The sequence below is a fragment of the Aplidium turbinatum genome, chromosome 10 (genome assembly GCF_918807975.1).
Source record: "Aplidium turbinatum chromosome 10, kaAplTurb1.1, whole genome shotgun sequence".
Classification (NCBI taxonomy): Eukaryota; Metazoa; Chordata; class Ascidiacea; order Aplousobranchia; family Polyclinidae; genus Aplidium; species Aplidium turbinatum.
In genome coordinates, this window is record NC_137481.1 from 2,941,058 (window position 1) to 3,062,953 (window position 121,896).

At 37.4% G+C, this 121,896-nt stretch overlaps 7 protein-coding genes and 1 non-coding gene across 8 annotated transcripts; 5 read left to right on the plus strand and 3 right to left on the minus strand.

Annotated features, from left to right (window-relative positions):
• The first annotated feature begins 6,927 nt into the window (after positions 1-6,927).
• On the plus strand, positions 6,928-17,609 carry LOC145779113 (uncharacterized). Its single transcript, XM_082590685.1, has 8 exons — positions 6,928-7,040; positions 8,230-8,256; positions 8,565-9,100; positions 12,963-13,161; positions 14,586-14,744; positions 15,225-15,383; positions 16,028-16,181; positions 17,333-17,609. The coding sequence occupies exons 2-8, from the start codon at positions 8,247-8,249 to the stop codon at positions 17,493-17,495; spliced, it is 1,380 nt and encodes a 459-aa protein (XP_082446811.1). The 5' UTR covers positions 6,928-7,040; positions 8,230-8,246; the 3' UTR covers positions 17,496-17,609.
• A 736-nt stretch (positions 17,610-18,345) lies between these two features.
• Positions 18,346-28,751, minus strand: LOC145778017 (aldo-keto reductase family 1 member B1-like). Its single transcript, XM_082589403.1, has 8 exons — positions 28,643-28,751; positions 27,933-28,100; positions 26,872-26,994; positions 22,274-22,351; positions 21,209-21,432; positions 20,578-20,743; positions 20,011-20,087; positions 18,346-18,932 (listed from the first exon to the last, which is right to left on the minus strand). The coding sequence occupies exons 1-8, from the start codon at positions 28,709-28,711 to the stop codon at positions 18,881-18,883; spliced, it is 957 nt and encodes a 318-aa protein (XP_082445529.1). The 5' UTR covers positions 28,712-28,751; the 3' UTR covers positions 18,346-18,880.
• A 10,847-nt stretch (positions 28,752-39,598) lies between these two features.
• LOC145777883 (uncharacterized) lies at positions 39,599-45,790 on the plus strand. Its single transcript, XM_082589239.1, has 7 exons — positions 39,599-39,655; positions 39,919-40,439; positions 41,590-41,791; positions 42,660-42,815; positions 43,952-44,131; positions 44,593-44,740; positions 45,470-45,790. Exons 1-7 carry the CDS (start codon positions 39,628-39,630, stop codon positions 45,609-45,611), a joined length of 1,377 nt encoding a protein of 458 aa, XP_082445365.1. The 5' UTR covers positions 39,599-39,627; the 3' UTR covers positions 45,612-45,790.
• A 3,628-nt stretch (positions 45,791-49,418) lies between these two features.
• Positions 49,419-58,025, minus strand: LOC145779116 (uncharacterized). Its single transcript, XM_082590688.1, has 7 exons — positions 57,884-58,025; positions 57,242-57,801; positions 56,606-56,816; positions 54,562-54,714; positions 52,953-53,129; positions 51,929-52,085; positions 49,419-49,592 (listed from the first exon to the last, which is right to left on the minus strand). The coding sequence occupies exons 1-7, from the start codon at positions 57,909-57,911 to the stop codon at positions 49,454-49,456; spliced, it is 1,425 nt and encodes a 474-aa protein (XP_082446814.1). The 5' UTR covers positions 57,912-58,025; the 3' UTR covers positions 49,419-49,453.
• Positions 58,026-68,650: 10,625 nt separating this feature from the next.
• Positions 68,651-77,168, plus strand: LOC145778371 (uncharacterized). The gene is made up of 6 exons (XM_082589846.1): positions 68,651-69,241; positions 69,774-69,984; positions 71,068-71,247; positions 73,407-73,580; positions 76,071-76,233; positions 77,018-77,168. The coding sequence occupies exons 1-6, from the start codon at positions 68,651-68,653 to the stop codon at positions 77,166-77,168; spliced, it is 1,470 nt and encodes a 489-aa protein (XP_082445972.1).
• A 6,153-nt stretch (positions 77,169-83,321) lies between these two features.
• LOC145778372 (uncharacterized) lies at positions 83,322-96,095 on the plus strand. The gene is made up of 7 exons (XM_082589847.1): positions 83,322-83,358; positions 83,798-84,483; positions 85,934-86,147; positions 91,516-91,689; positions 92,400-92,576; positions 93,246-93,402; positions 95,935-96,095. Exons 1-7 carry the CDS (start codon positions 83,322-83,324, stop codon positions 96,071-96,073), a joined length of 1,584 nt encoding a protein of 527 aa, XP_082445973.1. The 3' UTR covers positions 96,074-96,095.
• A 2,061-nt stretch (positions 96,096-98,156) lies between these two features.
• On the minus strand, positions 98,157-98,261 carry LOC145779188 (U6 spliceosomal RNA). Its single transcript, XR_014290536.1, has one exon. It is a non-coding gene; the product is annotated as a U6 spliceosomal RNA (small nuclear RNA).
• Positions 98,262-105,284: 7,023 nt separating this feature from the next.
• Positions 105,285-116,411, plus strand: LOC145778373 (uncharacterized). The gene is made up of 6 exons (XM_082589848.1): positions 105,285-105,443; positions 106,154-106,367; positions 112,100-112,273; positions 113,879-114,055; positions 115,360-115,516; positions 116,210-116,411. The coding sequence occupies exons 1-6, from the start codon at positions 105,285-105,287 to the stop codon at positions 116,346-116,348; spliced, it is 1,020 nt and encodes a 339-aa protein (XP_082445974.1). The 3' UTR covers positions 116,349-116,411.
• Positions 116,412-121,896: the final 5,485 nt, after the last annotated feature.

A 121,896-nucleotide genomic window follows, 5' to 3' on the forward strand; every position in this document is an offset into this window, starting at 1 on the left:
CAAGACCCCCAAAGTGACCCCCCAGGGCCAGGCCATCAGAGTTTGTTTTTCCCCATAGGGTACCTGTACCAATATTAGTCAAAACGAAGTCCTACATTGCCCACAGTTGCCATATGGCATAGTGAGATTTTGATTTTCTGCTGCCCTAACTTGTTGAGGTAAGTTTTTTCAAAGCGATTAAATTGGGACAGGTACAGCAGCATCAGATCATACCGAAAAGTTTCTTCTTACGGTGGTTGAGATTAGACAAGAAAAAAGGCAAAAGTTCATTAATGAGTGTGTTAATGATCCAAGCCGGTTTGAAAAGAGAATACAGCGTCAAAATCTGCAAACATGTGCATCAGAAGCTAGTAAACGTAAAGTTTATAGAGCAGACGGTAAAGTTGTAGCAGCCTGTATGGTTCGAGATCTATTCGGAAGTATCCTGTACCATTCACTTCAACAAAAAATAGATATGGCAGAAGTACTGAAATACCCACTGACGCCTATTCCATTGTCTCTCAGCCATGTGGACGGAACAATGCAACAGACTCCTAAAGCTGCAATGATGAATTATTTATAGTCACTAGTTTCAACAACCCCTCCTGAAACAATAAATGCAACCATTATTGATGCTTTCTTTTTTCTGCATTTGCAGATGAACACTGCTCTTCCAGCTTCCTTTGGCGTAATAGCTCGCTTTCTTCTACAGAGGGTTCTACTATCCGATGGCTATACTATTCATTTTGTCGCCGACAAATGGCTATCTCCCTCGATTAAAGATTGCAAAAGAGATTCAAGAGCTTCATTATCGGCAGCATATCATATCACTGGGCCAGCTCAGAAACGTCCAAGTAACTGGATTCAAGCTCTCAAAAACAACAGTTTTAAGAGTCTTTAATTAAATTTCTTGTTAGCAGCTGAGAAGATGGCAACTTTGCTCATTTGTTGCAACACAAAACGCTCTTTGCTAATGCTGGTGATACGTGCTACTGTTATAAAGTAATAGATGGTAAAGTTGTAAAAAATATAGAAGCTACACTGTGTAATGACCATGAAGAAGCGGACAGTAGGATGTTTTACCACTTAGTAAATGTACCAGCCCCAAGCAATGTGGTTATCCGCACGTCTGACACCGACTGTCTTGTAATTGGCCTAGGTTGCTATGAAACTTTTGATCCTTCATTAAAGATATGAATAGAAGCTGGGTTGCAAAGCAATAACACGTAACGCTACATCAGCATCAACCAGCTGCATACCGCACTTGGAGCGACGATTTGCAAGTGTTTACCTGCATATCATGCCTTTACAAGTTCTGATTACACCTCGTCATTCGGCAGGAAAGGGAAAGTGCGGCCGCTGAAATTACTCCAAGGAAACCACAAAGCGCAGGCAGCTTTTAGCCAACTCGGACAAGACAAAGAAATTAGTGAAGACACTATCATCGCAATAGAGAACTTTGTGTGTAACATGTACAAAAACAAGAAAATTAATTATGTCAACGAAGTCCGTTTACGAATGTTTTTAGACAGCTACAAATCCAAAAAAGAAAATAAAAGGATATCATGCATACACAGAAGCTAGATAGTAGTAGTCTACCACCTTGTTCACGAGTACTTCTCCAGAAGATAAGGCGCACTCATCTCATCGCAAGACGGTGGTTATCTTCAACTAGAAGTGAACAAGCAGCAACATCGCCACTAGAGTATATGACTGGAAAGAAGAAGGAGGTTGTTATAAAGTGGTGTGGTTTGAAGGTGAAGCTTCATCTACATCTTTAGATGTCTGCGTGGAATCTGATCCCATCCAGGAATGTCAAGAAGAAGGTAAACAGCATTAGATATCGCTTGGGTTACCCTTTATAAATATAAAACTTTCTCCTGGTCTATCCGTCATTTACTTTCTGGACTGTAAACATTAGCCAATAACTGGCTGTAAAGTTTCGTTTTAGGAGCCTGTAACCAATAGTTTCTGCAATTTTGAGAGAAATGCCTGGGTGCACTGAATCATTAATAAATGTTGAAAAAATAACACTTTTTCCAGTTAATAGTAAGTTGCAATGTTGCATTATTCGAAGAAAAATAGACGTCTGTAAAAGACAATAAAATTACTATTGTATGTTACGCAAATCTGTAGTGCATAATAGCAAATGTTTCGTACAGTCTTTATTTCTTTTCTCTGTATATAATAGGGGAATTGTATGAATCTGAAGAAGAAGACGAAGAAAGTGAAAGCGACAGCAGTGACAATGAAGAATAAAGAAACGACCGTTTACATTTACACAAACAATCTCTGTTTATGAATGAACAGTTACAATAACTGATTAGAGACAAGAAGCAAATGGCATTAAAGACAGAAATTTACTGCATTGGGTTTATTGGGTTATTTATTGTAGCAGCTGGAAAATGTTCATTACTGCCTGAATTAACGTTCCGAAATGATTCATTTCGAAACATTTTGATTTGGATAGTTAGTTGTACGATTAAGTCAACAGTTAGTGGTTGTATCAAGATCTTGGATCAATTTTCTGGCTATATGCTTCTTATGTACTTTCTGTTTTTGGTGTTACGAAGCCATGTATTGTCATGTCCTGTTGCCTTTTTTCGATTGACTGAATATGATTTGTACAAAAACTAGTTCCATTCCATGCATCATGGAACAGCTTGTGAATGTATTTCACCAAAACCTATATAAAACTATTGTTAAATTTAATCCATTCGTACTGTCCTGGCATAGCACTTCCGTTACACCAAGATTGGTTTCAGTAAGGGAGGAATTAAATTAAACCAGGAGGAGATTCACTTTTGGGTAGGTCTTTTATCACCTTCCCAACTGAAAGTATTGTTAGATTTGATATTTTGTGGGGTCCTATAAGACTTCGTTTTGACCACGTTTGGTCCATGTACTCTATGGGGTGAAATTAACCCTCTAGAGGGTCACTATGATGACATCTTACATCACCTTTCCACCCGAAAATATTGTTAGATTTGATATATTTGTGATGTCCTGACATAAGACTTCGTTTTGACCAAGTTTGGTCCATGTACTTTATGGGGTGAAATAAACCTTCCGAGGGGGTCACATTAAGGAGGGTCACTTTGAAGGCATCTTACATCACTTTTCCACCAGAAAATATTGTTAGATTTGATATTTTTGTGATGTTCTGACATAAGACTTCGTTTTGACCAACTTTGGTCTTTGTACCTTATGGGGTGAAATTAACCCTCTGGGGGGTCACTTTTGGGGGGCCTTTCATCACCTTTCCACCCGAAAATATCGTTAGATTTGATATTTTTGTGATGTCCTGACATAGAACTTCGTTTTGACCAAGTTTGGTCCATGTACCTTATGGGGTGAAATAACCCCCCTTTTCGGGCTTTTTAGGGGGCTCTAGGGTCCAGACCCACCCGGTGGGGTCAATCTTCCATACTTTTTGTGAGTGACATGGTTGACCCCAGTAACTTCAAAGGGTCAAACCTTTTGTACCTTATGGGGTGAAATCTTCTGTCGTAGGCTCCCAGACTATTACCAAGGAAAATTATTAGTTACTACAATGTATTTGCTTTATCTCTATCGTTAGAATTTGTAAAAAATGGCTTGGCAAGAAAAAAAGAGTTAAAACAATGCATCAAATGAAACAATCATACGTAATTATGCTAGTTTTGTCTCGGTGGCTTAGTGGTTAGAATGTCAGCCTCTGGATCGGTTGACATGGGTTCGAAACTCTGTCCAGTCAAATCAAAGACTTTTCCTCGGCTGCATAGCCGAGTGGTGAGAAGCTTGAAACGGCAATCGAAAGGGCGCCGGTTCGACACCGCTCAAAAGCATGCGGCTGTGTCTGTGGCAAGACACTTAAAGGCATGCCTAAAGGTGGACACGAAGATTGGCTTCCTTGTCTTTCCGTCCACTTAATTTAAATTTTCAACCACCGGGTGTAAGCCTGGATACGGCAAAAAAAAAGACGTTTCTAAACTGCTAAATCTCTAAAAAAAATTGTTGCTGCAATCTTGCATTGCAATCTACACAAACATTGAGTTGGAGTTGAAGAAACTTCTGGGTTAGAAAGATATTTACTTCACACGCTGCAGGCTAATGTCAGGTGGGCTGATGTTTACTACACACGCTGCAGGCTACTGTCAGGTGGGCTGATGTATAGGTCACATACTGCAGGCTACGGTCAGGTGGGCTGATGTATAGGTCACATACTGCAGGCTAATGTTAGGTGGGCTGATGTATAGGTCACATACTGCAGGCTACTGTCAAGTGGGCTGATGTTTAGGTCACACGTTGCAGGCTACTGTCATGTGGGCTGATATATAGGTCAGATATACTGCAGGCTACTGTCAGGTAGGCTGATGTTTATGTCACACGTTGCAGGCTACTGTCAGGCAGCTGATGTTTAGGTCACACGTTGCAGGCTACTGTCAGGCGGGCTGATGTTTAGGTCACACATTGCAGGCTACTGTCAGGTGGGTTGATGTTTAGATCACACGTTGCAGGTTGCTGTCAGGTGGGCTGATGTATAGGTCACATACTGCAGGCTACTGTTAGGTGGGCTGATGTATAGGTCACATACTGCAGGCTACTGTCAGGTGGGCTGATGTTTAGGTCACACGTTGCAGGCTACTGTCAGGTGGGCTGATGCTTAGGTCACACGTTGCAGGTTTCTGTCAGGTGGGCTGATGTTTAGGTTACACGTTGCAGGTTGCTGTCAGGTGGTCTGATGTTGATGTCACACGTTGCAGGCTACTGTCTGGTGGGCTGATGTTTAGGTCACACGTTGCAGGCTAATGTCAGGTGGGCTGATGTTGATGTCACACGTTGCAGGCTACTGTTAGATGGGCTGATGTTTAGGTCACATACTGCAGGCTACTGTCAGGTGGGCTGATGTTTACGTCACACGTTGCAGGCTACTGTCAGGCGGGCTGATGTTTAGGTCACATACTGCAGGCTACTGTTAGGTGGGCTGATGGAGAATCAAACTATGCCAGAAACTCGAATGCTTTTTTTACGTCATAAACGTCAAATTGCATGGCAGAAAATTTTCACTAAGGATGAAAGGAAAAGTATATCGGAGCTGTGTGCGGCCTGCAATGCTATATGGTAGCGAGACATGGGTATTGAGAGAGAGTGAACTGGCAATCCTGAGAAGAACGGAAAGGTCAATGGTGAGAGCAATGTGTGGGGTGAAAACGAGAAGGGAAAAAAGGATTGAAGAATTGTTGGATATGCTAGAGATGAGAGAGACCATAGACCAACTGGCAAGGGCAAATGGAGTAAGATGGTATGGACATGTGATAAGGAGGGAGGAAGGAAGTTTTCTTAGAAAGGCACTAGATCTAAAGGTGGATGGGAAGAGAAAACGCGGTCATCCAAGAAGAACGTGGAAACAACAAGTGAAAGATGAATTTAAAAAAGTCGGACTGAAGGAGGAAGATGCATGGGACAGGGTGAAATGGAGAAAAGGGATTAAAACAATTGCTGCGCGGAAACAATCGGCCACCCCCACTAGTGGGGAACAAACCGACGATGGATTATGATGATGATGATGATAAAGTGACGTCACTAGCATAACCAAACCACATAAATTGTACATCGGTTGGGTCAGCATTTCACTTGCTGTTTCTAAACAACACTATAAAAGAGTTACTGACTTTTGGACAAAAACTCTTGTTTGCCAGTATTTATCAAATTTTTTTGAAACTTTACAAAACTTGAACAACTGGAGAAAATCTTACAAGGGTAACCCAATGTAGAATCGAACCCAGACCTACCGGCATTAGAGCCACAGGCACTGACCTAGTAAAGTCTGAAGAGGCAATTGGAGAATTTGCTGAAGCATTGATTGCAAAAGTATAATTTTTTAATTCATTTTAGGCCTACGTCTAATTATGTAGCATCAAGTTGCATTTTAACAATGTAAGGGAAAATCATTTTGGAAACCATTTGACCTTCGGCTTTGATTTGCATTGTGCTTCTATTTTTTTCGAGTATTTTCTTGCATGAAAACAGATTTTTCTTACGTCGTTGCAACGCTTTTCAACGTTGATATAACAATTGCTAACACTCAACTTCAAACTAAACTACAAAAACTGTCCCACAAAGCCAAATTGCACAGAACAAACTGAAGGGATGCTGCAGGAACATTGGTTGTTGGCTTGCAATTAACAAATTTTGAGAACAGTGATTGTACTGAACAAGTTTTGTTGACTTGCAACAGTTAGAAGGTTGGCTTGAACAGAATGAATAATTTTAATGTTTTTATGTAATTCAAGAAGTTTGAAAATTTTTTTTAGTAATACTTAGTCTAAAAACATGATTAGCAATAAATGTTAGTTGCTTACGACGGTAACTTGTAATATTGTAACAAATAGATCTAAAAATAGCGTTTTGTTCATGTTAGGAAGACTGCTGCTTAATTTGTGATGAATTTCAAAGCATGTCAAACTGGGCTAGCATGATCACTGTAGTGGTTTGATTTTTTGTGTGTTTAGATTCATTATTGCTAAACTTTTCCTTAAATCCAATAAATTCTTACTCATTTGTTTGATTCAAGTCAGTTTAAAATTGCCATTCTTAAAATCAAACAAGCCATGTTGATCCGCAGTCCTCTGTAAGCAAGATGGCGACTGGGGATGATGATGTTTACTCGTTTATTTATGTTAAAGAAAGCAGTTAAAATTAATCTTACTAAAATTCCAATGACTTTCGACGACTTCATAGTTTGATTTAAAGTTTTCAAGTAACATTCCAGACAGCAAAAGGTTCATTGCTACTTCTATATATGGTGCTTGTGAGAACAAAATGAACAAGAAAATTTATAAGTTCAGTCGCTGTGGTTGAGCTTTACTTTATATTTTAGAAGCATCATCTTAAACAATTGGTTTGTCTTAATGAATATCCTCAATTTATATTATTAGCTTCTGTGGCTTTGGTCCGCTTTATGTTGCTTAAGTTTAGTTTTAAACTGCTTGAAATTTAGTTTTCGTTGACTATACTAAATTGGACATTTGTTTCTATTAAAGAAACGCTTCTCTCAAACCAAGTCAACATTTGATCAGGTGCGTGGTTCAATGGGCAAGCGTTGTATTGGTCTCCAGTATGTGCTACTTACTCAAGTACGATAACCAGTTGAACAACTAGTGCAAATCTTTTTTATGTATATCCACTATCCAGTCTGTATCAACACTTCATTACCAGCATGGAGAGCTGCAATGTTAGCTAACCTGTTGAAAGAACAAATATTATAACATTTCACGACAGAGCAGCGTAATTTAAGTTTATATGATTTTAGAGATGGTCATGTTGTGATCATGATTAGTTCATTATGGGATGCAAAACTTTGTGTTTCCAGACACACTAAAACGGTCAACCTCAATTGCACAATGTTTTATGTCTTGTCGTTTATTTGAAAATTTGCACCATGCAAATGCAAATTCTTTAGGAAATGCATTGTAGCAAAATAGATTCTTTACTACAGCAGCCTAAATGATAGATTAGCTTGTGTAGATGCCAGCATTTGATGAATGCAAATTAGCAGTGTTATCGTGACAATTTCCTGTTAGGAACCCATCATAACAATTATTGTCGTTCTAGTCAGTCGCTCACTGCGCAACACGATAATAATGGTTTCGCTACAGCAGCCTTCCATGGCGCATTCGCTTTCGCTTTGTGCTCTTCGGGTTTGTCTGGACGTCGCTACGAAGACACCAAGGAACATTGTTCATAATGACAATTGCATTTTGACAGGAACAGTGCAGTGATAATGCGATAACATCAGAAAACAATAGTGCAACACGGACTTCTCCGCAATTGTCAAAAAGACAAAATAAAGCAAAAAATGCAAAATAAAAGCTCATTGGGCTGAGGGTTGGTGACTCCCTAACACTCGACAAAATAATAATGCGACGCAAAATACTGGGAGTCGCCAAAGTATGTACATTAACGCGAGTTCCGAAATATTAATTACGCACTGAATGGGTTATCAAGTGTATTCATCAGTAAAGTAACTTCATTACTCTTGTATTGCTCGATAGCTCAATTAAGTTTATTTTGTAAAACACAGAAAGTGATCTTTCTAGACTCGCGGATAAGCCAAAAACAAATGCAGTTTCGTATCCCTTAATCTCAAATTTTATGTTCATTGGTTGATCTCCATAACTAAAAACAATATTTAATGCAAACAGTATTCATTATTTGATGGTGAGTTTGCGTGTTTTGATGTTGTTTCAACTGTTTTTATTATTTTAGGTGAATTGGAAACAAACATGCCAAGAGGTAAGTCTTTGAAAAAAAATGTTATTTTGAACCAGTGATATGAGGAAGTATTAAACTGCATTAAATATAACCATGCTAACAGGTTACATTGCATCAATATCTTTTTGCAAACTTTTGTTGGTTGAAATGTGTGCTATCTTTACCACAGGGTTCACATTACAAAGATATTTTTCTAAATGAATTTTACCTTTTAACTCCAAAAACTGGATTCTTATCAGCATGCACATACTTGTCATCATTTTTTTTGTTCCGTCAGTTTAAACTGACGCAAGAAGATATGGGTTAAGATACAAAATATGGTTATTTAGAAATCAAAGTCAAGAAAACGACTGTCTTTGCATTGGCTTCCTACAATAAGGACAGAATGGTTTGTTCGCAACATGACATCTTCAATGAGATTAAGAGAGACAGTATTGTGCGACATTTGAGGAGACGAGCCAGTGCATCATTCCTTGGGACACTCAAAAGAAATCCGTGCTTGTCGGCGGATGATTCAGGTGATGACGCAACTGATGACGCAGAACAGCCAGGTCCCAGTAAGCAGCCGAGTAATACAGAGGACGATCAAGAAAGTGCTTTTGTCGATGAAGAAGATGTAAGAATTAAATGCTCAGAGCTGGAGAATTACCAGTGGGTTCCAAGAGTCGGAATGAAAATTTATGGAGAACATATTTATAATCACAACAACATTCGGGTTGAAGGATTCAATGACTCTAACTATCTGAATCTGGCCTGGGTAAATCATTTAGAGAGACAAGAACAAATCCAAGAGGCAAGGAGCCATTTATTACAACCTTTTGGCCTCCTACCAAAGCCACTGACAACTACGCCATTAGAATATGAGGTAATAACTATGATTTGTGTGCGTTAAAGAATATCTTGCTAATATTTCGTATTGATGCATTATGGGAATCTCGTGTGTGTTCAATCACTGATCAATGTAAGCGTTGTTTCTAAATTATCTAACATACCACCCACAGTCCAACCGGTTGCTAGAGACGTTGGATATCACACAAAAAGCATTACATAATAGAAAAAATGTGCAGAAGTTTTTAATTTTTTCTGGCGTTTTTTAACGCAAGTTTTTATCTGCCCAACCTGGAATTTTTTAAGTATCGCGTGTATCCGATAAAAAAAAGAAATGGGGCGTAGCGCGATCATCCTAAGTGTTTTCTTTTTCAGAAAACATTAAGCATATAGTCTACTTGTAGCATGTGGTCCACCATGGAGAGTTGGCTGATATAGCTGAGTGGTGAGAACCCTGGTTCGACACTGCTCTTTGTTTTTGGCAAGACACTTAAAGGCATGCCGTCGATTGCCGAGTGGAGCCTCTTTGATTATAGCCTTGATTTCGTTCATGTATGAACAGTACGCTGCTCTAAATAGAAATACTTTCCGTGCTTAGGACTATGACCCGCTGAACTGAATTCCGTGTTTTTAAAATACAAAGAAACGAAAAAACGGTGAAGTTGATTCGGTTGAACTCCATTTAAAGCTTTTTTAGAAATGGATTGAAGTTTTCTAAAAATAAGTGAACATCCTAAAAACTGATCACGCTACGGCACTAAGTGGTATGCAAAAGTGGCATTGGTCTCTTGAGGTTGAGATTTGTTATTTATCTGGTGTAACGCGCGCAAGCATCAAAATTGCCGTTGTCATTATGCCATAAAACTGGCGTTTTTTGTGTTTGTGTTTTTACATCAGATCACTTTGTTTTTATTTTGGACCATCACAATGAAAAGCAATATGTCAAACATAGCAGAGGTCTGGAAAATGTACGTTAAACGAGCAAAGACACTTCAGCGGCTTAAAAAGAACGTATCATAACATGACGACTAAAAAAAAAGTAAAACGAAGCATGGCCTACTAGAAAACGCGGCCCGATATTGCACCGCAAAGAGAAAAAATTAAAGAGATAACTTTTCTGCACAAAGTCTCATAGTAACGGCTTTACAATGGTTAGCAGACAAAATATTTTGCATCACTGAACAATTTGTGGACATAATGATGTGTTAAAAAACATTCAACATAAAATTGTAATTATACGCTGATACGCTTGGTTCAATTGCCAATTTGGTCAGCCAAAAACTTGAAAATTCGATATGGTGAAGTATCACAGCTACCCGGTCCCGGCCGTGAATTTTTTTTCCCACGAGATTTCTGTCTCATTTACATATTTTGGTAAAAGTTTGTATTAAAACCGTGTGAATGCAACATTTTCTCGTTGGAACGGTTGGTTTAGTGGTTTCATCTTCTGCCTAGTGATCGTGAGAACGAGGGTTCTACGCCCGCCGAAGTCAAACATTTTTTCTTTAAATTATTTTTTGCGGTGCACAAGAGCTTTTCAAAAAAAGTAGGGTTAGGGAAAGCTTATATTTTATTATCATTGCAGAATTTCATTGGCAAATAGTTATTTCGCAATCTGAATCAACCAATCTTTCTAAACACTTTCGGAAAATCTTACTTTTAGAGTGACTAGAATCAATGATACAGAAATCTCGTGGGAAAAAAATTTCGTGTCCCGGCCTTTGGATAATATTGGAGAAAGACTATAAGTTCGTATGCTGTGCTGTTGTTAAAGGAAGACTCCTCTATGTTAAAATGGCTGGTAGGTGGTAAGGAGCCTGGCAATCTACCTGTCATCGTAACCCAGTCTGACGAGAGACTGGAAACATAATTTCGTGTTCATACACGCGGGTTTAGAATAACGGTAAAAAGGTAAGACATAAAACAATAAAATATCCTTACAACAAAAAAATCTATATCAATTTTCTGCACACAATAATGAAAAGCAAAAATGTTTTATCGTAGGCCATGAACGAAGTCATACCGCCGAGTCTGATAACACTTCCATCTTGCTTGATTTCATTTATAGCATCCACAAGAAGAAGAGAGGAAGTGCCTTAAGCAACAATTGTCTGAATTAACCAACAAAGACATCGAAATAACAAAGGACATGATACAATCAAATCCACGGTGGACAAAAGAAGAACTCAATACTTTTGAATGTCGCCAAGCATACCATCATTCAAAAGAAGATTTCTCCAGATATCGGCAACACATACATATGGAGCACAAAAAGGTCCACTGTCCAAGCCCTGTGGGTGATCATGACGAAAACAAAAGACATAACACGAAAACACAAGATTCCTTTGTCATCTGACATTTACATTCCTTCTATATCTTTTCCTACGGTCAGAAGAAAGAAGGACCAGTCGAGACTCTCTTCAACCACTCCTCTCAGCCGTCCTTGACGGTAGAGACGACTGATTGCAGCGGTGGGTCTCACTAGCTCAGTACGGTCGTAGAACATCTTTGAAAAAACTTAGACAGCCAAAGGTGTAAAAACCCATCTTTAACCCTTTCCTCTCACTCATCTGAAACGGCCCGATGCCGGAAGAGTGATTGCAGCGGGATATCTTTAACAGTCCCTCTCCGTCGCCCCACTTGTCTGAGATGACAGGATTGCAGCGGTTCATCCAAAAAGACTCTGGGCTCAGCGAAAGCTACCCTTCCTCTGCCCGCACCTCTCTGGCTTCTCCGCCAAGTGAGATGTCAGACTGCAGTGGTCCTTTGTCACACAGCGGTGCCCTTCTTCAAGCGGGCATCAAGGCAAGCACACACACAAATTCAAATTAAATTAACATCAATTCTTACTAAAACGCACTAGTTCTCAAGCTTGACCCGTCATCTCTTAGTCTGCTCCAACATCAGCAAGAGGAAACTTGAGATAAGCTTAAGGCAGCCAATAATCGTCATTTTATATACCCACAGATTACCGTACCGTGGTGGTCCCTTCGGTCAAAGTAAGTCTTTCGCCTCCAGGTAGGTATTTTCCATGTAAGTATGGCGTGCCTGCTGAGTGTTTGGGTGTGTGGTGGACGGCTTCCGGAGCAAAGACATTAATGATAAATCAGGTAACAATTCCATTTTATATGGAAAATTTTAAATCTGCAAGGGTTATTGCTATCCATCTTGAACTCTGAGCGTTGCGCAAAAAGAAAAAAAGCAAGGAAAGCCACAAATTTAAAATAACGCCAAAGTTAATGACTGATTTTAAGTTAAAATAAGCGGACAGGTAGCCCCCGCTTAAGCCCACCTCGGAACCGCATGAGTTTGGGCTTATTAAGCGGTAGACGAGTCTCTGCCATTCCACTCATACATTCAGTAATTCCGCACCGACCAAATTGGGATGAACAAACCGGTATCTTAGCAGCAAAACAATCAATCAATCATTCAATCATTTTATTTTTCGTCATTAACGCGTCCGGGACGAGAAAGCCATTTAAGCCATTTAAAGCGATATGCAAGCTGACAACAAGTGCATTCGGTTCTCTGCATCAAAATCATCTATCAATAAATAAAGTGACCTGCGTTCTTTTGGTGACTATAGGCTACTAGGTTACCTCCTGATGCTAAGGATGATACTTAGCTTTTATTACCGACGTTTCATCAGTCAGCACGTCTGACTATATCAAGGGAGCTGAAACAAGTAAACACAACCTTTTCAGCAACAAATGACACAACGCAAATACTTACTGACGAAATCAATAAAGTAGCAAGAATCAGAGTTAAGAAAATGCAAAAAGCTTACTGCTCAGTTTAATTGATAACGCAGTGGTACCTAAACACAGTAGGCTACTATCCGGCAGCGTAAATTTATTTATCTTGCAATATACGTACATCTGCAATACTTTGTGTTACAGAAATCTTGTCGAGATAGGATGAGTGTTGTGTACTTTGAAAACTATTTGTACGTGATTGGGATTGTCGTGCATGGTGTAGGAACAACAGCTTGCAGGAAGATCAAAGTTTCTCGCCAAGACGACTTGGAGCCTTACGAATGGCAGGAAACTGAACCTCTCCCAAGCAGGCGACCGTACCATGCTGCTGCAACCACGGACAGTACGTCATATTTAGATGCTTGTCCCATATTGTTTTGTAACACAATTGCCTATAATCGTCATAACTGCACAGCAATTATCTACAGATGCAGAAGTTATCTTTGCTCTAATGTGTTCATCGCAGGAATTCCTTGAATTCGAGCAGTTCAATTGCATTAACTTCCATTTTTTGCTAAATAGTAAGAATGGTACGTGAATTTTAAATCTGTTCAAAGATTTCATACAAGCGTCATGTTAATTTACGTACAGCAGAATCAAGACATTTCTGAAGCAGCTTGCAAAAGTTTTCTTTTTTACACTTAAAAAGACGTAGAAACGATGTTATGCAATTTGTAACAAAAAGTTTTTTTGAGAAATGGAGGAGAAATCGTGCTCAAGGACAAAACCTTTAACCAGTAGCGTTAACAAGCGGGCCCAGGGGGTACTATCGAACCCAGGATCATTTCATATGCCCGAAAATTTTTATTGGGCTAAAAGGACACTGTCACGCTGCGTGGTTACAGATTGTATTCGAAAAACTAGAGCTTTAAGCGAACAAAGTAATTGTTTTTTTTTCTTTGGCATATGAGCCTCTTGTTCCGAGGGTCTACTCTTTTACCACCACAAATTTGCAATATTCCTGGACTACACTAGAAATGAGTTAGAGAGAAGCCAGTCTTTGGTTTCATCATCCAAGATACACAAACCTGATATTTAATCTGCACGTCCCATGTAATCTTGAACTTGCTTGCGGCAGACGAAAACTTTATTTTAAAACGCTGAAATTTTCAAAGCTTAATAGTCAAGCCACGCTACAACTTTTAATCGCTATTACAGAACAAAAATCAAAATTTTCTTTTTTCACTCCACCCTAGATTATCCGGGGGCAGTTGTCTGGGGGAAATTGTCCTTCGGGGGCATTTGTCCGAGAGGCAATTGTCCTCCGGGTGCAGTTGTCCGGATACCCAATCGTTGATGCGTTCTGTGGTCTGTTCCTCTGCACCACATTCACAAAAAGAAGAGGCTATTCTCTATTGATACATGGTTGAGTGGAAAACCCGGACGCTCGTACCAAGACGGTTAGGGTACATCTATTCCGGTCTCTTTGGCGTCAGACCGACGGCACGAGTATTGGCGTCGAGGATAAACGAATGGAGTCTCGTGGTACTTGACTTCCATTCAGATTTTCATTTATGGTTCGCCAAATTAGCTTTTTTTAAATACACGTATAGGTTTTTGAGAGATCATGGTAATTTCTACACTCTGACTGGAGAAACCTCATTGAGAGCTTAATCCTTGCAGTTTCGCATACTTATGCAAGCTTTGACCCTCCTTTTTCTGAAGCTGTTGGTACTTTATTCCATGCACTTGAGCCGTCTGGGTGCTGCAATGGAAGGCTGTCTGTTTGTACTTCAATGGCATACTGAATCTTTATTAATGTCGCAGATTACATCGTATTGTCCGGCGGACGAGATTGCATCAATCTAATGATATGTTTTACAACAAAAGATTGTCTGAATAGGTATCCGCATCGTTGGTATAGATTTACTGACTACGGAGAAATGCAACAATTTAGAATGAAGCATTGTTTGATTCTTACTTCAGGTGACAAATAATTACATTGATTCAACGTCTGGATATATACTCGTTGTGATTATGGCAAAGTAGTCATTGATTTCCGATAGTCTATTCAAATCTTGTGAAAATAGCGTCTTGCCGACAATGTAATTGATTCTGAACTACTGTTAATTTGCAACAATTGCCCAGGGCTGTAAAGTCCATGGATTTTGGCGTCTCCAGAGTCGAAATCGTTAAAAAAATGGCGACTCCGGCTTGTTACAAACAATGAACAATAATTTTTTGCTTGCATTCTTTTTTTAAATATCATTGTTCTCTACATTACGCTCTACACTTTCACCAGAAAATAGAAGGTGTTAGTTGTGAAAATCGCCGTTTTAATTTCGATCACAACTCAAGTGAAACTACATTTTTAATTAAATCTGATTAAATAATAAAAATTGATAAATCCATCGGTTGAAACATATCACGTTGTCCATGTAACCTTTCAATCTGTTTTATTTTCAGACACTTGTTATTTGCTTGGTGGAACAGATGGTAACGTACGGTTGAAATCCTTTGAAATGAGTGTTGATCGCATAACAGGGTTTAAAACCAAAGCGTCAATGAATCATGCAAGATCGTCATTTATAGCTCTTCATCACAAGAATTACATCTATGCAATAGGTAACATAATTTTGTCAATTTTAAGAAGAAATAGCTCAATTCCTTTTTGGGTATTTGGGTAGTGCCATTTTTTGAAACTGAAAATACTGCGTCAAGGTGAAGCCTTGTGTTGAATGCAGTGGGAGCTGCAAATCACCTTCTCGGCTGCTCTAACAATGCAATGTATTTACTTACTCATTCCTGTTTGCATTCTTAGTGCCTGCAACATACGTTAGTAGTTGCTGTCTGAGCAAATGATTAAGTTAATGGTTTATGGCTACCAAGGTGGGCAAGTATTAGCGTTAACTTGGGAGCCCAAGGGATATTTTTGAATCAGAACCCAGGATGCTTTTAAGGGACCGAAGCATTTCCAAAAGGCCGGAAACTTGCAAATCTACGTTGTATTCTTTGGACATAATGTGTTTTTCTTCAGTATCTTGATTTGGGTCCCAAGGATCTCATTGGCACCGGGCCCAAAATATCCTCTCAAATGGCCCCGTTGGAAGCATAGTTTTCAACTGAATATTCTACATTGACAAAGTAAAAATGAACCCAGCTATAAACCTGTCATGCAACTGCGTAGAATTTTTTTGTCTTCTATACCTGAAGTCTGCACAACTTTTCACTCCTAGTTTTACAAAGTGTGTTCATTCTTACATTTGAAGGAGGAACAAAAAATGAAGAACACAGTAACATTGTTTCGGCTGAGAGATACAATTTCTTTTGTGATCAGTGGGAAACTCTAACTAGTTTTACTCATTCTAAAACTCACTACTTTCTTGGGTTTGTGTATGGAAACAAGATTTGCCTTCTTGGAGGGTAAGTACTAAATATTCCAGCCAATGATGTAGCATCGTAATATCTTGTACGTATTGTGAAAAATTGGAATCAACATCCTGTACATTGGAATATCTTGTTATGATTTCCTGTTTCATAGCCAAGCATTACACCAACACAACACATCTCCGGATCACGTCACGTGATGACACCAAGAAACTTTGTTCTTTGTTTTGAAATTTAGCAAGCTGAGAGCTCACTGGCTAATATAAAGTGTATTAATTATTGTAATATATAGTGTTTGTATGTATAGTGCAGCGCCTGATGATTGCTCTAGGCGACCTAGCAAAAAAAAGTTAGGCAACATATGACTTAACGAGTTTAGTTTTTTGTAATTACATTATTATAATATTACATATAATTGAAATTGGCAAGATAATGACAAAGTTCGGGCAATTTTAAACTTGGCAAAAGCTTACTTCGGTTAAAGTTCAAAGTCATTTGTCAACGAAGTTAATAGTAATTTCCACAGTCGTTTTAAAAATTTAACAATGAAGAATATTTCTATAATAGCATCATACACCCTCCTTCCACGTTCTCCTGTGTAACTTATGTATGTCTACCACGGTATTGTAGCCTATGCTTCCTTTGTTTCGGTAGCCTATTTATCAGGATGTGGGTCGGAGTCGTGAAGTCGGAAGGATTCTGATATGTCCGGAATCGGAGTCGGCCAGTTATAAACCGAGTAGTTGGAGTTGTATAGTTTTCTGTTTCAGTTTGTTTTTGTTTCTGACCATCACAACAACAATAAAAAATATATGCCAAAAGTGGAAAAGGTCTAGAAAATGGTAAAAGCGACAAAAACGCTGACGTTATGGTCTGCACGATGCCAAAGCAGGACAATCAGTTTAAAATACGGCTCGATCGCAACCCTTCGCTCGACTTCAGAGCCCTACTATTTATAACCGTGGTGAGAACTTTGGAATAACGCTTTAAATGGAGTCAGTGTGACATTAGAATTATCCAAAAGAACCCAACTGTGTCTTTGGGCAAGACACTTAATGCCATGCACCCACTACCAACCCACGCATCCACAGGACTGATTAGCTGTCTTGCTTTCCATTTTATCCAACTCTTCAACCACCTGGCGTAACTTGATTATGACAATAGTATATTTGTACATTTCGTTTCAGAAACCCAGTAACCTTCGATTTGACACCAGACCCAACAAGAAAGCACAAGCTTCCTAACGAATTAGTTACCTGGAGCACCTCACCTGAGCTGAAGTTGCCACACATACGTCTGGATAATACAATCTTCACGGTGGCACATTGGAAGTATAAATCTACCGAATAAACTCCCGTTTTGCTTCCCATTCATATATTTCTATCCATTGCTTCCCACAAGACATCCCATCTAGATCAAAGGCAGCTCATATTGTTTTTCACATTTTGTTTACAATACACGTTCCCTGTGTGCAATGGCGAGTCGGTTCTGTGGTTATTCAGATGAGAAATTAATGAGTAAGGAGCAGCCTACTTTGCCGAAGCCTCAACCACTTAAGGGTTAATAGAAACCGACATCTATCTTGTCGCGTGGGTTATTAACATGACAATGATTTAACATTAAAATCACCACACGAGTCAGTTGACATATTTCAATGATGCCACTGCAACTGCATGACTTAACCGGGCGTGCTCCAAATGTGCGGCGAAGTGTAGGATTGCTAAAACTCAGAACGTCAGTTTACTGCGTGCTGGTGAATTTCCTGCGTAAGCGGAAGAATCCCAAGAATAATCGAGACGAGAGTAAGGACCTGCAGCATGCTTTTCCAAAGCCTTAACCACTTATTGCTTGAGTGCAACCGCTAAGACAATCAATGCGCAATGCGAATGTAGTCTTTTAAGGGTTATGTTAGATTTCCCGTGACAGCACCGAGTATTGAACACGGGCCGGTTGAGTGAAGCACCACTCCACTAACCACTAAGCCAATTAATGAGCAATGCAAATAAGAGTTATGTTAGACTTCCCGTGGCAGCACCGAGTATTGAACACGAACCAGTTGAGTGAGGCACTACTCCACTAACCGCTAAGCCAATCAATGCGCAATGCAAATGTAGCCTTTTAAAAGGCTAACTTTTGAATTTGCAAAACTTGGTATGAGAAACTCTGCTTTCCAGACGAGATAGCAGCAAAACCGTTGTTGGAATAATATTTATTGAGAGTTAACTGGTATGGATTATAAACGGCTATGTAGTAAGATTGAATGGCTAAATTTGACAACACAATAAAAAATATTTTTGCTATAAAATAGGTTTAAACGAAGCAAGCTCGAAGAAAACTTCATTAAATTTTCAAAATTTATTTGTGCAAACAGTGTGATAGTAAATTCTGCTAAATAATCCACATCGAAGAAGTCTCAGATAAATTCAACAATATCTAAAGTCAGGTCATGTTAGCCAGCTTATTGTAAAATGTGTGGATCTACATATTGTGACAGTCTTCTTCATCCATAAGTATATTATACTTTATAAAAATGAGCCTTGTAATTAATGAGAAATAATTAAAAATTAGGATCAAAGTAATATGTAATTAATGCAAGATACAAAAAACACATTTCAGCTTTATCATGTGAACTAATCAGTCATTCTTTTAGAATCGTCAGTCAACCCAGGATTTTTCCTTCGGTCCTTTGCATGAGTATATGGGTAGTCTGTTCCAATTCCTCTTTTAGAAGTTCTTTATTCTGAGTAGTTCTTATTGAAAGGGAAATACTTGTGCTTCATGTTAAACCTTAAAATAAATAAAATGTTAAAAACAAATAGGTTGGTTTTGAATCTTTATCCTCGGAAGCCTTGATAGGTTATTCCTGGTAGTTTCGCATACTTGTAGAGACTTTTGACGCAAGGCCGGTTACCGAGATTGACAGAGTAAAGTTTTCGATTGTTGAAGTGTTGTTGCCTTGGAATTATTCTGTTCACTAGGTGCCGCTGAATGGAGGGCAGTCCAGAAATGCGTTGCTCAAGCGCACACCCCGAGAGTCGAACCAGCGCCGCGTGATCGGCAAACATTTCGCTCAACGTTTGGCTTGGCTCACAATTTAAGAGAATTCAAATTTTATTTTGAGTCTACCACTTGATACTGAACTAGCCTAAACCTTCATTGACCATTAGTGACGTCACACAGGTAACATAAGTTTTAGAATTTCGGTTTAAATTATTTTATCAGTTGTTTGAGACAAAGATTCATTTCTTTTTCACAAGCCAGTAATAATAACAACAGCGTTTATATAGTGCCACATCCCAGTGATGTAGCTACAAATCTTTTGGGGGTGATAAAAGCAACTGTTGTGGGGCAAACGTTAATTAACATGAATTATAGTGGTATCAAAACGTTGCAATAGTATTACTGTAAAACGTTTTTTGAGAGAGGCAAGATAAAATATTAAACGATGTAGCGTTTGCCCCACCCTGCTACGTCCCTGCTACACCCACGGTGCAAAACTATGCTCCTGGCTCTGTACATGACGATAGTAAGTTATATTAGGAAGTTGGTTAGACGATTTTTGAGGATATTTACTTTTAATACATTGTCAGTTATAAAAATTCAGTTCAGTTGTTTTTATTTCTGACCATCACAGCAACAACAATGCACGTCAACATAGCAAAGGTGGAAGAAAAGATAGAAGCGACAAAACGTGAACTTTGTAACGTGCTTATGACCGAAATAAGTTATTAAGTTGAAAAAAATTTGGGTTCAGGAACAATTGTTGCAAGATTAGCTTCCTAAAACGAAAAATTAAAATATAGTTGATGTAGGCTATATCGCTGGGTTGCAGGTGGATGATAACAAATAAACAATCTCTGCTTACCAATGGCAAGTTCTGAAATCTCTGTTCAATCCGGTTATGGTAGCCATGTCTTCTTTTGACAATTCAAAGTCAAAAAGCTGAAACAACGTATGAAGAATTACACTGTCATATAAACCTACTTCAAAGTTGCCAGACTAATCGCCTTCCCAGTAAAGCGAAAATAAAGTTTTGTAGGCTACACAATAAAAGAATGTATGTGTAAGAGAAGAGAGAACAAAGGCGAGATACTTTCCAGTGGTCGCTCAATTAGTCTGCAAATCATCACAAACATGCAGTGGCTATAACTGCACTATACTTATAATTGGCAACGCTGGAACTTTAAAAAGTACGAAATTATGTTATGTTATGTTGTCTGTAAAATGAGGAATAATCACTAACAGCAACTTTATTGGGAAATTTGTGCTTGATAGGAGTCAGATCAACGCTTTCAGCTACTATTTCTAGGACTTTTGTACCACTTTATAGAAATGTTCTACAGAATCTTATTGCTTTAAATGGCTTCATTTAGTGCTACTACCGGACAGATTCTTTATGAAAGTAATTCCAAATATGATTTAATTATTGTACCTCAGAATTTTCTTTTATCCGACTTGGGGTGACGCTTTTGGGGATGATCGTCACGCCTCGTTGAATCTGAAATCTCATGACAACTTGAGCGACACTCTTATTCAGCCTTGAGGCAATTTCAACAAGTTTTGGGTCCTCCAACAAAACTGGCTCATCCTTTGATTTCCTGATAACAAAACATATAAAACACATAAAAACAATGAAAACTATTAATACTACAAAAAAGTGCTCAATGCTAAGCAAAAAGACAAAGCAGAGCGAATTAAATCAATTATTACTATATCAGAAATATCAGAAAAAGTGTTTTTTTGCTTAACACTAAAGATTTGTATAATAAACTATCAAACAACTTAAACATTACTGTCACATATCATTGACTGCATTCGCTTATTATGAAAACGTTAAGATAAATGCAACAATTTTGTTGAAATTTATTAACCTAACTTTGAATTTTTTGAGCTGCAACTGCGTATTTATTGAAATCATGTTACACAGAGTAGCTTAATCTTAAAAGTGCAGTCCTCCAAATAACCTTACCGTTCTTATTTTGATGTGTGTTTTTAGCTATACTTATAAAGCCAAGAAACTAAAAAGTTAAAAATATCTAAGTTGCTCAACTACTTTTCCTCACCATGCTCTGTCACCACTTCCCAGTGGACTAAAAGCTGTCACCACAATTCCAAGCTTCTGGCAGTGGTTCACTAAATCCGCTTGAACCAAGTATGGATGGAGCTCTATTTGATTGACAGCTGGTGCAACGGTACCTTCTTTCATAATCCTATCTACTTGGAAAATGTTGAAGTTTGAAATTCCAATACTTCGTACTAGTCCTTCCTTTAGCAGTGCTTCCATCGCCTAATTTTAAGTACAAAAAAGCAAATGCAGATTGTACAAGATACGTTGCGTTTAAAATTAGGCCTAGTGAAAGTATATGTGCTGGAGACATTTTTTTGAGCAAACGCGTTACATCTACATCTGCTGCAAATATTGGTTTCAATGGACATGTACCCAACAAAAAAATCATTTTTTTTCTTTACCCCTCAACCTCAAATATAACTTTCAACCCAGTCATCGCTATGCACTATCATTTTTGTGCATTTCAGAGGGAGATACAAGGCTGATAGAGGTCTGGCCTTGAAGAATATAAAGCAAGGAGATTATTACATCACAATTGTATATCAAATAAAATAATTTACATAAAATATAAATTCTATTTGAACAAGAACCTTTTGATGATCCCAATCAGAGCGAAGCAACCTGCTAAGATTTTTAGTGAATTGTATTCTAACTCTATTTGATCTAAAATACGAGTCTCTTACAAGTCAGCAATTGTGAACTGAGCAAGCGACAACTGAGCTAGCAACATTTCAGCAAGTGGCTGAAATTGCCAAGCGATGAAGCAGAACAAATAACAACTGAGCAATCCGAAACTTAGCATGTCACAAGTCAGCAAATTCAGTTTAACAAGCGACGACCAAGCAAGTCCGAACTGAGAAAAAAATCTCATTTGCTGACTTGGTAGTAGCTGAAATGTACTTGCTGAGTTGTCGCATGCCGAGTGGTCTGACGCCCGTAAAATGCTCTATATTCAGAAAATCAACAAAAACCAGCTTCTAAAGTAAACTAACTTCACTCCAACAAAGTTATAGCTACTTATTTTGTCACAAATATTCAGCATCATGTCTAACAACTATACCTTCCACGTGGCAACGTAGTCCGTATCCTCCATCATCGTCTCTCCTTTTTCATTTTGTGGGAACATTTCTGTAGGTGTCTGAACAGCAAAACAAGATTAATCCACTTTTCTTTAATATGTAATAACAATTAGCAGTAAAATAAAAAGCACAGATAATGTGATCTGGTTTTTCTGCACTTAAAACAATTTAGAAATAACTTTTTTGTCCAACAGCGATGTCGTAAACGCAATGCAATGACCCTCGGACTACGCTTTTTAAAGTGGAGGAATTGCTGGCGCTAGGTAACACTAACTGCATCCTTTTTAGCTCTCCAAATGGCGAGAAACGTTAAATCTTAAAAAAGTGGAGCTTATTTTTGAAAAAGTAAAGTACCGTACCACATTAACACTTTGCTCCTCAAAGGGAGGACAGATTTGGCCCCCCCCTCATATTTCCTTTGATTATTTGAAGCACAGTAACGCCATGCACTTGGTTTTTCTTGACTTTTCCTAAAATTGCCAGGCGGATCTGATGATATTAAATTTGATGCTACAAGTTGTGTAGTTTTCTTGTAAATTCAAGATTTTGGTGAATTTTTGCTATTTCTAGCTCACTTCCAGCAAAGCGTGAAATGGATTACATTGCGATAACAAGCCATAAGCTCATAATTGCTTCGTGCATCGATATGCGCGAGCAGAGAGAAACATCCTCTTGGTTTCCTTTGTTTGGTTTGACCTCAATAATACAAAGCGCGTTATTTCTTATGCCACAAAAGAAAAGCCAGTGATCACAAAGCTGTTAATTAGAAACAATAATAGCAAACGTTTTTTGCGTTATCAGCTCTACAAAGAAGAATAACAATCCACGATCAAAATAGTAGGCTATGTAGGCCACAAACTATTCAAAACAGTTGTTTCAAGCAGATAATATTCATTGACGAATAAAAAACGTTACAATAAGAAATCTTCTCTTGGGTAAATGCACGAAAACCTAGTTTCGAAATAAACGTTCTATGGAAATGCTCTCATTGACAAAACTTGCAATTGAGGAAATGTATCACTGCAAATGCTTTTGGGAGAGGCCGAAGAAATGGCGTTTTTGCAAACAGTAATTGTGAGATACATTCAAAATTATGAGATAGGCTCCATTTACACGTAGCAGCTAACTCGATGGCTACAATATGTCCCTTCCCTGCTTTATGTCGCCTACTTGTTGTTATGTCCTGCATTTTTGTTTCACAGTGCACTGTGTGTTGTTCCAAAGAGCGCAAAATGAAGATGATAATGCCTCATCTACATTACTAAATATTTTGTAATGTAGAAGAGGCATAAAGCTAGGCGTCACATAAGACAAACAACAAATCAGCTTTTTTCATCATTGATTCAACATCTGAATACGTTGCGCCAATGTATAAGAGGCCGGCTATTGTGAAGACCCGCCATTTATAAACGATCCGATTATACCAAAAGTGGGACAAATTAGTGGATCAAAGAATGAATAAACAATGCTGAGAAAACTAAATCTAAGTGATGAACAATACCGATGTCTTCATTTATCTTTGAAAAATGCTGCCTAAACTTATCAACAAAAAATACCGTAAATAACGGCAAGGATCCCGAAAGCAGAATTTGCTCGACTTTGGCATGAATGTAGTCAGACATCTTCAGTAATAATTCCACACATACAATAACGGGCTCTCAACGGCTGTAAGATACATAATAATCAACCTGGTTCTGGGCGGTTTGTGTAACAGCTTAGGGGAAGACACTACTTGAAATGATGCACCACACAAAAGATTTTCAATGAAGACTGAGTCTAAAAACCGATGTGGATTGTGCTGCACAATGACTTCAAGTTTAGAACAGAAAATGCACAAAAATGTCACGATAAAAATAAAGACCTTGTGGGAAATTTTCGAGAATCATAACACGATGCAAATACCATAAACGCGTAGTTTGCATGCTGCTCTAAGCTGGCCGGCAACCACAAAGGTAGACAATACAGGCAGTTTATAATTCGAACAGGGCAATAAACATTATAAATACGTAAACCGACAATTTTCTTTTACAAACGTTTTACGTCTAATGGTAAATTTTCCCCCAACAATTTTTTGTGAAGCGCTTGCAAACCACGGTTTTGTAAAATAACTCATCATTATTATTTTTTACTTCTCGGATATTGTAAAACGTCATCAGCAAAATCACAAAAAAAAATTTCATTACTTCAATGTAGTAAGCCTAAGAATTTTTTATAGAATTGTAGCCACGTTGTTTCAACAAAGAAGCCATTTTTTGGCAATATAAAGTTATAAAAAATAATTTGCAATCCTGCAAATGTTTGGAAAGAATCTAAGAAGTCTTCTCACAATCTGGCACAAAATGATTATGTTTATTGTATCTCTGCAATATTTTTTACGACAAACTTTGAAGCTTCGTTATAATCATTTTTATCTTTGAATTCAAAAGTTAATTTTTTTTTGGCCAGAAACATAATCGCTGCCTTGCTGATGTTGTCGCATTTACGCGTATTTTTTGTGCTTCAAACAATGACGACCCAGGCAGCAATCTATTCCTTTTACATTGATTCAACATTTGTAAACGTTAAATTTATGTAGCTTTGCTGACTGTGGGTTATTTCACATTTCCTTTGTTTACGCATGTTCCTCAATTCGCTGTTGCATTGTTTCGACGCTGGCGGACTAAAAATGTTATTTCAAATTGATTGACACAATCTTCAATAAAAAGTTTAGCTTCAAACTTAGCTTTGTTGATGTAAATGCTGTATTGTTGGTGGATGTAATTTATGAGTCATGTTTATAAACACCCGTAAGCGAAATGACTTATGATGTAGCTTGCATGATATTTGTGATGCGACTTGACACAAATCCACAATTTCAAAAGCACCTAATTTGAACTTAGAAATTTCAGATAATTTCAACAACTTGTTCAATTGTCTTCTCTCTACTAAAAATATTCATACTACAAACTCAATTGTAGACCTAAAATACACAAAGGAAGATGTAAACAGCTATTCAAGCAGGCTAAGGTGTTACTTATGAGAAATTTGGTTCCATAAAACTAGAAGCTAGCCATGAGTTTGGGAATGCATTAGTTTAGGACGAAAATGTAAGACAACAAACGCAGTTTTGTTTTTTTTCAAATTCGTGTAACAATATTACTCTGATTGTAACTATTTTAGAATCAATGAGTAGCTTACAATAAGATTTGCTCGCAAGTCGTAAGTAAATCTTTATCAATGCAATGATTTGGCACACCGCACACACACTTCGTGCGTTCGATCGAGCTCATTGTTTTTCAGAACTTTGCATGAAATCGGATTAGCACGGTAATTAAATAGCGGCAAGATAAATCAAAATTGTCGTTTTTGGGTACCTTTGCAAAAATTGAAATATCAAGTTTAACATACAAAATTTTAAAATAATGACTTTTCAAACTTATAGACAAATGATTTTTTTTCACACCAGTGCAACTTTTGTTGAAATAGCATCAGCAGATAACACGTAACAGCTGATTGAATTTGATCCAAAAAAGGCCCCCCCTTGAGCAGTTAACTTCCAAAAAAACGTTGAAAAGCAAAGGGTTAAATTGACAAATTCAAGTTTATTAAAGTTTTTGCCACACAAAAGTAGTTTAGTCAAAAAATAATCTTATTCAAATAGAAACTTTTGAATTATTTGTAAAGTCAAAAGATGATTTTAATGCAAAGTTTAGTGACGAAATTTTATTTTAGAGTTTATTTTTGAAGTAGGTAAAACGATTATTCTATTTTATTTAAGCTTCGCAAAAGACCGTGTCCCAATACGCAGCGGTATTTGCTAACAGAGAGTGTTAAGACACAAATATTTGCACTTTCAGACATGGAAAAAAATGCTTGTAAAATTGAAAAATTTAAATTTTACACATAGTATTGTATTGGCATTTAGACAAGCCGTTGCTGACCAACAGTTGTATTCTGAGCAAGCGACAACTGATCAAGTGACAACTGAGCTAGTAACAGTTCAGAAAGTGGCTAAAGTTGGTAAATGATGAAACTAAGCAAGTAACAACTGAGCAAGCCGAAACTTGGAATGTCACAAGTCAGCAAATGAGTTCAACAAGCGATGACCAAGCAAGTCCGAACTGAGCATGTAAATCTCATTTGCTGAATTGGCAGCAGCTGAAATGTACTTGCTGAGGTGAAGCACTTGCTGATATTGTTGCATGCCGAGTGATCCGAAGACCCTTTCAAATGCATTGTGCACATAGTGTAGGTGATTCAAGCTTTTACTCGAAACGATAAGAACGAAACAAGCCATTTTTATCCTCGGACACTAAAAGCTTTTTTGAGGGTTTAATCCTAGCGGTATTGCATACTTGCAGAGGGATTGAACCATTGACGCCGGTCGGGCTGCTGAGATTTACGCAGAGCACCTTCCATTTGTTGAAATGGTGTTGTCTGCAAATATTTGGTTTATTTGTTCGGTGCAATTGAATGGAAGCTGGAGAGGTATTCTACCGTATTCTTGAAGTGCTTTACTTAAGGATACCATCCGAATATTCAACTATTGTTTCTTGAGACTTCATTATGTTTATCACAATAGCAAATGATGTGTACTTACAGTGTATTTGAAGGCAACAGGAAAATGCATAAGATAAAGGTCTAAGTAGTCAAGTTGCAATTCCTTTAAACTTGCCATCAGAGCTGATTTTACTGCTTCAGGCTTGTGGGAAGTGCACCAAAGCTGAAAGGAAATCAAGTTGATAATAATGTAACAACAGATAATAATTGAAAAAATTTGTTTGAATTAACGTTTTTCAATTTATAAATGCATTTTTTCTTATACTTGATACTACAGCATGGATGAATTGAAGCAATATCATATCGTAAAAATCACGCAAATAAAATTCTTAAATGCAGTACAATAGAAATTAAACCATACGGTATCATTATTGTTATTGTTATTTTAATTTTATTATATATTTATTTATTGCATTTAATTATTAAAACTTTTTAGTGTTGCCATTTCTTATTTCATTGTTACGCTTAAAAATGGCCATTGGGTCCTATTACAAAGCATCAATCGTTGATGCGTTTTGTAACAATCTCATAATTTTCTTTATCACCAATAAAAGAATACCTAGTGGAGTTATTAGTAGCACAATTGAAATTATAAACAATCTGACGTTTATTACGGGCAAAAGATTGACAAGCTTATTCGGGGTATGAAACTGGCTCTTGTCTGGTATCAGAAAACTGATTTATATCACATTCAAAGAAGAAAAATACAAGAAAATCCGCTAACATTATGGAAAAGATACAATACGTACAACGATTATTTAATTACGTTCAAGGGACAATATTTTTCTACATCATAATCATCATTATCATTTATCAGCAGCAGACAAAAATGTCAATATTCGAATCAAAAAAAAGAAAACAGGAATATACAAAAATAAAAGCAGTTGGGCACAAACAGTAGTGGCGTGAAAGTAGCCAGAAGACAATTCAAGACAATCACATGCAATGAGCAAGTATGTTTTGCGTGGTTTTGCCCTATGGTTTACTAACTTAGTAATGTTTTCCACTAAACGCATACAGCAATATACGGTTGAGAGTATTGTTATTCAAGCACGACAACACACACAACCCACAAGACCTAGAATATTGCACATTTCTTACTTTGCTGGTTATAAATAGATCTTCCCTTTTTACTTTTCCTTCCTTGATTTTATTTGTAATTCCATTCCCGATTTCGTTTTCGTTGGCATATAACCATGCACAGTCGATGTGCCGGTAGCCGCTGTCTATAGCGCTTTCTACGGCTGCTTGCACTGCTCCCTTTTGAGACTGCAAGTAAATAGGTTAAAAATACAATATGACCTAAAAAAAGTATTGCATTTTTGAATATCCGAACAAACGCCTAAAAACCTGCATACTTTTGTTTCAGACAGCAATTTACAAATAATACTTTTTGCAGATGACTGGATATCAAGTACTTTTAAGTTTTTAAGCAATTAATTTTACACCCGAATAATTATTAATTTTTAAGAAAAAATTTAACTTTCGTTGTTTTATCAAAAGTTCACCGCGACATGTAATAAAGTTACAATTTTTATTGTTCATTTGGCTGCATTAGACGAAAAGGTGAATGCATCAATTAATTAGTATCTACTATCATCAATTTATAAAGGTAAATGCATCAATTAATTAGTATCTACTATCATCAATTTATAAAGGTAAATGTATCAATTAACAAGATGATGAATAGGCTACAGGAAAGATGCTTTTATGACAAATATTTGTTTTAAAAGCAAGTTGATCTTAACTACTATATGCTTGTTACACTGCAACCCAGTATGTCAGAAATATGTAAGCTACTGCTGTCATACCTTCCATGTCCCAAGACCCAAAACTGGAATCTCATATCCAGAGTTCATCTTCGTTGTTTGAACAGACATACTTGTTATTGAATAGTTACAATTCTTGCAGCAATACAAAATAACTGAAATAATAAACGTACAATGACATTTCGATGAAATCCTCTGAAACCGACAACTGCCCGGCCTAGTGGTGCGAATTCTTGTCCAACGCTCAGAAGGACATACTGTATGTTTTACAATATCGAGCGTAAGCCTAGATCTATCGAGGCCGCTCTATTGTTTCTTTGGCAGCGCTGAAACTAGGGATTTTAGGCCATTGGGATGCTACAATACATCCGCCTTTGGCTTATCCGCCACACTAGAGGGCCACTTTTTATTTGATTAAAAAAATTGTTTTTTTATGGGATAGATAAGAGTAGGCTACTGAAGCTGGTTTTTAAGCAATTTAAGGTATTTTGGAGAAAGCAAACTTATAGAAAAACGTAAAAATTCAGTCTCGGAATGTAATGTCTCTAGCTTTTAAAAATACAGCTAAAGATAAATATGAAAACCGACGTCCCTTCCATTCACTTGCACTGAACTTTCAACCTCCAGACACTGGTCCGGATACGACAAAAACCTTTTTAGGACAAAGCCAAAATAGAAGCAATCAAGATATACTTTTCAAATATGTTATAGATGTAACCAAAACGGTTATAAAACAAAAATATGGTAAAACTAAATTGAACCAAACTGCTAAAAAATATCTAGGATTGTTCATGAATTTGCTATTTAGATTGTATTTGAATAAGGGTATTCTGATGAACTCTAGTAAGAGTGAAACAGGCTGTAGCCTAGAGGTTATGAGAAAATAGTCACTGAATTTGACTTAGATTTATGCTTTCAAAGAAAAGAAATCTGCATCTTTCCAAGACATTTAGCTTCGTACACAGTTTAAATAGCAATGAGTTTCAATCAATTTTGAGCTCAAGGTAAGATAATGCTGTAGTTTAGTAATCCAACTTTTCCTCATTTTCTTTTAGATTAATATTTAAAACTTTATGAACCAATCAAGATATTCAAACATTTGCTTTCAAATACGATATCCTACCAGCATTGTTTGCGCAAAAGCATAATGCTAAGATAGGTAGACAAAGACAACATGATGACTGAGGTATCCCATAAATCAGAGACATACGGCCGCAGGCCAGACCACAAACTACGAAACTTTTTTGCGGTCCACCTCCTTCAAAAATGCCACAACTGCAGGATAAACTGTAGCACAAAAACTTTCAGTGCTCGAACAGTAATGATTTTATGACAGTTTATCTCACTTAGCAAAATTTGTTTTATTTACATTGATTTAACGTCTTTGAACGTTAAATCAATGTACAACAACCAACGATAGCAAATAGTTCTACGGCTCTGTTCAAATCCAAGTATTTACAGTTGTGGACATTGCGCAGCTTAAAGAACTTGAACAGAAAACGAAAAAAATCCTTCATTGCATGCATTGCTTTGCTGTAAAAACTGTTCTATTATTATACAAACTATATTGCTTGGATATAATTTTAAGTGTGTAAGAAAACGCAAAAAATTAAACTGAGATATATTGCGTCAATCCAGGATAAAACTCTTGAAAACGCTTTTCTCATTTTCAATGTTGTGTCAACTGCTGGGTGCAGCATGACGATTTGTACTATGTATTCAAAGCCACACTGTCACGCTTTGCATTCTTTCAATCCAACTGACCTCATTCAAGTCGAAGGCTGCCTTTTAAATGACTTTGAAAAACGCATTGTCATAGTTGTCAACCATGAATCGGCATTAATTGAGTTGGTAGGTAAAGCACACAAGCGAGTTGAACACTACTAGAATGTTCCTTGTTAATGATAAACGTTCAAAGTCCAAGTACAAAGTCGAACATTAGATCAAATGCTCAAAATTTAACAGGGTTTAGTAGGCTCGACAATCACCCGATGTTCGTGGCGGATTCTGCCATTGATAAAGACTAATACGCTGAGATATGAACTCCCATCAGCTTTTTTGACCTCATAACTTTCACGGTTGTCTAAGATCTGGACTCCATCTGCACTAAAGCAATCTGACAGATATAGAAAAAACTGCGGCGTTTAGGCTGGTTTAAATGAAACCAAGAATTTATGAACAGTAGGCTACACAACAAAATTTACGCAATAGATTGAGTTTCGCTTTTAGCAGCATGGTCGTTACTTACTTCACAATGTAGATACAAACGACTTGTTTTAGCCTGATGCTGCGAGTTCGCTGTGGTAGGTACACTGGTACAGTAGTAGCTTTTGAAAGGGAACTATGTTCCGAAAGCTAGTGACAAACCGCTATTACCCCATCGAACCGCAGCATCAGGCTAAAACAGGTCGTTAGTATCTACATTGTGAAGTAAGCAACAAAGTTGAAATAGCCTACAAGTAGCCTATGTTTTATCAAAATCTTACGCGAGTTACCAAAACGTGGTATTCTCAAAATGGTTCGTTTAAAGTAATTAAAGGTTATATTTGCTTATCTGCTGCTAAAAGGGATGAGAACTTTATCAACACCATCAGGACATCATCATCTTATCTACCAGCTCATCCATTCCATCACTCACCAGGACAAGAAAAAATAACTTAAACTGGATCTCAAACCTCAATCGTCGTAGGCTACTGTGTCATGTGCAGTCTGACTATAGAAAGAGCTCAACACCTGCTCTCCTGGGCCACATCGAAACGGGCTTTTGCCTGAGGATGGGTTTCTTTTATGTCTGGTTTTCTTTCTCCATCCTATTATTATTATTATGATGACTGCTAGTGCTCATCCACATCAATATTGGAACTGGCAAATTCAATCCACAACACTTTTCGTTAGGCTGTCATTCATTACTGCTTGTGAGCTCTCTCTGTTTATGTTTTATTTTTTGCTATTTGTTTTTTGGGTTTTGTGGCCGTGCTAACTACAGTACTGATATATAGCCTACTACATAATTTTTCATTCAGGCACGTTTTAAACCTTTCAAAGTTTTGCCACCTTTTCCTGTTCATTAACGTGCTGGTAGGTTTATATCGACTATTGTAGTGAGTATCTTTTTCGTCCCGGTGGCGTTAATGACGAAAACTAAAATGATTGATTATTATCAAATATCTTTTAACTTTCAAACGCTACAGAAATTTTTAGCATCTCGCTATAGCTTCAGAGTTTGATAGCTAACAAAGCAATGCCTAGTAACCGACGGGTATGTTTGCTGAACTCTACACGGCGTACGGTACTTCAAAAGGTTGGTAATAAATAACTTCTTTACATAATTTTGAAATCTGACCACGGTGTGACAATGTAAAAAAACAAGAGCTTTTTTGCCGGTTGTCATGTCATAAACCTTTTGTCTATTCTCAAGGCGGATGTTGTTTCATTTTCTCATTCAAAAATGTACCGAGTTGATTGTTTCTCGTGACCAAAGGGCGTTGTGAAGGTATACTGCATGTCTCCTTCAAATTCTGCGTCGTCATGTTTCTTCGGTACAAATGTTTTAATTTGCAATGTCATGCTGTTTAGGAAAAGTTTTAAAATAGTTTTTAAGTTTCTAAACTACTATTTAAATATCTCTGTTTAACACTTTGTGCTAGGCTAGACAATTGCATTCGATTTAGATCCACGGTTAACTCGCACATTTACCACCTTTCTAGTTCGATGATAACATGCCAAACGTTTGTTTTAACAAAACATTACATGGAAGAGCAGTTGCCAGTGCATAGCCACATAGTCTACCAAACAAAATTGCACGTAACGGCTGATACCTAGCTACATATTTGCGTGACGTATTGGTTCGAACGTTGCACCCAGAATTTGTGATTTGGTCCAAGAAGCAAGAACACATTGTCAGTTTACCAAAAGCGCCAGGTAAACTTCAGAAGTTGTTAATAAGATAAAATTTTAAGGCCAAGCCGGTAATATGATACGTTTAGAATACAAATGTAACATACAGTTGTCTCAATCGCTCCTTGACTAAACTGTGGTAATACAAATAGCGTAAGACTTAGTCTAATATTGGCCGTTGCATCAACGTAAATGCTCTGTTTTCTAGAAAACATTTGGCATAACAATCGCTGCAAGCTTTTTGTACTGAACCTGCAGTGTTGATGATAACTGATCTGCGTGCTTGAATTAAACCAGTGGGTTTGGTGGCTGTTAAGTAGTGTCCACACATCAACTTAGGCTTACATCATATCATTATATACATGTGTAACAGCTACTTTTTCGCTTTTTAGTTGTTTTTTCAATTCTATTTTAACTGTGTCGTTTCTTTTTTCATTCAAACGATGAAAACCAAATTGAATATTTTTAGATTTCTTTCCACTTGGAAAAGCTTTCAAAGGTTTCTACATGTCAGTTGTGAAGACGAATTATGACAAATTTCTGTTGATGCTGACGTTATCAAAAATCCCAATCGGATGTTGAGAAAGTTTTCAATAGCAAGGATCCTAGACGCCAAATCAGTCGTTTTTTACATTGATTTACCGTCTGCAGACGTTAAATCAATGTGAAAAACGACTCATTTGCCGTCTAGGAAAACAAATATCAAATAGAAACTGATGATTCGTTTTCCTTTCTAAAAATATTTTGCATGTCAAATCTCACACACTCTTTTTTGGCTAATCATCATAGCTGCATTGCTCATCTTTAGCTGAGGTGATTTCGAAAGTTTGAAAATGCCACGAAAGTCAGCCAAACGAAATATTGTCAACGTCATTTCTGACGTGTTTTCCGTGGTGAACGTGAGGTGAGAATGAAGGTTTAGTTTCACAACAATATTATTGTAAACGCATTTACCAATCAAGCGTAACACAAACCATAAATTTTAAAGTGGATAAAATTCCGTTTCACTGACAGTGCGATCTGAAACTCGTGCTTGCTCTGTTCTCTCACAAACAAGCTTTCACATACAGCACAAAGGAAATTCTGAATTATAATAATAATTTATTATACCACAGTAGACGTTTTGTAATCGTAATTTTCCACTAGCTGACTACAAGCTTCACTAGAGCCTCGGCTACTGAAAACATGTTCCAGCATTTCCACGTCTGCACAGCATTGAGGTGAGGTTGGCTTCTGCAAACCATCCTTAAAGCTATCCGCTAAAATGTATTCAACGCTAACAACTTACTGACCGTACAAAAATAATTGAATGAAGCTGTTCACCAGGCGTTTAGTTCAATATAGGATAGGCTACGTTCTTCTGGCGTAAACTGAATTAAATTAAACATCGTGTAATAGTTTAGGCTACTCCAGAATAACATATCATGGTATTGAACTGACTTCATAGTAAACAATTTTGAAATAAATTTAAAACCAAGATAATCCTGGTTGATTCCCAACGCAGCTTAATAATAATAATGTTATGGTTTTATTTATTGTCGCTCTACAACAGCTAAGGTCTTTTAGCGACAGGGCTCATTTTTAATTTGTATCAGGTTTACGATGTTATCACATTATTACCCGACTCATTCTCACTGCGCTATGCAGGATAGAACACAATCGGTACCGTTTTTAAAGTCTTCGGTTTGACCCGACCTGGAATCGATCTCAGATCTACCAGCACCACAGCCGAAGGCGAAACCACTCGGCCACTGAGCTGGTTCCCAACGCAGCTTGTAAACGACACCACTCATTGCCATCTAAAGTGTAGTGAATTAGATGGCCATCAGCTGCTGAAAGAAAATCGACAAAACGAAAGAAACTGATTGCCGTACTCTTTCGTCAGTGCCAAAGGCTTAACATAGTGAGAACCATGGTGGCAAACTCACAATGACCTATACAGAGGCCTTGTCAACATACAAACAGGAGGCCTGCCTGGAGGGCGATGTAAGTTCGATTTTGAACTTGGGTACTTTATATCACTTTAAAATGATAGTTTTGATAATCTTAATTGCTAAAGTGTGATCAGTAAATCTCAAATCATTGCAGAACTTCTAATATAGTGATTAAAAAATGACAAATGTTCCTTATTACCAGTGTTTCCAAATGCTTTTCGGATTTCCAACACAAGCGCCCAAATCTAATCCATTATTAGTATGGTAAAAACAGCATAAAACTAGCCCAAAACAACACAAAATATAAACAAAAAATGTATTAATCAACTAATAGCCTACTCAGACTATCAACTTATACCGGCGATTCAAACTGCCATCAACAGATCACCTGCCATCAAATTTGAAGCTTTCACTTCGGCAAGGTCTATGTTGGCTATACAGTTCTCCACGTGGGAACGTTTTCTCACTTTTCAAAACTTGAATCAAGTTTGGAAACTACTTTTTATTTCTGCTTAGCAGCCTAGTAGTTGTTAAGCATTAGCATGAAACTTTTTTGTACCTCAGTGATATGTCTCTCACAAAAAGCCTATCTGCAAAGTTCTCTTATAAACTAGGTCCTTGAACTAAAGTATTGAGTTGCTGACTTTCTGACAAGCATATAATTCCCACGTTGGCACGGTTAAAGTGACATTTTGTGGCATTTCAAAGTAACATTTCAACAACAGTCTAAAAACGAAATTCAATATGCAGAAAAGAGCCGTTTTTATTGCTGCTTTGCCTGAGCGGTAAAATTAAACAAATTGATGACAAAAGATGGGATAAAAAACAAGACTAATTTTTTCACATGACGATCCTTGTGGAATTCGAAAAATACAGTAAAAAGCAAGAAAAATCGTTCAGTAAGGCGGCAAATCAATTTCTTGTTAAATAGATTCAACGTGTATAGACGAAAACAATCCGAATAACGTATCGAATGATGAATTGCTTGTCAATGCAAAAATACAGAGGCATTTCCATGACCTCAGCACAGGTATCCTTTTCAATAGAAAAGAAAACACATCGCTGTAAAAAGCAGCTTCCGTTTTGTTTTGTATAGTGGTATGCCCGGAAAACGTGTGGGAGTTACCCAAACGAACAACTGTTTAACTTTTTGGTAAATATTTGATCACAAATAAATAAAGCAATGAACAAAGACATTATTTTTTCGTCATAACGTTAAGTTTGTGACAAAAAGCTGCTTTACTAAAAAAAGGACAAAGACGGTACTGTTTTTGAAGTATTTGGTATAACCTGGCCTTTAAACAACCCAGACCTATAACAATAAATGTCATAATAATCATGTCTTATTTTACGTCCATTGCGATGACATACAGTACACTGCGATCACAGAAGCCATACAACAGACGACAGGAAGCAGCGAAGTGACATATAGTCTTCGAGTCAACTGCTTCCTTTATTTTGTCATGCCATTAAGTGTCTTTTTTAAGACACAGCCGCGTGCTCTTGAGCGGTGTCGAACCCACGTCCTTTCGAACGTCGCGCATACGTTCCCACTACTCGTAGCCAACAATGAGCTAAAAAGCAATAAGCACTAACCACAGGCAGGCCAGAAATAGGTGCAGTGCCAGAAATACGTACAACATTCCAGCAACAAAATTCGGCTTGCATGACGCTTTAGGCATCTGGTTTGGTTGATTAAGAAATGAAATTCATAAAATTAATCAACTGTCAAAAACGACGCAATTTTTTGTTGTATTTATGTATTCAAACACTAAACTCATTAACCATGAATTCTTTGTATTCCTCTGGCCATACCAATCCTTGTGCTCTTCTGCTGATTGTGGAGCTTTGAGCCAATGAAAACATTATTTTTGCCTTTATCCTCATTTGTAACGTTCTTTTTATGTTGATGTTATAACCATCAAGAATCAGCTGCAAAGCAAATTTTGAGATGAAACTGGCTGCATGCCCAGATTGTTTAGAGCTTTCTATGATGGCAGTGATATAACAAATCGAATTATTGGTTGAAAAAGTTAATCATAGGTTAACTAAAATGTTAGTAACTATCACAGCGGCCAAACATGTCCTGCATAGAACAGCAAGCTCATTTTATTGAATTCGTTTGTTGGTTGGTTTGGTTTTGAATCTTTATTGCTCGGACTGACAAAGCCTTGATAGGTTATGCCTGGTAGTTTTGCATACATGTAAAGCTTTTGACGCAGGGACATATTTGTGTAAACTTTCAGAATAAATTGAGATGATGGGCTAGAAATTACCAGGCAAAAGGAGTGCAAGGGCTCTGTTTTTGTTTTTTTTAGTTTAGATAGCTTCAAAACTAATATCTTTTTCAAATTTTGTTGTATGGCACATTTACAGTTTAGGCTACCTCAGTTTTATATGAGTGTCGGGTTTTTCTTTCGGACATGTCTTTCAAGCAACCAAGCTATCAAGGCGGACGAGTGTTTTCATGATATTGAAGTTGCTTTCATACAAAATTTGGTTTTGCATGACTATTAATGTATTTAATGTTTGCAGTAGATTGACGTAATGTAGCCTAGTTTGGTGTTGCTAATTTTACTTTGCTTTACTCAGTCTACAGTGCAGTTGGTGTGGACTCTACGCCAATGCTCTTCAACATATGTTTTGCGGAACATGTTGTGGGGTTCCGTAAGAGTTCCTCTTTTTTTTGGTGAAATTGATTTCTTTGCTGCAAAGTATTGATGCGTTATCATTCTAATTTGTTAGATCACCATCCAGCATTCATACTCTAAATAGGCCAGTTAAACAAGAAGTTGAGTGCAGCCAATAGCCAAAAAAGAAACTTGATAGTTGTTGCGCATTTGTTGGTTGCTATGCTAGTTACAATAAGAATGTTATTGTGATCTAAATTTTGTTATTAGGGGTTCCGTGACGAGCGCGAAAGTAAATTGGGGGTTCCGCGATGACGAAAAGATTAAAGAGTGCTGGTCACTACATTAGTTACTTTATTCATTGCTCATTTGATGCAAGTGATTGATAGAGTCTGTGCATTTGTTATGCGAGAAATGCAGGCTAGTGAATACAATGTACATGGTTGCTTCCAATTAAAAATTTTAGTAAGATTAAAAAACTTTAGTTAGGTCAGCAAAGATTAACTTATTTAAACAGCTTGAACCAATGGGCCACACACAACAATTAAAACTACCGATTTTATAAGTATGTCAAATGACAGAAGTTTGGAAGACCATAATCGCCAACGTCTGAATCAAATCAGGCACATAATCATCATCACGTTGAATAAACTCAAATTTAAGATAGCAGCTTCAAGTCAAACAAAAGAGCGTATAAAACAACAACACACTGACAGGGATGGCGGAACCATTTTAAAAGTAGGTGGGCCCAAAAGCGTAGCAGTCAAAGTTAATCAAACTTCTGGGGGCTTCGCCCCCCAGACCCCCCATAACATTGTTGCATTCCTAATACTTCAAATCGTTTATAGCTTAGATTGTGTTTTCATGATTGCTTTTTGTGCCAACCAGCGAAAAATTTCCGTTTTTAGGCCCGATTTGGCCAAACAAATTGCAAAATTTTTAAATTGCTCTATAGCACTCTACAAAATATGGCGATGTACACACAAATAAAAAGGCAAAATACACATACAGTTATAGGTTAATACCAACCTGGGAGAAATAATCTGCAGCATTATACAGTAGGCCAACGTGCATGCACTGCATAATTTGTAATGTTATCATTGTTTTAACCTTAGAGAACAATTAGATTGATTTATAGATTACTTCACCAATTACACGCAACCCCACCCACATGTGCTGCCCATCAACAGTTGGGCTCAACAGAAAAGTTTGAAGATTATAGATTTCTTCTTTCACAGGCCAACAAAAATTTTTTTTTTTAAAGGCACGGCATGTGAGAGTAATTTTAGGGTATTTCGAGGCCCCTGATTCCGAAAATGCGCTTGCTTTTTTTTTAAATTGGCTCTAGTTTTTGAGATACAGCAAAAACTTTTTTTTCGCAATTTTGAGCCCCTATAGATTTAACGTCGTGTCGTTTATTACATAGACAAAACTGAAAGTAATCCCAGGCACATTTCTGAGTTGTATAAACGCCATTTGAAACCAATCACGTTGATTACAACCCAAACAAACGGCTATTTAACGTTTACTGGCCTAGTAACAATCAAAATACGACGTGAAGCAAGCCTTAGGATACAATATTAAGATGTAGAATATATAACTTGTGCTTTGTGTTAATATATTTGTTGACTTCAACAGTATCAGACTTACTAACTAAGCTACTAAGTACAAACAACAAAATACATAGGCTACATTGTTTGGCTTAACAAACTAGACGAATAAGCAAAACAAAGCCATCGATGAACAAAAGCAATTCTTTATTATGGTAGGCCTACTATAGCCTACTGAGCAACACCCAACAAGGTACAAAGGCCATTTATATAATTACAGAATACAAAGTTGTGTTCCTCAATAAAGTAGCTTAAATTTTTCAATAAAGTAGTACTTTTAAGTACTTTATTTTCCTCAATAAAGTAGTTAAAACTTTATCCTTGTTTCGGAAGAACGTAATCTTGGTTCGAAATTCAATTCCTGGTAGTTTCGAAAATTCGAAAAAACTAAGTGCATTTTTGAAATCAGGGGCCCTGAAATACTTTAAATTGACTCTCACCTTTTGTGCCAAATTTTTTTTGTTGGCCTGTGTAATCAAACTAGTGTGTATGAGTGAAGAGCTTTTTTGGAACTCCTTCTCTAATTTGCCGTTTTCGCTACCTTTTCAAAGAAATTTGGCTTTCAAAAGTGGGTGGGCCAGGCCCACCCAGAAAATAAAGTAGGTGGGCCCAGGCCCACGAGGCCCACATGGTTCCTCCATCCCTGCACACTGATTCTAACATCATTCTTCATACCACATGACTAGGGAGCTGTGTTCCGAAAGCTAGTGGAATTCGCTATTACCACAGCGAACTCGCAGCATCAGGCTAAAAAGGTCGTTAGTATCTCCATTGTGAAGTAAGCAACGATCATGCGGCTAAAAACGAAACTCGATCTACTACAAACACAAATTTAACTTAACTACTTTTCCAGCATATTTGTAAGCCCTACTTGGCAAAGTTTAAGTACTTGTTTTGGTTTCTTTTAGTAGCATAATTTGTATTTTTCATCCGAATTGGAAGTCAGAAAAAGCAAAATGTCAGCATTTGATTCTCCAATAACAGGTTTGTCACATCTTCTTTTTTGGAATGCTTCAACTACTGTCGAATCTGTAGGTGTTGCTTAACCAGGTGTGGCGACCCTGACATATTTTAACCTGATTGCCCTGTTTTGGTATCATGCACGTCATAATATCAACATCTTATCGCTTCTACCTTTTTTTTTAGACCTCTGCTGTGTTTGTCACGTTATTTCTCGTCGTGGTGGTCAGAAATAAAAACAGAGTGAACTTAACTTTAACTAACATACATTTTACTTCACTGCGTAGAGCCCAACAACATGAAGACGATTGTCTACTCCTTGGCTGAAATCGATGACGAAACGTATCTTCTCCTTGAGTGTGTCGTCAGCAATACACGACAAGAGAGTGAAGAATCTTTGAAAGAGAGTTTAAAACGTCGTTTCTCCGCAACCGATGAATCGGCAATTGAAGAACCGTCGTCCACTCGCCAAAAAATACCTCGGTCATCTTCTCCTGCCCTTTTTATGACCAAGGCAAGTTTTGAATATAGTGAAGCAACTCCGAAAAAGTTAAAAGATAAAGAAGATGAACAAGAAAGAAAAGAGGAGATATTAAATTCTGAAAATTATCTTTGGAAACCCCTTTCGACGATGAAAGTTCCTCTCAAGTACAGTGGTGCAGAAAACATTAGCATCACCGGAGAAAAAGATCCCGAGCTTTTAGAAGAGTTAAGCAAAAAGCATTTTCAAATTCAAAGAACGGTGCGACAAGCCACAAGGCGATCGTTTGGTTTAGAAATTGATGAAGCTGAAGTTTGCAGAGAACAGGTATTACAACATCAAAATAACCAAAGAAATATTATGTTCTTTTTGTAGTTTGCTTGTAGATTTCAAATATCGCTTTGATAGTAAGTTTACGACAAAGATGAAATGGTTTTGAATGTAAACGGTTTTGTTTGCCCAGAATTTATATTATATTGCCCAACTTCTTGCATTTAAAGAGAAATGTTTTTTGTGATACCAGCAGCTTTAACCGTTGGTGTCTTTGAAATCTTTAATTCTGTTTATCGTGTCCAGGGTTACACCTAGCAGTTGACGATTTATAATAAATTAAGTGGACTAAAAGGCAATCTTTGTGTCTATCTTGAGGCATGTTTTTGAATGCCCAGTCAAAGACACAGCGACATGCTCTTGAGTCGTGTCGAACCGATGCTTTGTCGAGTATCATACCAGCAGGGGCGTAGGCAGCACGAACTCTCGGAGGGGGGGAAATAAGTATTTTTGTACATGTGAGTGAGTACGGTAACGAATCATCGAAGTCGGAACACCCACAGAAGGAAGTGGAGAGGAGGTGTCGCCCAAGAACATTTAAACAAAAAACCTCAAAATTACGCATTCTGGGAGTACTTTCAGCCTAAATCAATAACAAAATTTTGTCAAATGATGCTGCAACGAAATGAAATTTTTATTTAAAAATTTTCAGAGGGAAAATTGCTCCTTTTGCCCCTCCCTAACTACGCTTCTACGTACTAGGACTCTCACCACTTGACTATCGCACCCGACATCGCAATGGCTTTAGGAAATAATTAAATCATTCAAACAAACCAGATCTGCATGACTTGAAGCTCACAAGCCTGTTGGTGGTTGGAATGCACCAACAGCGGAACTAAGCGGCCAGTTAAGCTAATTGGCCGATTAGTTAATCAAAAATCAGTTTGTGTTAGTTATTTTGGATCATTAATCCGCGGTTCTTAACAGATTACAGTTGGTACGTAAAAAAAAAATTAATTCATAGATTAAGTTGTTTAGTCATCCGATTTAATTACTCGTCGATTTTAATCAAAAGATTACGGTTGGTACGTGCGAAAAATTAGTCTGTAAAATAAATTGCTTTTAAGCAGATTTCTTAATCAACAGATTTTTTTATCGGTAGTTCATCCACTATTGGTGCATCTGATCCTGAAATCATATTGTTCAGATTTTCGGCAGTAGAATCATGAGCCTGGCGTTTCTGGAACGCTATTTGTATGTGATTGGAATTGTTATTGATGGTGCAGCAACTGAGCTTGTTAGACGAATCGAAGTTATTGGAAAGGATGGAGCAGAACCGGCTTATGTTTGGGAAGAGGTTCCATCTTTGCCTCGCCCAAGTCCATTCCATGCTTCCTTGGCCACAAGTAGTAAGTCTCGTTTACATGTTTGAAAATATTTGCAGAATGAGACGTGTGGGAAACTGAAGTGTAAAAAATTGACTCTCTCTCTCCATTTTCTTTAGAAAAGTTCAGAAAAGCCTGGTCGCCATTCCGAAGCATCATAGTCGACTAGTTGTTTACATTGACCCTTTCATTTCTCTCTATCGTTACCATTTTCAATTTACAAGTTCCTTCTTGTCAGGTCATCTTTCACAGTTTCTATCCTTGTTCTTTGGCCTTTTCTTCATTTTTCCTGTCACTACCTCATTCCAAACTTGTTGATTACAAATTGACACAGGATAATATTTTCTGCTAGAGAAAACTAAAATCTTGAAAGCAGTGCAGTGCAAATAATCATTATTGTTAATAAGATGTAGGAAAACTTTTGGTCACCCAAGTTTTACTGTATGCTGAATTAGATAAAGCTTGCTATCACAAGTTGGCATAACATGTAGGGCTAGGTTGTTGTAAACGACTAGACGGAGTGTTATAAAATTGCAAACAAAACTTTTGCAAAACTTAAAAAAAAAAATTGAATATCCATCACATTCATAAATAAAACGCCGATTTACAAATTATATGTCATGACCAACATAGATAAGCGACGTACAAGATTTGCAGGAGGCGACACCATTTTAACTCTCCCTTCAAACGTAATAATGTTGAAACTGGGTATCTAAGGATGGTTATTTGTTGCTTTGAAATTACAGGATTTGCAGTAGAAATGCTTCCTATAAGATGTTATATGTCAGATAAGCTAATTAGTTTTCAGTTCAAGTTTTATACACCCAATCAATTCTTCAAAACTTATAGGCTAACCACTGATAAATCAATTATTCTTTTGTAAACGAATCAGATTCAATTTTGGTGATCGGGGGAGAGGAATCGTCGTTTGATCGTTTGCTTGAACTCAGTTTACAGGAAGATTCTTTAGACACGAAATGGAAGGTGGATGCTGATCATGGACAGATGCAGGTCAATAGAAAGAGTCATTGCTTGGTAGAGATTCCAGGTGAGGCCTTAAAATTTAAGTTAGGAGCCGTCTATAAAAGACGTCCACAGTCTGGGGGAAGAGAAAATTTCGGACTTTTTATTGACACAGTGCGGACATTTTGATTGCATGGGGTGAGGGGGTCATTTTTTGCAAATTTTGAAGTTTTTATTAACCGCTTTGTGCAATATTTCATAAAGTTGCTATTTCTATTGAGATAATTTCTACAAGTAACTTTAAAAATATAATGCAAGATGATGTTGCTACAGGTTATTTGAGTTTACATTTTTGGAACTTTTGTAAACTTTGGGTGGGATTAAACAGACACGTTTTGAACTACAAACCTTACCACTATTTTAAAACAGCGCTTTTTTGGCATAAAATTAGATAAATTTTGCAACACTTAGCCCTTATCTTGGTAACCCTTCTCCTGGTAACCCTTCTCCTGGTAACCCTTCTCCTGGTTACCCTTCTCCTGGTTACCCTTCTCCTGGTTACCCTTCTCCTGGTTACCCTTCTCCTGGTTACCCTTCTCCTGGTTACCCTTCTCCTGGTTACCCTTCTCCTGGTTACCCTTCTCCTGGTTACCCTTCTCCTGGTTACCCTTCTCCTGGTTACCCTTCTCCTGGTTACCCTTCTCCTGGTTACCCTTCTCCTGGTTACCCTTCTCCTGGTTACCCTTCTCCTGGTTACCCTTCTCCTGGTTACCCTTCTCCTGGTTACCCTTCTCCTGGTTACCCTTCTCCTGGTTACCCTTCTCCTGGTTACCCTTCTCCTGGTTACCCTTCTCCTGGTTACCCTTCTCCTGGTTACCCTTCTCCTGGTTACCCTTCTCCTGGTTACCCTTCTCCTGGTTACCCTTCTCCTGGTTACCCTTCTCCTGGTAACCCTTCTCCTGGTAAGCCTTCTCCTGGTAAGCCTTCTCCTGGTAAGCCTTCTCTTGGAAGGCTAGTTGAAAATCTATTTTTTTCTGAATCCCAGTTGAAACCATTTGCAAGCCTTCACACTGCGGATAGAAGCCTCATTCGAAATGCAATCCCAGACAGAAAAATCCGTCATTTTCACATTGATTTGACGTCTGCAGACGTTGAATCCACATGAAATGACGTATTTTGCTGTCTGGGTCTCGTCAACAACACACATTATGACATTTTCAGGTAGTTATTGCGTGCTGGGGGGTGATGACAAAGCAGAAGATCCTTTAAACAAGGTTGAAAATACTTTTAACCCGATGGATCCTTATGATATTATATTTGGATGGAACATGCTTTCAACAATGCACTACAAACGAACATGTTTTATTGCTTTCTATCATGACAATTATATCTATGCCATAGGTAAGTAACGTTATATGAATACGTCCTTTAAGATGTGGTAGGGCAGTGAGTAAACTTTTCTATTTGATATCCAATGAAGTGCAAAACACACGAGACCCATGTTTGATGTAAATGTTGAGCCATAAGAACCGAATTTGCACCTTCTCATGAGGAAAAGGAAGATAAAACCCTAGATAAAACATAGATAAATTGATAAAAAAACACAAAAACATGCAATGCATGATAATATACCTTATATATTCAATCTCATTTATTTGTTAATGCTCTTCAGTGTACAGTGGATCAGGTTCATTAAAATATTGGATTGTTTGTGCAAAATAAAACAGTGACCAGCTTTGGTGTCTGTATTTTGTGATACTCGCTGAAGACGCACACTTTGTATTAAGTTCATTTGTCACCTTGACCAAGTGTGCCCCTTGTATCCGCTACTGGTTTGAACTAAATGTATGCAATTTTTGAAGGGGGATGTGATAAAAGAGATGAAGCTATCGTGACCATGGAAAGATGCAAAAAACCTTTTCGGAAATGGGAAAAGTTGGATAGCTTTCGCACTGATACTCACTTCCTTCTGGCGTTTATTGTTGATAACCAGATTTGCATTCTTGGCGGGTAAGAAAGAAGTTTAGCAGATCTTGCTACACAAGAAACTGTGGCTAGAAGGTTTGATTTAACGCTGGTGACATCTAGAGGGGCAGAAGCACTCTACTTTTGTAGCGCCGCTACAAGCGCGCTACTTTTTACTTAGCGATAGCGGTAGCGACGCTACTTTTTGTTAGTAGCATCGCTACTGCAGCTGCTAATCTATCATTCGTGTTCAAGGTCATTTTGAGTTTACAAATTACTCAATCAATCATCAATCATATAGAGCTTTCTAGTATGAGTTGCACGTAGTAACGTAGCGCGCGCTGCTTCGACTGGTAGCAAGTAACGATAGTGCTCCCCTCTTGGCATATTGTAGAGGTAGCGATAGCTACTTTCAAAATAGCGAATGCTCACCTCTAAATACATCATGACATGGCTACACTGCTACTTGTGTTTACCTTTTTAATCTTTATACCAATAAAATAGAAATAAAACAGAGTAACCTTAGCGGGTTTAACATACTTTTTTTACACACAAAAAATATAACATAATTAAATATATAGCTATAATTAATAATTAGTTAGCATAATTAATTATGTTATATTTTTTGTGTGTAAAAAAAGTAGTTAAACTCGCTAAGGTTTCTCTGTTTTATTTCTCTATGGTTCAACAGAGCAAATTCTTTACCAAAGCTTTATCATACCAATAAAACCAATACAAAATACTCTACTAATTTATTGTATAAATTTTTTTTAGAAAGCCAATAACTTTCGATTTGATATGTGACACAGTTCCATCTGTACATTTACATTGGGAAATGTCACCAACAATTGGTTTGCCGACTATTTTCTTGGAGAATTCATTTTCCACCGTCGTCCAATTGAAGCAATCCGCTTAAGCTTGCTCTACCATTTTCCGATGCAACGAATTGATATCGTTCTCGTTCAAAGACAATTTGTTGTTTGATTTGTTCTGTTTCACGTAATATTCACGTATATTTGCATGTATTAAACGTATATTTGTTCAGTTTTCACGTATATTTGCATGTATTAAAAGTTATTTGCTTTGAGAGATAAATCTCAACTTGGGGTGAACAACTCGATAGCTCCAGGGTTGTTGGAAGGATAATTTGGCCCCGGTACCAATGATATTTGGTGGTCACTTCAGTTCAAGTTCCCGGGCCTCCTGAAAAGGGTTATTGGCCTTTAAAATCATGCCTGGACCGGGTTCTAAGGTACCCGGTTCAAAAGTTACGGTTCAAAGGTTAAAAGGTTACGGTTCAAAAGTACCCTCTGGATACCCCTGTCAACGTTACAGGTTAGGAATACTGATTGATTAACGGACTCTTACTTACACACTGTCGTTGCGTCGCTCTCTCATAAGGCCTACTGTTAATTCTCCTATAAAAATATTCGGTTTCATTGAGCTATTTTCCTCCTTCAGATAAACTAATAAATCGCGCACAAGATTTGATTTGTATTTTTGCAGATTTCAAGGTTTTACGTTTGTAAGTCACCACTGGGTACGAATAAAAATAATAATACTATACGATTAGTATATCAGTCATTTGTCTGGTAGTTGGCGTTTGTTCATCTTTCAACTATCTGACTCTCTATCACCTGCCCTAAATTCTGAACAATTGTGTCTCAAGAAAGAAGAAGTTACCTATGCCAGCATAAATTAGAAGAAAATTGAATTAATCTAATTTTACTGCAATGCAACGCCGAGGCTGGTAATTTTTCTAGGTTGTCAGTCTTTATGCGTAGTTCTTTTTGTCTAGGCTTACGCTCATTGCTGATGAAGTTTTAGATTAATTGGACGGGAAGGCATGAAAGCCAATCCTCGTGTCCATCTTCAGACATGTCTATAATTGTCCTGATAGAGACACAGCCACATGTTCTTGAGCGGTGTCGAACCGACGTCCTTTGGAGTACAGTAGTTTGCTAGGGCTCTCACCACTCGGCTATGTAGCCGACGTTTCGCGTCGTTGAAAGCGGTTAGCGACGGACTCGGGAAATATTTGCAGAGTACGGCAGTAAAAGATTCGACGTAATCGTTACAGCCCTTTTATGGGCGGTGACGATGATTTTCGACAAATTTTTGTTAAGGCACCAAACCTTTTGCAGCACCATTACTATCAAAGTGTTACTGTGATCCTGGGAGGTGTATAATAATCTCCTTAGAAAACATAGCATTGTAGGTTGCAATGGAATGATATCCAAAATGAATGAAATTTTGTTCTAAAAGTCAAGTCAACTTACTGTATTTGTTCCAATAGCACCATATAATAAACATGCAGTGAACGAAGTTGTCAAAATAGATTATACAACTGTTGGTTAGATTATGGCGCAATTAAGATGGTGGCGAAAGACCATAGGCGGTCATTTAATTCTAGTCAGGTATCACCTCATAATAATAAATTTAACTACACATTCAAACACACAGGTGGGTAGAGGCAGGCACACTACTTCAGTACATAAAAAAGGGTTTAGCCACTGACATTAAAAGCAAGCAGTTGCTGGTTTGAATTGCCATCATCAGACTTGGAAAGCAAGCCGACGATAAAGATTTAAACCAGCAATCAGATTCAAACCAAGGGCCAATATATGTTTGTGTACTAAAATACACTCTTCGCCAAAGTTGGTTGGTTTTGAATCTTTATCTTCGGACTCACAAAGTCCTTGATAGGTTATTCCTGGTAGTTTCGCATATACTTGTAGAGGCTCTTGACACAGGACCGGTTACTGAGATTGGCAGAGTGAAGTTTTCCGATTTTTGAAGTGTTGTTGCCGGGGAATTATTCCATTCACTAGGTGCCGCTGAATGGAGAGCAGTCCTGAAATACGTTGCTCAAGTGCACACCCCGAAAGTCAAACCAGCGCCGCGTGATCTTGAGCCGAGTAACCACTGAGCTAACGGAGCGGACAGGTTTTACTACAATATCTAGGAAAATACGTCAAGGGCACCACGATGATGTGATCGTGAAGTCATGCGATGATTTGTGAGTGTTAAGAAGATTTATTAGGTCTAAGCCACAAACTAGGCAGCCCGGATGATAAAAAACATGATTTACGATGGACAGAAGTAGACACGGACGAAGTAGCATGGATCGAGAACCACCCTACTTTAAAATCGTAAAAGTAAACAACCACAACAGATGGAGAAACAAAAACTTTTCAGTTGATTGGGTCGTCCGCATTTAACTTTTCAGACCAACTTTTTCGTGTAAAGGGAATAGCTCTCGATGAGATTGGATCTTGATGTCTGCAGACATTGAATCAATGTAAACTGACCATCTGCTGTCTGCGCAAAAGTTTCTTGACGTGAGTTAGAAAAATGGGTATAGCTGATCTGTGACTTGTAAGTCCAAGGTATCAATACCGCAAACCATGTCTACCTACCTCTTACAAATTGGTTAAAAATTGACATGAGCATCAGCTTAAATTTTGGGATAGTTGGGAACAAACAAGATTTAAACGACCACTTCTTTAAAATAACATTTTTGTTTGACATTTTAAAAACATCACGCAACACTTTTTCTTGACGCACCCTTTTTTAAGCTGATAAAGTAGACTGTTTAGAAATTCTATTTTCTTAAAAACCCGGAAATATTCGTTCTCGCAAAAATTTTTTATCATCATGCATTAGGGCGTGCCCGGACACCATTAAGCATAGTTTCTCTAAACATCTTTGTTTATCAATAGATTTGACAGTTCATGTTTCTGTACTCCAGCGTGTTGTTCTAGTTCATGGTTTTTGCTTGTCGACTCCTTTTCTGGAGCCATAGTTTGGTTTCCAAAGAAAATTATCACTAATTTCTGTTGACTTCAAGTAGTGACCTGCCAGCGTGCTGTAGTCTTCGTCTTCTGATTGTTTCAGTGAGAGGTGGAAGGTCACCGTAAAGATTTTGATTTGTGGAGAAAACATTTTTAACCTTCCTTTTACATAGTTAGTACTTAGTACATAGTTAGAAAGAAAGATGGTGCATAGAGGAAGAATTTGAAATTTATCCTTCTTGCTAACTACGTACGTAGCCAAGTGATCACTCTTTTCTTTCAAAAATGACTTTTGTACTTAGGTTTCAAATGCCTTGTGACCCAAGTTCTCTAAAACCCACCATAGCATAGAAATACGTTATAATACCTTATGTTAGAATGGATTTGAGCAAGCAATAAATTCTTTAAAAAGCTATTAAACTGCATTTATTGGGAAGTCGGAAAGATGGACAAGTGCCCTCCGACGTCCGCTCCTCTATAACTCCAATAACCTCGTTCCATGCGTTGATGTAAGCAACAGGTTATGTAAGTTACATGCAGCCTAACATCAGTGCAAGACAAAAGCGGGTTTTGCTAAACAGCAAGGTTTTTTTTTTCAATTCTACATTTGAAAATATTTTTCAAAGTTGGTCACTCATAAATAAGCAGACAATTTTACCGACACCCCAAAAGATTCTAGAGTCTAGACTCATCTAACCGTGCCTCCATCTTATGTGCAAACAAGTTAGATCAGGAAAAAACCTTCTGGTTACAACAAACCGTAGGCCTACCATGCATCGGGCACAATGTAATTTGTTAATTCATTTCCGCAATGTGCCTATTCAGACCCAGTTGAAAATTTTTTCAAGTCAAACAAGCTTCATTGCATGCAGAATATGTATTACGTGACATAGGACAAATCAAACAATAACAATCATTTTAGAACGAGCATTGCAACACACGTGTAGGGTTATATCGAGGCTGTCTAGTAATTTGTTTTCACTTGCGCTATAGTAGAGGCGGCATTCTCGAAATAAATCGTCGGAAGGTCAATTGTTGGTGACAGATTCCAAGTTATCGAACCAACGTCATCAGATGACTTCAAATCGAAAGTTTTCGGTTTCCTGAAGCATTTATAAGACAATTTATTGTTGGCTAGTAGTTTGTGTGTAGTTTGTGTGTAGTTTGTGTGTAATTTGTGTGTAATTTGTGTGTACTTTGAAATCATGAAAACAATGTTTGCAAAGTAATTTAATGTAAGCCAATACTTTTTGGTGGTTTGAACTTTATAATTTCTAAGTGAGAGGTTGTGCTATGGGCCAGTGCATAGCACAACCTTTAACACTTCGAATGGGCCAATGCCGATTCGAAGTGTTAAATTTTGGTAGTTTCTGCATTTTGACATTTTTGTACGTTTTGTTCCGAATGCATGACGAAACGAAGTGGCTTGAGATTTGAAGCCAAACAAAAACAAGACAAGTTATTTTACTTGAAATAAAATTTCAAAATTCCGAAACACTTCGAAATATATTTTTCCAACAGTCGCATTAATTACCACTTGAAGTTTCCATAAGTACAGTATGAGAATGTGGTTGAGCTAACTTTTCATTAATCTTTTCTTACATCGAAACAAACTGCATGAGTCAGGCAGAATTACCTATTTATTACAAACGTAACTACCAACTTCAAATCTAAATTAAATCTGATGCCCAATAAATACTGAAAAGGTAGTTGTCTAGAAGTAATCACAATAGTCTCGGCTTATTAAGCACATGGATAATAAGCCTACCCGCTTATTAAGCCCAAGTTGGTCCGGTCCTGAATTACTGAATGTATAGTAGAGGACGAGAATCGTCCCTCACTTAATAAGCGTAAAATCGTCCGGTCCCGAGGTGGGCTTAATAATTGGGGACTACTATAATTTATCTAGAAAAAATAAGTCATTCCTTAACCCTTTAAGGGACAATGGTACATATGTGTACCATAAAAGTTTTGGGCTTCCGCAACTAAAATAAACATTTTTTTGTTAATTTTACGTTTTTATGGTATTCTGCTACATTGATTGTTCAATATAAAATTAGAATTTCGAAACTCTGGATCATTTTTCACACATTTTAAAGGTTGGTTTTTGAGCAGTTAGCGCAGTACCACGGTGACGTCTGTTCACGGTATGTTTGTGGAAACAACAAGCAGCAGTTTGCTCTATTTCATTCAGAAACATAAAGGATAGTTGTTGTATTGTAATATATAAACGTTTTTACCATTGTTGAAAGTATTTTAGTATTGAAAAAAATCATATAAATTTTATGGTACATATGTGTACCATTGTCCCTTAGGGGAAATATGAGATAACTTTTCAGATCTTGTTGAGGTGCCTGTAGGCAGTGTGTTTTCGTGTTGTTGCTGATTCGTAGCTCTTTAATATCATCAAATGTTAATAGCCTATGTACATGTATGCAAACATTGCACCAGAAAAACACTCCAAAACAGAACAAGCAATATATGTATTGAGTGTAATGTCCACTTGTGCTATGTAAATGGTAGAAATTGCTTCTCATTGTACCATGAGTGTGGCTAACTTTACTGAACTGTCACTATTATACTTGGAAGATGTTTCTGTATGAATGTGGGAATTTCTGACTTCCATCATCAAGTTATTTTGCATGGAAACAACACTTTCATATTAAAAGTGGTGAATATGGGGCTGAGTTGACCCCCTATATGTGTTGAGTGCAATGTCCACCTGTGCTATGTAAATGGTAGAAGTCGCTCTTCATTGTACCATGAGTGTGGCTAACTTTACTGAACTGTCACCATTACATTTGGAAGTTGTTTCTGTATGATTGTGGTAATTTCTGATTTCCATCATTAAGTTATATTGCGTGGAAACAACATTTTCATAATAAAAGGGGTGAATATGGGGCTGGGTTGACCCCCTAAATACCTAACATTGAATAGTCGTGTGGGTAAAATCTTTAAAATCACAAGACTGTAAAGCGAAAGTGTTTATGAAAAACAATAGGGCTCCTCATATGAAGCCACTATAATCAAAAAAGTTATCAATAAAATTTTCCCTAAGGGACAATGGTACACATATGTACCATACCGTTTTATAATAAACAAACAAACAAATTTAAAAAAAAATTCTTAAATTCAATTTAAGTTGCCATTTTAAACTACAAAACATATTTATTTTGAAAAAAACTTTCTTAGAAATATTATATCCCTTAAAGGGTTAAAAAAACAACACTATCAACTTCTTTCCGGCTATCAGCACAAGGCTGAGCAGTGAGCACTCACTAACACAGCGAGCAGTTGCGATATTTGTGGCAAGAATACGGTGCGATACTGATGAGCCCAGCCTCATGGGCGAAACACGTGTCTATCGCTGTCAATTCTTGCTACAAATCGGCTGCCGAGAAACATACTATCAAATATGTCACGTAAACGTTACACTTACCCGCCAAGAACGCAAATGTTGTTGTCAATAACACAACCAAGTAAACGCTGACCATCCGTTTGGAATATATTTAAACGTTTCCAGTCTTCTTCTATTAATCTGCCCCCTTTGCATCTTTCCATGGTCAGAGTGACTTTGTCTCTTCTGTTCCGACCGCCTTTAAAATTTGATGCATATTTTTTCAGTTAATCAGCAAATTTAAGCACAGTCAATAAAATTGTCAAAGCAATTCATAAAAGCCAATTTGTTTGCGAAACGTGTAAAGTCATCTTATACTGGAACTACTGTACTCAGTTGTTTGTTCGATTCCATTAACAGAAGGCTGCCCAGACAGCAAAAACTATCATTTTTACATTGATGCAATGTTTGCAGACGTTAAATCAATGTAAAAATGACGGAAATTGCTTTCTGGGTTCTTTGTAGCACAATTGATGGCGTGCCAAAATGTATACATTACATTTTAGCCACTTTGCTACCTTGTAAAGTTAACATCTCTACAACCAGGGATCAACCTAGTCGACATTAGATCAAGAAATAAATCAAACTCAAATCAATTTGATAATTGTTATGCTCATACAATATACACTGAATACATATATGTATATTGGAGCACTTTATCAAGATGGGTGAAAGTATCCAAACGTGGTTCCTTGCGTACCACAAATGGAAAAATCCCACGCTGCATTGCTTACATAGTAATAAGGCGTTCCCGTTTAGTGTACGATTTACTGCACTGAGGAGACCTAACGTCGAAACAGTGACACTGACATCCTATCTGCAGTTATATGTATATAAGGTATATCTACACTATCGCCACTGTCCGCAGTTTTGCACTACTTTTTTATATACTATAGGTGTATAGGTAAACGGTGCCACTGTCTGCAGTTATACACTGTTTATAGGCTACAATATGTACTGTACAAATAATGTAAGCGTATGACTTTGTTTAAGCATATGTTTTGATGATAATGTCAAATAGAAAAAAATTTACACACTGTTTCAACGGATTGTAATAATTACTTACCGATTGCATAAATGTAACCGTCATGGTACAAAGCAACAAAAGACGCTTTTGCGTGCTTCAGAGGATGCATCGTTTGCCAAGGCCAATTTTCATCATGGTTGTCAAAGTTTAAGCCTTTTTGGCAGTATAGTATTGGATGATCATTTTTGTCGACACCACCAAGCACAAACAGACAAGCTGGAATTGTCATAAGTATTTTGACACGAACCCTTATTTACTTTTAACAAGTGAAATAAAAAATTGTTCAGAATGTACCACAAGCGAATAACCTAAAGTTAATTTACTAATGGTAAATTACTAAATTTGCCTGCAAACCCTTTCACAGCGGTTCGAAAATTCTTAATAAAAAATAAAAATAAAAAAATAAATAAAAAATAAATAATTGTATTCCAAATAGCATACACTATCAAAAACGAATAGCACAGTAGTTTATAACCTGTTGATTTACAAGTGTATGGATTAAAAAAAAAAATGTTGTAAAATTACAGCTCTAAAACTTGTATGTTTGAGTAATTTTAGAGATACTTTACTAAGTCTCACTCTGAGAAGTTTAACCCTTTGAAGGTTGTGGGGGGGAGGGGCTGTCAATTCAACTTTTTTGCATCAACAGTTGTATCTCTAAAACCACTGAGGCTGCGACTACGAGATTGCTTGACTTTTTTTAACTTTTATTCACCTCTCTTGAGCTGAAATTTTAAGCGAATAAAGGTTATAAATTGAGAGATAAGGCATTTCTCAGCACATCCTCTGAAATATTTCATCTTCTATTTATATGTTATTTTGCATTTTTATGTTATTTTGCATGATTATATTATTTTACATGAAAAATATAGATTCATATTGAGATTATGTAAAAAAAAGTTTAATCACAACATTGTAGCCTAATGCATGTTCTTCATTACTTTACCAAAAAAATAATGTGTAAACTCACGCAATCGCAAAATAATCCAAAAGTCATAAGTCACCTCAACATTTCAACGTATGTCATCATATATGAGCAGTTCTAAATTTACATAGTTTTAATTTTCGGATATGCTCAGCGTGAATAGTTTTACAAAGTGAATCCCAAATTTTGAAACCGTGCCTTAAAAAATAACAGAGATATCACTCCTAAAGCATAAAAAGAATCGACAGCCCCCCCCAAAACTGAGCAAGACTCCAGGAGCCCAACCTTCTAAGGATTAAAGGTCCGTAATTTTGATAATTCTTTCAATTCCCCTCCTGACACTAAAAAAAATGGTTGAGAGCCATTATTGGTGTAACTGAACCGTAAAATTTATACTGTAGCATAACTTGTCCGACTAAAATGTAAACTTTCAGGATAATGTTGGTACTCTAAATAGATTAATAAGAATGCACAACTTTAAACTATCAGCAGCGAAAACAAGCCATATGAATCACCAATTATATAATCATAGCATTGTAAACGTATTCAGCATCGATTACCTTTGCTAAAGATATTTTAGCTTTACGCCAGTGTTGGGTTAATAGCCAACAAGCTTCAAATATACTTTTTGAAATGGATATTTTCGATCAACAATTTCAAACTCATTTTGACGCAAACTTTTGTATAATCTTGGTATCAGAAATGTAACTTTTAATCCTTCACCTGGTGTGTTTATTAAGCGGTGTTTCTTTCTGGTTTGATCAATATCTCCGCGATCTAGTTTTTCCTTCCATTCAACAGCAAGAGGACTTTTGCTTAAATATAGCTCAAAAAGACGATTTGACGACGAATCTCCTCCGACCACCAATATTTTATCTGATTTCAAAGCAGAATAAATAATTTATCATACAATAAACTCAATTTAAGTTTATATCGACTACAAAGCCTAAGTAAGAATAACTATCCACAGCTATTCTCCAAATGCATGCTTTGTCAAAGCCACGGAACGTCAGAGATTCGCTTATACATACTACCCTTATGAAAATTATGCCATAAAGTCTCAGTTTGTCAGGTTGTATAACCAACTAAAATTTATCTCATAATCCGTACAACCAATATAGTTATTACTTTCTAAAACCTTTACTGTAGAGGTTTTAGTACGTAATAACTATGTTTGATGTAATTTGCTTTGCTTGGCTTTTTTGCTTGGCATTGAGCACTTTTTGCAGTATTAATAGTATTCATTGTGTAATTTATATAAATAACTTATGATTGTCCATTGTCTTGCATATCACATGTATACAATTGATTGTATCCCAATCCTACATCTTCCATAAACGAGAAAAGCAAAAACAGCCCTTTTTAATCTTTAAAAAAAACATAATAGGCCAGCTGCGATTTTCAACCTTGTACACTCCATGGCTAGTGAATTGACTATTTATTTTTATTTGTGATGTCATAAGTAGAAAAAGAAAACGAATGCCATTGGTTTTTAAATTAGTCTGGTAGAGAAAAAAATATAGTGCCGTAATCGTAAGTAATTTGCATCAGGTGAAGCAAAACAATACGGTCGCGCTGTGATCACATGTCTGTCATGACTGTGACACCATCGCTGGGACGTCAAGAACGATCACATGTCTGTCATGACTGTGACACCATCGCTGGGACGTCAAGAACGATCACATTTCTGTCATGACTGTGACACCATCGCTGGGACGTCAAGAACGATCACATTTCTGTCATGACTGTGACATCATGATTGGGACATCAAGAATGATCACATATCTGTCATGACTGTGACATCACCGTTGGAACGTCAAGAAGGATCACATTTCTGTCATGACTGTGACATCACCGTTGGACGTCAAGAACGATCATATTTCTGTCATGACTGTGACGTCACCATTGGGACGTCAAGAACGATCACATTTCTGTCATGACGCGCCCTGTAATTCACATCTATCTCGAAGACACTGGATAACTGAAGTTACTGCCAGACCAGAAGTTACCAAACGATGGTTGCCGGATGACAGTTGAAGCAGATTTAACAAAAATAAGAAACAAAAACTCTGTACTAAAAACCATTGTTGTGTTTAAATAAAAACATTTTGTTTAAACAAGGCATCGCTTTAAATATTTGAAAGTTTGAATAAAAATAAATAAAAATATGAAAACAATCTATTGAAAACAAAATTGTAGCAAAAACGTCAGCAAAAAGTTTGAAACATTATTCTGCCTAAGAAAAACCACTTGTTTATTAATTGAAACGAGTTTGGTATGAAAAATGTTTTTGGCATTGAAGTTTCAATAGTATACTTTCAGCACTTTGTTTTTTGCTAATTTTGAAATAATAGCATCCGTATGCTTTTCCAACGATAACAAAAGAAAAAGAGCCAGGTTGATAAAAAAATACTGATGTGTATCACATGCCGAATCATAGCTTTGAAAAATTAAACATATTTTTCACACGTAGCATTATATAAAACATATGTACGTGCCATGTGTATCATGTACGTATATCATAGTTTCTAAAAATAAAATGCAGCAGTTGCATATGAAATATTCAGTGCAGCAATCAAAGTTAATAACATTTCTCACAAAAACTGAGACGAGCAAGCGTGACATTTTCCTGTAAATGTGAATATAAAAGCAGAGCTGAAACAACTACTTCAATCTATTTGAATAAGTGTTGCGCCTGATGATTGCTATCTGACATGAAGCCTTAGGAAGCGTATAACTTAGCCATGTTAGTTTTTCTATATCAAACCTGAGCCAATATCGGTGGCAAAGGAAGCGTGGTATGGGCATCGATTTGGGAGAGATGGAACCTCTTCCCAAACATAAGCTGGTTTTCTGCCGTCCTCTCGAAAAACTTCAATCCGGCGAACAAGTTCAGTTGCTTTACCACCAATAACAATTCCAATCGCATACAAATAGTTGCCCAGGTACGCAACGCTCATAATGCCATTGCTTAACATCTGCAAAATTAAAATGAACATTGGAGTAGTCATGATAAAGAAATTCAAATCATAATTTTATTGCGTCCCAAAAGACAGTTGATTCTAAACACACTCGGTTGAGACAATTAAAAAACGCGCGACACAGGTATTCTAGCAAAATGACACTTAATTGTATTGTAGTGTAGCCTACTCATCATCATCACTAGTACTATAGTGATAATAAAATGCAAGCCATGGTAAATGCGCACCTCCTTCTTAATAATATGGTCGGTACTTGCTTACGATCCTTTTTAGGCCAATGTCCTACTGAAAGGATCAGGCATACTATCAACTTGATACTTGTGATGACGATAAATTTGTTGAAGGTAAAGCTACAAACTAGTAATGAAAACAAGATAAAACCCAAAATAGATTTTGTTAAAGTTGCTTCGATTTGGTCGTACCTCTCCAGGAGCACAACGAGTTTGAAATATTGCCACAGCTTCAGCTAGAGATTTCGAGACTTCCTGCATTAATGGACTAGATGACTCTATCAAAATTTGCATTGATTGTAGACGAGTGCTCATCGACTGCATTACATTTGAAGTCTGACGAATCACTGATTGAGTTTCAAAATGTTTCTTGCTTAACTTCTTCAACAGCTCAGGGTTTCTATCTCCGGTAATGCAAACTTTTTCAGCAGCATTGTACTCAAGAGGAACTTTCATTGTTGTGATGGGCTTCCAAAGATGTTGATCTGTCTTTTCTTCTTTAATTCGACCAGGACTAGTTTGTGGATTTAGTTGATAACTTATGGAACCTGTTGAAGCCGAAAATTTCCGAGCACGCGATTCTGGACTGGACGAAGGCGAGATAGTAGTTAAGTCTTCTTTTGCAAAGCAAAGACATTCTGCACCAATTTTAGACACTCTTCGTGTAACGTTGACGGTGCATTGAAGGAGAAGGTACGTTTCTTTGTCGATGGCGGCCAAGGAATAGACAGTCGTCGTTAAAGCCTTGATTTCTACACAATTAGGTATAATTTGAATTAGTTGAATATTAAGTTATAGTGACAGCGTTGCTAAAAAAAGCGAAGAGGGACTTACTTTTTCGTCCAATAAACGCGCCTGGCATTTTGCTCTGTCTCAACCTTCAGCCTGGAGTATACAAGTTACTTTATCAAAAACAAACCGAAAGCAATGCTTTAAACGTCACCAAGTAAAACTAATAATATGCTAGAAAAGTAGCTGGTGAAATTAAATTGTATTAAAGTTCCCAGTTAACTTTAATGGTGAGGGATCGAATTTAACAAATCAATTATGAAATACTAACCACCAAAGAAAATGTAACAAAACTAATTCACTGCAGTAAAGCAGATATTTTGTTGGTCATACAAGAAAGCTACTCTGTAAAAAAAACAACTGATAGGCCATTCAACCAGGGCCGTGGAGTCGGGCGAAAAACATACGACGCTGACTCTTTGGTTTATAACTGACTGATTCCGACACCGACTGTGGTTTCAGTGTTGCCAGATTTTTTTGTTCTTTTAATTTTTTTAAATTAATTTCACTTCAGTTGTGATCAAAATTAAAACGGTGCCTTTAAGAAAAACTGACAACAGACATTTCTATTTTCGTAAAAATATTTTGAGTGCAACGTGGAGAACATAAAAAATATTGAAAACATTGTAAACAAAATTTTATTAAATTATCGTGTTGTATCAAGTCGGAGTCGGTCTTTTTTCTGAACGACTCCAACTCCAGACACGCCACAATCCCTCCAACTCAACGACTCCACAGTCCTGCATTCAACCTGTTAGATTATAGTAAATCGTTTGGTTAGTGGCAACTTTACAAAGTGCTTTTCGCCAAAAGGCTCAACACAAGTTACTATATAAGGATGTGTGCTTCTGATATCTTTAGCTGAAAGACATAGTGATGTTAAATCAGAATTATAAGACAATTTACAAAACACTTGAAAACACTCTTTCTTGGTACCATTTTCTTCATTTATATGTTTTTGTGCAAACACATCTACTAGAACAAGACTGAATGTGTTGCAGTTTTTTTTAATTTCTACGATAATAATCGCTTATAAAACATATCATTTACTTATCTCCTTGCACATAGTCTTTATGTTTTATGTTGCCTTGTTTTGTTATTTCACTGTTGTTATGTTAAGTATGAGTATTATGAACTATCTGTGTTTTGATCAATGTTTCAAATTTTAGGTGTTTTGTTTAAATTTTTAGATGACGGCTAACTTTCGTGACCTTTTGGTCTTTTACTGCCATCCTTGTTGTGCGAATTATTAGTGTTTTGTATATTTTTGTTTATTCGCCAATTAGGAGAAAAAATTGAACTGAACTGAACTGAACTGAACTTTTTAAGAGAATTTTTAAGAGTCTTAATTGTTACAATCATAGCCGTGACAAACCTGTCATTTTCACATTTCGAAAAATATATACAATAAGCAATATCTGCACCTGGACATATTTTTGCCGTGTTTAGCCAGAGATTAGAAATATTCTTTGAACAAAATTTACTCAATAATAGTTTGATATGCAAGGCTTTCCAACTTCACCATGATGGAGGTAGCCTCATCGTTTGTGATATTACTTTTGGTGCAATTGCAGATTCAATTTAAAATATCAAGGATTTTATGTTGACTCTAGGTTGTAAGTTGTACATCTGATATGCAAAGTTGTATTTTAGTTCGCTTTGTTTTCTGCTAAGTATAAATTTACAGTTACGATATTGCTATTGGCAACAAATCCTGCAATGCAAAAGCTTAACGACTGCATGGTGAGACTAACTCCAGAATTTAATTGGAAAGTCTTCCCTAATTTACATTTTTATTACATAAATTGTGCTCAACGTACACACGTAAAGTCTGGCTAACACACCAAAAATATGTCCAGGTGCAAATACTCCTTTTTTACTTACTTCTGGAAATGGAAAAATGGCAGGTTTGTCATAGCTATGATTGTAACAATAAGACTCTTAAATTTTTTCCTAAATAACAACATACTCGGCTGTGTTCTAGTAGGCCGTGGTGCAAAACATTATTGCTGGCTACAACAGAGTCATTCTAATCTGAGTTAACAAAAGAAGCATGTCAAAGTTTAAGCTGCGTTTACTAACTGTGCAATCATTTCTATGACCTGGTCGCAACAATCTGAGCTTCGTGAAAAGTTGCAACTGAAATGTTAGTTTATAATTGATTCCTGTTGGTTATCGTATCAACATAAAAAAACGTTAAAGTAACATAACATGCGAAACTATTTCTCAAACGAAGGAAACTCCACAGCCAACTGAAACGAAAGAGGAATTTTGCCTCAAAGTTGAAACGCAAAAAGAAGGAACAAAATGACATTGCTTTGTAATTTAATTGCACAATTTTAACGAAACACCATATTTCTTGCCTTAGTCGATTTGCATGTTGTGCTTTTCAAAAGTTTTCGCTAAGATTACAATTTAATTATTCAAAAAATGTCTTGTACAAATGCGATCCACTGTTTTCTAAAATACCAACTGAGTGACTGAGTAGTTATCGCATTCGGTTCTAATGCTGGAAGGTATGAGATCGATTCCAGGTATGGTCACATGAGGATAAATCTGATATAAAATTAAAAATGAGCCGTCGCTAAAAGATCTTAGCTGCTGGAGAGCGTTAATAAATATAAAAAAAAATTGACAAAATATACACCACCGAAGATTTAATAGAATACCATTCGGCATCTTCTTTCTATTGCCAGTTTGTAAATTTATCCTTGAACAAAATGGAAATTGTTGTAAGCATCGCATCAACAATGACAAAGGCGAGATGCTTCAACGCTTTAAATTTTCTGCTCATTTCAGAACTTTTTTTGTCTTCTTTTTATGCCTTGCAAACTTTTCCTCACGCTGCCGACCCAGATAACAATATCCGTCGTCAAAATAACAAAATGACGAGTTTTGCTGTCTGGAAAGTCGTTGTCAGCATTCCGAGTGGTTGGGAATCATTAAACCTTTAAGATTTGGCGAGGACGTGGCGGAACACAAGACTACACTGTTGCAAACAAAAATATGCGTGATTTGTTGCAAATTTGCAAACAAAGGCTTTTGATAAAGCTTAAAAATGTAATAAAACATTAAAAACACGTCAACCTGATGAACGTGAATAACAGGAATTGCATATTGTTGCAATAGACTTATCTTTTGCACCTGTATGCTAACTTTTGATCAGCCATATCTGTTTCTGTTACCAGTGGCGGCTCGTGCCATGGAGCTGCAGGGCTGCAGCCCCACCTGAAAGAAAGAGAAGAGGGAAGATATGTTTTCCTCTGTGTTTGTTCGACCCAGTTACTTTTTTCGTTTAAGAATTGCGGATCGAAAATTAAAATATTAAAAGTTTCGTTTGGCAACACCGACTTTGGGCAAACTGCTCTGCAGCCCAAGATTCTGGATTTCAAGCGCTCTAATTGGCTAAAAATTATCCTTGAAGCTCCACCTCTTTTGGTATTTTGCAGCAATTTTTGAATCTGTTGGAGCTGCATGGAAAACAGCCCCGCCTAATCGAATAACTTTTCAGACTTTTTAAAGTTAGTTTTTATTTCGCGGAGTAGCGATGAGCCATGAATGTAGAAGTGTTAGCTGTAGAGTTAGGGTATTCAACAGGTTATAGGAAGTGCGAGACCAGCCTTGGGCATCTCAAAATCACTTGAACCTTGTATGCAATGGCTAGGCTAGTCAAGACTAAGCTCAATACTAGTAAAGTTTGTTTAGAAAGCAATACCGTTAGTTTTTTTTAAATACAGCTTAGGAATACATCAACTTTTCAACAAAGTTTGAATGCATTTTTTCAACATTTAGTGTAAAAACATGCTCAAAACGCATCAAATTAAATGCGATTTTTCAAAATTTTTTGGGGGTCACTCCCCAGACCCCCCGCGAATTCGTCTCCCCAGACCCCCAGCGGCGGGCTTCCCCCCCAGAATGTTCATTGCAGCCCCACTGCTCATAAACAGCACCAGCCGCCACTGTCTGTTACCCCCATTACAATCTCCAGTTAGCATAATAAGATCAGTTTATTACCACCGAGAAAAAAGTTTTAAACTGAATTTAAATAGTTGCTTGTGCAAATATCTCGTTGCCACACTCAACTTTACCAGTTTGTTGTGTTCGTGGCCGGGTGCTTTTAATGGCCGTAAGCCAACCAAAGGGCGACAAATTCAGAAAGGTATAGATGAATCCCATACTTGAATCCAAGCATCGGAGGATCAGAAGATAAGGTTCTCATTATACTCAGCCATCGGCACTAACTAGAGTAGGGTTGCCAGTTGCTTTCTCTCGGCCACAACAACCGCTGGTGAGCGGTGTTCTCAAAAACCAGTTAAAGCCGGGTGTAGAACCAGGATTGTATTATTGGAAAGCCAAAGCCGGAACGCTGCATTAACTTTCAGGCTTGGTGTATGCCAACAATTAACAACCTGCCAAGAATAACCTTTGAACAAACAGTGGTAAATCTTCAATGGTAACTCGCCTTTGTCATTGGGATGGACGACAAGTGGCTCCTAGTGCCCCATCCTGTGATGATTAACATCTGCACACAAGCAGATGCCAAACGAAACTTGTCAACCAAGAGCCTCCAACCCGATGGCACAGCTGCAAAGGGCAATGGACAAGTTCAGACGCCCCACCATTCTGCAGCTCAACATAGAAGGCTACACAACAAGCAAGATGAAAGTTGTGGAGCAGCTTGCCCATACCAACCGGGCACTCGTCATCTTCCTTCAAGAGGCCTACTGCACTTCTGCAGATAGGCTAGCTATTGCCAACTACACGCTAGCCGGGTCTACCTTAAGCAGGAAGCACGGCATTGCCACGTTTGTGCATGAGAACCTGAAGTGGACCTTTGACGACCAATCTCCAATTGATGCTGAGATTGAGTGGGTGTGAATTTGCATCTCAGACTATATCGTCAACATCTACAAGCCCCCACCATGGCGAATGTTGCCACCATCCCTTCCAACTCCCCCCCCCTGTCTCTACGCTGGCAACACAAGCAGCGACGGCGAATTGCTGGCTGACTGGGCCTTTTCAAACCATCTTGCCCTTCTATTCAATCCAAAGGAACCAGCCAGTTTCCACTCCGGTCGCTGGGGAACAGGGACAAACCCTGACTTGGCCTTCGCGAGTGTCGACAGCTCTCTTCTAGACAGACGTGTGCTTGAGAAGTTCCCGTGGTCCCAACACCGGCCGTCTATCATCATCGCCCCAAAACTTGTGGCTCCTGTCCCGAGTTCACCGGTGAAGCGATGGAACTTCAAAAAAACCGATTGGAATCAATACAGCCTCCTGACCAATGAGTCTGCTGCAAAGTTATCATGGACGGAAACATGCAACGCAGACGAGGCATACCAGGACTTCTGCAATGCCATAATAACTGCGGCAAAGGTCACAATACCACGTGACTATCAAACCAGCTATACACCATGCTGGGACTCTGAGTGTGAAGCTCTCTATAGCTCATACCTAGGCGTCACAAGTGGTGTTGCTTCTAACACCGCCGCCACCAGACTACTTGAGCGGGTGGACACAAAGAAGCTTGAGCGATGGAACGAAGCTGTCCAAATCATCGACTTCTCACACTCAAGCCGCAAAGCATGGAGCATCATCAACAACCTCACTGGGCGCTCGACAAACTCTTCTCGTCAATGCCCCGTTTCTGCTAATGCCATCGCTTCCAGTTAGTGCAGAACGGGGTCTACAAAACAAATGACCGCAAGGCATCCCGCCTTGTTGCCAAGGAAGTATCTGCCCTGTGGCGAGTGGAAACACCACAAGAGGAAGCAATCTCTGGAGACTTCACCCCAGAGGAATGCGCCACCGCTCTCCGCCTAGTGAAACCACACAAGTCTCCAGGGCCGGATAAGATCTGCTCTGAGCTTGTGCTCCATGCTGGCCATGCCCTAAAGTCCTGGTTACGTAGATTCCTCTCTTCCTGCCTGCACCACCTCACAATCCCAAAAATCTGGAGAAGAGCTTTAGTAGTTGCGATCCCTAAGCCTCACAAGCCACCAGAGGACCCAAGGAGTTATCGTCCGATATCCCTCCTCTGTGTTCCTTTTAAGATCCTCGAAAGACTGATCTATGCTCGCGTCAACCCAATCATCTACCTGCTCCTTCCAAAAGAGCAAGCTGGGTTTCAGTGCGGAAACCACACCGTAGGCCAGGTCATTTTCTTAACCCAAGACATCGAGGATTGCTTTGAGGCAAAAAAGAAGGCCGGCGCTGTCTTTCTAGATCTTACAGCTGCCTATGACACCGTATGGCATCACGGCCTCACTTGCAAGCTGCTTCGCCTGCTTCCTGACCAACATATGGTTCATATGATTATGGAACTTGTCAGGAATCGAAGCTTCACCCTCACCACCGGTAGCTCATGGCGAAGCAGACTGAGACGCCTGAAAAACGGCGTCCCACAGGGATCGGTCCTAGCTCTACTTCTTTTTAACATCTACACCCACGACCTGCCAACTACGATCTCAGCAAAATATACTTATGCGGATGACCTGGCAATTTTCCACTCCACAAAGTCGTGGGAAAATCTAGAAGACACCTTGAGGCAGGACTTGAAAACTCTCTCAGCCTATCTCCAGAACTGGCGACTGAAACTCAGCGAAACCAAAACTGTGGCAGCAGCTTTCCACCTCCATAATCGGGAAGCTGATTGTGAGCTACACGTCCAGAACAACGGGAAATCTCTGTCCTTCCTGCCCCGAACCAAAATATCTTGGAGTGACACTGGACAGATCGCTTACATACCGCCACCATTTGGTGTCACTGCGCAAGAAACTCACATCCCGCGCTGCGCTACTCAAGCGCCTGGCAGGCTCTAGCTGGGGGGTGAGGGCTGACACTTTGCGTATAGCAGACTTAGCTCTTGTCTACTCTTCAACAAAGTACTGTGCACCTGTTTGGTGCCGCAGTACGTACAGCCATAACATCGACACTGCCATAAACAGCGCCCTGCGCACAGTGACCGCATGCCTGCGTCCCACACCATTGGACAATCTCCCCATTCTCGCTGGCATCCAACCCGCTGAGCTTCGTCGCGAAGAAGCCACTCTGTCCCTCGGTCGAAGGGCACTGAAGCCTAACCACCTTTTTCTGATCTCTGCTCTTCCAAACGAGCACCCCGTCGACTGAAATTAAGACACCCATTCGTGCCAGCCGCTCAACTTCAACGAAGCTGATGTACAAGACATCTCTGCGCTGCTTGGGCGGACAATAAATGGAGTTCTGAATGGAAGTCAACTCCACCAGACTCTATTCGTTCATCCCCGACGCCGAGGCACGCCCCATCGGTTTAACACTACCAAGACAGGCATGGGTGCGCTTCAACCGTCTCCGTACGGGCGTTGGGCTTTTCCGTTCAACCATGCACCAATGGGGAATGACCTCTTCCTCCTCCTGTGAATATGATGCCGAGGAACAGACCGCAGACAACATCATCAATGACTGCTCCATCTTCAAGCCACCTAACGGAGTGGAAGGTCTACGTGTCATAGATGATGAAACCAAAGACTGGCTGCTCTCTAGTAGCCTTCCAGTGTAGTCCGGGAACATCGTGAATCTGGGGTAGTAAAAGGATAGACCCTCGGCCCCAGACGCTCACACGACGGTCACACGACGACGACGACGACGACGAATGGTAACAATCTAGTTGAAAATAATTTTTGAAAACAAAAATAATAATGTTATGGTTTTATTTATTGTCGCTTTACAACAGCTAAGGTCTTTTAGCAACAGGACTCATGTTACATTTTATATTAAGTTTACGATGTCATCACATTATTACCCGACTTATCATTACTGCGTTATGCAAAAAAAACAACACAATCGGTACCGTTTCTACAGGTTTGGTTTGACCCGACCTGGAATCGATCGCAAATCTACAAGTACCAGAGCGGAATGCGATACTACTCTGCCAATGAGCTGGTGAAATCTTAATTGTTGCATTTTTGTCAAAAGAAACTTTTTAGTACCAATTCTATAATAATGTTTTGGCGTTAATTATTGTCTGTCTAAAACACGGCTAAGGTTTTTTTGCGAGAGGGTTATATTACTACCCGATTTATTCTCACTACGTTATGCAAGAAAGAACACAATTGGTGCCGTTTTAAAAGTCTTCGATTTGACTCAACCTGGAATCAATTTAAAAGCTACAAGTACCAGAGCCGAATGCGAAACCACTCTATCAATTATGAGCTGGTGAAATCTTCAATAGTTACATTTTTGTCGAAAAACGTAAAGTAAAAAAAAAATTGATCACATTTGTACAAAAGCCAGCTTGTACACCTCAGGACTAATTTTTATCACCAAATTTAAAAAGCACAAGTTGAAAAACAGCTGTTGCAATTTATACGATTCTTTGTTTGATTTATGCAATTTAATTACTAAACAACGTCATGTAATTTGTTTTTTACCGTGCACGGACATTTTGCCGAAAGGACATTTTGCCGAAAGACATTTTGCCGAAAGGACATTTTGCCGAAAGGACATTTTGCCGAAAGACATTTTGCCGAAAGACATTTTGCTGAAAGGACATTTTGCCGAAAGGACATTTTGCCGAAAGGACATTTTGCCGAAAGACATTTTGCCGAAAGACATTTTGCCGAAAGGACATTTTGCCGAAAGACATTTTGCCGATGGACAAATTGCCGAAAGGACTAAGGTTGTGAACGATAGACTAAAACACACTGTGGAGAATATCGATACATATAACACAAAAAGGAGTTTCGGCAAAATGTCCATTCAGCAAAATGTCTTTCGGCAAAATGTCCTTTCGGCAAAATGTCTTTTTCAGCAAAATGTCCGGGTACCGTTTTTGCAATTTAGATTCAAGGCAAAATTGTGTTTCCACTTTTGTTAATTTTGGTGCTTCAAACTTTTGGGAAATAGTTTTGCATTTTGTGCTAATTCAACGTTTTTTTTTATGTTGATACGACAATTCCCAACAATCAACTACAAACTAACATTCGCACTGAAAGTTTTCGCAAGCTCAGATTGTTGAGACCATGCAACCGACATGATTGTACAACCGACGAAGAAAGCTGAAATTTGACAAGATTTGGTTTGCCTGGTTAGGAATAGCTCTTTGGTGTAGCCAGAAAGTATATGCGTTTCTTGCTTTAGTAAAAGTGTGTTTTAATGACTCCCTTGATGTTCTTTATTTTATTTTTTGTTTAAATTTGAGAAAGTGATGTAACAACTTCATTAAGAAAAAGTTCTCAAAGAGTTTATAAGTTGGCTTTTAGTTCAGCTATTTGCATCACTACTTCTTTTAACTGGAGCTGGTAGATGTTAGCTCAAATCCAGGTTGGGTCAAATCGAAGACTTTAAAAACGGTACCAATTGCTTTCTTTCTTGCATAACGCAGTGAAAATTAGTCGGATAATAATGTGATGACATCCTAAACTAAACCTAATATAAAATTCAACATGAGCCCTATCGATAAAAGACCTTAGCTGTTGCAGAGTGACAACAAATCCATAAACATAATAACATTAGCCTACTTCTTTAAGCTGTAGCAGCTCACTGGTGGTCACCTTTGGCTCTGTTGCTGAAAGTATGAGTTCGATTCTAGGTCGAGTCATGCCAAAGGTTTTAACGATTGTGTTCTTTCTTGCATTATAACGCAGTGAGTGAGAGTAAGTAAATGAGTGATGTGATGACATAAAAATTAAAAACTGATGTACGAATTAAAAACGTCTACTGGTCCTATCGCTATAAAACCTTAGAAGTTGAAGAGTGACAAAAACTAAAGCCGTGACATTATTATTATTTTCAAGCTGGAGATACTATTCTTGTGTGGCGACTTGGTTGGAGCCTTCTAACGAGAAGCGCTTTACATCGTTTTCTTAGGCAACTACATTGCATTGGGTGAACTGGCTTCAAGTTTGTTCACGGATCCAAACATAAGATTTGCCGATTGAACGGCTACTTGTAGCTACCACACATGTACAGTGTGTTACTGTAGTTTGAACTTTCAGTATTATTCAGCGCAGTTTGTTAATTTATAGATTTTATTTATTTTGTGTCTCATGTCATGATTGATTTTTTGTAAATCCGGATTCCTCATCGGTTACAATCAATTTAGAACTTGAATAAATGAACTTTACGTAATACTTTTTAGAATTTTACATTCGCCTGGTGTTGAGTTGAAATATTATTTTTAGTTTGTTTTTGTTAAGATACTTTGTATGCTCTTCAGCTGAAGGTTAAAAACGAGCAAAATGCAAAAACTACTTTCGCCATCACAAAAAAGTGAGTTGCAGTGTTTTTGTTTTTTATGTTTGTAATGACATTGCAATTTAAATTCAATTACAGTCAACCCGGCTTAATTCGGACACCAAATAACCCGGACAACCGTTTTATTCGGCCAAAATGCTCGGGAACGAAACAAAAGTGAAAATTGCACATAAAAAAATCCCGTTAATTCGGACAATTCTCCACTTAATTTGGACACAGGACACAGTATTTGAAGAATTACTGTACTATTTTAACCCTATATATGTGTGACACACAGTAATATATTTGTTGAATCGCTTGGTATCAAAATACTGCAACTAACCCGAAGGTATAATTCTTGTGCGTGTTATGCGATCAGTGCCAATTACTGCAGTATAGCGCTGCTGCAATTCCTTTATTACGCAACAGTACAGTATTTTTAATGCGTTATTTACCTTTACGCATGACCATAGTAGTTAATACGAACAATTGGTTTTCCGCTTAATTCGGACAAAGTCGTTTCTCCGCTTAATTAGGCCAAAACTGAGCGGAACCAAAGTGTCCGAATTAAGCGGAGTTGATTGTATTATCATTATCATGATTATAACTATACACATATGTGTAGAATTCAAGACTTTGACGACGACTGTGTATTCCTTGGCTGCTATCGACAAAAAAACGTACCTTCTCCTGCAATGCACTGTCAACGTTACAGAAAAAGAGTGTCAAAATTTTTTCGAACGTAGTTTATCACCAAAGCGTCTGTCAAAACCTGACGTAGCTTCGGCCAGTCCCCGGAAATCACCTCGATTGTCTGTTCGCCCGTTTTCTGTGGCCTCAACCAGTTCTACGCGTGGTCAGCCAAATCCACAAACTACTACTTCTGGTCGTGTTGGGAGAAAAACAGAAAAAGAAGATTCAAGTGATAAGTTAAAATCTGAGGATCAACTTTGGAAACCCATCACGACGATGAAAGTTCCTCTTAGGGTTGATCGTTCAGAAAAAGCTTGCATTTCTGGAGATAGAGACCCAGAGTTGTTAAAAGAATTGAGTAAAAAGCATTTTCAAAATCAAGCCATGATTCGTCAATTCGCAAAATCATCTCGTGCATCAACTGATGATGAAGGCGCCTCGACATTTCAAGCTCAAGGTGCCTCGGCAACTCAAGCTCAAGAGAGCCCAGGACAGGTATCGCAAAATCATTAACTTGAGCAGAATAGACTTTCAGTTTTATCACGCTTTTATTACTAGATTGTGGCTTGGCTTTCAACAAATTAATCCTCTCACAAGTATTAAGTTGGTTGTGAGTCAGCAGGAATGATCAGGTGCTTCTAAATGTAATTTGTTTGTTTTTGGAATTTGAGCTTTTGACTTCACACCAAATATAGTTCGTTTGCATCCAATCCATGATTTTTTAAAACCATCAAAGAACAACAAAATAATTTTTTTAAACCAGTAAATACAAAATTAAGAAGACTGTCGTTAGCTCGAAGCTTGATTCTGACGATCTCTTTAAAAGAGTTAGACGTGAAGACCTGCTACTTCGACTAGTTATAAATAACCTTCTCTTTGATTTTGTACTGCATACCCCATCTGAGAAGTTTCGTGTTTGTTGTTTTTGAAGATGATGTATTGTTTTGTGCGTTGAGAGCCCACAACTTTATTAGTACTTGTCATAAGTTAACCTCTTAATGAACCTTCTAAATTTAATTTTATTCAGATTTTAAGCGAAGGAGTCATGAGCCTTGTGCACTTCCACGACTATTTGTATGCGATTGGAATTGTGATTGGTGGTGAAGCCACTGGACATGTTCGGCGAATCAAGGTTTTTCGAGAGGACGGCAGAGAACTATCTTATGCTTGGGAAAGGGTTCCATCTCTCCCAGAGCCATGTCCATACCACGCTTCACATGCCAAGATCAATATCTCAGGTTAGTTTTTGTAAAAGTTATGATCCAGATAATATGCATAAAGTAACAACGATATTTATGAAATATTTGCTGTATGTTTATGTAAACGTCATCTGCCAGCAGAGGCTTGATCGGTTCATAATAATAATAATGATGATGTTAATGGTGGCGTTGACAATATTGATGATCTGGTATAGTAATGGATGAATTTGGATTAATTAAGTATCAGTTACGGTTCCCTATGCGGTTACCAATAATAATTATAATAATCGTGTTTTTATTTGCGCCCATTGCGATAACATACAGTAAACTGCGATCAGAGATGCGATACAACAGACGACAGGAAGCAGCGAAGTGACATATAGTCTTTGGCTTGCCATTAAGTGTCTTTGCCGAGACACAGCCACGTGCTCTGGAGCGGTGTCGAACCCACGTCCTTTCGAACGTCGTGCAGATGTTCTCACCACTCAGCTACGCAACCGACGTACCACTCTTTGCAGAATACAGATGCTCTTGCGATGCTCCAAGGCGGAATCGAACGATACTAGGCTACAAGCCTGAAAGTAGTAAAATATTCTTGACACTAATGAGCTAAACATCACTTGATAGCAAAAAGTATACATGGTAGTTTTAGAGGGAAACACTATTACACTACGTCATCTACCGCTTGTAATACAGGATAGCATTTAGTACTTGGTGACTACAGCAAACATATCATATGATCTCGAAAAGGTGTTACTGTAATAATTAATTAGGCTGCCTGGTCTAACTGGAGAGACTTAACAAAGATAATTTGTGACAATCGTATTTCACTGATTTTAAAATGACACTCAGGGGCAACCGTTCGTGTTATTCGGTCGTAGAAATGAGTATGAGTCATATACGCAATGCACATTATAGACAGACTGAAAACTAACAAGACGATGATGATACGATGAACGACTAAACATCAGATGAAATCAAAAAATTAATATATCAAAATATTTAATAAACGCGACATTCGCAATGAAATGTAAATGCAGTTTATAGTAGGCCAATAAGGTTTTTTAAATGTTTTTATTGACATTAGCTCAAACTTACGTTATTGACAAACCAATTATTCAGTCATTGAAGATGATTTGGATTCAATTTTGGTGATCGGAGGAGAGCCATCGTCATCAATGCATCTTATTGAACTCAGTTTCACCAATAATCGCTATGATGAGATGGCTGGATGGCAAGTGGATTACTGTCGCAACGAATTGAAAATACCCAGGATGAAGCATTGCATAATAGCCGCTCCAGGTGATGGTTTGGAATGTTATGTTTGTGTTTTAGGCTTTTTGTCGTATCCAGGCTTACACTCGGTGGTTAAAGATGTGGATTATGTGGGTGGTTGGTTTTGAATCTTTATCCTCAGACTGACAAAACCTTGATTGGTTTTTGCTGGTAGTTTCGCATACTTGTAGAGACTCTTGATACAAGGCCGGTTACCGAGATTGGCAGTGAAATTTTCTGATTATTAAAGTGTTGCTGCCGAAGAATTATTCCATTCACTAGGTGCCGCTGAATTGGAGAGCAGTCCTGAAATGCGTTGCTCAAGCGCACACCTCGAGAGTCGAACCAGCGCCGCGTGATCTTGATCCGGCGCGTAACCACTGAGCAGCTCAGTGGTGGCATTTGGAGTGAGCAAACTAGGCGACCGCCCAGGGCCCGCAAGTTTATGGGGCCCGCGCTTATCCAAAATATGCACAAAAAAAGTATAAATTAAAGTATGGTTTTGTGTGTGATATTTGTTTGCCGACCTCTATCACTGAAGAAAATCTGTTAAAAAATGCTCTGAAGCACCCCCAAAATTTGCTGGAGACCTTGACAGTGAAGAACTTTCCACTGAAGTGCAGAGCTTCACAAGAATATATTCACAATTGAAAACAAAAGAAACCACAGTTATCGCTGTTCTACAGTATCTGTATCAAAACAAACTGAATGTTGTGTGTACCCTAACTTGTGTTTGTTACTAAGACTATTTCTTACTATATGCCAGTTACTGTAGCTTCAGAGAAAAGATCATTTTTTCTGAATTAAAGTTGATAAAAAAAATACCTTCGCTCTAGAATGAGCCAAGAAGGGTTGGTTTCATTAGCTGTTGTTTCAATTGAGCACAACGTGGGCAGAACATTGGACAATGCTTTTCTTATTATAGAGTTTGCCGCAATAAAAGCTAGAAAGGTGCATGTTGTGTAAGTGCTGCAGACGAGTGGTGTAGGTGGGCTACAACATAGCATCAGAGTGATGTGAACATGTCACAGCATGAAATACACCTTTCTCGCTTACCATCGCTGTTTGTTGTTGTATCATGTTAATTCCTATTTTGTGTTATTGTGATTTATGGTTATTTGAGTTTGCGTACTTTAATTTGTCGATGCTGGGCTGTAGGGGGCCCTCATATTACTTTTGCCCAGGGCCCACAACACCATAAAGCCACCACCGACTGAGCTAACGGGGCGGACGGGATGGGAAGGCAAGAAAGCCTATCTTTGTGTCCATCTTCACAAATGTTTTCACTTGTCTTGCCAAAGACACAGCCACATGCTCTTGAACGGTGTCGAACCGGCAACCATTTGAACCCCGAGCCAAGACTCTCATCAGCCCAAGTTGCGGCCGACTTCAAAGCGAATACTAAGAATACCTCATTGATCTAATAATTGCGTAAAGCTGAAAATATCTTTTGTAAGTTTAAACAATGTTAAATTTTAAAAGCTATGTCAGTAATTTGAGACATTCACGTTTTTAAAACTTCAATTTCTTTGTTAGACAAAGTGTATCATACAAAATGAAATTTTAATGGAAAGTTACACTAGCCAAAGTTCTCATTTTTTTTTGCTTTTCATGAAATTTGTTTAATGATCTCGCGATGACACATCAGAATGCTACTTACTTAATTTAACTTAGGTATATAATGCCATAGCCCAGGGTTAATCAATTAATATTAACAAAGGTTCAGTTTGACAAGTTGAATATTTTTAGCGGTCTGGTAAATAAGTTATTTCACATGCAATTACGAAAGTTAAATCAGTACCAAACTATTTTTTTAAGTAAAATGTCACTCGACTTGAAGTTTCGACAAAGTGCTGGTAGGGTCTGAAGGGCGAAGCTCCCCAGCTACTAGAATAATCCGAGAAAAGTGTTTCCTCCTAGTAGAAATCTGTTTAAAGAGGCCCTGGAACGTGGCAATAAAGTTATTCTTTCAGAAGCTCGAGGTCCATCATCAACACTCAGAAGGTCCGGATTCGGACCGCGGTCGGCTAGTTGAGTAGCCTTGCCATTGCCATTGCATATTTCAGATCATAATGTGTTCCAATGCTTGTCGATGCTGAGCTGTGTTGAAGGGGTCTCTGCACACAACTTGAAGCAGCCATGAACAGAATTAAATGTAGGTTGATAAACACATTATGTCTTTCCAGCTATTACATACGTGTTTGGAGGTACAGACAAACATGGTGTTCCAGTACTATACACTGAAAAAAGCGCAAACATCGATGCTTTGCCTGAAGATTTTTGGGATTTTGCATCTCCATTAAGCCATGCAAAAGTATCTTTCGTTGCTGTGTGTCATAAGAAATACATTTATGCCATAGGTAAGTGAAGTTAAGTTTAGTTTGTTTTTATTTCTGACCATCACAACGAAAAAACAATATAAGATGCCAAATATAGCAGTAATTTGGAAAAGGTAGAAGCGACAAAACGAGGACGTTATAGCGTTCTTCATACCAAAACAGGACAATCAGTTTAAAACATGAAACAGTTGCAACATCTTAAGTTGTTCGATCTTTAACCTTTGTGAGTAGCTTCGTTTCCATTTGCTATTGTCCAAACATAGGCTATACCAGTGGTTCCCAAACTTTTATATCCGGTGGACTCTTTTAGTCAATATTCAAATCTAAATTCCCCCCTCCCCCTATAAATTTAATTAAAAACTTGTTTAGCTTACATTAATATTTTAATCTAAGTCTTGTAAAATAAACTAAATTTTCACTAGTAATAAGATTTTTAGCCTGTAATACTGTATTCCTTTTCATATTAAAATAATTTAATTAATGAAGAAAGTTGCTGAAAAGTATTTTATTCAAAGAAAAAGACCAAAAATAGCATACAAACACCAGCTTAAAGTCTCCCTCAACCATGCAAACATTGATCTGGATTCATGGAAACAACTTGCTAGTGACAGATCACTCTGGAGAAACAGAAGTAAGGAAGACACGAAAGAAAAAAACAGTACACAAAATGCCCATGAAAAACGAAACACTAGAAAAGAAAAGCTAAAACTACCACGTCCCTCATCCTCCATGCTATGTGACTTTTGCCCACGTCTTTTCCATCATAGACTGAGTCTCCAAAGCCAAATTTGATTTGAAAACAAAACCAATGCTCGGACACGAGGTGGAGCCAACGACATTCAAACTATAAGAGTCAATGCATTTAACAGTCTGTGTGAAGCTTGTGATTTTTTTGTTTCGACAATTCATGAATGTGGTGGAAGAGTATTGGAAAGAGAATAACGAATATCATTCTCCACGTCTAATCTATTTCTCTGTTTTATTTTCATTTGCAAGAGCTAAAAAATCTGATTTGCATAAATAAGTGGAAGCAAACGGAAGGATACTTCGAATAGCTTTCTCTGCCACTTTGGGATAGGAATTAGGCTACACATCAATGGCCAAAATCCAGTGATTAATTTTTTCTCTAAATAAGTCTCTTGCGCAAGAATCCATTTTAAGTTCTAAAAATTCATTCTGCAATTTATTGAGAAGCTTTTCCACCAACAATGTGAATGAATTTCGTATTAAATCAAGCTCATCGTCATAAATTTCAGGAAAATATCGAATGAATTCCAATTTTAATGCTGTGAGATGTTGCAAAATCAATTCTGTTTCCAACTCTGGAAGAACTTGATCTTTGCCGTCAACAACCAGCACCGATGATAATTCTTTAAATATGGTGACATGTTCAATTGTTCATTCTAGCTTTTCTCTTTCAATCATCAAGCTTGCTAGTGAAAGCTTCCAAAGCATCTTTAAATGCTGAGCAGTACTGGCATCTGCTCTTGGAAGGGCCACCCAAGCCAGGCTTGTCGAAAGGTAGAGGCCAGACAAAACGTAGTCCTCCCGCGACCAGGACAGCAGAGCCTTTTAGTGCCTTGAGACAATCTCCTAATGACAAGTGATATAAATCAATCACTCTCTTCCAACCTGCCTTGAGCCAGCATGGAAACCCGATGGAAAAAGTAGCCTACAGTTTGTAAATTCACATAGGATCAATATGTCAATGGCTCATGGATACAACCCATGTTGATGCGCAATCTGCTTCAAACGGAAATGGCAGTTGAATATATACCGAACCGGTATATTGGTGTTTTTTCCTTGCATTTTCAGGTTCAGTTTATTCAATGGGACCAAACATATCAACCAAATAAGCAAGGAATCTAATCCATCTGTCATCATTCAGCAATGAAACAAATTCCAATTTTATTTAAAGGTCAAAAAATAATTTAAGCTCGTCTCTGAGCTCAAACGCTTGCTTGGTTACGTTTCCTCTTGAAAACCATCGAGTATTTGCATCAAACAGAAGTAGGCCTACGTGATGGTTTGCATCCATGTCAGTGCACAGTTGGTTAAATAATCGGGAGTGAAGGGCTCCTCCTTAACGCTCTAAAGCTCTGGTCTAAGCCAACTTACTAGGCTTAAACAGCTTTACAATCCTAAAACCAAATACCCCCTAAAAATTGCAAAATTCCATTCTAGTGGGGAATTCCCCCCGGTTGGGAACCACTGGGCTATACAGTACGTTAGATGTCTTCACACGTTTGGCAATCACAATGACTTTCAAAAATTTCCCTAAAGGGTTTGACCAATTGCAACGCATCACCCCAAATCAGTAACAATGCTCGATAATCACACAATCCATTCAAGCTTCAAAAGGACACCTCACAGCCATGAATGCAACAACGGCCTCATGGATTGGCTAAATGAAAACTGCTTTGACTTATATTGGAAACAATAACCAATTACTTCAATTTTTTGGTCAGTTTTTGGTTGGTTTGATCAGTTTATGTATCAAATGTTTTAAAGGTGGACATCACACAGAAGACAAAGCCACCGTGACCATGGAAAGACTGAAATGCAAAAATTGCATAAATGATCCCGATCAATGGATAAATTTAAATGGATTCCAAACGGATACTCATTGTTTGGTTGGTTGTATGATCAAGAAGAACATTTGCATTCTTGGCGGGTAAGATTCTCAAATAATAAATCAAAGTCCTAATTAATTTGCATGAGAATAGTCTTGCGTATTTGCACCCACTAGCGGTTGCATTTGTTGGACGAAAATCACAACGGAAAATTACAAGCAAAGTCATGAAGCACACAATTGAATGCGAGATGAAACTAAACAAGCAATAACGTTTTTGTAGCTGACAAAATGTCGCTTTGAACGTTGACGTTATAAACTGCTTCTTCAACGCACATGCAACATTGAAAATAATGTACTTTATCAACGACATGCTTTAACTACACTGCTCTGCTTGGGAATCGTGAAGGCTGCTGTAATCCTTAGTCTACTTTCAGCTATAATTAGTTATTTAGAAAATTTAACCTGCTTTGTTAAAAGCAATCATTGAAAGTTTCTGCAAAACTTACCACTTTAGTTGACTGTTGTTGGCAAAGCGAAGTTTAGCAACTATAACAAAGTCACTTGGTGCTTATTGGGCAATATAAACTGCTTGACTTCTCTTGCATAGTTCAACTTTTCTGGAAGTGAAGTTTTGTACAGTGGATCATTAGTTCTGGGTATGTTCATAAATGTAGGCCAACCAGCTGAACAAAACTTTCCCTTGTGAAAACTATTTCCACTTGGAACTACGTTTTGCATCAACATTGTGATGTAATGCTATTTTAACAGCGCTTGGCGCCATAGCACAAATTGAAATGTTGACCTAGAAATTATAAGCACTGCAATGCCAAACTACACACAAACTACTAGCCAACAATCAATTTCCCTACAAATGTTGTTTCAGGAAACCGAAAACTTTTGATTTGAAGTCATCTGATGATGTTTATTCGATAACTTGGAATCTGTCACCAACAATTGACTTACCGACTATACACTTTGAGAATACAGTTTCTGCTGTTGTCCAAGTGAGGCAAGTTACTAAACAGCCTCGATAATACCCCTATACGTGTGTTGCAATGCTCGTTCAATGATGATCGATTATTTTGTTGATTTATTCTATTTCACAAATACATATCTTGCACGCAATGAAGGCAAACTGTGTTGGGGAAGAAAATTCGACTTGAAGTGAAAAAAAAACTTGTGGCTGTATAAGCATCGGATATAACTGTTGCTGCATTCAGAATATTCGTTTAAACAATGGATTGAATCGGGTTCATTTAATTCGGTTCTACAATAGGGGACCTGTGCTTCTACAACTATACCGGTCAATTGATCGGGAAAAGGGTTGCTTTGTATTGAGGGCCGCCCATCCATCAAGCAAACTCTAGAGTCACCTAGCGCGCAGGCTTCTCAAGGAAGCGCAAAACTCTTTCATTTACCATATTCGTAAGCTATTGGAGTTTTAGTAAACCGGCTACGACAACAAGAATGTCAGTAGTGTGAAGGGTAGAGTAAATGGACTATAAACCATTTAAAGTTAACCTGAGAATATTTGTATGCTTGCAATTAACATTTAAGTTATAACGCTGCCAAATCTTACGTTGAAATAACAACTTTTTTAATTTGGTGCAAAAAAAACAAACAATAAAATCATTTTTCATGTTCAATCATAAGAGAATTCATTCTCTATGGTTCAACAAAGCAAACTTTCTACCAAAGCTTCATCTTCAATCAAGCTTTGCAAAAATCTCGAGCGACAAGTGTTATGTCATCACTATCAAGCATTTGAAGCAAAGGTGCTACTTTAAAAGTTACGCGCAATTGCTACCACCACAATATGCAAATAAAACGCCGCTACTCGCTACCAATTGATAAAAAGTAACGCGCTACCATTACCAGTGCTCGAACCGAAAGAAGGGCGCGCTACCGCTACTTCTAAAGGCTACTTCTGTCTTTAACCTGACACAAAGCTCTATCTAAGTACCTTGGAAAATTTAGATGACCTCGACAACGAGTGATATCACCTTTTAGTACAGTGCCACATTTGTTTGCACTACCATTTTAACGTCGTTGTGGAAAACAAGTTTTAATGTAGGTGAAATTTTATTCTTATAATTCAGTGTTTCTATCAAAATCTTTAAAACGATTTATTTTTTTCACTTTGAGTTGGAAAGTAGCTAGTAGCAAAAGTATGACTGAACCAAAGTAACGCCTCTCCGCTACTGCAACATTGAGAAAAAAGTAGCGTCGCTACTCTAACAAAACTGTGGTATCGCCACCGCTATTTATGGAAATCTTCGAAGATACAAGGTGAGAGCAGCAAATGATTACTGAAACGTACAGCTTGCAGTTGCAATCACCAAATTCAAATTTGTGTTGCGCTAGGACGTGCTAAGTTACATGGTTTATTATTTGTTGAACCCCATAATACGAGCTGTTTTCGTACGCAGAAAGCACATCACGCGCTATCTTAGCCCCGTGTTAATTAATCGTTAATAACGGGAGCTATGAAAATCACAGAGCCAAAATATTTTAAAAGATAATAGCCGTGTGTATTGTGCGTATAGAAATTAAATTTTCTCCAAAAAATTTATTGAAATAAATTGTTTGAGACGAGAAAACGTCAGAAAGTCGGTTTTTATTCTAATTTCCCAAAAATAGCTTCAAAATTGAAAGTTTTGAGTTATAACATAGAGTAATGCTAACCTAAACAAAAAATTACTTTTGCTCATAAATATAAGGCATTTTTGGGCGGTTTTACATATCAAAGTAAGCACTTATCAAAGCACTAACATTTAATTAAATTATATATATCTAGCTTTGCACGAAAATGTCTAGTCACCTGAGACGAAATGCTTATTGTGAAGGGCAGGAAGGTAGAAAGATTACCAGTGTAGGTTTAGAAAGATCGCAAAGAACAAAAACTAAAAGTCAAGAAATTTCACATTTCTAGCATATTTCCTTCTGAAAAATATTTCACTATTAGAATGAGGCGTCCTCATAAAGCCCGGTGTCGCTTCAGATAAGGTTAAAGAACCCAACAGGCCTTATTGCTCCTAAATCGTGATGTGACTTGGAACGTAAGTATGTTAGGCTATTTGATGCTTTCCGCACATTGCCCCAACAGCTTTTGCCTCTGCAAAGACAATAGCACACGAAGTAGCATGAACTTTAAAAGTCACCCATCTATTGCAATTCGCTGAAAACCCAAGTCATTGCGGTCTGGGTGTCTATGCCTGAAATCTACTTTCATTCAAAGGTTGTTTTAATGCTTTTTTTGTGAAGACGTTTTTTTTAAATTGTAAGTCATACAAGAAGGCGAAATGGAAAGTGTATTGGTTTACAAATTGTTTTGCAATTGATTTCAAAGCCATGTCTAAAACAGCAAAGCAGAAATCTACTCCGTTTTTGCTTTGAAGATCGTGTGGTTTCCTTTGTTATATATATTATTTCGTCCCCTCCGTTAGCTCAGTGGTTACGCGCCCGGCTCAAAATCACGCGGCGCTGGTTTGACTCTCGGGGTGTACGCTTGAGCAACGCATTTCAAGACTGCTCTCCATTCAGCGGCACCTAGTGAATGGAATAATTCCCAGGCAACAACACTTCAACAATCGGAAACTTCACTCTGCCAATCTCGGTAACCGGCCCTGTCTCAAGAGCCTCTACAAGTATGCGAAACTACCAGGAATAACCAATCAAGGCTTTGTCAGTCCGAGAATAAAGATTTAAAACCCATTTTTCTTTTTGTCAAATCACCGTTTCCTTTTTCCATCATTTGTTTATGCTCAAATAATAAAAGAGTTTTGAGTCCTTTGACAATTTCAGAATGTATCATCTAAATTTGTTGAAAGCTTTCATCGGATCTGTCTTTATCATCGGTTAACCTTTGTCGCCATCAAGTGTAATGTATCTAGGTTCAAAGCAACATCACAATTCTGCAACATTGCCTGAGAGGTTTATTTGAAAAACATATTGTCTCATGCAACTAGGCACACCAAGGAAGCGATACTAAGACAGTTTATCGAACGACTATTGATCGAACGACAGCTTATCGAAACGACAGTTTATCGAACAATTAATCGAACGACTGTTTATCGAAACGACAGTTTATCGAAACGACAGTTTATCGAACGACAACTAATCGAACGACTGTTTATCGAAACGACAGTTTATCGAAACGAGTATTCACCGAACGACAATTTATCGTACGACAGTTAATCGAAAACCTAACCCCTAACCCAAAACCTAACCCTAACCCTTAACCTCTAACCCTTAACCCCTTAACCCCTAACCCTTAACCCTTAACCCCTAACCCTTAACCCCTAACCCCTAACCCTTAACCCTTAACCCCTAACCCCTGAGTATGCCATTGCATATGTGCTTCGTCGATCGATGAACTGTCGTTTCGATAAACAGTCGGTTCGATGAACTGTCGTTTCGATGAATTGTCGTTAGATAAACTGTCTTTCGATAAACTGTCGTTCGATAAATTGTCTTTCGATAAATTGTCGCGTCACGCAAGGAAGCATACCCATGTCTGCCCCGATAGCTTAATTGGTTAGCGCGTGACTTTGTGAACGAAGAAGCTTCAAGATTAAGCGGCGCTGGTTCGACTCTGGGGTGTGCGCTTAAGCAACACATTCTAAGGACTGCTCTCCATTCAGCTGAACCTAATGAATGGAATAATTCTGCGGCAACAAGACTTGAACAATCAGAAACTTCACTCTGTCAATCTCGGTAACCATGTTAGCCCAATACAGGTGGATAATTAATTATAGGAATAAACTGAATTCCATTCCCAAGTTACGTTACCACAGTAATGCGGAAACTCGCAATAAATATTACCTTTAAAGTTTGTTCGTTATAAAACAGCTAACAACGCTTAATTTTGAACTTACTGGCCAGTGGCCACTACCATCAGCAAAAAAGCGGAAAATAAACAAATTTTAACGTGACCGAAAAATGATAATGACGTCACAAACTCGTTTGTAAATGCTTGATTGGTAACAATGATATTGAAAACACGATCTCAGTGGTGACGTGTGTTCTTACAATGTCATTGCTACTTCTTTAATCGAAGTTAGGGCTCAAGTTAAGCCGAAAACGTTCGACTGTTAAAGCTATTTGTAAATATCTAAAATATATTGTTATAATGCTGTTGTTTTGTTGTGTCTTGCCTGCCTTTGGTACAAGAAAGCAAACTCTCTCTCGAAACTATCCTTCAGTGGTTTTCAACCTTTTTGGTCGAACGGAACCCAATAAAACATTCCAAAAGCTCGAGGAACCCTGTTCAATAATAATTTAATTGCCTTATGCAAAAAACATCGTTTGATTAATAAAATTAAATTAAAATTCTCATGTTCAGATTTATTCATATACAATAAAAATACAAACTGTAAAAATTTACATTTATTCTCATAAAAAATTCAAAAAGAAACTTGAGCCTGGTGTTTCTTGCACAAGTCTGTAACATTGGGGCGTGTGTTTGACAGACACACACGAAGTTCATCTTCCACAGACATCAATATTTGATTATATTTAAACAATATGCATATAATAATAAAACAGACTCTTGGATTTAAATTTAAACTTGCGGAACCCCTAGCCTTACTGGCGGAACATGATGGTTCCGCGGAACCCTGGTTGAAAACCACTTCTATACTTTTTTAATTGTATTCGCGGTTTCAGAATATGTTCGTTTTAAATGTATCAGTTGCTCAATTTAAGTGACCTGTGACCCTTTATGCAAATCTTGAGTAGTGTATATTTTGTCGTGGAAACATTCTGTAAACAGTCGATCGCGTTTGTAACAATAGCAATGTTTTGGATTATTTATTATTGCTCTTCGACTGTAAAGAAGTGCCATCGACAGGGCTGATTCTTTTAATTTTTGAATCAGATTTACGATGTCATCACATTATTACCCGACTCATTCTCTCTGTGTTATGCAAGATAGAACAAAATCGGTATCGTTTTCGAAGTCTTCGGTTTGACCAGACTGGGAATCGATCCCAGATCTACCAGCACTAAAACCGAAAGCGCAACCACCTGGCCAATGAGCTTGTTAAATCAACTTATTTAAAAAGCACAACATGCAAATCAACTGTTATAAGCAATCCTATTTGCTGTTAACTTGATACAAATAAATCATCAAACAACGCCCGTTTAGTTTTTTTGTTTTTTGCCATCTGCACTTTAGCTTCAAGGCAAAACTGCATTTCCGTCTCTGTTGATTTTTAAGTTTCAATCTTTTCATAATAATTTTTCAGTTTGTGACATTTCAACGTGTTTTTATTTTGATCTGGCAATTTCTAGGAATCGACTACAAAGTAGCTTTTGGGCTGAAATTTTTCACAAAGCTCAGTTTGTAAGACAGTATGGTCAACATGATTGGACAACTGGTAACGAAAGCTTTAGCTTGAGAAGGTTTTTGTTAATTTGATAAAGAAAACTCTGTTGTAGTCAGAAAGTATGCTTGGCAAAAGTATTATTGATCAATTCCTTGATGTTAGTTACAAGCGTTTTTCAATTAAATTAAGAAAGTTGTGTAGTGGTCCACGCTTATTAAACCCAACTGGGGACCGGACGATTTTAGGGTTATTACGTCGCTGGGCCTATTAACCTTATGACTACTAAGCAGGGACTACTTACAGTACAACAATTGCACTTAGAAAAGAGTGCTTGCGGTGAATTTGTAGGTTGACTTTTAATTCTTACTTGCACAATAAAACTCCTTTCAGTTATTAAAAACTCACATTCTTGCGTAGACTTTGACAACATTTAAGGGGCTTTATTACAACATTAACAACTTATTACATTGGATGAATTGATTTACGAATTTTTTTACGCAGTAACTTTCTTGGATGACCATCAAATTTTTTGCTGCACTGTAGTCGAATTACTTTACATTGTCGAATTTACAAAAGCATACATACCTACAGCTCACTGCATGAAAAGTTTCTGAAAAGTGGACCTTCTGCATTCTTCAGAAAAGTTTGTTTATCCATAGATTGTATTCATTTTGTGTGACATGTCATGGTTCCTTTTATCTAAAACTAGATCACTGGTTGGTTGAAATCAATATGAAATTAAACAGCAATAAATTTTACCTACTGCATTTTTAGCCTATTAGTTTTATTTGGTGACGTTTAAGTGTTTTTGTTTACTTTTGTTCGGATAAATTGCATGTTTTCAGCTGAAGATAGAAAATGAGTAAAATATCAAAACTGCTTTTGCCACCAAAAAGTAAGTAAAACTATTTTAGCGTTTTCCTCGTTTTATTTTATTATTGTCGTTAAGTTTTTCCCCTCGTCGAGAGTTAGAGATAACGGTGCCAAGTTTCACGGTCGTGATATTTTTCTACTGCAATTTTGTGATCAACTCCTGACCAGTCTTTAGTATCATTAGTCCAAATTCTTGGTGGTCTGCCACCATTTCGTTTTTTATTTATTTTTCCTTCTAGTAGTTGTCTTTGCATAGAATTATTGCGAATCATATGGCCAAAATATTTCAATTTTCTTGTTATTTGTTTGAAGAATTTTCATTTTGATTTGCATTCTAAATAGTTCATCGTCGCTTGTGATTTTATTCTTCCATGATGTTTTGAACATTTTAAGCGCTCTATTTTAGCAACGCTACATTTAATTTACTCCTTATCTGATGCAAATTATACAACTTTGTGTAGAAATCAAAACTACGACTACGGTGGTCTATTCTTTGGCTGCCGTCGACGATGAATCATATCTTCTTCTAGAATGCGTCGTCAACACCACTCAAAAAGAGTCTTTCAGTCCACGAAAAATGCTTCAATCACCATTTTCCAAGCTTTTTGGGGCCGCAACAAGTTCCAAACGCAGTCAATCGACTCTGGACAAGTTAAGTCAAGTTGAAGAAAAAACAAAAAATATAAATTTGAACTCTAAAGAGGATGTTTCAAAACGTCAGTCAACTACTGACGATTCTCTGGCCAGTCCCAAAAAAGTACCTCGATTATGTGTTACTCCTTATTCTTTGGCATCAACAAGTTCGGATTGTAGTCAACCCAATCCTCAAATTGTTGCTAGTCGAGTTGGAGAAAAAACAGAGGAAGAAGATTCAAATGAAGACGAGTCGAAATCTGAAGAGCACCTTTGGAATCTCATCAATGTGTTAAGCTTTCCTCGCCAGCTTAAGACTGCTCCCGGAACTGTTTGGTTTAAAGGAGGTGGAGAACCCGAGCTGATAGAAAAGTTATGCAAAAAACATTTTCAAAATCAAGCAATGATTCGTCAATCTGTAAAATCATCAGGTTTAACAACTGATGGTCAAAGTGCCTCAACATCTCAAGCTCAAGGTGCCTCGACATTTGCAGCTCAAAATGCAACAGGACAGGTATCACTAAGTCAAAATAACTTCAACAGAATATATTTTCAGTATAATATTGTTTTTATTACTTCACAATGTTAGATACACACGACCTGTTTTAGCCTGATGTTGCGAGTTTACTGTGGTAGTAGTGAATTGCACTAGCTTTCGGAACACAGTTCCAACAGCTAGTGCAAACCGCTACTACCACAGCAAACTCGCAACATCCAGCTAAAACAGGTCGTTAATATCCACATTGTAAAGTAATCAACGATCATGCTGCTAAAAGCGAAACTCAATCTATTGTTTTTATTACTAGTTTGTAGCTTTGCTTTCTAACAAATGAATCGTCATCACAGGCATGACGTTGATAGTGAATCATCAGCACTGATCAGGTGCTTTTGGATCTAAAGTTATTCAGTTTAGAAATATCCTGTGAACATCTTTATGGGTTTGAATTTAGCGGGTTGAGTGTTGTCCTGACAGTGTTGATGTGATGCCATAATCATGGTTTGTATTTCATTGCTTTTGAACCCAAACCGAGATAGTGCTAGGAGCACAGGATTGTTGTAGTGGAGTAAAATTTTAGGAAAACATTGAATAGTTTTCAGCCATGTCTGGTCAGGGCCTCTGAGAGAAATTTTCACTAAGGGAACGAGGAGTCATTCCGGGCCCTCCTCTTACTACGGGCCCCCCTTTGTCTTGGGCAAAACGCGTGATGTTTGCTTAGGCGTATTGCACACCATACATTTTACTGCAAAATTGGACATCTGTTGAAAGATAACGTTTCTTCATTAACTTTTGCATTCGCCACATGCCTAGCAGAGGTGAACGAAGTCACTTTCTTTAACTCCGGCTCCTGCTCCAACTCCAAAATTTATTTCAAAATGAAATAAGCGTAAAACTATCCTTTTCAAATAGTTTTTAAAAAAACACAAAAAATCCCAAAAACACCAGGACTTTTAAAAAATGTCGGGTTTTTCTCAACCCTGCTTTTGCTACACTATGCCCCCCCCCCCCCGGACAGGAGAATAACCAACTTTTATGATTTAATTTAAAGTGCTTTTAACAGAACATTTTTGCACCTAAAGCATTAAATCACCACTTTGGGCCCCTAATTTGCCCGCAATGCATTCAATTACCTTTCCGAGCTCTTCTGTTACATTACGGGCACCCCAGGACTAAATAATACAACATTTATGCTTGAATTTGGTCGTTTAGGTTGGTTTTAACCAAACATTTTTGCGCGTAGACTATACAATCACTATCTCGGGCCCCCAGCAATCACAGGCCTGGGCCCTCAAGGATACGCCGTACCCTCCGTACCCCCCCTCTCATAGGCTTTGTGTATCATTTGCAGTCAGCCCTCGACTTTTACAGACAACCTTTGATTCTTTAGTACAATGTGTTTCCCCGATAATTTCACTAGTATTTTTGTATTAACCCTTTTTCTTGATTTCGTTTATTTTTTAATCAGATGTTAAGCGACGGAATCATGAGCCTTGTGTACTTTCATCGCTATTTGTATCTGATTGGAATTGTTGTTCGTGGTAAAGCAACCGAGCAGGTTTTTCGGATAGAACTTTCTCTAGAGGACGGCAGAAAACCACTTTGTCTGCTGTGGGAAAAAGTTCCCCCTCTTCCAAGCCCATGCCCATACCATGCTGCCAATGCCATGATTGATTGCTCAGGTTTGCTACATGAAATTCTTATGATTCTATCTGAATAAGGACCTTCTGATGATCCTTCTTTTATAGTAAAACAGACTGTCAAGGGTTTAAAGACTAATAGCCTAACTATATTTGCTATTATTATGACATATAATAATAACAATATTTGTATAGCCCCACATCCACAGTCAAACTATGCTCCTGGGCGCTGTGCATGACAATGTTGATAATTAATGCGGTACTTTCAGTCATAATGTTCGTTGAAATAGAACGTTTTCAAGCGAGCTTTGAATTCATTTAAATGTTCAGCTTCTTTTACACAAATAGGCAAACAGTTCCAGCAACTGGCAGCAACAACTGGGAAGGTGCGATTTCCATATTGTGTCTTACATGAAGGGTTGCACAAGAGCAATTGATATTGAGAACGCAAAGTTCTGGCAGGTATATAATGAACAAGCAAAGTGTCCAGATAGTTCGGAGCAAAACCATGGAAAACTTTTAAAATTAATAGACATATTTTGAAGCGAATACGATACAATACTGGAAGCCAATGCAGGGATTTTAGTATAGGAGTGATATGCCCACGTTTACGTGTTAAAGTAATTAGCCGAGCGGCAGCATTCATATATTTTGAGGCAGCATATATATATTTTGTGTATAACATAACAACAATATTTTTGAAAAATATGATGTGTACACGTTCACAATTGATGTGACGCAATCTGGCAGCAGCGGCAAAACCGTTTGGTGATGATGATGTTCAGTGGCGTATTTAGAAAGTTTGTTAGGGGGCGGGGGGGGCAAGACATTGCGTCAGTCAGACGCGTAGCGGCTGACTCAGAGGCTGGAGGCCAATGGGGGACTGGGAGTAGTACACACGGGGTAGTCTAAACGGTAGTACACAGAAATTTCAAATTTGGTGAAAATGGCTGTTAATTGGTTCAAATTTTTTGTACATGGGTTAAAATTAGACCTGTTTGATGTTTTAAATAGGACGCATTAAATAGACGCATTTATACTAAAATGTCATATGATGTGTCAGAACGGGGGAAGGGGGTTAGCTGAAACCGTCAGAATACCGTCAGATAGGGGAGGGGGGTCCAAAATCAAGAGCGAATCCGCAGAAGTACGGTAAGTTATCGGCTTTAATCAATGAACCAACAAAAGATATCAAACACTTCAAAACATAAACAATAAGTTGCTGTAGTCCTTCCGACCTCGAATACCTTTTGAACATTCTCGGCGATTCGCAATGACAATTTACAGTTTAATGCGATGGCTGCGCTTGGCAAATATATCAATGACTGCCTCATACTCGAGTACAATATCCTTGTTTAATACATCTGAGCTAGACCATCCAAACGTAGCTAGGATGAATCATCTAAGCAATTATGTCTTGCGCTACAACGTTTTTTGTTGTTGCAAAATTTGTACTTTTTTACCTGATCATTAGAGGGAGGCCATCGCCCTTTATCCCCCCCCCCTAAATACGCTACTGATGATGTTAATGGTTATGGTGATCATAATGATGATATGGTATAGCAATGGATCTACTTAGATCAATTAAATATCAGTTCCGGTGCCCCATAGCTAACACGCTTTACAGATGATCTTGTGTTGCTCCTCGGCAGAATCAAACAATACTCCAAGCTGAATTGGAAAGTGACGAAAGTTTTCCAAGAGTAGTGAGCTAAACATCACTTGAAAGAAGACAGTTTGTATGGTAGTCCTACAGGGAATCACTATTACACTACATGATTTATTGCTTGGATTACAGGATAGCTTTTAGTGCTTGGTAGCTAGTAGCTACAGCAAACATGCCAAATAATCTCAAAACAGTCGTTACGGCTAGAATTAAGGCTGCTTGATGGTCTGATTGGAAGTACTATTGTATTTCTTTGTTTGTTTTTTACGCTACTCAGTACTTATCCAATTCTTTATAATTGTAGCCTACATAGTAAATATTTTATATGAGAGCACCTTGACTTACGTAAACGCATGTTTTTTCGGTGCCTCCATGGTGTAACTTCCATATAAATAAAAGTAATAGGCTACGCTTTATTTTTTGGTATTGCATATTGAAATTATTATGGAGCTATGCCGAAATAAACTTGATTGACTAATTAATTGGAGCAAACCAATTGATAAACTGTTTGACAATCTTATTTCACTGGACCAAAAATGACGTTATAAGGCAGAGATTCGTGCTATTCGGCTTAGAAAAATGGACAACAATCAAGTGAGAAATATACAGGTTGGAAGTTAACAAAGTAAAGATGTTGCCATGAGCTGCTGAAATAATGAAGTTCGATAGAATCAAAAATGAATACATTCGTAGTTCTCGTACTTAGACTAACAGTACTGGATAACATTACTCTGTAAAGCAGGTTACGATACTGTCAAAATTTTTAAGAAATGAAGAGAACCACCTTATTAACAAACGCATAATCTAAAAGGGTTTGGATGGTGCTAGTGTGGACGGCCCAAAAGAAGGTGACGGGACATGTCTACAACGACATGGCGAATCTCCGTATCATAAACTAGTCGGCTGCATAGCCGAGTGGTGGGAGCCCTGGAACGGCAATCGAAAGGGCGCTGGTTCGACACCGCTCAAGAGCATGCGGCTGTTTCGTTGGCAGAACAGGCGGTTTCTTTGGCAGGCAGGACATGGAAAGGGCGCTGGTTCGAAGGGTGAAACAGTCTGTTGAGGTTTTTAAGTGAATAGCAACTAGGGGAGGGTGGGGTAAGATGAGCACCTTTTTGCTTAAGTCGCTTTACAAAAGAACGGTTTGTTATGGAAAATTTTAATAGAGTGAACTTGAAGCACTAGTGAATCAGCTACATTTTAGATTGAGTTTTATCACCTTGCGATTTTTATATTTTTTATATTGATACTTATTTGCGTGTTGCTCAACTTACCCCGGCATAAATTGTATGGGGTAAATTGAGCAATGACCTGGGGTAAGTTGAGCAATTCGATTAAGTTGAATCATTCCTCTGTCAGTTTTTTTGTATAATTGCGAGGCATTATGCTTTACAACACAACACTGTTTTTTTTTTATCTAATACGAACCGAAAAAGACACAAATTCAACAGTTCAAACATTAAATAAGCTAAGGCTATTTCTTTTAGGGTAAGTAGAGCAACTGCTCCAAGATACTTCAACTAGCATTGCACACTTTACCCCATCCTGATTTATGTGACAAAATTACAAATATTTAAAAAACTACAAGACTAACCAACCTGAACGCTTTATTGAATATCCTCACACTTTATGCTAACCAATACAAAAAACAAATTTGATTTACATACTGTAACAATAGTTATTCTGTTTTTGGCAAAAAAATAAAAAATTTCGAATTTTTGACATAAACAATATAATTGCGTGCCATTGCAAAATGCAATTTTCAGTGGACATAACAAATACATTGAATGAAGTGGCATTATGAGTGATAAACCAGTGATAGTGATATATCAGTGATATCATCATGAGTCGTATAATAAATCCAGAATAAAAATAAAAAATCCCGCCGACTCGTTTTTCCGACAACAGGGTTGCTCATCTTACCCCATTGCACACTTTATCCCAGTCTCTCCTACATTTAAGGAGTACAGTACATGTTTTATATGGTATATGTGACATGTGATACATGTGATACCCTATAACCAATATAGGTTACACATATGGCATGTCATGTCAAGCTAAAAACGTTTACACCTTGAAATCATTTTTCTTTGAAAGATATAATACCTAAATGTGGCAGACATCATGACTAATTGATCAACACTTCTAAAATTTTATCGTTTTATGAGACAAACAAACGACACTATTTATAAACTGGCAGCCAAAAATGATAACTTCAAAGGCACATGTAGCCTAATCGAAATTTTGATTGGTTTAGCAGCCAATCGTTTTGCAAGATTACTCGCAAATGTGTTTTTTAAGAGCCATTCTTTTTTCGAAATTCATTCTTGAAATATTTTTCTCCACTTCTTTTTGAATAAGTCTTTTATCCGATTATTTGTATGCCTATAACATTCAAAATTTCAATTAATATAACCATTTAGTTATTTCTATGTGATAAATGATAGTGGATTGTCTTAAAAGTAAGTGGCAGCTGATAACATAACCAGGTGCATGGCACATACAGTTGGTAAAGGAGCAAAAAAGGCGAATTGCATCTCACCCAAACAACCACTGAACCTCGAAACTTGATTTTCAATTATTAAAAACACTGCATTTGCATTACGAATATATGAACAATGCAGATCCTTGTTTGTGATGCTTCTTGAAATGAACTAATATTTATGTTACAATTTTGGTAGAGAGGTGACTTTATTTAACCATAGACAGATAAAACCAAGCAACTACATGGCATTTAACATCATACATCACAGTGAACATAAATATGTGAGTGAACCAAATTATTGTATTGTATTTATTTTAAAAATCAGTTCTTTTCGTTACTTGAAAAGGGCTAGCTTGAGTATGGCCGAAAATGTTCGTAGTTTATAGTTTATGTTTCCTCTAATGTATGATGTTAAATGCCGTGTGGTTGCATGGTTTTATCTGTCTGTGGCAGTGGTTCTCAAACTTTTTGTTTTTGCGGACCCTTTTTGGTACCTTCGAAGCGGTCGCGGACCCTTAAAAAAAATTATCTGAATTTTGGTATATCGCTTCTCTTATAATGGAATCAAATGTTTCATAAGTTTCGAAGCGACACATTTAGAAGAATTTGCTGAACTCGCGATGCACTTATGACGACTGATGAGATTGACGAAATTATGTTATGGGCTATATGTTGACACACAGGATCAAAAATCAGTAATCTATATGCTGATTTTTAATGTTTTTCCCTAAATTTTATCAAAAATTAATAGATATTTTCAACCGTTACAAAGACTTTCTCCCTTTTTTGATTTCTGATCAGTAATTACGATTATAAACAATTAGTAATTCGTTAGGCTATAATCTTTGTCATTGCAAAATTGTGAGTGGTGATAGACTGCTGACTAACGTTTGCATTTCTAAGTTAAGCATTGATCAATAATCTGCTGTCTCAAAAGAATTCAGTTGAACATAGCCTTATTTAAAAATTAATTTACTTATATGATATTTTTATAGTTATGAAACCAAACTTTTGTGCAATTTCCTTTGAAACTTCAAACGACGCACCAGTTCGTTGCGAAGTACAGTTTGAAAATCACTGTAGGCTAATACACAAATAAAGCACAACTAACAAACAATTTTTAAATTTTGTAATTTATCAATTATGCTGCAAACTCGGAAACTTTCACGGACCCCCTGAAATCGCTTCGCAGACCCCAGGTTAAGAAGCATTGGTCAATGGTTAATATTTATGTCATTAACAATAATTCAATTGTTTAGTTCTCGATAAACTCGATTCAATTGTGGTGATTGGTGGAGAATCGTCCTCAACGCGTCTCCTTACACTTTGCTTCACCGATAAGCGTTATGTGAAGATGATTGGATGGAAAGAAGATGACATTCGCCAAGACTGTAAAGTACCCAGGATGAAGCATTGTTTAATAGCCAATAGAGGTGAAGGTTTGAAGTTATACGTTACAGTTCTAAATTCATCACAGGATTAAGGAAAATTTGCTTGAACTTGGATTTTGCAATAACGCTAAAAGTTTAATGAAAGTATGGGACTGTTAATATCGTATCTATTTAAAAACACTTATTCGAATATTCAGCTGAAAATATCTGCTGTAATGGTGGACTATGTTGCATTGCACAAACTAACTTGTGTTATTAGCTTATGCAGTTTTAATCATTTATCTGAGATAATTTATCAAGTGAGTTTCACCTTAGCTTTTGTGAAACTTTCAGAGAGGGAATGTAGAGAATGTATTCTAATGCATATCGATTACTGAAATTAGCAGTCTTGAAATGCGTTGCTCAAGCGCACACCGCGAGAGCCGAACCAGCGCCGCTTGATCTTGAGGCCGGCGTTTAACCACTGAGCTAACGGGGCGAACATAAACTATATGTATTACGTTACGTTGAAAGTGTCTCTACACACAGCTTGAAGTAACAGTCATTGTTGTAGTATTTGTAATAATATGATTGTTCTGCATCAATGTCGGCTACAGCTTCAGCCGGCCAGAAGGTTATACATCTTCCTCGCCGGCTGAAGCAGTAGCCGACATTGATGCAGAACAAGCATATTACTACAAATACTACAACAGTGATACAGTCATGGCAATTCAATGCTGGTTTATGTCAAAATATACATTATTTCCTTTCAGCTGGTATATATGTGTTGGGCGGTATAGATAAAGGTGGTTTTCCAGTATTATATTCTGAAAGAAGCTCAAACAACCCGGATGTATTTGATAGTGAGGTTTGGCATTTTGCATCTCCGCTGAGCCACGCAAAAGTATCTTTTATTGTTGTGCCTAAAGATAAATACATTTATGCGATTGGTAAGTAACATTTTGCGATCCTTTGGATGGAAACTAAAAACAACATTTACTACTAGAATGTTGTATCCTAAAATTAGGGCTAAGTTGAAATTAAAACTTTTCCCACCTACAATTAGCCAAGTTCATGTCTAGTTGTGGAAATGTTGAAGTTATAAGAAAACAGAATGGTTAGAAGTGATGTCTCTGTTTGGGGACGCCATCAGTTGCCTTGCAATTGACATGCTTGTGTTTATTGTGAGAGCCATAAACAACAAAGACAATGAGCGATTTACAAGCGTGCATTGCGCTTCGCTAACAATACCGATGTGGCCACGCTAGCCATCAAGACTTTTCCATGAACATTTGTTACTGGGCTGTCGAGTTTGGTAACAATTGCAGTAAGAATTGCCAGCGATAGACACGTGTTTTTCCTATGAAGCTGGGTCCATCAGCATCGTACCACTAATTGATGCCACAGGGTTCTCAACGCTGCTTTTGCCAGTCAAGGAATCCGACCATCATTGCCAATTCTTGCAATACTCGACTGCTGAGAATCAACAATATTAGTGATCTCCGTTAAATGTCTTCACACCTTTAGCATGCAAATTGACTTCTAAGAATTGCCTAAACTTTTAGCAACTACTTAAGGTTGTTCATTAACTGGACCAATATTTGTGGTATGCTTTGAAGGTGGATGTCATGCAACAGAGAAAGGCGTCGTAACAATGGAAAGATGCAAACCTAGCAGAGTAACACCTGAGAACTGGATAACTTTAAATGGATTCCAATCGGATACTCATTGCTTGATTGGTTGTATAATTGAAGACAACATTTGCATTCTTGGCGGGTAAGATTCTCAAATAATAAATCAAAATTCTCATTAATTACATGAGATTATATTCCCTTGTGAACTAGCGGTTGCATTCGTTTGATAAAAGGCACAACTGGAAAGTACAAACTAAGTGATGGTGCACACAACTCAATGTGAGATGAAACTGATCGAACAATAACCTTTTTGTAGTTGACAAATTGTCCTTTGAAAAAAATTAACTTGAAAGACCGCGCTTTTGGCATAGCCTTTATGTGATATTGGAAATTGTTGGGTTTCATAAATGACAATCTTTTGGCTCTGCTTGCCAATTACTATGACTGTAACACCAAGTTCCAGTTATAATTAGTTGGACATCCCTTACTCCTATGAACTCATAGTTCAGTGACGTAGGCTAAGTAACAGAAACAGAACGCTTTACTGAAAAATTTCCAAAATTAGTTTCATTTGAAAATATATTCTGCATCAAAATTGTGACGTGGTATTATTTTAGTAGCGTTTGACCTCACAGTACAAATTGAAGTGTTTATTTGAAAATTACAGGTTGCACTACCATGCCAAACAGGACCGTAGCCAGACCGCAGAGCAAGGGAGGCCAACTTTTTGTCAGGGGGGGCCAAAAAAATTTAAATAATTTTGGCATTTTTACCTCTTAAATACCCGTATCCACAAAAATTGCAATATATCAGATTAGTGTTAAGACCAACACTGGTTTCTTATTTTATCCGCTAGTTAAATCACGGCAACCATGTTACAATGACCAACATAACACAGAATTGTTGACTTGTTGTACTGTATAAAAATAGAGGTACTTGTTATGAGCAAAAACTTTAACTGGCTCGAAGAAGCTAGTGCCGAGGATTTTGATATATATGATTACATTCTGCCTATACACCCGTGAGCTAGTCTATTGCAATTGCAGTCGCAGATGTTTGGATGCAAACCGTCTCACAAACAAGTCTAAATTGATAGATTTCGATACAGAATGTTCAAAGGCCATAAGCACCAAGTTTGCCTGTCTTGGTTGTAACATGCTCCGTCTAGTGCAGTGGTTCTTAACCAGGGGTACATGAACCCCTTGGGGGTATGAAGCACCAAAGCAGGGGGTACGACGTGCAGTGTGAAATTATACGCTATTTAGGCATATGTGTGCAAAATGCGTAACAAGTCACTTTTGTATATGTCTATATACTGGAGAGGTTTCTACTTCTCAGGGATGGATGCAAGACCCATTTATTTTCAGCCTACATTCTATGGATGATAATGACCAAACCAAAGACTATCTTATTGAAATGAAAGCTAGTAGTAAAAGCAAAATGGAGTTTGATCCAATGCAGTTGGATGCCTTCTGGTGTGCACAACTCAACAAATTTCCCCAGTTAGAAAAAAGCTTTAGAAATCCTTGTGCTTTTTGCGACAACCTACCCATGTGAAACTGGGTTAACTCTTGTAAACATCAAAACTAAGTCGGGCAATCGTTTGGATCCAAGAGATAATATGCGTGTGTCTATCTCAATGAAAGTACCTCGTTTCAACATAATCATTGACGAAAAGCAGCAACAAAAAAGCCATTCGTAGACTGACTGATAAATCTTGTTGAACTTACAAGACTGTTTTCAATGCATACATTCAACACGTAAGTTATAAATACACTGAGTTTAATTCCTGTTAATCTGTTATTACAAATTTATTTGCTTCCGTCGGCCATTGTAGACAGGGGTAGGCCTACGAGAAAATTTCATGAAAGCTCAAAGGGTACGAGCGCTAAAAAGGTTAAGAAACACTGAGCGTCAACCCTTGTTAACACTGAGAATCCACACTCACAAACGGCAGTGCTAGATCCAAATGTAGCAATATCTGCTGCAAGGTTGAACACTTTACAGATCAGAAAACTAGAAACAAAATTTATTTACACTGATTGGATTGAAGAGAAAAAATAAACACTGCTTAAAAGATTACGGTTTATATTTTGTATGCGTTGTCTTCAAAAACCGCTTGCTTTACCACTGCACATTTTGCGATTTATCACTGCACAAATTCGGTTTATCACTGCACAAATTGGTTATCACTGACCCTTAGAATTAGGTATGGTACCGCGAATAGCGACAACTGATATCAAATAGCCTAATTTGTACCGGTTTGTAGGCCTGCTGGAAAACCATTCCCTCTTTTTTAGGTTATCATTCTTTTCCAAAACATTTTCATTTTGCACAGTTTTTGACAATTTTTCTACCAACCTAACACGTGTTGGCCTTGGTTGAATTGAACATGTTGAGGTTGCCAAAGGAGGGGGTAGGGGAGGGCGAAATTGTTTAATCATCTTAGCTGTTAACTAAACAAAACAATTGTAGTTAATTGGGCCTAGGTTGGAGCTCTGCAACGGGAAAGATGGGCAAAATCATTATAATTGTAGCTGTTGCTCAAGAATGTTGGGATTTTGCCAAGAGGGGCAAAATTTTTTTCAGGGGGGCGAGGCGCCCCTAGCCCCCGACTGGCTACGGGCCTGATGCCAAACCACTACAAAGTATAAACTACTTTTTTACATTTCAGGAAACCAAAAAGTTTTGATTTGAAGGCATCTGATGACGTTTATTCGATAACTTGGAACACGTCACCAACAATTGACTTGCCCACTATACATTTGGAGAATACAACTTCTACTGTTGTCCAATATACACACTCTGAATAACTATCAAATTATTTGTTGCAATGCTCGCTCAAAGACGATCTGTTATTTTGATTGATTTGTTTGATTTCACGTATTACATATTTTGCATACAAGGGTGGTTATCTGTGTTGAAAGAAATTCTCGACTTGAAATGAAACAACTCGATAGTGATTCAGCACTAACAAACAATGCTTAGCAACACCACAATGTTTAACATTATAACAAAACAAAAAGAAACTACAATAGCGAACGTTTTCGATTATTCATTTAGTCCTTTACAAGCCTTTAAAGGCCAACAACTTTTCAGTCCAAATACTGAGCATTGAATTTTACGTGCGCGGACATTTTGCCGAAACCCATTTTGCCGAAAGACATTTTGCCGAAAGGACATTATGCCGAAGGACATTTTGCCGAACGGACTAATTGCCGAAAGGACTAACTGCCGAATGGACAAATTGCCGAAACAATTTGGAAAAAAATTACTTTGAAGTGACACAAAGTCTCGTTACTATTCAAGCAGTGCTTTTGAAATAGAATCGCTCTGCTACTGTTTGTTTGCCTAAAAATTACTTTGAAGCAACACCAAGTCTCGTTACTATGCAAGCAGTGCCTTTGAACTGGTAATTATTTTGAAGTGACACCAAGTCGCAAGTCTCACTGCTATGCAAGCAATGCCTTTGAACTGATAATTATTTTGAAGTGACACCAAGTCTCGTTACCATGCAAGCAGTGGCTTTGAAATACTGTAGTAATTACTTTGCTAGTGTTGTTTGCCTAAAAATTGCTTTATATACAGTATCCACAGTTTTTGGAAATCAGTATCAGTTTGAAGTGACACCAAGTCTCATCTATAAGTATAGGCTCTAGGCTATGCAGTCTCCACAGGTTTTGGAGATCAGTATTAGACGTTCGCTTATACATATAACACTTCTGTCGGATACTTACGCGCTGTCGCACATAATTTGTGAGTGGAATCTGTTTGTGAATGACATTTATGTGTTATTAGGTTATGATAATACATAAAATGCATTTGTATAATTTCGGCAATTTGTCCATTCGGCAATTAGTCCTTTCGGCAAAATGAGTTTCGTCAAAATGTCCATTCGGCAAAATGTCTTTCGGCAAAATGGGTTTCAGCAAAATGTCTTTCGGCAAAATGTCCGGGTACCGGATTTTACTATCACAGTTGCTTGCATTCGGAATGATTTTTCTAAACCAGGGCCCCCTCCACTTAAATCGACTTCACTGATTTCGGTTCCACAAAAGAGAGCTTATGCTTGTTTCTACAACAATCTAACTTGACAATTGATCGAGGAAAATTGTTACTTTGAAAATACTTTGGTTTGATTTCTGTATCTATATCCTTGGACTAACAAAGCCTTTTTCATTTTTTTTAACTGTAGTAGCGTAATGTTTCGTTGCGCGTGTTTGGAAATGGTCTAGAACATTTTCTATGCGGTTACTGGTAGGCTTATCCTTTTGTCACATGACTCGTTACCTTTGCCACCGAAATAACTCGTATATGACAAAATGAAGACATACGCAATAATCTACAGCAGGGGTCACCAACTGGCGGCCCGCGGGCCGCATGCGGCCCGCCACGCTGTATCGCTGCGGCCCGCGGAAGGTATCAGCGTACAAGTATAACCAAAAATACTTTTCTTGAGGGAGTTAAAGAGCACGAAGGCAAAAAATACTTTTCTGGAAGCATATTTTCGCAATGCATACGATTCCACCGACCGACCAATCAGATTATAGTTCTAGGTGGGGGTTGCTTAAAGTTATTCCAATGCGATGTCCAGCCACACTGCTGTCCCAGTGGTTGATTAAAACGTCTGTTTTCGAATTTTGAAATTGTCTGTGAGCATAGGGTTGCTTATTTTAAGTTTGCAAATGTCATGTAAACACTAGTGCGAGTTTCACCGTTATTGTGTTTCACGAGCAGTGTTCTCTTTATGCAAGTTTTTGTTGGCAAAATGGGTCGGTGTGCCAACTCAATTTATAATAAATTGGCAATATATTACATATAAATTTAGAGACTTTTTCTGATTGTATTATGAAAATATTTAGCTTAGTAGGCCTACTGCAAAATGTTTTTTTTTTAAGAAATATGGAACGCTTCACGATTTTGCGTGTCATCCTTGCGCAAGAGCCATGCTAATCTGCATCGTTCCAATTATAGTATATGTACTGCTGCCGAAGCAAGTAATGCAAAATGTTGCTAATCAACAAATTCTTGCCACGCTGATGAGCACCGCAAGTTACAGTTGTCTATAATAAAAGATAGACGGTTTTATAGATTTATAAAAGAAAGACGGTTTTATAAAAACTTGCGGATTCATTTGAAAGTACCAATTCTAATCATAACGTTTTAAACAAAAAATGTCCCCTTATTATTAAGACAGGTAAAATTTTGAATTTCATACAATCACAATAGGCCAAAAAGGCCATTTTCGGTCCAAAATGGGCCTGTCTGGGCCAATCCATACACATGATACTTCTGAAGCTGTTACATTCCTATCTTAACTTTTCAAAACAAAGCTTTTGAGAATAGTCCCAGCTTTCTATCACCATCAGTTCAAATTTTAGGTATCAAATCTCATGTATTTTGACAATCGCTCGTAAAACCCCCTGTAGCGGGGATAATGTAGGGCAACCCAAAACTTTTTTCATGGTATGTTTTTTTTATTCCCAGTACCCTTTTTGCCATTGCCATGAACAAACAATGTATGTAGGTACCTTTTTCTACCACTGAACTGTACTGAAACCCATAACAAATCAAAGAAATACTCATTGCTACAGTTATGACTCAGCAAAAACCATCAACAGTCTGATTAAATCATTGATCAACTAATCATGAACAAAATTTTGTTGGTGCATAGCAAAAATGATTAACTTTAATCACTGTTTAGTTAAACAATGATTAACTTTAACTTTTTACTTTTTACTTACTTTTTACTTTTTTAAGTGCTTAAAGTACTTTACTTTTTACTTTACTTTTTACTTTACTTTTTACTTTACTTTTTACTTTACTTTTTACTTTACTTTTTACTTTACTTTTTACTTTACTTTTTACTTTACTTTTTACTTTACTTTTTACTTTACTTTTTACTTTACTTTTTACTTTACTTTTTACTTTACTTTTTACTTTACTTTTTACTTTACTTTTTACTTTACTTTTTACTTTACTTTTTACTTTACTTTTTACTTTACTTTTTACTTTACTTTTTACTTTACTTTTTACTTTACTTTTTACTTTACTTTTTACTTTACTTTTTACTTTACTTTTTACTTTACTTTTTACTTTACTTTTTACTTTACTTTTTACTTTACTTTTTACTTTACTTTTTACTTTACTTTTTACTTTACTTTTTACTTTACTTTTTACTTTACTTTTTACTTTACTTTTTACTTTACTTTTTACTTTACTTTTTACTTTACTTTTTACTTTACTTTTTACTTTACTTTTTACTTTACTTTTTACTTTACTTTTTACTTTACTTTTTACTTTACTTTTTACTTTACTTTTTACTTTACTTTTTACTTTACTTTTTACTTTACTTTTTACTTTACTTTTTACTTTACTTTTTACTTTACTTTTTACTTTACTTTTTACTTTACTTTTTACTTTACTTTTTACTTTACTTTTTACTTTACTTTTTACTTTACTTTTTACTTTACTTTTTACTTTACTTTTTACTTTACTTTTTACTTTACTTTTTACTTTACTTTTTACTTTACTTTTTACTTTATTTTTTACTTTACTTTTTACTTTACTTTTTACTTTACTTTTTACTTTACTTTTTACTTTACTTTTTACTTTACTTTTTACTTTACTTTTTACTTTACTTTTTACTTTACTTTTTACTTTACTTTTTACTTTACTTTTTACTTTACTTTTTACTTTACTTTTTACTTTACTTTTTACTTTACTTTTTACTTTACTTTTTACTTTACTTTTTACTTTACTTTTTACTTTACTTTTTACTTTACTTTTTACTTTACTTTTTACTTTACTTTTTACTTTACTTTTTACTTTACTTTTTACTTTACTTTTTACTTTACTTTTTACTTTACTTTTTACTTTACTTTTTACTTTACTTTTTACTTTACTTTTTACTTTACTTTTTACTTTACTTTTTACTTTACTTTTTACTTTACTTTTTACTTTACTTTTTACTTTACTTTTTACTTTACTTTTTACTTTACTTTTTACTTTACTTTTTACTTTACTTTTTACTTTACTTTTTACTTTACTTTTTACTTTACTTTTTACTTTACTTTTTACTTTACTTTTTACTTTACTTTTTACTTTACTTTTTACTTTACTTTTTACTTTACTTTTTACTTTACTTTTTACTTTACTTTTTACTTTACTTTTTACTTTACGGTTTACTTTACTTTTTACTTTACTTTTTACTTTACTTTTTACTTTACTTTTTACTTTACTTTTTACTTTACTTTTCACTTAAACAATGATTAACTTTAATCATTGTTTAAGTTAATCACTGTTGGTGCATTCGACCCTTAGATTTTCTCTTGTAACATGGGTTTCTTTTGTTATATCATTTATTCCGCCCCGTTAGCTTAGTGGTTACGCGCCAGGCTCAAGATCACGCGGCGCTGGTTCGACTCTCGTGGTGTGCGCTTGAGGAACGCATTTTAGGACTGCTCTCCATTCAGTGGCACCTAGTGAATGGAATAATTCCCAGGCAACAACATTTCAATAATCGGAGAACTTCACTCTGCCAATCTCGGTAACCGGCCCTGCGTCAAGAGCTTCTACAAGTAACCTATGTGAAACTACTAGGAATAACCTATCAAGGCTTTGTCAGCCCGAGAATAAAGATTCAAAACCAACCATTTTTTCTTTTTGTCAAATTACCATTTCCTTTTGACATCATTTGTCTATGCTCAAATAATAAAAGAGTTTTGAGTCCTTTGACAACTTCAGAATGTGTCATCTAAATTTATTGAAAGCTTTCATCGGATCTGTCTTTGTCATCGGTTAATCTTTGTCGCCATCAAGTGTAATGTATCTAGGTTCAAAGCAACATCACAATTCTGCAACATTGCCTGAGAGGTTTATTTGAAAAACATATTGTCTCATGCAACTAGGCACACCAAGGAAGCACACCATGTCTGCCCAGATGGCCCGATTGGTTAGCGCATGACTTTGTGAACGAAGAAGCTTCAAGATTAAGCGGCGCCCGACGGTTACGCCCTTCGTGCCTACTACCTAGCTGCAGCATATTTCCAAGTTGCTTTCCTAACGGTTGAAGTCACCGCACGTCACTGATATTGTCTCATGCAACTAGTCACACCAACGAAGCATACCCATACCCATACCATACCCCTACCTTACCATACCATATGTTAATCTCGGTAACCTCGGTCAATCTCGGTAACCGGCCCTGCATCAAAAGCTTCTACAAGTATGTGATACTACTAAGAATAATCTGTCAATGCTTTGTCAGTCCAAGGAGAAAAATTAAAAAAAAACACCAGCAATTTGAATTTGCTGATTGCAACTGCAAGTCGTAAGCTTGTTTGTACACGATCACTGTCTTCGTACACAGAAGAACTCCTATAGGCTACACTGCAGGTATTGAGGATGGACCTCTATCCGTTGATCCACGGGAATGTTGACGTAGTTTATTTGGGGAATGCTTGGTCATAACCTTCTATGTTGGCCCAATACAGGTGGAAGAGTATAAGAATTAATTTAAATCAATTCCCAAGTTACGTTACTACAGTAATGCGGAAACTCGCAATAAATATTACCTTTAAAGTTTGTGCGTCATAAAACAGCTACCAATCGCTTAATTTTGAACTTACTGGCCGCTACCACCAACAGAAAAGCCAGAAAAGGAACAAAATTTTAACGTGACCGAAAAATGATAATGATGTCACAAACTCGTTTGTAAATACTTGATTGGTAACAATGATATTGAAAACACGGTCTCAGTGATGACGTGTATTCTTACAATGTTATTGCTACTTCTTTAATTGATGTTAGGGCTCAAGTTAAGCCGAAAACGTTCGACTGTTAAAACTATTTGTAAATATGTAAAATGTAAATGCTCAACCCTGTTGTTTTGTTGTGTCTTGCCTGCCTTTGGTACAAGAAAGCAAACTCTTTCTCGAAACTATGCTTCAGTGGTTTTCAACCTTTTTGGTGGAACGGAACCCAATGAAACATTCCAAAAGCTCGAAGAACCCCTGTTCAATAATAATTTAATTGCCTTATGCAAAAAACATCGTTTGATTAATAAAATTAAATTAAAATTTTCATGTTCAGATTTATTTATATAGCCTACAATAAAAATACAAACTGTAAAAAATTACATTTATTCTCATAAAAAATTCAATGAGAAACTTGAGCCTGGTGTTTCTTGCACAAGTTGACCTAACCTGATCAACCTAATCAAGTCTTTAATATTGGGTCGTGTGTTTGACAGACACACACGAAGTTAGTCCACGAAGTTAGTCACGAAGTTCATCTTCCACAGACATCAATATTTGATTATATTTAAATAATATGCATATATTAATAAAATAAACTCTCGGATTTAAATGAAAACTTGCGGAACCCCTAGCCTTACTGGCGGAACCTTAGGGTTCCACGGAACCCTGGTTCAAAACCACTTCTATACTTCTTTAAGTGCATTCGAGGTTTGAGAATATGTTCTTTTTGAATGTATCAGTTGCTTAATTTAAGTGACCTGTGACCCTCTGTGGTTGCAAATCTTGAGGAGTGTATATTTTGTCTCAGAAACGTTCTGTAAACAGTCGATCGCGTTTGTAATAATAGCAATGTTCTGGTTTATTTATTATTGCTCTACGACTGTAAAGAAGTGCTATCGACAGGGCTAATTCTTTCAATTTTTGTATTATATTTACGATGTCATAACGTTATTACCAGACTTATTCTCACTGCGTTATGCAAGAAAGAACAAAATTGGTACCGTTTTCAAAGTCTTTGGCTTGACCAGACTGGGAATCTATCTCAGATCTACCAGCACTAAAACCGAAGGCGAAACCACCTGGCCACTGAGCTGGTAAACCAACTTCTTTAAAAGCACAACATCCAAATCAATAAGCAATCCTATTTGCTGTTAATTCGATGCAATTATCAAACAACGTCCATTCTGTTTTTTTCCTTCTGCATGTTAGCTTCAAGGAAAATTGCATTTCCGTCTCTGTTGATTTTTAAGTTTCAATCTTTTCATAAAAATTTTTCATTTTGTGACATTTCAACGTTCTTTTATGTTGATCTGGCAATTTTTAGGAATCAACTACAAAGCAACTTTTGAGCTGAAATTTTTTACAAAGCTCGGTTTGTAAAGACAAGATGGTCAACATGGTTGGACAACCGGTAACGAAAGCTTTAGTTTGAGAAAGTTTTTGTTAATTTGATAAAGAACAACTCTGTTGTTGTCAGAAAGTATGCTTTGCGTAAAAGTATGTTTGATCAATTCATTGATGATAGTTACAGGCGTTTTTTAATTAAATTGAGAAAGTAGTAGAGTGGTCCACGCTTATTAAATCCACCTGGGGAGTGGGGAATGGACGAGTTTAGGGTTGTTACGTCGCTGGGCCTATTAAACCTTAGGACTACTAAGCGGGGACTACTTACAGTATAACAATTGCACTTAGAAAAAAGTGCTTGCGATGAATTTGTAGGTTGACTTTTAATTTTTACTTGCACATTAAAACTCCTTTCAGCTGTTATTGAAAACACACATTCTTATGTAGATTTTGACAACATTTAACGTAGCCTACTGTACTACATTAACAACTTTATTACATTGGGTGAATTGACCTATGAATTTTTTTTACGCATTAGCTTTCTTGGATGACCATCAAATTTTCTGCTGCACTGCATTCGAATTACTTTACATTGTCAATTTTACAAAAGGATACATACAACTCGCTGCATAAAAAGTTGCTGTGGTGTAGACCTTCTGCATTCTTCAGCAAAGTTTGTTTATCCATAGATTGTATTCATTTTGTGTGACATGTCACGGTTCCTTTTATCTAAAACTATGTCACTGGTTGGTTGAAATCAGTATGAAATTAAACAGCAATAAATTTTACCAACTACATTTTTAGCTTATTAGTTTTATTTGGTGACGTTTAAGTGTTTTATTTTGGTTTACTTTTGTTCGGATAAATTGCATATTTTCAGCTGAAGATAGAAAATGAGTAAAATATCAAAACTGCTTTTGCCACCAACAGGTAAGTAAAACTATTTTAGCGTTTTCCTCGTTTTATTTCATCATTATCTTTAAGTTTTTTCCTCTCGTCGAGGGTTGGAGGCAATAAAGTGCCAAGTTTCTCTTGTGTGATATTTTTCTTAAAATTTTGTAATCAAGCTCTGACCGGATTTTAATATCATTTGTCCTAATTCTTAGTGGTCTGGCCTCGTTTCGTTTTTCATTCATTTTTCCTTCTAGTTCTTGTCTTTGAATGGAATTATTACGATTCATATCGCCAAAATACTTCAATTTTCTTGTTTTAATTGTTTAAAGAATTTTCATTTTGATTTGCATTCTAAATAGTTCATCTTCGTTTGTTAAACATTTTAAGCGTTTCATTTCAGCAACGCTACATTTAATTTACTCATTAACTGATACAAATTATACAAATTTGTGTAGAAATCAAAACTTCGACTACGGTGGTCTATTCTTTGGCTGCCGTCGACGATGAATCATATCTTCTTCTTGAATGCGTCGTCAACACCACTCAAAAAGAGTCCTACAGTCCACGAAAACTGCTTCAATTACCCTTTTCCACTTTTTTTGGGACCGCAACAAGTTCCAAACGTAGTCAATCCACTCTGAAAAAGTTAAGTCAAGTTGAAGAAAAAACTAAAAATGAGAAGTTAAACCCTAAAGAGGACTTTTTAAAACGTCAGTCAACTACTGACGATTCTCTGGCCAGTCCCAAAAAAGTACCTCGATTATGTGTTACTCCTTATTCTTTGGCATCAACCAGTTCGGATTGTAGTCAACCCAATCCTCAAATTATTGCTGGTCGAGTTGGAGAAGAAACAGAGGAAGAAGATTCAAATGATGACCAGTCGAAATCTGATGAGCACCTTTGGAATCCCATCATTGTGATGAGATTCCCTCGCCATTTTAGAACTGGAAAAAGGGGTTTGTGTATGGGAGGTGGGAAACACGAGTTCGTAGAACGGTTAAGAAAAAAACATTTTCAAAATCAAGCAATGATTCGTCAATCTGTGAAATCATCAGGTTTAACAACTGATGGTCAAGGTGCCTCAACATCTCAAGCTCAAGGTGCCTCGGCATCTCAAGCTCAAAGTGCCTCGACATCTCAAGCTCAAGGTGCCTCGACATTTGCAGCTCAAAATGCAACAGGACAGGTATCACTAAGTCAAAATAACTTCAACAGAATATATTTTCAATATAATGTTGTTTTTATAACTTCACAATGTTAGATACACACGACCTGTTTTAGCCTGATGTTGCGAGTTCACTGTGGTAGTAGTGAATTGCACTAGCTTTCGGAACACAGTTCAAAAAGCTAGCCGCTACCACCACAGCAAACTCGCAACATCCAGCTTAAATAGGTCGTTAATATCCACATTGTGAAGTAAGCAACGATCATGCTGCTAAAAGCGAATCTCAATCTATTGTGTTTATTACTAGTTTGTAGTTTTGCTTTTTAACAAATTAATCGTCATCACAAGTATGAAGTTGATAGTGAATCAGCAGCAATGACAGGTGCTTTTGGATTTAAATTTATTTATTTTAGAAATAACTTGTGAACATCTTTGTGCGTTTGAATTTAGCGGTTAGAGTCTTGTACTGACCGTGTTGATGTGATGCCATAGTCATGGTTTGTATTTCATCGCTTTTGAACCCAAACCGAGATAGTTCTAGGAGCACAGGATATTTGTGGTGGAATAAAATTTTAGGAAAACATTGAACAGTCTTCAACCATGTCTCGTTTGCAGCCAGCCCTCGATTTTTAAAGACAACCTTTGATTATTCAGTACAATGTGCTTCCCCGATAATTTCACTAGTATTTTAGTATAACCATTTTTCTTGATTTCATTTGTTTTTTAATCAGATGTTAAGCGACGGGATCATGAGCCTTGTGTACTTTCATCGCCATTTGTATGTGATTGGAATTGTTATTGATGGTAGAGCAACTGAGCTTGTTTATCGGATAGAACTTTTTCAAAAGGACGGCAGAAAACAACTTTGTCTGCAGTGGGAAAACGTTCCCCCTCTTCCAAGCCCATGCCCATACCATGCTGCCAATGTCATGACTGGTTGCACAGGTTTGCTACATGATATTCGTATGATTCTATTTGAATAAGGACCTTCTGATGATCCTCCTTTTAGGGTGAAACAGGCTGTAAAAGGTTTAGAATAACTATATTTGATATTCTTATGACATATATATATTTTGTGTATAACAGTATGATGTGATGTGTACACGTCTACATATAATATCATACATATTTGTCATATATTTTGTGAATTACGCAGTACTTTACGCCGTAAAGTTTTTAGGCAATTTGCGCTGACGCTGACGCCGTCAATTTATTTCATTGACGCGTACAACACTGTATATACATATATATATTATATACATATATATATATATATATATATATATTCTATTTGAATAAGACCTTCTGATGATCCGTTAGGTGAAACAATTTGTAAAGGCTTCAGATAGTAATAACTATATTTGATTTATATATACAGTAGTTTGTGTATAACATATACCAACAATATTTATGAACAGTATGATGTGTACACGTCTACAGATTATGTGGACGCAATCTGGCAGCAGCGGCAAAACCGTTTGGTGATGATGATGTTAATGGTTATGGTGATCATAATGATGATATGGTATAGAAATTGATCTACTTAGATCAATTAAGTATCAGTTCCTGTACCCCATAGCTACCTCTTTGCAGATGATCTTGTGTTGCTCCTCGGCAGAATCAAACGATACTCCAAGCTGAATTGTAAAGTGACGAAAGTTTTCTAAGAGTAGTGAGCTAAACATCACTTGAAAGAAGACAGTTTGTATGGTAGTCCTACAGGGAATCACTATTACACTACATGATCTATTGCTTGGAATACAGGATAGCTTTTTAGTGCTTGGTGGCTACAGAAAACATGTCAAATAATCTCAAAACAGTCGTTACGGCTAGAATTAAGGCTGCTTGGTCTAACTGGATGTCTTATTGTTTTTTTTTTTCTTTGTTTTTATTTACAGTACTCAGTACTTATCCAATTATTTATTGTACATAGTAAATATTTTATGTGAGAGCACGTTGACTTACGTAAAGACATATTTATTTTTCGGTGCCTCTATGGCAGCGGTCGGCAACCTGCGTCTCCGGAACCGCATGCGGCTCTTTTATCTCTGCGCTCTGGCTCACGCGGATGCACTATGCAATGAAGTTCAGGAGCAGAAATCACATTAACTGCGTGAAATCGGCGGCGCCCACCCTGCCGTGAAAACTGTTTTCATGACACATATGAAGTGTTCGTTATATTTATTTCCGTTTTTGTTAAACCCTGAATTATCCAACCAACTGCAGCGCAACTTCTTTTTTTACGCAATGTCTCGCTATGTATCCGACAGAACAAAGCAATTCCGCAACAACGCTGCGTTGCAAAAATGCGGTACTCACTGCATTTTTGTTGCTACGGCCGGCCACTGCCACACGCTGGAAATTCCTGGTGAGAGAAAGCCACGTTTGATCTTTTCTCCGAATGATCTCACTTTCGTTACGTCCCAATCAAACTTCAGCTCCGGGTCAACGTAAGGGAATATGAGCATGACATCATAATGAACATGATAATCAAATAACAGCTGCAAACTAAAGACGAAATAAAACAATCGCTTTTTACAAGTCTTTTCTCACAAACTTGTTGCTGGATATAAATTGGGGCATCGCGCGATGTTGTCATTTCATTATTGAAAAGTTAAAAATGAAGCAAAGTCAAACATCTATTCACGCATTCTTAAAACCAGCTTCCAAAAAGCGTCGAGATGATAACGCTGAAGAAGCCACTTCCAGCACGAATGAACGTAGAGATGACATTGATGAAGAAAGCAGTGCTTCAAGGATGGATAGTGGTGAAGTCAATGTCTCAGGCAATGCACCGGTATTTGTAGAAGACTGCATACCTGCTCCATTTGACGTTAGCATGCTGCCGGATCAGCTTCCGGCTCGGGGAAGTCGTGTGTTGCAAAGGAAGCTTTTTTCCGAATTCCAGTCGATGCGTCTTAACCCTGGTGGTACTTGTTACTGTAGTCACCTGTCCGAACATTTAGCGGCAAATCCGGAGGCGACACTTTAAAGATCACGAGTCACGAGATTTTAGGTCGCAAAGGAAAACATAAAAGAAGTAGGTTTTGATTAGCAGCGCTCATAAAATCGCAAGACGCACGAAAGCAAATATCAAACCTATTAAAGCTTAATTGCTGCAGCGACGCTAAATGCAGTCTTTGTGAGAAAGACTAACCATGTTGCGAATTTGCGAACATACACATTCAATGAAATCTGTTTGAAAACTCTCGCCCACCCAAAAAGAAAAAATCGACGCCTATGTTTATATCTGACCATGAACCGATTAGTTGTGTTTCCTAGTCATGTTAAAAGTTGACAGCTGTTGGAATGGTAACTACAAATCAGTACTACAGGGTGCGGCCGAATAACTCGAACAAAAGGCTTTCCTGTAAGCGTTACGTTTTTGGTGTAAGCAGTCGGTTAGATGGTATACGGCTCCGAGCAGGTTTTAGTTTAATGGAGACGAGACCAAATGGCTCTTTCAATGCTAAAAGTTGCCGACTCGTGCTCTATGGTGTAATTTCCATATGAATAAAAGTAATGGGCTACATTTTGTTTTCTGGTATTGCACATTGAAATGATTGTGGAGCTATGCCGAAATAAACTTGATTGACTAATTAATTTAAGCAAACCAATTGATAAACTTTTTGACAATCTTATTTCACTGGACCAAAAATGACGTTATAAGGCAGAGATTCGTGCTATTCGGCTTAGAAAACTGGACAACAATCAAGCGAGAAATACACTGGTTGGAAGTTAACAAAGTAAAGATGTTGCCATGGGCTGCTGAAATAATGAAGTTCGATAAAATCAAAAATGAATACATTTGTAGTTCTCGTACTTAGACTAACAGTACTGGATAAAAGCAGGTTACGATGCTGTCAACATGTTTTAAGACATGAAGAGAACCACCTACATATTAACAAGCGCATGATCTAAAAGGGTTTGGATGGTGCTAGTGTGGACGGCCCAAAGGAAGGTAACGGGTCATGTTCGCAACGACATGGCGAATCTCCGTAGTATAAACAAGCACATGACCAAAATGTTGGATGTTGAACAACTTCACAGCTAACTCAAAGGGAACATACTCGTAAAAAAAGATGACGGATATACATATATCATTATATTATATCAATCTTCACCCAGTTAGTTCAGCAGTTAAGAGGCGGACTCAAGATCAAGCGGCGCTGGTTTGGTTCTCAGAGTGTGCGTTTGAGAAACGCATTTCAGGATGGCTCTCCAATTAGCGGCACCTGTAGTAAATCAAACAGTTTTCCGCCAGCAATACTTCAACAGTCGGAAACTTTACTCTGTCAACATCGGTAACCGACAACCGACCTTGCGTCAGTGATTCAAAGCTTTTACGAGTATGCGAAACTACGCCTGGGATAATGAATTACAGACTTTGTGAGTCTAAGGATAATGATTCAAAATCAAGTAACCAAACTAATATATTACATTAAACTAATATTGATTGTTGAGCAGAACGAATTACACAAAATGTAGTCCTTATTCTCCTAAAAACGTTAACAGATGATTTCACTCTTTTGCAGTCATCGAAAGGTTCTTATTCAAATAGAATCTATTAAATTATAAAATAAAAACTATTGGAATAAGAAGCTTTTGATGATCTCAACAAGGGTAAAACAGTCTGTTGAGGTTTTTAGGTGAATAGCAACTACACTTAATGAGTACACAGTATATGTTTTATATGGTATATGTGACATAAGTATACATGTTATATGTGATACTTGTGATAACCTATAACCAATATAGCTTACACATATGGTATGTCATGTCAAGCTAAAAACGTTTACACCTTGAAATCATTTTTTTTTTTTGAAAGACATAATACCTAAGTGTGGCAGACATCATGACTAATTGATTAACACTTCTAAAATTTTATTGTTTTAGGAGACAAACAAACAAGCGACACTATTTATAAACTGGCACCCAAAATGATAACTTCAAAGTCACATGTAGCCCAGTCGAAAATTTGGTTGATTTAGCAGTCAATTTTTTTGCAAGATTACTCGCAAATGTCTTTTAAGAGCCAAATTTTTTTCGAAATTCATTTTTGATATATTTTTCTCCACTTCTGCTTGATTGAGTCTTTTATCCGTTTATTTGTATGCTTATTTATAACATTCAAAATTTCAATTAATACAACCATGTAGTTATTTCTAGGGCAACCAAAAGTCAATAAAGTCAAAAATTTTCTTCCTTGTTCAAAGTTTATAAAACGTCCACAAACTAAATTTCAGGCTGACACGAAGAGAGGTTTCAAAGTTATTAAGTAAAAAAAAAGTCAAAATTCATGGTTAGGTCAAAATTTTCTTTTAACGTAGTTTTTCTTCTCTCTATTGATATTTTATTAAATCTACACAGATACTGATTTTTTGTTGCAATTTCTGTTGCTATTCTGACGTAATAATCGATTTGATGCAATTTCTGAGGTAATAATCTTGTTTCGCCCACTACTGACGATTGAATATTAGCCAGCTACCCTGCTGTTGATGAGTTGGTTGCCAGGGTTAAAGCAGTGACCATTTATAACAGGTCAAGAAGAGCTAGTTTAACTTCCATTGGCCAACCTCCACACTCCACAGCCAAATGTAACTAGATGGGCTTTTGGTTGAAAGCTGCTTTCTATTATTCAAAAAGTCTACCAAAAGTAAAAAATATCGTGGAAGGCTTCCATGATGGTGGATTGGTGGTGTCTTGCTGCGGCGTGCTCAAGATGCTGTAAAAGCTCCCAATTTAGCTACTCACCTTGTAGAAATAGAGGAGCAGTATAGTGCACTGTTTGATATAATTCAGAAGATGGAAAACAGCCGTTACACCATTCAAGAAGCTTACCAGAGAATGAGGTCTCTTAAATTTGGTGTTGATGGCTGCCAAATTGGAAAATATATTCAAGCAAGAATCTTAAGGAATGGCATCAAGTGCATTGTGAAAATGGGACGAGATGATATTTCACCACATTTTTATAGCCGGCTGAGGAACTCCCAAGCAACTTCTGTATCAGTAGAGAGAAGCTTCCCTATTTTAGGAAAAATTTTGGCGAGAGACAGAAACTTCAAAGGCGATAATGTGAAACATTACTTGATGTTGAAGTATAATAGTGCAGAACCCCCTCAGTAATTTCGGGATATTTAGACACTCCATATTTATCTTTTGCAGTTTTTTGAGTGACTTTCATTACCTGTTCGTTAGCTGTGGTGTCGTTGAGTCTTCCACATTTTTCTCATACTTCAATAGAAAAGAAGCTATCCTTACCTAACGGTTTGATTTCTAAATTTCACGTTTGAGTTGCAAACGAAGAAAGTTGTTGGTCAAAATTAGGTCAAAATTTGTAAATTATAAAGTCAAAATTTCAAGTTTTTAGGTCAAAAAATTGGTTGCCCTAGTTATTTCTATGTGATAAAAGAGGTAGTGGATTGTCTAAAAAGTAAGTGGCGGCTGATTACGTAACCATGCAGGTCCAGGTGCATGGCACATACAGTTGGTAAAGGAACAGAAAAGGCGAATTGCATCTCACCCAAACAACCACTGAATCTCAAAACTTGATTTTCAATTATTTAAAAACACGACATTTGCATTACGAATGTGGATAATGCGGATCCTTATTTGCGGTGCTTCTTGCCATGAATTAATATTTACTGTATATCACTGACAATAATTCAATTATTTAGTGCTCAATAAGCTCGATTCAATTGTGGTGATTGGAGGAGAATCAGCCTCAACCCGTCTCCTTAAACTTTGCTTCACCGATAAGCGTTATGAGAAGATAATTGGATGGATAGAAGATGACATGCGCCATGACTGTATAATACCCAGGATGAAGCATTGTTTAATAGTCAATAAAGGTGAGGGTTTGAAATTATATCTTACAGTTCTAAATTATCATAGGATTACGAAAAATTTAATTGAACTTGGGATTTTGTAATAACGCTAAAAGTTTAATGAAAGTATGGGACTGTTCATAACGTATTTATTTAAAAACACTTATTCGAATATTCAGCTGAAAATATCTTCTGTAATGGTGGACTATGTGACATTTCACAAACTAACCTGTGTTATTAGTTTATGCAGTTTTAATAATTTATCTAAGGTGATTTATCAACAGTGATTTTAACATTAGCTTTTGTGAAAATTTTAGAGTGGAAATGTGGAGAATGTCATAATGTATTCCAATGCATATCGATTACTGAAATTAGCAGTTTTGAAATGCGTTGCTTAAGCGCATACCGTGAGAGCCGAACCAGCCCCACTTGATTTTGAGGCCGGCGCTTAACCACTGAGCTAACGGGGCGAACGTAAACTATATGTTTTCTTCTTGCGTTTGAGGCCGCCACAGATCACGTTGTTACATCCAGGCGCAGCAGCCAATGAATTGTGTATTCATCGAGCGTTGTTAGGTCCACATATACATCCTGGAGTCGATATACAGGACAATGGTAGATAATGCGGTGTGCAGTTTGAAGGTCTGAGCCACACGCACAAGATGGTGAATCGACGAGGCCGCACTGGAACATGTTGCTGTTGAAACGACCCACTCCAGTCCGCAGGCGATTGAGCATCACCCATTCCTTCCGGGGTAGTTCTGCTCCAGGTGGAATGTTGGTATTGGGAAGGACTGTGAATTGGGTTGGTCTCGCAACTTCTCTCCATTCACTGTTCCAAACTTCGGAAATGTGGAAGTTGAATTTGCAGATAGCTGCAGCATGTCGGGAGAACGGGCGTCGGGATTTCAAGCGCTGGGGGCTTTTGGGAGTGCGAGTTTAGGACAATCTGGTTGAGGAAGTGGTCATCCATTGACATAGCTTGTAGGACCAGACTGCTTACGTGGTTTTCTTTACGAAGTCTACCTGGGGCGATGCCTGATAGTACCGGCAGAAAGTCAGTGGGAGTTGGAAGCAGGCAACCGGTGATTATTCTCATGGTGGTGTTGAGGGCAGTGTCAATTTTGGAAGTGTGTATGCTGCGGCACCAAGTGGGGGAAGCATATTCGGAGGTGCTGTAAACAAGTGCAAGAGCACTTGTACGGAGTGTGGATGTACTAGCACCCCAGGATGTTCCAGCTAGGCATCTCAGCAAGTTGTTGCGTGCTGATAGCTTAGCATGGAAGGATTCAGTATGGTGTTTGTAGGTTAATTGTCGGTCAAGCTTCATCCAAGGAATTCTCCAAGGAAAGCTTCACTCCAAACTATATGTATTACGTTACGTTGAAAGTGTCTCTACACACAGCTTGAAGTAACAGTCATTGTTGTAGTATTTGTAATAATATGATTGTTCTGCATCAATGTCGGCTACAGCTTCAGCCGGCCAGAACGTTATACATCTTCCTCGCCGGCTGAAGCTGTAGCCGACATTGATGCAGAACAAGCATATTACTACAAATACTACAACAGTGATACAGTCATCGCAATTCAATGCTAGTTTATGTCAAAATATACATTATTTCCTTTCAGCTGGTGTATATGTATTGGGCGGTATAGATAAAGATGGTCTTCCAGTATTATATTCAGAAAGAAGCTCAAACAACCCGGATGTATTCGATAGTGAAGCTTGGCATTTTGTATCACCCCTGAGCCACGCTAAAGTATCTTTTATTGTTGTGCCTAATAAGAAATACCTTTATGCGATTGGTAAGTAACATTTTGCGATCCTTTAGATGGAAACTAAAAACAAAATTTACTACTAGAATGTTGTATCCTAAAATTAGGGCTAAGTTGAAATTAAAACTTTTCCCCCACTACGATTAGCCTAGTACATGTCTAGTTGTGGAAATGTTGAAGTTATAAGAAAACAAAATGGTTAGATGTGATGTCTCTGTTTGGGCACGCCATCAGTTGCCTTGCAATAGACATGCTTGAGTTTATTGTGAGAGCCGAAAACAAAAAAGGGAATGAGCAATGTACGAGTGAGCATTGCGCTTCGCTAACAATACCGATGTAGCCACGCTAGCCATCAAGACTTTTCCATAAACATTTGTTTTTGGGCTGTCGAGTTTGGTAAAAATCGAGGTAAGAATTGCCAGCGATAGACACGGGTTTTTTCTATGAAGCTGGGTTCATCAGTATCGTACCAATAATTGATGCCACAGAGTTCTCAACCGTTGCTTTTGCCAGTCAAGAAATCCGACCATCATTGTCAATTCTTGCAATGCTCTACTGTGGAGAATCAACAATATTAGTAATCTCCGTTAACCCTATCTTAGTACGAGCTGTTTTCGTACGCGGTAAGCACGTCACCGGCCATCTAAGCCCCGTGCTAATTAATCGCTAATAACGGGAGCTATGAAATCACAGAGCCAAAATATTTTTCAAGATAATAGCCATAGGCCTATATGTTGTGCGTATAGAAAATGATTTTTTACCCAACAAATTTATTGAAATAAATTGTCTGAGATAAAAAAACGTCAGAAAGTCGGTTTTTATTCTAATTTTCCGAAAAATAGTTTCAAAGTTGAAATTTTTGAATTATAACATAGAGTAATGCTAAACTAAACAAAACGTTCTTTTGCTCATAAATATAAATAATTTTTGGGCGTTTTTATATTTCAAAGTAATTACACTAACATTTATATTGCACTAACATTAGGCTATAACATATATATATATGTAACTAGCATTGCACGAAAATGTTTTAGCCACCTGACACGAAATGCTTATTGTGAAGGGCAGGAAGGTAGAAAAATGACTAGTTTAGGTTAATAAAATTTGCAAAGTATAAAAACTAAAAGTCAAGAAATTTCACATTTCTAGCATATTTCCTTTTGTGAAATATTTCACTACTAGAGTGGGGCATCCTCATAAAACCCTGTGTCGCTACAGATAAGATTAAATGTCTTCACGCCTTTAGCATTCAAATTCACTTTTAAGAATTGCCTAAACTTTTAGCAACTACGGTTGTTCATTAACTGGACCAATATTTGTGGTATGCTTTGAAGGTGGATGTCATGCAATAGAGAAAGGCGTCGTAACAGTGGAAAGATGCAAAACTAGCGGCTCAAAAGCTGAAAACTGGACAACTTTAAATGGATTCCAATCGGATACTCATTGTTTGATTGGTTGTGTGATTGAAGACAACATTTGCATTCTTGGCGGGTAAGATTCTCAAAATAATATATCAAAATTCTCATTAATTGCATGAGATTATATTCCCTTGAGTCTACTAACGGGCATTCGTTTGATAAAAGGCACAACTGGAAACTACAAACTAAGTGATGGTGCACACAACTCAATGTGAGATGAAACTAATCGAACAATAACCTTTTTGTAGTTGACAAAATGTCGTTAGCAAAAATTTATCGTGACCAACCGCGCTTTTGGCATAACCTTTATGTGACATTGGTTTCATAAATGACAACTTTTTTGCTCTGCTTGCAAATCACTATGCCTGCAACACGTTCTTCCAGTTATAATTAGTTAGACATCCAAAGCAGATTGTCACTTTATACATCGTGTGATAGTTTAACTTAATTTACACCAGTAGAACGCATCATGTTATTTAACTAAATGCCTGGTGAAAAGCCTCATTCAATTTTTAGTTGGACATCCCTTACTCCTATGAACTCATAGTTCAGTGACATAGGCTAACTAACAGAAACAGAATGCTTTATTGAAAAATTTCCAAAAATTGGTTTGTGTAGAAAATATATTTCGCATCAAAATTGTGGCGTGGTATTATTTTAGTAATGCTTGCCCTCACAATACAATTTGAAATGTTTATCTGAAAATTATAGGTTGCCCAACCATGCCAAACCACTACAAAGTATAACCTTCTTTTTTACATTTCAGGAAACCAAAAACTTTTGATTTAAAGTCATCTGAGGACGTCTATTCGATAACTTGGAATACGTCACCAACAATTGACCTTCCGACAATATATTTCGAGAATACAGCTTCTACCATTGTCCAACATTCACACACTGAATAATTATCCAATTATATGTTGCAATGCTCCCTCAAAGACGATCTGTTATTTTGATTGATTTGCTTGATTTCATGTATTACATATTTTGCATACAAGGATGGTTATCTTTGTTGAAAGAAATTTTCGACTTGAAATGGAACAACTCGATAGTGATTAAGCATTAACAAACAATGCTTAGCAACACCATAACAATTAATATTATAACAAAACAAAAATAAAATTCAATAGCGAACGTTTTTGACTATTAGTCTTTTACAAGCCTTTAAAAGCCAAGGACGTTTCAGGCCAAATCAGTAGCGCACCCAGAAAAAAAGTAAGGGGGGGGGGGCTAATTCAGAAATGTCGGCCGAGTGATTTGCGACAATACTGACAGTGACAATAGGCCAACGCCCATCCTTTTGATTAATATTTAAAGGCACTCACAGCCAGTGGCGTAGCCAGGAACTTTGAAAGAGGGGAGTTTTGACGGCGTGTTCGCCTAAGACGACGCCTAGCGGTGGAGTATCTGAGGGGCTTCCCGCAGAAAATTTTGAAAAATTACTTTGAATTGGTGCATTCTGAGAGCATTTTCAACAAAAATGTGGGTATCAATATTCCTGTAAAATGGTGCTGTCTGGTGGCATAGCAAAAGGAAAAGATCATGATTTTTTCGGCATTTTTCCGAAATAAAGCTGAGTTTCTATGTTTTCTTGTTGCTAATTCTTGGCTGAGATATTTCAATGTTTGGTATTGGCAAAACTCGCTCTTTTAATGCAGTTTTGCTTAAAATTAAGCAAACTTTGTTTTAGAGACATAAAGAAACTGAAAGCATCATTCTCAATATCGTGACGTAACACGCGTGCCAAAGGGGAGTGTTGAAACCCCACCCCCTTGGCTACGACACTGCTCACAGCCCATAACCCACCGGTTGCCGATACATCAGGACTCGTTCTCTCAATCGGATTAGAAATTGGCCTAGTGAACCCCATGCTACTAGCACCATCAGCATCCTCATTCCTACGTCCACTCTCGGAATCTTCTATAGATCTCGACTTTTTCGTCATGTATGACAAAATAGAATTAGCTTTCTGTTTGCCAACACAAATAAGTGCGAAAACAACAACTAGCACGAAAACAGTTTGAAACAAAACACTAATTTTGTAAACAATAAATTTGATGTGGACGTTTTTTCTACTTACAAAACATTTAAATTTAGTTACGGTAGGCTATTTGGTTTGTATTTTCAACTAAAGTCCCAGACGCCTTCGTCTCTCTGCTCAAACGTCGTATACAGTCTTACATGTCCGTGTGATTCGGCATTGACGTACGGTACATCGGTACGTATGTCCACCAGACATTTGACCACGAAAGTACAGGAGCATCTGAACTTTAAGGAGCAAAAGAAAAGTGCCATTAAAGACCATATCATGGATTGTTATTTTTGCTCTGTTTGAAAATTCTTTACTGACTCATTTAAAATTTTACGCAAAGACAAATCCCAATTCGACAGCAATATTTAGGAAGCACTGTTAATCAAACGCTCTAACTCAAATTTAAACAAACAATTATTTGCTGGAGGCGAGTCTATTCTCTTCAACATTTACTTGATGTTTCACCTTAAATTTTTTCGTAGTAGGCCTAAGGCTATTTATGTAGTTGCCTTTTCCTAATGTGATTTTACCTTCAAGAAGTTGAAATTTATGGCATTGTTATAAATATTTTCAGCTTCCTGATGAGGTTAAACCGAAAACGTTCAACTGTTAAAACTATTTGTAAGTTAAATAATATGTAAAATATATTGTTATAATGCTCAGCCCTGTTGTATTGTTGTGTCTTATTCATTCCTAACCTGTAAGCAAAAGGTATAAATGAGGAGCATACAAAAACTTCATTTTTAGTGGCGAGTTTGGGGGGGCTTGAGCCCCCTTAGCCCCATGCTGAGTGCGCTACAGGGCCAAGTACTAAGCATTAAATATTACCATTACGATTACCTGCAGTCGGAATGATTTTTTTAAACAAGGACCCCCCCACTTTACTTTGTCTGTAGCGACACGGGGCTTTATGAGGGTGCCCCACTTTTGTAGTGAAATATTGCACAGAAGGAAATATCCTAGAAATGTGAATTTTTTTGATTTTTAGTTTTCATTATTTGCCAATTTTCTAAGCCTAAACTGGTCATTTTTCGACATTCCTACCCTTCACAATAAGCATTTCGTCTCAGGTGGCTAGACATTTTCTTGCAATGTTAATGTTAGTGCAATACAAATGTTAGAGCAATTACATTGAAATGTAAGAATGCCTAAAAATGACTTATAGTTATGAGAAAAAGTAATTTTTTTGTTTAGTTTAGCATTACTTTATGTTATAATTCAAAAATTTCAATTTTGAAGCTATTTTTGGAAAGTAGAATAAAAACCGACTTTCTGACGTTTTTTGATCTCATACAATTTCAATAAATTGGTTGGTTAAAAATTTAATTTCTATACGAACAATACACATGGCTATTATTTTGTAAAATATTTTAGCTTTGTGATTTTCATAGCTCCCGTTATTAGCGATTAATTAGCACGAAGCCAAGATAGCCCGTGACATGCGTTCCTCGTACGAAAACAGCTCGTATAAAGATAGGATTAAATCGACTTCACTGATTTCGGCTCCACAAAAGAGAGCTTATGCTTATTTCTACAACAATCTAATTTGACAATTGGTGGAGCAAATTATTACTTGGTAAATAGCTTGGTTTTTTGTATCTTTATCCTTGGACTGACAAAGCCTCACTAATTTTTTTAACTGTAGTGTAATGTTTCGTTGAACGTGTTTGGAAATGGTATATAGAACATTTTCCACTCGGTTACCATTAATCCTGTTCTCACGTGACTCATTATCTTTGCCACCGAAAAAACTCGTAACAGAAAAGGCATACGCAATTAAGCCAGGGATTCTCGATTTTTTAAAATTTGGCAAACGAGTTTTGAACGATTTATTATTAAAATTAAACCATAATTACTATGCATAGCCATGAAGTACTGAACGTTCAAAATAAGTTACCAGCAGGCCTACGCTGTAAACCTTGGTACTGCAGAAGACATTTTTAGACTGATATTAAAATGCAAAAAAAAAATCCTTTTTAATGGTCTAAAGTTTTTTACAAATTTAGATAAAGCTTATGTTGTAAACTTGCATTTATTGAGTTCCATTAAAGATAGGGGATCTCCTGACTACGAAGCAGCAGGCCAGCAATTCTCCATCAAGTATCAGTTCAGTATTTTTTATTAAAAATGCATGGAGAATCAGTAGAACCCTATTTATGGCATATGCATTTCGCTCTACTACTGTAGAACATTATTAGTGCTTTATTTGAAAGTTTCTATTTGAATAAGGCACAAAAAAAAAAAAAAAAAAGTAGGCGCAACAAAAAATAATAACAAAAAAATAGGCGCAACAAAAAAACAGGCAAAAATTACTAGACAGCCTCGACAATCCCCTATAGGTGTGCTGCAATGCTCGTTCAGTGGTGATAGGTTATTTTGTTTGGTTTATGCTATTTCACAAATACATATTTCGCACGCATTGAAAGTTAACTGTGTTCAAGAAAATTTGACTTAAAGTGAAAAAAACTTGCACTGTATAAGCATCAGATATAACTGCGTTGTCTGTATTCAGAATATTCGTTTAAACAATGGACTGAATTGGGTTCATTCAATTTAGTTCTACAAAAGGGGACCTGTGCTTCTACAATTACACCGGTCAATTGATCGGGAAAAGGTTGCTTTGTAATGAGGGCCGCCCGTTCATCAGGCAAACTCTGCAGTCACACAGCGCGCAAGCTTTTCAGGAAAGCGCAAAAGTGTTTGATTTACCATATTCGTAAACTATACTGGAGTTTTTAATAAACCGGCTACGACAGTCAGAGTATATTGTGAAGGGTAGAGTAAATGGACTACAAACCATTCAACAATAACCTGAGAATATTTGGTGTCCGACAAATTGTTCGTAAGCAATTGTTCGTAAAACGATTGTTCTTAAAATTAATTCTTCGTAAAACAATTCTTCCTAAAGCATTTTTTGTGTGCATGCAGTTAAAATTTGATGTATACGAAGAAATGCTTTACGAAGAATTATTTTACGGATTTCATTTTACGAAAAACAGTTTACGAACAATTGTTTTACGAACAATTGCTTACGAGCAACTGCTTTACGAACAATTGCTTACGAACAATTTGCCTATAACCGAATATTTGATGCTTGTAATTAATATTCCTTGAGTTATAAATCAAGCTGCCAAATCTTACGTTGAAATAACAACTTTTTTCAATTTGGTGAAAAAATAATAATCTCATTTCTCACTTTCAATCAAGCGTTGAGAAAATCTTAAGCGACATGTGTGCCATATCACTACCAGGCATTTGAAGCAGAGATTGTACTTTGGAAGTTACGCGCTATCGCTACCACTACAATATGCAAATAAAGCGCCGCTACCGCTACTCGCTACCAATCGATAAAAAGTAACGCGCTACTGTTACCGCTGCTTGGACCAAAAGTAGTTCGCGCTACCGCTACTTTTAAAGGCTACATCTGTCGTTAATCTGACACTGGAAAGCTCTATTCAAGTACCTTGTGAACTTTAAATGACCTAGACAACGAATGGTATCACCTCTTAGTATAGTAGCCTACCTAATATAGTAGCCTACCTACAAAGCATTGGAAAAACCTTTCAATGAAACTAGCTTTCAGCCATAGATACCAGACGCAATGATTTGGTTTCCAACTAACAGCAATACTGTAGGTGGGTGACTTTTGAAGTTCATGATAGGCTACTTCGTGTGCTATTGTTTTTGCAGAGGCAAAACTATGGGGTAATGTGCGGAAAGCATCAAGTAATAATAATACTTATTTCCTTACGTTCAAACTCGCATCACGATTTTGGAGCAATATATTGCCTGTGGGGTTCATTAAAATTAACACGTCCTAGCGCAATACAAATTTAAATTTGGTGATTGCAAGTTGTTCTTTCTTTCTGGTAACAGCTATGTATTAACTGCTACCCAACCTGTCTTCTTTCTAACTTTGGACTCAAGTTCCACATGTGTTAAGATTGTATACTGTCAAAAAGAGACGGGTTCAATTGTGATGTGGAATAGTCACTGCACACTCTCATTACGGCAAGTCCGTCCGATATATTCGCACATCGTAAAAGAAAGCCGAAACACGTTTGGAAAACACAAGTTAGAAAAATAGAGAAAGAATAACGAGAGATTGTCGCTCAATCGTGACATTGCATCGAAATGATGACGTCATGATTGCGCCACAATCTGTGTTACAATACGGAGACAGATAGCTTGGCGATAATTTCGTGAACATAACTGCAATCTGTAAGTTTCAGTAAAGGAATCATTTTCTGCTCACTCGCCTTGTATAAGTCGAAGATTTCCATCAAAGAGTCATATAATTATATCAACGGTTTCAAAGCATCAATGCGACTCTCCCATCTTGCATACTGCTTAAAATTAAAGGTGGGAAGTAGCGTGAGCAGTGCGGCGCCACATTTTTATTAGAGTAGCGGCTGTAGTAG

Coding starts and splice junctions, on each gene's coding strand:
- LOC145779113 (XM_082590685.1), top strand. Junction 15,384..16,027: donor GAATTACATCTATGCAATAG/GTAACATAATTT, acceptor TTACATTTGAAG/GAGGAACAAAAAATGAAGAA. Junction 16,182..17,332: donor AAGATTTGCCTTCTTGGAGG/GTAAGTACTAAA, acceptor ATTTCGTTTCAG/AAACCCAGTAACCTTCGATT.
- LOC145777883 (XM_082589239.1), top strand. CDS start 39,628: ATGTCAGCATTTGATTCTCCAATAACAG. Junction 42,816..43,951: donor TTGCTTGGTAGAGATTCCAG/GTGAGGCCTTAA, acceptor TGACATTTTCAG/GTAGTTATTGCGTGCTGGGG. Junction 44,741..45,469: donor CAGATTTGCATTCTTGGCGG/GTAAGAAAGAAG, acceptor AATTTTTTTTAG/AAAGCCAATAACTTTCGATT.
- LOC145778373 (XM_082589848.1), top strand. CDS start 105,285: ATGATTCGTCAATCTGTGAAATCATCAGGTTTAACAACTGATGGTCAA. Junction 106,368..112,099: donor TGTCATGACTGGTTGCACAG/GTTTGCTACATG, acceptor TCAATTATTTAG/TGCTCAATAAGCTCGATTCA. Junction 114,056..115,359: donor GAAATACCTTTATGCGATTG/GTAAGTAACATT, acceptor TATGCTTTGAAG/GTGGATGTCATGCAATAGAG.
- LOC145778371 (XM_082589846.1), top strand. CDS start 68,651: ATGATTATAACTATACACATATGTGTAGAATTCAAGACTTTGACGACG. Junction 73,581..76,070: donor GAAATACATTTATGCCATAG/GTAAGTGAAGTT, acceptor AATGTTTTAAAG/GTGGACATCACACAGAAGAC. Junction 76,234..77,017: donor AACATTTGCATTCTTGGCGG/GTAAGATTCTCA, acceptor ATGTTGTTTCAG/GAAACCGAAAACTTTTGATT.
- LOC145779116 (XM_082590688.1), bottom strand. CDS start 57,911: ATGCCAGGCGCGTTTATTGGACGAAAAA. Junction 57,802..57,883: donor CGCGTTTATTGGACGAAAAA/GTAAGTCCCTCT, acceptor CTAATTGTGTAG/AAATCAAGGCTTTAACGACG. Junction 54,715..56,605: donor TGCCACCGATATTGGCTCAG/GTTTGATATAGA, acceptor CTTTGAAATCAG/ATAAAATATTGGTGGTCGGA.
- LOC145778372 (XM_082589847.1), top strand. CDS start 83,322: ATGAGTAAAATATCAAAACTGCTTTTGCCACCAAAAA. Junction 83,359..83,797: donor ACTGCTTTTGCCACCAAAAA/GTAAGTAAAACT, acceptor AACTTTGTGTAG/AAATCAAAACTACGACTACG. Junction 93,403..95,934: donor AACATTTGCATTCTTGGCGG/GTAAGATTCTCA, acceptor TTTACATTTCAG/GAAACCAAAAAGTTTTGATT.
- LOC145778017 (XM_082589403.1), bottom strand. CDS start 28,711: ATGTCTGTTCAAACAACGAAGATGAACTCTGGATATGAGATTCCAGTT. Junction 28,101..28,642: donor TGGGTCTTGGGACATGGAAG/GTATGACAGCAG, acceptor ATTTACTTGCAG/TCTCAAAAGGGAGCAGTGCA. Junction 26,995..27,932: donor ATCTATTTATAACCAGCAAA/GTAAGAAATGTG, acceptor ATTTCCTTTCAG/CTTTGGTGCACTTCCCACAA.